Source organism: Eumetopias jubatus, unplaced genomic scaffold, assembly GCF_037043125.1.
Source record: "Eumetopias jubatus isolate StellerSeaLion01/CBP00866 unplaced genomic scaffold, mEumJub1_p1.0 scaffold_1, whole genome shotgun sequence".
Taxonomy (NCBI): Eukaryota; Metazoa; Chordata; class Mammalia; order Carnivora; family Otariidae; genus Eumetopias; species Eumetopias jubatus.
The window spans coordinates 152,108,552-152,252,730 of record NW_028274807.1 but is presented as its reverse complement, the minus strand read 5'-3'; positions in this window follow the sequence as shown (position 1 = coordinate 152,252,730).

Here is a 144,179-nt window from a genome sequence, read left to right as displayed (position 1 = left end):
ACTTCAAAACTATAGGTAATAATTAAATAAAAATTAAGAGAATATTCCCGATTTTCTGTGGAATAGTATGATTCTTGTTCAATCAGCAGCTTCAGTGGGAAAGGGCAATTGATGTTAAAGATAACATGTTGGTAGGAGGGAATATTTGAAATCATCTTTAGTGTATAGCAGTGGTTCTCATACTTGAGTGTGCTTCCAAATTGTCAGCGATTGCCCGACTACACCACAGAGTGCCCAGTAACTCGGGTGGTGCCTGAGAATTTGTGTTTCTCAGGTGATGCTGATGCTGGTGGGGTAGAGGTCGGAAAGTGGAGAGGAGATGCATGTGAAGATGTGAGTGAGGTGATACAGGTGAGCAATGGTCTGCATGATGGTAGAGGCTGTGGAGATGATACGCAGGACACAAATGAGAGGGAATTATCTAGGAGAGTAGCATACACAGGAGTTAATTTATGGAAAAGCTGAATTTATGGGAAAAAAATGAAATGGCCCTTGGGGGATGTATTGAACAAGAAGAGCATAAAGCCTCAGAAATAAACTATGTCAGGCTAACTACATTTTCTTCCTTAACAGCAGTACTAGACTCTAGTCATATAGCTGCATTTGATTAAGCATGGCATTTGACGATATATTTCCTGATATTATATTAGATGAATTGAGCCACTCATTTTGACAATATATGGCATTAATACCTGGTTTTATGAATGTAGGCAAAGGATATTGACCAAGGGCAGAACAATGTGATGAAGGATGACTAATGGTGGCAGTGTCTTCTCCCAGCTACATCCCACTGACAGATATGTCAGGATGGATAAATTGATGTTTTTGACATAAAACTAGAGGAAATGTGTTAAATGAGAGAATGTTGGTGACATGATGGAGTAAAAAGTTAAATCTCATCTTACCAGGATATTTTTAAATAAACAAATCTAGCTCTTTTCCTAGAAGGAAGAGAGAAACAAAGAGCAGATGGAACTGAAAGATATCAATACTAAGATGAGATACACAAATTTAACTGTTTATGTAATCTTATTAAGTATAAATGGACCAAACTTTCCAATTAAAGGAAGAGAGCTTCAGACTGGCTTAAAAAAATTAAAATTAAAAGTTAAAAAATATCAAGACTGAACTATATGCTGTCTACATGATAATTTGAAAACAAGAGAATAGAAAAAAATATGGCATACACATTATAACAAGAAGAAAAAATACTAAGCAAAGTATACTTTAAGACAAGTTTTATTACCCAAAATAAGGTGGAATATTCTATCATGATAAAAAGGGAAGTTTATCAGGAAGATATACTGATACTAAAGCCTCAGTATGCAAACAGCAAAAACTATCAGAATCAAAAGGAGAAATAGAAAAATCTACAATAAACTTATTAATTTTCATTCCCCTCCTTCAGTCATTGGTAGAACAACTAAAAAAACAATTCAGTACAAATATAGTGGACTCAACATAATCAGCTTGAATTAATTGACATTTAAAGAATCTTCTCCTGAAAGATCAAAAGATATAAACTTTTGCAGGAAAAGCAACAAATCCCTGAGTGGCTCTCCACATTTTTTATCTTCCAGGCATGTCAGACATGGCTGTAGGGTTATATATCTTCTCTGGGACCTGTGCACCTTCTGGAGTCCACTTCTTACTGAGAGCTGTTTTAAGACTTGCCAAAATAATAACAGGATTTTCAGATGAGGTTAATATTCTTTGGCAACTTAATTTCTGCAAAACCTCATTAATTTTCTTATTTTTTACTTCTAGTCAGTTTTATGTATGAGTAACCACACCAAAATTTATTTTTGAAAGAGATCTCAGATGGTCTTCATTTACTTGCTTTCCAGTTTCCTTATACAGCTCAACTTAATAGCAGCTACCTGAGGAGATGAGGCCTGAATATAGCACACCTCAAATCCGATCACTTTATTGAAGTAAAAATTCTCATAATGTCTTTGTTAAAACAAAACAAAAACTAAAAACAACAACAGCAACAACCAAATAGCTTCTAAATGTTCAATTTCTAGTTCACTCCTGAACAATGTAATTGTGGAGGGAAGTTCCATATCCAAAATAATTATATTTTCTAACTATTGACAAAGGAGATATGTTCTGCTTAACAAGCACTTCATTCATCTGCTGCTATTAAATTATTTGCAAATAACAATTTCATTTAGTTACTTAATTTTGTGGCTCAGGAATGAGGGAAGGGCTCAGATGAGCAATTTTTCTGCTCCATGTGGTTTTAACAGGAGTCATTCAGTGCTGTTTAACTGGCAGGTGGGTTTGTCTGGAGCATCCAAGATGGCTTCACTTATACTGTTGTTGTCTGCAAGGCTGATCTTAACTAGAACCTCTCCCTATCAATGGAATCATAGGGTTCCTTTGTATTATCTCTCTATCAGAATAATGGAACATTTTCCAGGTGGCTCAGGTCTCCAAAAGAAAAAGACAGAAGCAATCAGTCTTCTTAAAGGCTAGACTGGCATAGAATCACTTCTGCCATTAATCAATGCAAAGGAAATATTCGTGTTACCTATATTTTGCATAGGAGATAGTTTTGCAAAGGGGACATCTTCCCATATGTCCAAGCTTGCAGGCAAAATTAGTTTAGCATAAGCTCATGAAAGGGCTCAACGCTTTCTTGAGCAAGTCAGCATTCTCAGAAACAGAAACCAAATAGCAACCAGGCTTGAGAGCATGAAATTCTGTTTTTCTGATCATTTAATTTCAAACAATAGAAAATATAAGAAATATCGCCCATATATTCAGACAATTACTCAAACACCCTCTAAATTATACCTTATTTTGGAAATTGAGAAATGGAGCACAGCCATATATGAAACCCCACATGGGTATAATCCAGGGGAAATGCTGTTCAGTTCAGGCATATGTTTAGCTTTTGTGCCTTTCCTTCAACAATGCAGAGAATCTGGGAAGCTTTAAACACTAATATGATCTAATTGGGTCTACAAAATCTTAAGTCTTTTACCTTGTATTTGAAGTGTATCTACCACCCACCCTTTAACTTGCAACACCCTTAACTTGTTCCTTGTCTCAGCTCACTAAGCCTTCCTGATATATCCCCATCCTTCTTTTAAGAAGCTTATTATTATCATTATTATTACTTCGCTTTAGTAAGAGGTGGGAAAGAAGTCTTCATTATGTAAAATGTGATATATAAATCTGTGTGGAGTGCTTCTAAAAGTAGAATGTCTGCCAAGTTCTCTAGCAACATTACCAGTGTATAATTAAGTACTCATTTAAACCATAGTTTATGTTTGTGTGAAGGGAAAGTGTGGAACTCAGAAATAGAAGTTGTTGTGGGGTGGGGTTTTTTCTGTATTTTTAAATTATATATTAGATTCTGTTTTTGACAATTGTGACTTTTAAAGTAACAAAGCTGGATTTTCAGTTCTAGCAATATGGTGGTCTTGGTGACCAGAGCAATCCTTGTGAAATACAGTACATAAAAAGTCCTGGATAAAATATAAAATGTAGTATGAAATAAGACAATCTATAGAGGCTAGAGATTGAGAAAGAAAGGAAATTTAAAACAGTACTGAATATTGACTATGGCACATTTTCCGGAGCATCGATCATCTCTGATAGCCTAGAGCTAAGTATTTAAGTCAGTCTTTCTGTGTTAACTGGAGATAAAGCCAGAGATTCAATGCACAGGGGATTCATACAACACCTTGATAGTATGTCTGCATTTATGAAAGCCAAAACCCATAGTAAACTGAAGAAAAAATAATATAGGGGGAGATGGACAAGATAGCTGTGTCTCATCCTTGATTTTGAATGGAGGGTACAGTAATATATAATAAAGTAAATATAATTAAATATACATGTGTACACATACACAATTATTTTGAGAGTTGCTAAAAATAGAGACAAATTTAAATATTTGTGTAATGAAAACCCTCTCAAAGACAGAAGGTCATTCCACATTGGTTAAATGCCCCTAAGTGAAGAGAAAAGGAAATAAAAATACTCTGGAGAAACATAACTTAGAACTTAACCCCCAGGAGCCAAAGATGTCTTACAGATGAGGTTTCAATAAGTGTGACTTCACAATGGCAACAATAGTAATAATAAATAAAAATATCTAATATACAAGAAACCAAGACACTATGAATAGAGATTCTGGTGGGAGATTAAAAAAACAAAACAAAACGGGCGCCTGGGTGGCTCAGATGGTTAAGCGTCTGCCTTCAGCTCAGGTCATGATCCCAGGGTCCTGGGATCGAGTCCCACATCTGGCTTCCTGCTCCTTGGGAGCCTGCTTCTCCCTCTGCCTCTCTCTCTCTCTGTCTCTCATGAATAAATAAATAAAATCTTTAAAAACAAAACAAAACAAAGCAATGATATCAGATATATTAAGAGAGCAGCAGCAGATCTTGAATTTATCAGATAGAATATATTTAATTAAAACATTGATATGACTGTTTAAAATTCCATTATATGTATGAAGAAGGAATAAATAACATCAAATTAAAAGACGTATTTGTAAAAAAGAAGAATAAATCTTCTAACAATTATATGTACATGGATATAGTTTAGGATAAATGTATAGTTTTAATTTTTTTATTTTCATTTCAGTTTATATATATGTAATATATACATAACTGGGAAATGAACAATCTAGAGAGCATATGAGACAGAGTGAGAGAAATAGCCAAGTGCCGATATGTCTGATAATGCAGCAGACTACAGACATTAAAGACATGACAAAAACACAACGAAAAATGTTAAATGATACTGATGAGTGAGGAGTCTAACTTGCAGACAAATGCAATTCTAAGGAGAAAACCTCAATGAGAAGAAGAGTTAATATTTGGAAAAAAATAAGTGAAGGTTTTCCCAAATTTTGAAAGAAGTAAATCATCAGACTCAAGATAACCAAAGAATCCCCTGAACTCATTTAAAAAAAATCAACTAAAATAAAATAATAAAAATACCTATATCAATATATCGTAATTTAAGTAACAATACCAAAGCAAAAGAAACTATAAGTAACTAGAGAGAAAAATAGATTATCATAAAACAATAAATAAAATGAAAGCTGACTTCTCAAAGACATTAAAAGAAGGCCCAAATCAGTCTGATAAACCATCAAACTATGGAAAGAAAAAAATTGCAAATCGGCATATGTATTTAAACTTACATTGTGGTAAAATGTTGACATTTTAAAAAACTGAATATATTTTTGTATTTAAAGACACTCATTGGGCAACTGGGTGGCTCAGTTGGTTAAGCGACTGCCTTCGGCTCAGGTCGTGATCCTGGAGCCCCGGGATCGAGTCCCGCATCGGGCTCCCTGCTCAGCAGGGAGTCTGCTTCTCCCTCTGACCCTCCCCCCTCTCATGTGCTCTCTCTCTCTCATTCTTGCTCTCTCAAATAAATAAATAAATAAATAAAATAAAGACACTCGATGAAATTTCTAAAAGTGTGTTTCTGAGATGAAAGAAGGCTTGTTAAACAAAGGAAATAGTAAATATGTAAATAAATCTAAATAAATGTTTACAACAGCACTATAGTGTTAAAAAATAACAAGGTAAGGGGCACCTGGGTGGTTCAGTTGGTTAAGCAGCCAACTCGATTTCTCCTCAGGTCATGATCTCAGATCCTGGGATCAAGCCCAACATAGGGCTCAATGCTCAGCAGGGGGTCTGCTTGAGGATTCTCTCTCCCTCTCCCTCTGCCTCTTCCCTGCTCATCCACTCTCTGTCTCTCTAAAATGAATAAATAAATCTTAAAAAAAAGAATAATTAAGGTAAATTTTAAATGTACACAGCCTATAACATAAATAAGGGAGGGATTCGATTAGTATTGATGATATCTAAGATCTTTATTGGAAATTTAGACTTGTCTAAATGTGTAAATTCTGATCTGTCTTTACATTTGTTTTCCTCTCTGTTTCCTTTTGGACATTTTCCTATTGAAGTGTTTTCAAATTTCTTAATCCCATCTTTTACTGTGACTATTCTATTTTTAAACATATTTCCCAACTTAGATATTGTATTGTTCATTTTTTGGAATGTCCCTTTAGTTCTTTAATACAGACTCCAATCCCGTATTGAAATTCAACCCTGTTATCCACCTTTTCTTCTATTTCCGTTTACTTAATAATTGTAATTTTTAAGTGGGCTAGGTATATTGTCAGCCCTTTCATTTATCATAAATGATTTATTTCCTTCTTTACTTATCTAGTAATTTTGAATTTTATGCCAAACATTGTAACAAAAGAGCCCTCTAAGCTTGGATTTCTGTATTTCATCAACGAAAATTCTCTTTACTTTTGCTAGGAAAAAAGAGAAAGAAGTTAATACACTTAGTTCAATTTTAAATTAACTTAAGGCAGGGGTACAGTATAATTTAAAAGACTCAATCTTTTGAGTTTGCCCAACCTTCGGATGAGCCCAACCAGGATTTTAACCCACTCCTTGTATCTTATGGGTCTCATTTGCTTCAGCTTTAAGGGGTGGACCAGAGGTGGTTGTGGGAAGGGGGAAAACCACAGGAGACAGTGTTCTGTCATCTGTCATTCAGAGTTTCCAGCTCAGGTTCCTGGTATCTTAATGCTGTAGGTCTTTGTTTCTTAGAAGCACAAAAGAGATTATACTCTGTATTTCAGAAACTTTTAACTTGAATCTCTAGCTTTCCAAGCAGCCATAGCACCCATCAAATGTTCCATAGGAAAAACTGACCATGATTTGAGTTCTCTCAAATTTCTAATTTGTCATGCTAGCACCATTAACTGTTAAATAATTTGCAATTTCTGTAACTCCTACTAGAGTTTCCCTGCCTGAGCAAGCTGGATCCTTAACTTGCATCCAGAAACAGAAAATTTTCTGAGAATAATTTTTTGAAAGTGAGAGAGTTCTAGCTTGCCTCAGAGATGTTCTTTACCCTGTGAAACTTAATTTCTAATTCATTGCTTCCATTGCTCTACAATGCCTCTAAATTATGAAATCTATATATTTTTTTCTAGTTGTTGCAGGATAATTGTTGTTCTGCAATGAACTTCTACATCCTACCTAAAAATCTCGAATCTCCTTGATGGCTAATGATGTTGAGCAAATTTTCATAGATTTACTGACCATTTGGATATCCTCTTTCATTTCTCTTGTCCAGACTTTTATTGTTTTTTCTTTAATATTGGTTCTTGTTAATTGATAGGCATTTTAAAAAATACAGTGAATGATTCCTTTGACATTTATAGATGTTGCAAATATCTTCTCCTGGTTTAGAGCTTGGCTTTTTACTCAGTTAATTGATAATGAGTTTCTAGTTACAATTTACTTCAAATGTGTAAATTGTTTTCTTAGTAGTTAGTGATACTTGAGTCTAGTTTAATATAACTTTTCCTATTACATGATCATTAGTATATTCTTCTATGTTAAGTCCTTGAAGATTTATTTTTTCATTTTTCACATTTAGGTAAAAAATTCACCAGGAATGATTTTTACATAGGGTGACCTAGTCACATTACATTGTTTTTCTATGTACATATCCAAATAATCCAACACAATTTGGTGAGAAGACTGCCATTTTTACTGTCTACTTACCAACTATATCATAAGTCAAAAGTTCATACATGTGTGAGTCTGCTACCAAACACTATTGTTTCATTTGTCAGTTTGTTTATCCTTTACCAGACAACATATTGTCTTAATTAATATAAATGTTTTATATCTTAGTATATAGTATAATAAGTCTTCCAACATAATTCATCCTCAAGATTATCATAGCTTTTCATAGCTCATTTCTCTTTGTGAATGTGTTGAAATATTATTTATTCAGAGTAAAATGCACATATCAGTAACTATATAGCTTAATAAAATTTTACATATGTGTACACCTGTATAACTATCACAATAAACTCAATTTACACAAAAAAAAATAGTTGCTGGGATTTTGAGTGGGCTCTGTGGTAGACTGACTTCTTTATTGGCCCTAATTATTGATCTCCCTCAATCCACCCTATGTAATATAACTTCACAGTTTATCTCAAGAAATAGTCTGTTTCTACTCTTCTTAAATCTGGGGTAGCCTTATAATTTGCATGGCCAATAAGATGTAGCAAAGGTGACACTATACCAGTCCAAATCTGGGTCTCAGGAGGCCTTGCTTACTTCTAGTCAGTCTTATGAACCTCTTCCTTCCCATGAAAGAATTGCCAGACTAGTCTCTTGGAGGGATATAAGAGCAATACCAACAGTGAGCAAATCCCTAGAAATAAAGCTACTTAATTGTGAAGCATAACAGAGCCTACCTAAGATAAAGAGTGTCCAGCTACACCCATACACCAACATATAGAATTGTGAGCTATACAGGACATTGTTATTTTATGTCACTATATTTTGGAGGTACCCTCCCACGCAACATTATTTTGGCAATAGATGGACAAAATTGGTCTCCATTATTGCATTATAAATCATTTGAATATAATCAACATCTTTACAATATTGAATTTTCAGTTTCATGAATATGGATTACTCTTCCATTAATTTAAATCTTTAATTTCTCTCAATAAAATGCTGTATGTTTGTGTAGAAGGTTTACATTACACACAACCTTTTAAATTTAGTTCTAAATATTGATTATTTTTATGCTGTATCTAATCATCTCTCAGACTTAGTTCATGATCATTACTATAAGATAAAATATAGTGTTTGTGTATTGACATTGTATTTCATCAAATTGCTAAATTCACTTATTAACTATAACAATGTATCTAAGTTTTTTTATTTTCTATATAAAGAAAATCTTTGCAATTAATGACATTCTTTTTGTTTTGTTTTCAATCCACATATCTTCTTTTAATGTTTCAAGTTTTTATTTAAATTATATCTAGTTAACATATAGTGTAATATTAGTTGCAGGAGTAGGATTTAGTGATTCATCACTTACATATAACACCCAGGGCTCATCACATCAAGTGCCCTCCTTAATACCCATCACCCATTTAGTCCATCCCCTACCTACCTCCCTCCATCAACTTTCAGTTTGTTCTCTATGCTTTGTTTCTCTCTAGCTCTCTCTCTCTCTCTTTTCTTCCCCTTCCCATATGTTCATCTGTTTTGTTTCTTAAATCCCACATATGAGTAAAATCATACGGTATTTGCCTTTCTTTGACTGACTTATTTCCACTTACTATTAATACCCTCTAACTCCATCCATGTCATTGCAAATGGCAAGATTTTGTTATCTTTTATGGCTGCATAATATTTCATTATATATATATATCATTTCTTCTTTATCCATTCATCAGTTGATGAACATTTGGGCTCTTTCCATAATTTGACTATTGTTGATAATGCTGTTATAAACATCAGGGGGCATGCATCCCTTCAAATCAGTATTTTTGTATTCTTTGGGTAAGTACCTAGTAGTGCAATGCTGCTTCATAAGGTAGTTCTGTTTTTAACTTTTTGAGAAACCTCCATACTGTTTTCCAGAGTGGCCGTACCAGTTTGCACTGCCACCAACAGTGTAAGAGGGTTCCCTTTCTCCACATCCTTGCCAACATCTGTTGTTTCCTGAGTTGTTAATTTTAGCCATTCTGACAGGTGTGAGGTTAGATCTTGTTGTGGTTTTGATTTGTATTTCCCTGATGATGAGTAAGTTGAGAATCTTTTCATGTCTCTGTTAGCTTATCTGGATGTCTTCTTTGGAAAAGTGTTTATTCATGTCTTCCACCCATTTCTTGACTGGATTATTTGTTATATGGTTGTTGAGTTTGATAAGTTCTTTATAGATTTTTGGTAATAACCCTTCATCAAATATGTCATTTACAAATATCTTGTCCCATTCCTAATGTTGCCTTTCAGTTTTGTTGATTGTTTCCTTTGGTGTGCAGAAGCTTTTTATCTTGATGAAGTCCCAGGAGTTCATTTTTGCTTTTGTTTCCCTTGAGTCCAGAGACATGTCTAATAAGAAGGGACTATAGCTGATGTCAAAGAGGTTGCTGCCTCTGTTCTCCTCTAGGATTTTAATGGTTCTTTGTCTCACATTTAGGTCTTTCATCCATTTTGAATTTATTTTTGTGTAAGGTGTAAGAAAGTGATCCAGTTTCATTCTTCCACGTGTTGCTGTCCAGTTTTCCCAACACCGTTTTTTGAAGAGACTGTCTTTTTACCATTGGATATTCTTTACTGCTTTGTCAAAATTTAATCGACTATATAGTTTTGGGTCCGTTTATGGGTTTCTATTCTGTTCCATTGATGTCTGTTTTTGTGCCAGACCATACTGTCTTGATGACTACAGTTTTGTAATATAGCTTGAAGTCTGGAACTGTGATGCCTCCAGTGTTGCTTTTCTTTTTCAAGAGTGCTTTGGTTATTCAGGAAATCAGCAAGGAAGAAGTCAAATTTTCACTATTAGTAGATGACATGATATTCTATGTGGAAAACGCAAAAGACTCCACCAAGAAATTGTTAGAAGTATTTCATGAGTTCAATAAATTTGCAGGATACAAAATCAATATACAGAAATCTGTTACATTTCTATACACAAATAATGAAGCAGCAGAAAGAGAAATCAAGGAATCAATCCCATTTACAATTGCACCAAAACCCATAAGATACCTGAGTAAACTTAACTAAAAAGGTAAAAGATCTGTACTCTGAACACTAGAGAATACTTATGAACTAAATTGAAGATGATGCAAAGAAATGGAAAAACATTCATGCTCATGGATTGGAGGAACAAATGTTAAAATGTCTATACTACCCCAAATAATCTACACATTTAATGCAATCCCTATCAATCCACTCATCTTCATTATTCTACTTACTTCATTGTACTGGCACAGATTTCTAGTCCATTGATAAACAGACATTCAAAAGGATATTTTTGTTAGTCATTTACAGATAACACTATATGAGATTAAGAAAGTACTCTTTTATTTCTGGTTTTCTGAGACTTATTTTTTCATAAATTTCTGATAAATTGTATCAAATGTTCTATCTGTTTCTGTAAGATGGTTAAATTAGATTTATCTACATCCATGGGAGAAGTTGGTCTATATTCCTCTTCTTTTCAGATATTCTGTAAGGATTTGGGTATCAGGTTCTGCTCTACTCATAGTTACCTAAGAAAACATCACAGATCTGTGTGGTAGTATTTACCACTGAAAGTAGGTAAGCATTAAGATTTCCATGTTCAAATGACTCAGTTGTAGAATCAATTAAATAGTTATAGAATAAGTTGGTATTTTATTTCTTCTTATATTCGTTCTTAGTATTTATCTGTTTTTTGGTCAATTTTCAAATGCATTGCCATATTTCATATTTTTTATGAAATTTTAAATGTTAGTAGATTAATATTTCTGTCTCTATTATTCTTCTTGATATCAGTCACTTAAAAAATCTGTCTTATAAGAATTTTTTGTTATTTTTAATAGTCTTTTAGAGCATAATCATTTGGCTTTGATGGTTTTCTTTAGTGTTCTATATTTTATTAATATCTAATTATTATTTTCTTCTTTTTATTTATTTTAAGTTTACTTTGCTGTTCTTTTCTTTTTTCTTTTTTCAAGTAAACTCTACACACAAAATGGAGCTCAAACTCCCGACCCTGAGATCAAGGTTCACACATTCCACTGACTCATTCAGCCAGGCACCTCTAATTTATTATTTTATTTCTAACTTCTGTAGATGATAGATCTTTTTAACCTTCCTTTTCTTATAATACATTCATGTAAGGTTATATATGTCCTTGTACACACATCTTTAACTATTTTCCAAATTTTTTCACATATGCTATGTTTCTTTCACTGAATTCAATGTTTAAAATATTGCCTAATATTCATTGTTAATCTTTTATCCGTTCATCATTTAGAAGCATATGACCTAATTTCCAATTATTTCTAAACTTTTATGTTGTTCTATTTGTTATCAATTTTTAACTTAGTTCTATTTCCATAAGGAAATGTCTCCATATAGTTTCGATCATGTGAAATTTGTTAAAATCTGCTTTGTGGTCTAGCATAGTGTTAAATTTTCTAAGTGTTTTATGTGTGCTTAAAAAATATGTATTCTACAGTTTTGAGGTTTGGTGATTTATATATCGGTTACATTTATTCATGTTACTCAAATCTGGTACATGACTTGGGGTTTTTTTTGCATTTATTTGATGAGTTACTGTGTGTTAAAATCATCCACTATGTCTTCAATTACTATGTTCAGAAGGAGAAATGATAAAGAGGTACAATAAAACTTTCAAGAGTGATAGATATGTTCATCATTGTGACTGTTGTGGTCATCTCAAGAGTGTATACACATGTTACAATTTTCAAATGATATACTTTTAACAGGCCAAATTTACTATATGTAAACTATATCTCAATAAAAGTGTTAAAATGAACCATCATATTTCACTACTTAACAATGTAAAGGAGATAATGCACAAGATCATCACAATAGATACAAAAATTCATTTGATAAATTTTAACATTCATTTGTGAAAGAAGATTTTAGTGTATTAGAACTTGATAGAAAATTTCTTAATCTGTTGTAGAAAACAGCACACATACATACACATGCACAACTATGGCTTTCATGATATTTAGTGATGGAGTATTCAAAACCTGAGAATGAGTTAAGGTCACCCTCTATTGCTATATATATTATATATTAAACACAGTACTAGTTAACTTATATATAGTTAAATCCATACACAAAGTAGTGATTTAATAAATATTGACAAATAAATAAATAAATGCATAAAGGGTCAGAAAGTATATTTTTAAGAATACTTCTAACCTCTAGCAAACCTTTTTAACTGTGTTTTTTTGTTATGTTTTGTTTTAGATTTTATTTATTTATTTGATAGAGAGAGACACAGCGAGAGAGGGAACACAAGCTGGGGGAGCAGCAGAGGGAGAGGGAGAAGCAGGCTTCCTGCAGAGCAGGGAGCCCGATGCAGGGCTCGATCCCAACACCCTGGGAACATGACCTGAGCCGAAGGCAGACACTTAACGACTGAGCCACCCGGGCACCCCTTTAACTGTGGTTCTTAAAAGGACTAAGCTTTAATGCCCTAAGTCATCTATTATGTTTAATGAATGAAATTCCATGGATCTAGATGAGCAGGAGTTCTATATCATTATTAGAAGAATCTAGAAAGTAGTCACTCTAATCATTTTCTGTGCTCTAAGGTTCAAATGAAGAACTCAGGTTGAGTAAGGTTGATAGAGACCATGATTAAAGATTCTATTCACACATTTGTGAAAATATCTTAGTACAGCTCTTCCTTGACTTATTATGGGGTTACATCATTTTTTTTAAAGATTTTATTTATTTATTTGACACAGACAGAGAGAGAGCACAAGCAGGGGGAGCAGCAGGCAGAGGGAGCGGGGGAAGCAGACTCCTTACTGAGCAAGGAGCCTGATGTGGGGCTTGATCCCAAGACCCTGGGATCATGACCTGAGCCGAAGGCAGACGCTTAACCTACTGAGCCACCCAAACACCCCTATGGGGTTACATCCTGAAAAACCCATCCCAAGTTGACAAAGCATTTAATACACTCAAACTAAAGAACATAGCTAGGCCCAGCTGACCTTAAATATTCTCAACACACTTACATTAGCCTAAAGTTGGGCAAAATCATCTGACACAAAGCGTATTTCATAATAAAGTGTTGACTATCTCATGTAACATATTGAATATTGTGGAAGTGAAAAACAGAATGGTTGTGTGGGTACAGAATGGTTGTAAGTGTATTAGTGGTTTACACTTGTGATTGGGTGGCTGAAGGTTCCTGCCACTGCCCAGAATCATGAGAAAGGATCATATTACATATCACTAGCCTGGAAAAAGAACAAAATTCGAAGTATAGTTTCTACTGAATGTGTATCACTTTGGCACCATTATAGAGTTGAAAAACTATAAGTAAAACCATCATAAGTCAAAGACTATCTGTACTGTACATGTGGATATAGAGCAGTTATTATGTTCAGTGACTCCTCTTCAAAGGTTTACTTTACTTTTTTTTAAAATTTGATTGTATTATGTTAATCATCATACATTACATCATTAGTTTTTGATGCAGTGTTCCATGATTCATTGTTTGCGTATAACACCCAGTCCTCCATTCAGTACGTTCCCTCTTTAATACACATCACCAGGCTAACCCATCTTCCCAACCCCTTCCCCTCTAGAACCCTCAGTTTGTTTTGAAGAAGTTTCTTGGTGGTACATAGAACATAGGGTACTGATACTTAGAAGCAAATAAAATAGCTATCAGTCATTTCATTAGATGATATTATAAATTGAGTGACAGTCCCCAGAAATATTTATGAGTCTTTCCTTTAACAAATATTTCTATTGTTCTGAATCTCCTCCACCTCCTTGAAAACTCTTGAATACTTTTGCACTGCCCTCAGTAAGTTTTGTCAGCAAGAAAACTTTATAAGTTTCTGCTCAAATGCAGCAATCATTACTTGCTATTTTTCAATTCAATTTCAGTATAAATTAACTTATCTCTGTGCAAGTAACATTAAAGCTAATAACCCTAAAAAGGATTAAGATTAGAAAGTAATGCTGTCAGTGACAAAGCTCATTAACGGCCTTTATCACTACAAGCTGATGAACTACATCTAGGATAATTGGTCTAATTATAATACATTTGTTTCTTTAGCCAGGTATTCTTTGCTTCACTCTCTACTGATTACTTATGGGTCTCAGTTTGGCCAATTAAAATTCTCTTCCCACTCTATCCATTTCTAAAATTGATAGCATATAGCTCAGATGTCAGTATACCTGTGCTCTTAATAGAGCGGCATTAAGGAGACAAGAAATAGAAAGGCAAAGGGATAGCTTTATTCTAGGGTGTGGGCCATAAAACAAGATATACAGTGAATAACAATTCTTTTAGGGTTTCCACCCTAAAATTTTAAGGGGAGTTGCTAAAATGTATTTAAAACCTAACTATATGATAGACCCTTAATATATTCTACTTGATTCATTCCCGTAGGACACTTTCAGTTATTTTATTTTCATGACAAGCAACAGAACACCCACATAAAAGTGACTTAAAACAAAAATAATTAAATTACTTTATATAAGAGATAATCTGGAGTTAGAGATTTTCACATTTGGAAAAGTAGCTAATGAGTATCTCTAAGGAGATTTTTCCTAGGCTTCTACTCTACTATCCTCAGGATATCAGTTTTTCTTTTTTGTGCCTACAAGTCCTCAGTGTCTCAAGATTATTTCCATAGCACCAGGTATCTGGACCACACTCAAACGCTAGAAACAAGACAGAAATTAGAACAGAGAAAGTGAATCATCACATGATTTTCTTTTCTATTATCAGTAAAGAAAAATAGTTCCACAAGACCTTCCCTTACATTTTTTTGGCCAAAAATTGATAATATATTCATGTCGAGTTGAGAGACATTGGGAAAATTCCTGATTTTTCAGTGTTTTTACTTAGAAAGGCATGGAATAAAAGTGCTTGGTAATAACTTTTGCGTTTCCATCTAAAGGTGCATTTAAGAGGAAGAATGTCCCTTTTTTAGTAAATGGAAATCTCCATGGAACTTTATTTTTCCCTATTCATCCTGAGTGTATTGTGTGTGTTATAAAAGGACGAATTTGAATTCAAGTACTTGGAGATAGATCAGTATTTCCAGCTGAGTTCTTCTTGAACATTAGGATTCACTATAATGAGAGTGATCGTCATTCATTGTCCAGAATAGACATATTTGAGACTGAAAATGGGGACTAATTACTCTTGGACAAGTGAAAGCTCAGTAATGTCCCAAGCAAACTGGTACATGTGGGACCTTATCTTTAAAAGCCCTATTTATATCAGAGCCACAATATCACTGGTTCCTGACTGTTGGTTTTATGACCAGGCCAGGTAAAAATGACAGATTAATAACAGATAAAACATTTGATGAAAGAGAAAAACAACTACTACCAACTGGTGTGAAAATACATAAGTGATTCATATGAAAAATCAGCCTAAAGCCTCTCCTTTCTCCTTCTCATTGTCATTGTGAACCAAAAGAATAGGTGAATCAAAGGAAAAGTTTCTAAATCTGAGGGTCACCAATACTCCTCAGGTTGCCCGTGACAAAAGCTCTCACTCTGACTACAAGGCTTATTCATGATCTAACAAATAAACAGTGGGATACATAGATAAAAGTAAAAATACCACTTAAACTAGATTTAAAAAGTGGTTACCTGCAACCCAGACTTATCTTTGGATTGATCAATCTATCTCTCCACTCAGCCACTTTCAATTTAAAAAAAGAGAGAGAGATTGGTAATATCTTATATCAGAGTTTTAAACCATATTTTATCATAGGTTTGCCATGTGCATGTTTCAGTTTCAGTAAATGTAAGTACACATAAACTTTATTAATGGGTATGTTTAAAAAATTGCTATATATCCTTTGATTATACCTAAAAACCTCACTGCTCTAAGAAAAATGCTCTATAATAAATGATAAAAAAAGTTTTTCTGAGAGAGGAAATTCACCATAAGGAAACGGGTCTACAGAAAGAAATGAGAAACAAAGAACATGACAAATATGTAAGTAAATATAAGATATTATACCTTGTTCTGTCTTTTGATTTCTGTATATGTCAAATGAAATTTTTAAATAAAAATTCATAACTTTGTAAGTTGTTATATACAACGTATAAATTAAAGGCTCATGGCAACATTACCACAAAAAAACAGTGGTAGAGGGATAGAATTATACCATTGAATGTTTCTTACACTTTAAACAGCATGGTACAATATTAATTCTAAGTAAACAGAGGTAAGTTAGGTTACATATTGTAGTCCCCAGGTAAGACACTTAAAACACACACATATACACACACACATACAGAGGATCAATAACAACTAAAAAAAAGTCAATAGAAGTGTTAAAATAAAATGTTGAAAGTAACATGTTTAAGCCAGAAGTAGGAATAAAATAATGAAAAAGGAACAGGAAACAGAATGGTCCACTGGAAAAAAAAATCAACATGATATATTAAATCACAAAAACATCATACATTAAATATAAATGAGCTAAATATTCCAAATAAATGCAAGGATTGTTACACTGTATTAAAAAGAAAAAAGTCAATATGGTTTGTTATAGAATATACACCTTCATGACACATAGTTGAAAAGTAAAAAGATGGAAAAGAATGTATTTTTTAAAAGCATGAAAAACCATTTCTTCTTCTTAATATTAATCAAGGTAAAATTCTAGACACTTAGTATTACCAGAGGAAACAAGGGGATCTTTATAACACTAAGAGAATCAATTTGTCAAGAAGATATATCTACCCAAAAGTGTACACACATAACAACATTTAAAATATATGGAACATAAGTGAAAGAACTAAAAGGAAAAAGACAGGGCGCCTGGGTGGCTCAGTTGGTTAAGCGACTGCCTTCGGCTCAGGTCATGATCCTGGAGTCCCGGGATCGAGTCCCGCATCAGGCTCCCTGCTCAGTGGGGGGTCTGCTTCTCCCTCTGACCCTCTTCCCTCTCGTGCTCTCTGTCTCTCATTCTCTCTCTCAAATAAATAAATAAACTCTTTAAAAAAAAATTAAAAAAAATAAAAGGAAAAAGACAAATGCACAATCCCTAACTAAAGTATTGATAGAACCAATAAAATACCACACTAGTTTTCCCTTTAAAATGCCCATTCCTCATATTTTACATGGCTGACTAAAATGCTCTTTTCTCTCATCAATTGGGTCTTAGAATTCTGTATAATTCAAAATAGCTTCCTTTAACAACCCATTTAAAGGAACATGGCTGACCAGTATTTTCCCATGTGTTACTTTCTATGTAGAATGTATTAGTAGCAGGGATTTCCTTTGTTCATTTTATCATTGCCAGTTTCTCCCCTGCCCAAATGTAAGCTCCATGACAGAAGTCTTCTCTGCCGGGGTTGGGGGGGGGGGAGAAAGATGGCAGAGGAGTAGGAGACCTGGATTTTGTCTGGTCTCAGGAATTCATCTGGATAGAGATCAAACCATTCTGAACACCTACGAACTCAACAGGAGATCAAAGAGAAGAATAGCAACAACTCTCTGAACAGAGAAGCGACCACTTACTGGAAGGTAGGACGTGCAGAGAAGTGAATCCGAGGCGATATTCGGGAGGATAGACGACAGGGGAGGGGGCCTCCATCGGCCGCTTCTGGCAAGTGATAGAGCCACGGAGCACAAAATCAGAACTTTTAGAAGTCAGCTCCATGAGGGACATCACTCCAGTGGCTAAGCGGGGGGTGGAACCCTCGCAGGACAGTGTGGTCTCAGGACCCTTGGGGTCACAGAAAGACTGGGGGTGCCTGAGTGCAGCAGAACTCCCAGGTATCGGAGCGGGGAAGCCTGCTACAGAGAAAGAGCCGAGGGGCGGGCTCTCAGCTCAGGGTGGCCATAAATTGTGATCCGTGGCCCAGTCTCCTCCAGCAGGGACCCAAAAAGCGGCAGAGCTGGGGAGACTCCCCTTCCTCCTTGGGGAGGAGCAACGCAGGGGCACACTGCAGGGATCTGCAGGGATTGGAGACTCCACACGGAGTCGGATGCCAGAGATAGAAACGCTTGGTCACAGACCGGGTAAACACTGAGTGCAGCCGGAGACCGGGGAGACGGGAGTGATTGAATGGTTTTCTCTGTGGGCACACTGAGGAGAGGGGACCCGAGTTCTCAGCTCCTCTGGGTGGAGATTGGGAGGCCACCATTTTCACTCTGGTCCTCCAAAGCTGTAGGGAGAGCTTGCAGGGAACAAAAGCTCCTGAGAGCAAACCCGAGGAGATTGCTTAGCCCGGACCCACAAGGGTGGGGCAATTCCGCCCCCGCAAAGACGTTTGGGAACCACGGCAACAGGCCCCTCCCCCAGAAGATCAGCATGAACAGCCAGCAAGCCAAGACCAAGTTTACCAATCAAGGAGAATGGGAGAACTCCAGTGCTAGGGGAATACTGCACATAGAATTCATGGCTATTTTACCATGATTCATTAGTTTTTCAAAGTTAATTTTTTAACTTTTTTTTTGAATTTTTCTTTTTCCCTTTTGCAACCAACATCTTACCAATCCCTTTTTAAAAAAAAAAACATTTTTTATTTTTCATTTTTAGAGTCATATTTTATCCCTTCATAGTAGTTACACTTACTTTTGGCATATATATATATAAGTTGTTCTCTCTTTAAAATTTTCAGATACGGTTTCTTCTAAAAGATCAAAATATACCCTAAATCACTAGTGTATGCCATTGTTCTAGTCTCCGGCCTGATCACATTCTCTCCTTTTCTTTTCTTTTTTTTTTAATCTTCCTCTTTCTTTTTTCAAATAACTTCTTATCAATTCCTTTATAATATTTTTTTTATAATTTTCATCTTTACATTCATCTCCCATCCCTTCATTGTATCAACCCTTATTTTGTACATATATGTCTTTCTTTCTTTAAAATTTTAGGAGGCATTTTCCTCTAACAGACCAAAATAAGCCCAAAATCTAGTGTGTGGCACTGATCTATGCACTAGCCTGATCATATTTGATCATATTCTCTTTTTTTTTGTTTTGTTCAGTTTTTGTTTGTTTTTACCTTTTTCCTTTTCTTTTTTTTCCTCTTTCTTTTTTCTTTCTTTCCGTTTCTTTTCCCCTGGTTTCAGGTCTTTTCTGATTTTTATAGAGTATATTTGCTGGGACGTTGTTAACCTGTTAGCATTTTGTTCTCTCATTCATTTATTCTCCTCTGGACAAAATGACAAGATGAAAAAAATCACCTCAGCAAAAAGAACAAGAGGTAGTACTGTCTGCCAGGGACCTACTCAATACGGACATTAGTACGATGTCAGACCTGGAGTTCAAAATCATGACTTTAAAGATACTAGCTGGGCTTGAAAAAAGCGTGGAAGTTATTAGAGAAACCCTTTCTGGAGAAATAAAAGAACTAAAATCTAACCAAGTCGAAATCAAAAAGGCTATTCATGAGGTGCATTCAAAAATGGGGGCACTAACTGCTAGGATAAATGAGACAGAAGAGAGAATCAGCGATATAGAAGACCAAATGATGGAAAATAAAGAGGCTGAGAAAAAGAGAGATAAACAACTAAAGGATCACGAGGGCAGAATTCGAGAGATAAGCGATATGATAAGACGAAACAACATTAGAATAATTGGGATCCCAGAAGAAGAAGAAAGAGAGAGAGGGGCAGAAGGTATAGTGGAGCAAATTATAGCCGAGAACTTCCCTAATGTGAGGAAGGAAACAGGCATCAAAATCCAGGGGCACAGAGAAACCCTCCTCAAAATCAATAAAAATGGGTCAACACCCCAACATCTAATAGTAAAACTTACGAGTCTCAGAGACAAAGATAAAATCCTGAAAGCAGCTCGGGAGAAGAGATATGGAACCTACAATGGTAGAAACTTAATTTGGCAACAGACCTATCCACAGAGACCTGGCAGGCCAGAAAGGACTGGCATGATATCTTCAGAGCACTAAATGAGAAAAATATGGCCAAGAATACTATATCCAGCTAGGGTGTCATTGAAAATAGGAGAGATAAAAAGCTTCCAGGACAAACAAAAAATAAAGGACTTTGCAAACTCGAAACCAGCCCTACAAGAAATATTGAAAGGGGACCTCTAGGCAAAGAGAGAGCCTAAAAGCAGCATAGATCAGAAAGGAACACAGACAATATAAAGTAACAGTCACCTTACAGACAATACAATGGCACTAAATTCATATCGATCAATAGTTACCCTGAATGTAAATGGGCTCAATGCCCCAATCAAAAGACACAGGCTATCAGATTGGATTAAAAAACAAGAACCATCGATATGCTGTCTGCAAGAGACTCATTTTAGACCCAAAGACACCCCAGATTGAAAGTGAGGGGGTGGAAAACAATTTACCATGCTAATGGACACCAAAAGAAAGCTGGGTTGGCAATCCTTATATCAGACAAATTAGATTTTAAACCAAAGACTGTAATAAGAGATGAGGAAGGACACTATATCCTACTTAAAGGGTCTATCAACCAAAAAGATCTAACAATTGTAAAATCTATGCCCCTAACATGGGAAGAGCCAATTATATAAGGCAATTGATAACAAAAGCAAAGAAACACATTGACAACAATACAATAATAGTGGGGGACTTTAGCACCCCCCTGACTGAAAAGGGCAAATCATCTAAGCAAAAGATCAACAAGGAAATAAAGACTTTAAATGACACACTGGACCAAATGGACTTAGCAGACATATTCAGAACATTCCATCCCAAAGCAACAGAATACACATTCTTCTCTAGTGCCCATGGAACATTCTCCAGAACAGATCACAACCTAGGTCACAAATCAGGTCTCAACCTGTACCAAAGATTGGGATTATTCCCTGCATATTTTCAGACCACAATGCTTTGAAACTAGAACTCAATCACAAGAGGAAATTCGGTAAGAACTCAAATACATGGAGGTTAAAGAGCATCCTACTAAAGAATGAATGGGTCAACCAGGAAATTAAAGAAGAATTAAAAAAATTCATGGAAACCAATGAAAATGAAAACACAACTGTTCAAAATCTTTGGGATACAGCAAAGGCAGTCCTGAGAGAAAGTATATAGCTGTACAAGCCTTTCTCAAGAAACAAGAAAGGTCTCAAATACACAACCTAACCCTACACCTAAAGGAGCTGGAGAAAGAACAGCAAATAAAGCCTAAACCCAGCAGGAGAAGAGAAATAATAACGATCAGAGCAGAAATCAATGAAATAGAAATGGAAAGAACAGTAGAACAGATTAACGAAACTAGGAGCTGGTTCTTTGAAAGAATGAACAAGATTGATAAACCCCTGGCCAGACTGATCAAAAAGAAAAGAGAAATGACCCAAATCAACAAAATCCTGAATGAAAGAGGAGAGATCACAACCAACACCAAAGAAATACAAACAATTCTAAGAACATATTAGGAGCAACTCTATGCCAGCAAATTAGATAACCTGGAAGAAATGGGTGCATTCCTAGAGATGTATCAACTACCAATATTGAACCAGGAAGAAATAGAAAACCTGAACAGACCTATAACCACTAAGGAAATTGAAGCAGTCATCAAAAATCTCCCAAAAAACAAAAGTCCAGGGCCAGATGGCTTCCCAGGGGAATGCTACCAAACATTTAAAGAAGAATTAATACCTATTCTCCTGAAACTGTTCCAAAAAATAGAAATAGAAGGAAATGTTCGAAACTCATTTTATGAGGCCACCATTACCTTGATCCCAAAACCAGACAAAGACCCCATCAAAAAGGAGAATTACAGACCAATATCCTTGATGAACATGGATGCAAAAATTCTCACCAAAATACTAGCCAATAGGATCCAACAGTACATTAAAAGGTTTATTCACCATGACCAAGTGGGATTTATCCCTGCGCTGCAAGGTTTTCCACCCCCTTGGCCGCAAATCAATCAATGTGATACAATACATTAACAAAAGAAAGAACAAGAATCATATGATCCTCTCAATAGATGCAAAAAAAAGCATTTGACAAAGTACAGCATCCTTTCTTGATCAAAACTCTTCAGAGTATAGGGAAGAGGCTACATACCTCAATATCATAAAAAGCCATCTATGAAAAACCTACAGCGAATATCATTCTCAATGGGGAAAAGCTGAGAGCTTTTCCCCTAATGTCAGGAACATGGCAGGGACGTCCACTCTCATCACTGCTATTCAGCATAGTATTAGAAGTCCTAGCCACAGCAATCAGACAACAAAAAGAAATCAAAGGCATCCAAATTGGCAAAGAGGAAGTCAAACTCTCACTCTTTGCAGATGATATGATACTGTATGTGGAAAACCCAAAAGACTCCACCCCAAAACTGCTAGAACTCATACAGGAATTCAGTAAAGTAGCAGGATATAGAATCAATACACAGAAATCAGCGGCATTCTTATACACCAACCACAAGACGGAAGAGAGACAAATCAAGGAGTCAATCCCATTTACAATTGCACCCAAAACCATAAGATACCTAGGAATAATTTTAACCGAAGAGGCAAAGGATCTGTACTCAGAAAACTATAAAATACTCATGAAAGAAATTGAAGAAGACACAAAGAAATGGAAAAACGTTCCATGCTCATGGATTGGAAGAACAAACATTGTGAAGATGTCAATGCTACCTAGAGCAATCTACACATTCAATGCAATCCCCATCAAAATACCATCCACTTTTTTCAAAGAAATGGAAGAAATAATCCTAAAATTTGTATGGAACCTAAGAGACCCCGAATAGCCAGAGGAATATGAAAAAGAAAAGCAAACCTGGCGGCATCACAATTCTGGACTTCCAGCTCTATTACAAAGCTGTCATCATGAAGATAGTATGGTACTAGCACAAAAACAGACACATAGATCAGTGGAACAGAATAGAGAGCCCAGAAATGGACCCTCAACTCTATGGTGAACTTATCTTTGACAAAGCAGGAAAGAATGTCCAATGGCTAAAAGACAGTCTCTTCAACAAATGGTGTTGGGAAAATTGGACATCCACACGCAGAAGAATGAAACTGGACCATTTCTTTACACCACACACAAAAATAGACTCCAAATGGTTGAAAGACGTAAACGTGAGACAGGAGTCCATCAAAATCGTAAAGGAGAACACAGGCAGCAACCTTTCGACCTCAGCTGCAGCAGCTTCTTCCTAGAAACATCGCCAAAGGCAAGGGAAGCAAAGGCAAAAATGAACTCTTGGGATTTCATCAAGATAAAAAGCTTTTGCACAGCAAAAGAAACAGTCCACAAAACCAAAAGACAACCAACATAATGGGAGAAAATATTTGGAAATGACATATCAGATAAAGGGCTAGTATCCAAAATCTATAAAGAACTTGTGAAACTCAGCACCCAAAGAACAAATAATCCACTCAAGAAATGGGCAGAAGACATGAACAGACATTTTTCCTAAAGAAGACATCCAAATGGCCAACAGACACATGAAAAAGTGCTCACCATCACTCGGCATCAGGGAAATCCAAATCAAAACCTCAATGAGATACCACCTCACACCAGTCAGAATGGGTAAAATTAACAAGTCGGGAAACGACAGATGTTGGCGGGGATGCGGAGAAAGGGGAACCCTCCAACACTGTTGGTGGCAAGGAAAGCTGGTGTAACCCCTCTGGAATACAGTATGGAGGTTCCTCAAACAGTTGAAAATAGAGCTACCATATGATCCAGCAATTGCACTACTGGGTATTTACCCCAAAGATACAAATGTAGGGGCCCGAAGGGGTACATGTACCCCAAATTTTATAGCAGCAATGTCCACAATAGCCAAAATGTGGAAAGAGCCAAGATGTCCATCGACAGATGAATGGATAAAGAAGTTGTGGTATATATACTCAATGGAATGTTATGCAGCCATCAAAAGGAATGCGATCTTGCCATTTGCAAGGACGTGGATTGCACTGGAGGGTGTTATGCTGAGTGAATTAAGTCAATCAGAGAAAGACATGTATCATATGACCTCACTGATATGAGGAATTCTTAATCTCAGGCAACAAACTGAGGGTTGCTGGAGTGGTGGGGGGTGGGAGGGATGGGGTGGCTGGGTGCTAGACATTGGGGAGGGTATGTGCTATGGTGAGTGCTGTGAATTGTGCAAGACTGTTGAACCACAGATCTGTACCTCTGAAACAAATAATGCAATGTATGTTAAGAATAAAAAAGAAGGAGAAGATAGCAGGAGGGGAAGAATGAAGGGGAGTAAATCAGAGGGGCAGATGAACCATGAGAGACGATGGACTCTGAAAAACAAACTGAGGTTTCTAGAGGTGAGGGCAGTGGGTGGATTGGTTAGCCTGGTGATGGGTATCAAAGAGGGCATATTCTGCGTGGAGCCCTGGGTGTTATGCACAAACAATGAATCATGGAACACTACCTCAAAAACTAATGATGTAATATATGGTGATTAACATAACAATAAAAAATTAAAAAAAAAAGAAGTCTTCTCTTCCTTACTGCACTGCACTATTGTGCCCCAGCACCAGCAGTAGGGTCTGACAGAGAGAGGCTACACAATAAATTTGTCCTGAATGGATAGATGCCTGAATGAAGACTGATAAGTTTATTATCTAATTTTTTTATTGAAGATAAAATTTACTAATTATGAAGAATCATGATGCAAGTATCATAAATATTTAAAGAAAAGCTACATAACATAATAAAATTTTAAAAATGTGGGTGTGTAAGAAAACATAGAGTACTAGCAATGTAAATAGAAGAAAATAGGATGAGGGATGCCAGCGTGGCAAAGTGGGTTAAGCATCTGACTTGATTTCAGCTCAGTTTGTGATCGCAGGGTCATGAGATCGAGCCCCCTGTGGGGCTCTGGGCTGGGCATGAAGCCTCCTTTAGATTCTCTCTCTTCCTCTGCCCCTCCCTCCGTCTCTCTCTCTCTCTCTCTCAAAAAAAAGAAAAAGAAAGAAGAAAAAATAGGATGTTAAATTTAAACTTACTAATTTCATTACCTTTCATAGTAAGAAATTATTATACTAAAAAGTTGATCAATTAAGAAATCGAGATTTTAGTCTCATTAGAAAATACAAAGACATCTAGAGGGGAGGGCGGTGGGAGGATGGGTTAGCCTGATGATGGGTATTAAAGAGGGCACGCTCTGCATGGAGCACTGGGTGTTATATGCAAACAATGAATCATGGAACACTACATCAAAAACTAATGATGTAATGTATGAAGATTAACATAACATAATAAAAAAAAGAAAATACAAAGGCAAGCAGTAATAAATTAAAATTTAGGCTCTATACATTTCAAGTGACTAAAGAGAAAACAAAAAGAAAGCAAAAGCCATATAGCAAATGTAACAGATATAACAAAAGATAGATACAAAGGAAATAAGGTTAATTTTAACAATGATCAAAGTAAACTGGAAAATTTGGCAAAGTAAATGGGAAAAATATTCTTAGGGAAAGTTATTCTTGTTTCATAAAAGAGACACATGTAAAAGAAAGTGACACATTATTATTGAAAATAATAAGTATTGGCAAAGACACACAGGCAGATGCAAAGAAATATTAAGCAGGGGTCCTGACATTAACATCACGTGAGAGTTTAATTAAAGGCCAAAGGCACTGTATGAGACAAATGTGGTGTGTGCCTTATAATTATTAATACATACAATCTACAGAAATATGTAACAGTTATGAATCTTTTTTATACACCAAACAACTTGGCATCAAAAATATAGATTCAAAACTGGATGAAATTAAAGGATAACTAAAAGTTCAATAATTCTTTCAGTCAATAGTAGATGAAAAAAATTAAAATAAGTGAGCCTATAGAGGCTTTGATTAATAAATCTTTAAATAAAACATGTGCTCTTTTATTCTTAAAATAATTTAAAATGGCTATATGTTAAGCCACAAAAGAATCACAACAAATTCCAAAATCTGAAAGCATATATTACAATCTTTTTTTATTATGTTATGTTAATCACCATACATTACATCATTAGTTTTTGATGTAGTGTTCCATGATTCATTGTTTGCATATAACACACAGTGCTCCACTCAGTACATGCCCTCCTTAATACCCATCACCAGGCTAACCCATCCCCCCACCGCCCTCCCCTCTAGAACCATCAGTTTGTTTCTCAGAGTCCATAGTCTCATGGTTCGTCTCCCCCTCTGAAAAGTAGTACGAAAAAGTAGTAACAAATTGAAATAACTCTATAAAATTTTAAAATATCTCTCTCAAAGAATTCTTGAGTTAAACAACAACTGTTTTTATCATTTATTTATTACATCTTTAAAGACTTTATTTATTAGAGCAATTTTAGGTTTACAATAAAAATGAGAAAAAGGTGCAGAGGTTTCTCATTCACCTCCTACCCCACATATGCATAACCTCCCCCATTATCCACATTACTCACTAAAATGCTACATTTTTACCAAGGATGAACCTATACTGACACAACATAATCACCCAAAATCCATAGTCTACTTTAGGATTTGCTTTTAGTGTTGTATAGCCTAGAGGTTTGGACAAATGTAGAATGATATATATTCATCATTATAATGCTATACAGGGTACTTTCACTGCCTTAAAATTCCTCCATGCTGAGCCTTTTCAACTCTCTACTTTTCATACAATTTATTTTTTTATTTTTTTAAAGGTTTTACTTATTCATTTGAGACCCAGAGATACAGAGAGAGGGAGAGAGAGCATGAGCAGGGGGAGAGACAGAGGGAGAGGGAGAAGCAGGCTCCCTGCTGAGCCAGGAGCGCGATGTGGGGCTCCATCCCAGGACTCTGGGATCATGACCCGAGCCAAAGGCAGATGTTTAATCATCGGAGCCACCCAGTCCCCCCCATTTATTTTTTAATATAATTGAAATATACCCAAACCCGCAGGATCAAAGTAAAGCCACTGTAAAAAGGAAATTTTTGCCTCAAACATTCACATAATTGAAGAAGAAAGAATAGAAATGTGTAAAATAGTAAATTTAATTTGTTTAAGTTGAAAAACAAAAAGGAAAAAGAAAAAAACCCAGGAGGAAGGAATTTGCAAGTATAAAAACAAACACGTGTTTGTTTATAAGCAAGATAATTATAATATAATAACAAGCAAAGTGATTTAAAAGTGCAGAGAATTCTTTGGAAAACAGAGAAGAAAACACGTCACTAGATAAATAAAAAGAAAGATAAAGTTTATAGAATGAGAACTGAGAATTCAGAAATAATTACAGACATGGATTTGGAAGTAGTGAGATGTATTCTCTAAGTCATGCAAATACATTTGAAAGTCAATACAAAATAGATGGTTTCTCAGAAAACATCAGTGACAAAAAAAATGACTCAAGAAGAAAAAGAAAATATAACTAGATCAATAATTACAGAATATATTAAGGAAGTTAAAAATAGTGCCAAGCCTAGGTGTTTTCACAGTTGAATCATTAAAACATTCAAAGAGCAGGTATTTTGAGTGTTATCTATACAGGGCATAGAGAAAAAAAAAAAAAACCTTGGGAAAAATAATTCTAAGAAGGTAACAGGAACAAATAACAAAATAAGCGAAATAACAAATGGGAGAGTGTAGACCTGCACTCCCCAATATGGTAGCCACTAGCCCCATGTGGGTTTATTAATTTTAACCTAATTTAAGATTCAGTTTCTCAGTTGCAGTAGTCACATGTCACATTGCAACTGTTTAATAGCCACATTTGGCTAGTGGGTACCATGTTGAGCGATGCAAAAATAGAATACTTCAGACTTCACAAGTAGTTGTAGAAGAAAGCCCTAGTGAGTTTCTCATTCCTGAACACGTCACTGAAAAACAAACAAACTGGGACAGTCTAATTGGCTAAATCTCGTCCATCTACCCACCTCTGAAGCCAGAGAACAGGGATACAGGGAGACTCTGTGATTTATATTTCCTGTAGAATCTCAAGAGAAGACAAACAATCCGTGTCACCACACACTTTCAAATACACTATACTTCCTTGGCACAATAGCTTTCTGAGATGCATAGGTATCACATAGAATGCAAACAGAAACTCACAGAGACACTAGGAAATTGCTCAAGTTCACTCTACTGATAATGCCGATGCAGGCTCTTAAAACCTAGCTCTTCTGAATATAGGCCCCCTGTAGTCCTCATGGTACATGACCAGGCTCTGGCTTAAAGCAGGTATTTTGGTGCTTATAATTATTGGTATAGCATGTGTCCCTGTTACTGAAAGGTAATTTGTAATCTGCAAGAGCCTGCAAACTCTAGGTGCTATTAAGAATCCAGCATTCAAAAAAAAAAAAAGAATCCAGCATGCAGATTTTCAGTAATAATATTGGCAATTGTCATTTGCCAGGTTTGATAAACATTATAACATTTAATATATAGTATACAAAAAGAAAAAGAGACAGAAGTGGGGAAGGAAATCGTTTGGTGAAAATAATAACATAAAGGAGATTGGAGAACATAATGTTGATCCAATTTTATATGGAGACAGATTGGAAAATAAAAGAAAATACTCTTTGTGAAAATGTCTAGCACACCTACACATAGTAGGTACTCAAAACATGTCTGTGACTATGTACTGCTGGTGAACTTTAGCGAGATGAAATATATTACCCATACTTTACAAATAAGTAATGGCTTGTTTTTCTTGGAAACCAGATATCTTAAGGTAGGGACTAAGAAGAAATTAAGGAACAGATACCATATACATGTAATATTTGTCAAGCTAGTGGCCTCCTTTTTGCTTTAATTATATAGGGTCATTCTCAGTGGAATATTTGAGCTGACCTAAAACAACACAAACTAAACTCTAAAGTAAAATACCCCCATTGCAATTTGCTGCCACTCATTTCCATAGCAGCACCCATGCCCAAAGCACATACAATGGTAGATCTGATGCTAGCAGAGTGGGGAGATGACCAGAGTACAATGCTCATGTAATGCATGTGTTCTGACTCTGGGTGTTGACATAGCTGCAGAGTGTACCGCCAGGAAGCCCATTTCTGTGGAAGGGGCCAGAAGAATTTTCCTCTTAAGCATCAGTAGAAGACCCAGGAGCTGAGTTAACCATGAATCTAACTGGAAAATTGGGGTGAGGAAAGGGAGGGAGGTATATTAACTAGTGATGAAGTTCACCATTCTGAAAAATTTGAAATTGCTCCTCCTAGGTCTTGGGCATGGTTCAGGAAGATATTAAGCTGGCAGGATTCTACCAACACATTTGGAGAAGGGAATATCATAGCTAAGAAGAACAGTGAGAAGACTAACAGTTTCAAAATGCATGCTACAGTGGGGTTGAGAAGACAATGGATCAGGGTAAGAGACATCAGCAGTGTGACGAATTGATTTATTCATTCAACCAAAATTGATTATCTATTATATAGCAAAACTCTTTTTTCAGTGAGATGCTATGACAAAGAGATGGAAAAATGTCCAAACACCTAGTGCCTATGTTTCAAGATGTCACAGACTAGAGTAGATAAAGATATGTCAAGAAATAATAAAATTATACTAATAACTTCCATTTGGTAAAATCTATGATGAACAAGAAGAAACAAAGTATAATAGTGATGTTTCTAGGCAACATGATGAGAATTGACCAAAGAAGTAGGTTTCCTATAACAAGATAAGGGATTTGCTTTTGTGTATAAGTTTAAGATTCCAGAATAGTCATGTGTGCTAAAAGTATGAGCAGGGGAAGAGACATAAATAGGATGAACTAAGAGGCAAAATCAACACAAAAAAAAGCTGAAAAGTTTATTTTTATCTCATTTTAACACAGAATATTGCATTTGAAGTACCAGGGAAAGCATATGTTCATACCAGTATCTAGTGGTAAGGAGGAAATATTTATGGCATAAAAAACATATGCAGTTCTAGTAGTGTGGATTGAGCCTAAGAGAAATTACTTATTAACTTCAAAAATTCATTTAAAAGTCATAGGAAGTCAACTATGCCATTTTTGGTAATAAGGAAAGTTAAAATGTTACTTAGAAAAAAAAATAGGCACAGGTGGTGAATGCAGCTGCAGTATTTCCACGTTGTGATCAGAGATGATGCATTTCTCTTAAATGGCATCCTTTCCCACAGGTGTAAAAAAAGTGGGGATCAGCACACTCACCATGATCCTATAGGACATCAAGAACTTTAAAAAGTGTATAAGTGTATGAAATTAAAAATGCTTTCAATTACTTAATAGCATTTTTAATTTTTTTTAATTTTTAAATTTTTTTAAGTTATGTTCAGTTATCCACTGTATAGTACATCATTAGTTTTTGATATAGTGTTCAATGATTCCTTATTTGTGTATAACACCCAGTGCTCATCACAACACGTGCTGTCTTTAATACCCATAACTCTGTGACAGCATACCCCATCCCCCTCGCCTCTGAAACCCTCGGTTTCTTTCCCGGAGTCCATAGTCTTTCATGATTCGTCTCCCTCTCTTGCTTTCTCCCCCTTCAGTTTTCCCTCCCTTTCCCTGTGGTCCTCTGTGCTATTGCTTATGTTCCACATATGAGTGAAACCATATGATAATTGTCTTTCTCTACTTGACTTATTTCACTTAGGATAATCACCTCCAGTTCCATCCATGTCGATGCAAATGGTGGGTATTCATCCTTTCTGATGGTTGAATAATATTCCATTGTATATATGTGCCACATCTTCTTTATCCATTCATCTGTTGAAGGACCTCTCGGCTCCTTCCACAGTTTGGCTATTGTGGACATTGCTGCTATGAACATTGGGGCGCATGTGCTCCTTCTTTCCAGTATATCTGTATTTTGGGGGTAAATACCTATTAGTGCAACTGCTGGCTCATAGGGTAGCTCTATTTTTAACATCTTGAGGAACCTCCATACTGTTTTCCAGAGTGGCTATACCAGCTTGCATTCCCACCAACAGTGTTAGAGGGTTCCCCTTTCTCCACATCCTTGCCAACATTTGTTGTTTCCTGCCTTGTTAATTTTTGCCATTCTAACTGGAGTAAGGTGGTAACTCATTGTAGTTTTGATTTGTATTTCCCTGAGGGCTAGTGATGTTGAACATTTTTTCATGTGTCTGTTAGCCATTTGTATGTCTTCTTTGGAGAAGTGTCTGTTCATGTCTTCTGCCCATTTCTTGACTGGATTATTCATTTTTTGAGTGTTGAGTTTGAGAAGTTCTTTATAGATCTTGGGTATCAGCCCTTTATCTGTAATGTCATTTACAAATATCTTTTCCCATTCCATGGGTTGCCTCTTAGTTTTGTTGACTGTTTCTTTTGCTGTGCAGAAACTTTTTATCTTGATGATATCCCAAAAGTTCATTTTGCTTTTGTTTCCCTTGCCTTTGGAGACGTGTCTTGAAAGAAGTTGCTGTGGCCAATGTTGAGGTTACTCTCTATGTTTTCCTCTAGGATTTTGATGGATTCCTGTCTCACGTTGGGTCTTTCATCCATTTTGAGTTTATCTTTGTGTGTGGTTTAAGAGAATGGTCCAGTTTTATTCTTCTTTATGTAGCTGTCCAATTTTCCCAGCACCACTTATTAAAGAAACTCTTTTTCCTTTGGATATTTTTTCCTGATCTGTCAAAGATTAGTTGACCATAGAGTTGAGGGTTCATTTCTGGAGTCTCTATTCTCTTCCATTGGTTTATATGTCTGTTTTCGTAACAGCATTTTTGAAATTGAAATGGCCAAATCAGGCAGTGGAAATTCAAAGACAAGTAAGACACAGTTCAACTCTTCAAAAGTCCAATTGAGAATTAAAACACACACATTAACAATTATGTATGGGAGAACAAAATGCTTCCTTAAAGGCATTTTATTTATCTGTTTGCAAAACACGTTTTTCTTTAACCACTTAATCCTGACACTAATGCAGAGAGATAACAATTTAGTAATAATAGATTTATCATCCTTATCTTATGACACAGAGGGGGAAACAGAATCAAAGAGAGGTTTATTGACTAGACAATGGTTAGAATCCTTGCAGGACAAGAATATAGGTTTTCTAACAGTGAATGATTGAGTTTTGCATTCAAGTAGTAATAGGCTTCCAAAAAAGGAAATGGATTTTTCCTTATTATTGCAATGGTGAAGATACCAAACAAGACACCATGTCTATAGAAAACCAAAAAATCAGTCACATCACTTGATGACTCAGTATATTATCTGGAAATATTGTCCCCATGAGGTCATTTATCTACATTATTTGCCTTGTTTACTGAGTTGGTCAGACAGTTAGCATGGCCTCAACATGGATGTATGGCCTAACAATGGCAAAATATTTCAATCAATCACTCCAAATGTCACTTACATGATCTGCCCAGATTGCCTTCCTGCCACTAGCACATATTCCTAAATTGAAAAATATCGGACAGTGGTAAGAAGGACAGCATATTTCAGGCAGATGGTTAATAAATGATAAAGGTTAGGTTTTGTCCAATCTTACCATCACTTCAATGATGGCAGAGAAGAGAGAAGGTAGTGAGACAGTGAATCTTCAGGGGATTTCCACATCCAGATCTCCATCTCCAGACCAGAGGATCTTCGCATCCCTTTCCAGCTCTTCAACTCCCTAGTTACCTTGGAGAGAATTTCAGATATGTGTTATATTGTTCATCCCTTGTATGACTTTGGATTAAATCTGAAGATTAATGTGAGGTCCTGCTACCAAAATGTATCCTCAGCATTGATGTAAAAAGATAATAAAACTTGATATTTATCAAGTGCTTACTGCATGTTAGGGCCTTGTACCCATTTAAAATATTGTAAGATAGATGGTGATGTGTGTTTTTAATTATAAATTCAAGCGTTCGAGGGATCATGAAAGCAGTATAGTTTGACCATACAGTTAATATTTGATTTCCCTCCATAAGGTACACTAAGCTGTCATCCGGCTGAGTAAGCACCTCTATTTTAGGCTTCTGCATTATTTGACAACATTTCCATTACCTCCTATGCCACATTTCACGTTTCTCCCCCCCCCCCACCCCATTCCATCCATTGCTGCAGTGGACACCGAGATACAGGGGTAAATTGACAATATTTTGTCTCAGTTGTCTTCCATAGGCATTTGCAAAGATCACAGAAGATCTACTGGAACCCCCTCACACTCATTCATACACAGATATGGAAATGTGAGGGATTTAACACCTCTTGTGGCAACTCTGACCAATAAGGCATGGAAACTAGCAGAAAACTACTCCATTTCTTGAGCAGAAAATTCTGGGGCAAGCTATACATGACCATTTAGAGGAATCCGGCAGGACTGAGTCCCAGTTGCCAGAGCAGTGACAAGCTCAACAATGCACCCTGGGATTTGCTTTCTCTCTTTTCCTCTTTTGTAGCTGCCTTTTCCCCATCCCTGTACCCTTGGATTACTTCCTAAAATAAACTACCCACTTGTGTACTTTTTTCTTTGGCTTTGCTTTCTGAGACCCAGACTAGGACAGGACACTCACCAGCCATCATGAGGAAAGACCCTTTCCAATCATAACTTATCATGTAGGGTCACCTCAAGGCTTTCTACTCTCATTTACATGTCTGATTTAAAAGGGATTCATGGTGTCCAATTAATGGATGGATGTGTGAAACCAGAGAAGTAAATATGGCCAAATTTCATGTGCTTCAAATTAAAGTAATCTCTAAGATTGAAGAAAAGAGCCTAAAATAATGTCTTCCAAAACTAGTTATAGGCAAAGTGTGAAATATGAAGGGGCATAGGGTTTATCCAGTTCCCACCATGACACTTTAGGATCCCAGTAACATAACACTAGCGCAAAACCAATTAACCTGTATTGTGGACCATAAGAATGATGATTTTAAAAATATTTGGTGCTAACAATTTGGAGACACACTTTAAATAAATGAACTCAAAGACTGTGGTAGTAAAATTTGTAGGAGGTCTCTCTTTAGATATATAAGCTAACATAAGATTAAAGAGTGAAAATAGGAATATAAAGAAACTATGTGTGGTAAGGTGGAGTTCTGGGGATAATAACAAATATGTCCATTTATTTTTACCTGAGAAAGACAATCTGAGTCTACATGTCTTTGTGTTTGTGCTAATCCCATTGAGACTTGTGACAGTTGGAAATGTGCCTACTAAGCAATAACTTCTTACTGTTGGTTTGAACATCTACCAACTGGAAGACAGTGTGCCAAACAAAAGGGTATATTCAGGATGCCAGACTCAACTTAAAGGGAAAAGATTCACTGGACTTTCAGTCAAAATACTTGATTTGAGTAGCTTAGTAGCTGTGTGTCTTGGACAAGTCACAGACTCCCAAGGTCTTGCTTTGCTGTTGATAAAAGAGGGTGTTAATTCTTGGTTGACCTGTCTTACAGGGTTGATAATGGTATCAAAGGAATATATGTGTGATAGGGAATTTTGATTATACAATATCATATACATTTGAAGTATTATTTCTTATTGGAGCCCTTCCAGATCAGGCACTATGCCTGAGGTTTGCATTTTCTAGGGAACCTGGAGCAGACTACTGGAGAAATGAAGTCTTTTCCATTGAGTCCTCAGAAGATTAAGAAAATAATTCAAAGGCTGAAGGGACTGATCTACAAGGCAAGATTAAAGGAGGACATGTAGTTTATCATTCTGTTAGGCAATGCCTAATGGAGGGTCAGGACTGCAAAGATATATTTCAAAGGGGTAAACATTGAAGATGGGGAAGAATTATTTCTGTTGAGACAAAAAGAAATAAGTAAAATCATTGAAAATGAAATGAAAAGTATCTGGATAGCAGAAAATGGTCAAAGTTCTTTTATTTGGAATCTTTTAAGCTAACATAAAAAAGCCTAGATTTTTCCATCTTTGCTCCAGTTTATCATTAGGTGGTCTCCAATAGTATTGCTCTGCCCCACTGACCCCCTTATTAGGTAGACACTCATCCTGAATAACGATCTTATCTTTTTGAATTCAGATGTTCATGTGAGAAAAGTCATCAAAAAATATGTTGTTTGTTCCAAGGTATCAAATTCTTTTCCACATGGCTTTTTAAATTTTCTTACCACAAACTTTTCATTTCATATTTTCCTTAGGGAATGCTTCTGTGAGTGTACAAATGGAACTAATTGAAAAGATCAAATTTAATAGAATTTAAACTTACTGAAAGGGGAGATAAGTTTCATCTCAGTCTGGAGAGAAGTGAAAAGACCAAGTAAGGTCCTAAGAACTAAACTACTAGAACAGCTCTGTAAGTGTTGTGAAGGCAGGGGTCTGCTTTTATATTATTTGAAAGAAGATTGAAGCAATTCAATATAAGTTGTGATAATTTTTTTAATCCAGAGGGGCACACAGTATTTTTTTTTCTGGCAAAGAAATTTGACCCAAAAATGGGAAGGAAAAAAAATTAAATTCTTCCCACTCTCAAAATAGCAAGACTATGTTTCTCTTCAGATTCAATAAAGAATAGTTTCATTTGAACAAGGCAATAGTTTATATGATAATCTTTAAGGGATAATCCATTGGCAAAACTGTGACATCGGGCAAGTTTTTTACCTGGATTCCCATTTAGGTCTGCTCTCACTGGGTGGACCCTGCTGATAGTAAATTATGATGAGGTCTTGCTGTACAGCTTAGTGCAGGCTTGTGCATATTTGATTTTCCCAGTAATACTAGGCATGTTGAGTCTTAATTCAGAGGTCCCTCCACTTGCTACCATTGTATTAAAGTTTCGTGTTCTGGTTCTTTTGATCCTGGATCTTCACGCCATCAAATTTAGCCATTCTGTGACTTTTTTCATCTGGGAACTGTCATCTGCTAATCCTGGAGGATGTAGGAATTTTGTTTTTATTTTCACTATTGCCAATAACCATTTGTGAGTTCTTCCACTAGTAACCCACTTCTTTGACTCTTTTCTGCATGTAATTTAATGACATAATGATTTTTAAACATTCTGTCCAATGACCTTAAACCAGGACTTTTCAACTTCAGCACTATTGACATTTTGGGCTGGATAGTTATTTGTTCTAAGAGCATGACCTGTGCATAATAGGGCATTTAGCAGCATCCCTGAACTCTACCCAGTGGATGCCAGTGGTAAACAGCATCCCTCCAACAGACATCAAGAAAGTATCCAGACATCCAAAATCACCCACAGTCGAGAGCCACCAATCTAACTTCATGTTAAAGAAAGCATTTCCTCTTACAAAATGGTAACACAGGTCTCAGGCAATTATCTTGAGGAAATTCCTCAAGCATAAGATGATCTAAAATATGAATTCCACATTTAGTAGACTTCCATTGCCCCCCTACCATTCCTGCAATATAGCAGAAACATCTTTTCTCTTTCTTCCCTGTTTCATGCTGCTTTTGCATTGCCAGATGTGGCCTGATCAGGGCTCCCCTGACAAGGTGTTCTGAAACAATTTGTTACAGCTGGGGCTGCTACATTCAGTTACAGTCTCCATCTGTGGCCACAAATAGGTCTGTTTCAATATCAGTCTTTGTGCCATCTGGTTATGTATGCTCCTCTCCTCCCTGAAGTCCTATCTGCACACTCACCTCACCCTACCCTGCCCCACCTGAAAGAGGTTCACAGTTTCCTTTTTGTGGTTTACCCACCCCCACCACGATTGTTGAGGGGAGCCACATCCGTGAAGAACTGTTTCTCCACCTGGACTGTGTCTGGGAGCGACCATGCTGCTGTGTTCTCTGTGTGATGTGCCCACATTTCAACACTGTGCTGTCGGGGAAACTGTATGAATAATAATCAGTGCACGTGCAGCCTGATGCTCTGAAATGAATATTTGAAGATCCATGCCTTATATTTACACACTTTTTAGTTTTAATTCCAGGCATTCTATATAATGCCAAAATTAAAAATCATTCATAAGCATTATTTTATGTACTTGCTAATAATAACCCTACATGGATTAGAAATGTGTTGATTTATGTGGAAGACTAGTAACAAAAGCTTTAGTTTTCTTTTTGCCAACAATGCAAAAAGAATCTTTTGGATTCTTTAAATAATTATTTATTCCCTTTTCTAAGACCCTTTAGGAGGATCATTTCATTTGAATTACTAGGGTACAAAACTATGTCATAAATAGAGTATCTGGAAACATTACTTGGATAGATTCATTCATGTGACAGTCAGGCCATGAGGTAAGCCAGGCAAAAGAGATCTCTACCTACCTAGAGATTTAATAGGTTGTGGAAGCTCTGACTAGCAGTAATACCTCCACTCCACATGTCCTCATTTCTCTAATACTTCCACCTCCACTGGTAAACATCAATGAGAAGACCTGTTGTAATTAGTAAGTACACTGGTGTCTCTTAGCATGATTATTGCGTTTAATAATTTCAGAGTTGATCGATGGCCTGTTTGCATTATCAAACCTGCTCCAAGCCAAGGCGAACTAGGACTGGACTTTTCTTTCATTTCATTGGGCCATGAAGAAACCAAGAAAGGCATCTTTTCATTTACCAGGCACAAAATGGAATCCTTAGTGTGAACTAGAAGAAGCAGAAGTCTGGATCAAGCCATTGATGTGTGTTCTGAATTCCTCAGCTCTAGGCAAAAAGAACTGCCCTGGAGTAGCGAACAATCTAGTGAGACACACAGACTAAGCACCCAACACATACAGGGGAGAAAGTCGGGGGCATATGTCCACATCCAGGTGCAGTTCTTCCCTGGATGGGATGGTCCATACAGTAAGTGGAAATAGTTTCATGAAGAAGATAGCATCATCTAGGATTCATTTTCAGAGATAACAACTCCGTCCTTAAAATTCAGCTAGACTATTTCCCATCTCTGTAAAAAGGCCCTCATAGTATATACAGTCCCTTGGCTGCTCTTAAATAACATTTTGTAAAATATCTTTATTGAGATACAATTCACATGTCATAGAATTCACCCATCTAAAGGTATACAATTCAATTATCTTTGGTATATTACATGATTAATTTACATAAATTGTGGTAAAATGCATGTAACAAAATCTGTCATTGTTACCATTTTTAAGTATATAATTCATTGGCATTAATTTCATTTACAGTGTTATGAAACCATGACTCCTGTTTCTAAAACTTTTTCATCATCCCCTCAAGTACTAATCTCTCCATTTCTCCCTCTCTCCAGCTCCTGGGGAAGGGGTCTAATCTACTTTCTGTCTCCTTGAATTTGCCTATTTGAATTATTTCATATAAGAGAAATCATATAATATTTGTTCTTTTGTGTCTGGCTTATTACTATATTTTCAAGGTTTATCCATGTTGTAGCTTGTTCTGTTACTTCATTCCCTGTTACTGCTGAATAATATTACATTGTGTGTATACTATACATATTGTCATTTGGGTTGTATCTACCTTTGGGCTATTGTGATTAATACAGCATTGAACCTGGATATAAAGGTACCTGTTGTAGTCCTGCTTTCAGTTCCTTTGGGAATATACCTAGGAACGGAATTGCCAGGTCACAGGGAAATTCTGTGTTTAGCTTTTGGAGGAACTTCCAACTCTTTTCCATAGTAGCTGCACCCTTTTACACTGCCATCAGCAATGCATGAAGTTTCCAATTTTGCTATATCTTTGCTATGACTTGTTATTTTCTTTTTTATTATGATCATCCTAGCATATGTGAAGAGGTATCACATTGTAGGATTTTTTTTTTTATTTGTTTTTCTCTAACAATTAGCAGTGTTGAGGATCTTCTCATAGCTTATTGGTTATTTGTATATCTTCCTTGGAGAAATGTCTATTCAAGTTCCTTTGTCATTTTTTTAAACTGGATTGTCTTTTTATTGTTGAGTTATAGGAGTTCTTGATATATTCTGGATATTAGCCCCTTATCAGGTATATGATTTCCAAATATTTTCTCCCATTCTGTAGATTGTCTTTACATGTGCTTAATAATATACTTTGATGCATGAAAGTTTTTAATTTAGATGAAGTCTTTTTTTTTAAGATTTTATTTATTTATTTGACAGAAAGAGAAACAACAAGAGAGGGAACACAAGCAGGGGGAGTGGGAGAGGGAGAAGCAGGCTTCCTGCTGAACAGGGAGCCCGATGCGGGGCTCGATCCCGTGAGCCTGGGATCATGACCTGAGCCGAAGGCAGATGCTTAACGACTGAGCCACCCAGGCACCCCTTAGATGAAGTCTTTTATCTATCTTTTTTATTGCATAACTTTTAATAAAGCAAGAATTAGATAGAAGATGTCATTGGGACTTCTATTTTCCAGTTTTTTTAAGGATTTTATTTATTTTTTTGACAGAGAGCGACAGAGTGAGTGAGGGAACACAAGCAGGGGGAGTGGGAGAGAGAGAAGCAGGCTTCCCGCTGAGCAGGAAGCCCGATGCAAGGCTCGATCCCAGGAAACTGGGATCATGACCTGAGCCAAAGGCAGACGCTTAATGACTGAGCCACCCAGGTGCCCCATATTTTCCATAGTTTTTGAGCAACATTATTTTGAGGTTATTCTTCCATCTGCTTATCAAAAACTTGAAACTTATGTTATAGTAACACATGGATATGTCAGACTACTTCCCAAGCAGTTAATTCAACATCATTATACTTAACTTTTGTTCACCAAACATTATTTAAGTATACCAAGGGCTTAGCAATACATTAGGCACTGAGGGGAAAAAATAAATACAAAAATTTTAAGGTATTACCCTTACTTTGAAGGAACTCATATACTAGCAGAGAGGATGGATATATAAACAACTCCTTAAAAGTAAAGGGTAAATTCTACCATTGATATTTTATAAAGTACAAAAAGAATAGAGATAACAAAGTAACAAATGAATTCCAATTGTTGGGGGGAAATAAGCAAGTAACATTTAAAAGTGGACTTTATTTTTTTCTCGTTATTTTTTTAATTCCAGTAAGTTAACATAGAGTGTAATATTACTTTCAAGTGTAGAATTCAGTGATTCCATCACTTACATACAACACCCAGTGTTCATCACTACAAGTGCCCTCCTTAACCCATCACCCATATAATGCGTGCCCCTCCCCACCTCCCCACCAGTAACCCTCAGTTTGTCTCCTATAGTTAAAAGTCTGTTTCCTGGTTTGCTTCACTTTTTTCCCCATATGTTTTTCTGTTTTATTTCTTATTTTCACATATGAGTGAAATCATATGGTATTTGTCTTTCTCTGACTGACTTATCTTGCTTAACATAATACTCTCTAGCTCCATCCACATCCTTGCAAATGGCAAGATTTCATTCTTTTCGATGACTGAGTAATATTCCATTGTAAATATATATCACATCTTTTTTATCCATTCATCAGTCGGTGGACATTTGGGCTCCTTCCATAACTTGGCTATTGTTGATAATGCTGCTATAAACATCGGACAGCATGTATCCCTTTGAAACAGTATTTTTGTATTTGTTCGATAAATACCTAGTAGTGCAATTGCTGGATTGTAGGGTCGTTCTGTTTTAACTACTTCAGGAACATCCATACTGTTTTCCAGAGTGACTGCACCAGTTTGCATTCCCACTAACAGTGTAAGAGGGCTTCCCTTTCTCCACATCATTGCCAACACACCTATTGTTTCCTGTGTTGTTAATTTGAGCCATTCTGACTAGTGTGAAGTGATATATCATTCTGGTTTTGATTTTTATTTATCTGATGATGAGTGATGTTGAGCATCTTTTCATATGTCTCTTAGCCATCGGTATGTCTTCTTTGAAGATATGTTTATGTCTTCTGACCATTCTTACATTATTCTTTTTTTAAATTTTTTATTGTTATATTAATCACCATACATCATTAGTTTTTGATGTAGTGTTCCATGATTCATTGTTTGTGCATAACACCCAGTGCTCCACGCAGAACGTGCCCTCTTTAATAACCATCACCAGGCTAACACATCCCCCCCAACCCGCTCCCCTCTATAAACCTCAGTTTGTTTTTCAGAGTCCATCGTCTCCCATGGTTCATCTCCCCATCCGACTTACTCCCCTTCATCCTTCCCCTCCTGCTATCTTCTTCTTTTTTTTTCTTAACATATATTGCATTATTTGTTTCAGAAGTACTGATCCGTGATTCAACAGTCTTGCACAATTCACAGAGCTCACCATAGCACATACCCTACCCAATGTCTAGCACCCAGCCACCCCATCCCTCCCACCCCCCACCCCTCCAGCAACCCTCAGTTTGTTTCCCAAGGTTAAAAATTCCTCATATCAGCGAGGTCATATGATACATGTCTTTCTCTGATTGACTTATTTCACTCAGCATAACACCCTCCAGTTCCATCCACGTCGTTGCAAATGGCAAGATCTCATTCCTTTTGATGGTTGCATAATATTCCATTGTGTATATATACCACTTCTTCTTTATCCATTCATCTATTGATGCACATCTTGGCTCTTTCCACATTTTGGCTATTGTGGACATTGCTGCTGTAAACATTGGGGTGCACGTACCCCTTCGGATCCCTACATTTGTATCTTTGGGGTAAATACCCAGTAGTGCAATTGCTGAATTGTATGGTAGCTCTATTTTCAGCTGTTTGAGGAATCTCCATACTGTTTTCCAGAGTAGTTGCACCAGGTTGCATTCCCACCAACAGTGTAGGAGGGTTCCCCTTACTCCGCATCCTCGCCAACATCTGTCGTTTCCTGACTTGTTAATTCTAGCCATTCTGACTGGTGTGAGGTGGTATCTCATTGAGGTTTTGACTTGGATTTCCCTGATGCCGAGCGATGTTGAGCACTTTTTCATGTGTCTGTTGGCCATTTGGATGTCTTCTTTGAAAATATGTCTGTTCATGTCTTCTGCCCATTTCTTGATTGGATTATTTGTTCTTTGGGTGTTGAGTTTGATAAGTTCTTTATAGATTTTGGATACTAGCCCTTTATCTGATATGTCATTTGCAAATATTTTCTCCCATTCTGTCGGTTGTCTTTTGGTTTTGTGGACTGTTTCTTTTGCTGTGCAAAAGCTTTTTATCTTGATGAAATCCCAATAGTTCATTTTTGCCCTTGCTTCCCTTGCCTTTGGCGATGTTTCTAGGAAGAAGTTGCTGCGGGTGAGATCGAAGAGGTTGCTACCTGTGTTCTCCTTTATGATTTTGATGGACTCCTGTCTCACGTTTAGGTTTTTCAACCATTTGGAGTCTATTTTTGTGTGTGGTGTAAGGAAATGGTCCAGTTTCATTCTTCTGCATGTGGCTGTCCAATTTTCCCAACGCCGTTTGTTGAAGAGACTGTCTTTATTTTATTGGACATTCTTTCCTGCTTTGTCAAAGATGAGTTGACCATAGAGTTGAGGGTCCATTTCTGGGCTCTCGATTCTGTTCCATTGATCTATGTGTCTGTTTTTGTGCCAGTACCATACTGTCTTGATGATGACAGCTTTGTAATAGAGCTGGAATTCTGGAATTGTGATGCCGCCAGCTTTGCTTTTCTTTTTCAACATTCCTCTGGCTATTCGGGGTCTCTTCAGGTTCCATACAAATTTTGGGATTATTTGTTCCATTTCTTTGAAAAAAGTGGATGGTATTTTGATGGGGATTGCATTGAATGTGTAGATTGCTCTAGGTAGCATTGACATCTTCACAATGTTTGTTCTTCCAATCCATGAGCATGGAACGTTTTTCCATTTCTTTGTGTCTTCTTCAATTTCTTTCATGAGTATTTTATAGTTTTCTGAGTACAGATCCTATGCCTCTTTGGTTAAATTTATTTTTAGGTATCTTATGGTTTTGGGTGCAATTGTAAATGGGATCGATTCCTTGATTTGTCTCTCTTCTGTCTTGTTGTTGGTGTATAGAAATGTCACTGATTTCTGTGTATTGATTTTATATCCTGCTACTTTACTGAATTCCTGTATGAGTTCTAGCAGTTTTGGGCTGGAGTCTTTTGGGTTTTCCACATACAGTATCATATCATCTGCAAAGAGTGAGAGTTTGACTTTCTCTTTGCTGATTTGGATGGCTTTGATTTCTTTTTGTTGTCTGATTTCTGTGGCTAGGACTTCTAATACTTTGTTGAATAGCAGTGGTGATAGTGGACGTCCCTGCCGCGTTCCTGACCTTAGGGGAAAAGCTCTCAGCTTTTCCCCATTGAGAATGATATTCGCTGTAGGTTTTTCATAGATGGGTTTTATGATATTGAGGTATGTACCCTCTATCCCTATACTCTGAAGAGTTTTGATCAAGAAAGGATGCTGTACTTTGTCAAATGCTTTTTCTGAATCTATTGAGAGGATCATATGACTCTTGTTCTTTCTTTTGTTAATGTATTGTATCACAATGATTGATTTGTGGATGTTGAATCAACCTTGCAGCCCAGGGATAAATCCCACTTGATCATGGTGAATAATCCTTTTAATGTACTGTTGGATCCTATTGGCTAGTATTTTGGTGAGAATTTTGCATCCATGTTCATCAAGGATATTGGTCTGCAATTCTCCTTTTTGGTGGGGTCTTTGTCTGGTTTTGGGATCAAGGTAATGGTGGCCTCATAAAATGAGTTTCAAAGTTTTCCTTCTATTTCTATTTTTTGGAACAGTTTCAGGAAAATAGGTATTAATTCTTCTTTAAATGTTTGATAGAATTCCCCTGGGAAGACATCAGGCCCTGGGCTTTTGTTTGTTGGGAGATTTTGGATGACTGCTTCAATTTCCTTAGTGGTTATACGTCTGTTCAGGTTTTCTATTTCTTCCTGGTTCAGTTTTGGTAGTTGATACATCTCTAGGAATGCACCCATTTCTCTAGGTTATCTAATTTGCTGGCATAGAGTTGCTCATAATATGTTCTTATAATTGTTTGTATTTCTTTGGTGTTGGTTGTGATCTCTCCTCTTTCATTCAGGATTTTGTTGATTTGGGTCATTTCTCTTTTCTTTTTGATCAGTCTGGCCAGGGGTTTATCAATCTTGTGAATTCTTTCAAAGAACCAGCTCCTAGTATTGTTGATCTGTTCTATTGTTCTTTTGGTTTCTATTTCATTGATTTCTGCTCTGATCTTTATTATTTCTTTTCTCCTGCTGGGTTTAGGCTTTATTTGCTGTTCTTTCTCTAGCTCCTTTAGGTGTAGGGTTAGGTTGTATATTTGAGACCTTTCTTGTTTCTTGAGAAAGGCTTGTATTGCTATATACTTTCCTCTCAGGACTGCCTTTGCTGTATCCCAAAGATTTTGAACTGTTGTGTTTTCATTTTCATTGGTTTCCATGAATTTTTTTTAATTCTTCTTTAATTTCCTGGTTGACCCATTCATTCTTCAGTAGGACGCTCTTTAGCCTCCATGTATTTGAGTTCTTTCTGACTTTCCTCTTGTGATTGAGTTCTAGTTTCAAAGTACTGTGGTCTGAAAATATGCAAGGAATAATCCCAATCTTTTGGTATAGGTTGAGACCTGATTTGTGACCTAAGATGTGATCAATTCTGGAGAATGTTCCATGGGCACTAGAGAAGAATGTGTATTCCATTGCTTTGGGATGGAATGTTCTGAATATGTCTGTGAAATCCATTTGGTCCAGTGTTTCATTTAAAGTCTTTTTCCTTGTTGATCTTTTGCTTAGAATATCTGTCCATTTCAGTCAGGGGGTGTTAAAGTCCCCCACTATTATTGTATTGTCAATGTGTTTCTTTGCTTTTGTTATTAATTGCCTTATAAAAGTGGCTGCTCCCATATTAGGGGCATAGATATTTACAATTTCCCTTCTTCTGCTGGCTTTAAGTTTCATTTGTTATTCTTTTTCTAGCTCCTTTAGGTTTAAGGTTAGGTTGTTTATTTGAGATTATTCTTGCTTCTTGAGTAGGCCTGTATTGCTATATACTTCCCTCTTAGAACTCCCTTTGCTGTATCCCACAGGTTTTTGACTGTCATGTTTTCATTTTCCTTGGTTCCCATGTATTTTTTAAATTTTTAAATTTCTTCTTTGATTTCCTGGTTAATCCATTCAGTCTTTAGTAGCATGTTGTTTAACCTCCCTGTATTTGTGGTTTTTCCAATTTTTTTCTTGTAGTTGAATTTTGAATTTTTCTTTTCCCGTTTTTCAACCAACATCTTACAATTGTTAGATCTTCTTGTTGGATAGACCCTTTAAGTAAGATATAGTGTCCTTCTTCATCTCTTATTACAGTCTTTGGTTTAAAATCTAATTTGTCTGATATAAGAATTGCCACCCCAGCTTTCTTTTGGTGTCCATTAGCATGGTAAATGGTTTTCCATTTAATTTTCTTTAAAATTAAATTTAAAAAATTAGCTTTGAAAAACTAATGAATCATGGTAAAAAAGCCATGAATTCTATGTGCAGTATTCCCCTAGCGCTGGAGTTCTCCTGTTCTCCTTGATGGGTAAACCTGGTCTTGGCTTGCTGGCTGTTCACGCTGATCTTTTTTTTTTTTTTTTTTTTTTTAAAGATTTATTTATTTGAGAGAGAGAGAATGAGAGATAGAGAGCACGAGAGGGAAGAGGGTCAGAGGGAGAAGCAGACTCCCCGCTGAGCAGGGAGCCCGATGTGGGACTCGATCCCAGGACTCCAGGATCATGACCTGAGCCGAAGGCAGTTGCTTAACCAACTGAGCCACCCAGGCGCCCAGTTCACGCTGATCTTCTGGGGGAGGGGCCTGTTGCCGTGGTTTCCAAATGTCTTTGCCGGAGGCAGAATTGCCCTGCCCTTGTCGGTCTGGTCTAAGCAAGCTGCTTGGGTTTGCTCTCAGGAACTTTTGTTCCCTGCAAGCTCTCGGCACAGCTTTGGAGGACCAGGGTGAAAATGGTGGCCTCCCACTCTCTGCCCGGAGGAGCTGAGAACTCGGGGCCCCACTCCTCAGTGCACCCCCAGAGAAAAGCAATCAGTCACTCCCATCTCCTCAGTCTCCGGCCGCACTCCATGCTCACCCGGCCTGTGACTGAGCGTTTCTATCTCTGGCACCCGACCCCGTGTGGAGTCTCCAAATCCAGCAGATCCCTGCGGTGTGCTCCCGTGCCGCTCCTCCTGGGGGTGGGAGGGGAGTCTCCCCAGCTCTGCTGCTTGTTGGGTCCCTGCTGGAGGCGCAGTGGCCTGAGTGGGCCGGAGATCACAGTTTATGGCCACCCTGAGCTGCAAGCCCGCGCTTCGGCTCCCTCTCTGCAGCCGGCTTCCCCCCTCCGATACCTGGGAGCTCTGCTGCACTCAGGCACCCCCGGTCTTTCTGTGACCCCGAGGGTCCTGAGTCCACACTGTACTGCGAGGTTTCCACCTCCCGCTTAGCCACTGGAGCGACGTCCCTCAGCAGAACCGACTTCTAAAAGTTCCAATTTTGTGCTCCATGGCTCTATCACTTGCCAGAAGCGGCCGACGGAGGCCCCCTCCCCCACCTCGGATTCACTTCTCTGCAAGTCCTACCTTCTAGTAAGTGGTCGCTTCTCTGTTCAGAGAGTTGTTGCTACTCTCTTCTTCCATCTCTTGTTGAGTTCGTAGGTGTTCAGAATGGTTTGATCCCTATTCACCTGAATTCCTGAGACCAGATGAAATACAGGTCTCCTACTCCTTCGCCCTTCTGACCATTTTTAATCTGGATTATTTGTTTTTTAGGTGTTGAGTTTGATAAGTTCTTTATAGATTTTGGATATTAACCGTTTATCAGATATGTCATTTGCAAATATCTTCTCCCATTCTGTAAGTTGCCTTTTAGTTGTGTTGATTGTTTTCGTCACAGTGTAGAAGCTTTTTATTTTGATGAAATCCCAGTAGTTTGATTTTGCTTTTATTTCCCTTTCCTCAGGTGACGATCTAGCAAGAAGTTGCTGTGTCTGAGGCCAAAGACATTACTGCCTGTGTTCTTCTCTAGGATTTTGATGGTTTCCTGTGTCACATTTAGATCTTTCATCCATTTTGAATTACTTTTGTATATGGTGTAAGAAAGTGATCCAGTTTCGTTCTTTTGCATGTTGCTGTCCAGTTTTCCCAACACCATTTGTTGAAGAGACTGTCTTTTTTCCATTGGACATTCTTTCCTGCTTTTTCAAAGATTAGAAAACCATATAGTTGTGGGTCTATTTCTGAGTTCTCTGTTTTGTTTCATTGATCTATGTGTCTGTTTTTGTGCTAGGACCATACTGTCTTGATGACTACAGCTTTGTAATATAGCTTGAAGTCTGGAATTGTGATGTCTCCAGCTTTGCTTTTTTTCTTCATGATTGCTTTGGCTATTCAAGGACTTTTGTGGTTCCACACAAATTTTAGGATTGTTTCTTCTACTCTGTGAAAAATGTTGGTGGTATTTTGATAGGGATTGCATTGAATGTGTTAATTGCTTTGGGTCATATAGACATTTTAACAATATGTGTTCTTCCAGTCCATGAGCATGGGATATTTTTCTATTTCTTTGTGCCATCTTCAATTTCTTTCATCAGCTTTTTTAAAGTTTTCAGAATAGAGATCTTTTACCTCTTGAGTTAGGTTTATTCCTAGATATCTTACATTTTTTGATACAGTTGTAAATGGGATTGATTCATTGATTCCTCTTTCTGCGGCTTCATTATTGGTGCATAGAAATGCAACAGATTTCTGTATGTTGATTTTGTATCCTGTGACTTTACTGAATTCATGTGTCAGTTCTAACAATTCTTTTTTTTTTTTTTTGGTGGAGTCTTTTGGGTTTTCTATATACAGTATCATGTCATCTGCAAGTAGTGTAAGTTTTACTTCCTCCTTGCCTATTTGGATGCCTTTTATTTCTTTTTGTTGTCTTATTGCTGAGGCTAGGACTTCCAGTACTATATTAAATAACAGTAGTGAGTGGAAATCCCCGTCTTGTTCCTGACCTTAGAGGAAAACTCTTAGTTTTCCCCATTGAGGATGCTATTAGCTGTGGTGTTGTTTTTTTGTTTTTTGTTTTGTTTTGTTTTGTTTTTTTGTATATGGCCTTTATTATGTTGAGGTATGATCCTTCTATCCCTACTTTGTTGAGGGTTTTTATCATGAATGGTTGCTGTACTTTGTCAAATGCTTTTTCTGCATCTATTGAGGGGATCATATGGTTCTTTTCCATTCTTTTGTTAATGTGGTGTATCAGGTTGATTGATTTGAGAATATTGAACTATCCTTGCAGCCCAGTAATAAATCCCACTTGATCATGGTGAATGATCCTTTTAATGTACTGTTGGATTTAATTTGCTAGTACTTTGTTGAGAATTTTTGCATCAGTGTTAATCAGGGATATTGGTCTGTAGTTCTCTTTTTAGTGGAGTCTTTTCTGGTTTTAGAATCAGGGTAATACTGGCCTCATAGAATTAGTTTGGAAGTTTTTCTTCCATTTCTATTTTGTGGAATAGTTAAAATAGGTATTAATTCTTTAAATGTTTGGCCAAATTCCCCTGTGAGGCCATCTGGCCCTGAACTTTTGCTTGTTGGGAGATTTTTGATTACTGATTCAATTTCTTTGCTAGTTATCAGTCTGTTCAAGTTTTCTATTTCTTTCTGTTTCAGTTTTGGTAGTTTATATGTTTCTAGGAATTTGTCCATTTCTTCCAGATTGTCCAATTTGTTGGCATATAATTTTTCATAATATTCTCTTATAATTGTTTTTATTTCTGTGCTGTTGGTTATTATTTCTCCTCCGTCATTTGTGATTTTGTTTATTTGGGTCCTTTCTCTTTTCTTTTTGATGTATCTGGCTAGGTGGTTATCAATTTTATTAATTTTTTTTCAAAGAACGAGCTCCTGCTGTCATTGATCTGTTCTATTGATTTTTTAGTTTCTATATCATTTATTTCTGCTCTAATCTTTAGTATTTCCCTTCTTCTGCTGGCTTTAAGCTTCATTTGTTATTCTTTTTCTAGCTCCTTTAGGTTTAAGGTTAGGTTGTTTATTTGAGATTTTTCTTGCTTCTTGAGTAGGCCTGTATTGCTATATACTTCCCTCTTAGGACTCCCTTTGCTGTATCCCACAGGTTTTTGACAGTCATGTTTTCATTTTCATTTGTTCCCATGTATTTTTTAAATTTCTTCTTTGATTTCCTGGTCAATCCATTCAGTCTTTAGTAGCATGTTGTTTAACCTTCCTGTATTTGTGGTTTTTCCAATTTTTTTCTTGTAGTTGACTTTTAGTTTCATAGTGTTGTGGTCAGAAAATATGCATTGTATGATCTCAAACTTTTTGTACTTGTTGAGGTCTGATTTGTGACCCAGTATATGATCTCTTCTGGAGAGTGATCCTTGTGCACTTGAAAAAAAAAGTGTCTTCTGCTGCTTAAGGATGAAATGTTCTGAATATATCTGTTAAGTCTCTCTGGTCCAGTGTCATTTAAAGCCATTGTTTTCTTGTTCATTTTCTGCTTAGATGATCTGTCCATTGCTGTAAGTAGGGTGTTAAAGTCCCCTATTATTATTATGTCATTATCAATGAGTTCCTTTATGTTTGTTAGTAATTATTTTATATATTCAGGTGCACCCAAGTTGAATGCATAAATATTTACAATTGTTAGATCTATTTGTTGGATAGACCTCTTTACTGTGATAGAGTGTCCTTCTCCATCTCTTGTTACAGTCTTTGGTTTAAAATCTAGTTCATCTGTTTTAAGTATTGCTACTCCAGCTTTCTTTTGACTTAAAAAGGGACTTTAGATTTACAAGATGGATAATAGATAAAGAACATTTAAGCTAAAGAAACAAGCTGGAGCAAAGTGTTTCCTTAGCTTGGAAATATGGGATGGAGATTACTAATGTTGATAAAGCAGCATATCTTTATTCTTCAGCTTTTCAGTTTGTCATTTTGGCAGTTATTTTTCTTTTTTTAAACATGTTTGTTAAGATATAATTTCCATACCATAAAATTCACTCATTTAAAGTGTACAAGTTAATGCTTTTTAGTATATCCAAGAGGTTGTGCAACTATCACCAAAAACTAAGTTTTAACCCCCCAAAGGAATGCCATACCCATTAGCAACAACTACACATTCTTCCTATCTTTCCTCTCCACACCTAGCCTTCAGCAACCACAAATGTACTTTTTGTCTCCATGGATTTCCCTATTTTGGATATTTTGTATAAATGGAATCTTACAATTATGTGATCTTTTGTGACTGGCTTCTCTCACTTAGCATAATGTTTTCAAGGTTCATTGTGCTGTGGCATGCATCAGTACTTGATTACCTTTTATTGCTGAATAATAATTCATTCACAGTTAATGTTATGATTGATTTCATTATATTCACATCTGCCATTTTGCTCTTTGTTTTCTGTTTCTTGTTTTAGTTATTCCTCTACCCCTCCGTGTACTGAGGCTGGCTACCTATGTGGTGCCTCTGCATCAGCATAAACCAATTGTTAGTGAAAGGTTGTCCTTGTGTCCCTAGCTATTTGTTTTTTACCTTTTAATGTTGGATGTGCTTGGCTTTGAGACTGTTACTCCATTTTATTTACATTTCTGCCCCATGTACAACCAGGGAATGGTAGCTTGGAGTTTCCTCTTTAATTGCTCCAGAGAGGACAGACTGGGGCATGTACACAGTCTTACAGACTGTTGAGAATGAGTGTGATTTTTTTTTTTTTCTTAAGTCTGGTTTCCTAGAAATTTCCACTGGGTAAGAACAACTTACTATTTAATGAGTGTTTGGTCAAAGGTTATGTCTATATTCGGTGTCAGTGAAGCTTCACCCTAGTTGATGGATCTGTGGGTGACATGGGGAATGCTTGCAAGTCTACTTCATGTCATATTCTGATTGCTCCTGAGTAGATGAAGCCTCACACAAGTGCATGGTCTCCCCAATCTCTAAGGTTGTCTGTGATCCTAGAAGTCCTCTTCTTTGCTATGTCCTTTCCTGGTTCTCTCTATTAAATTTCTAGCTGCTCTGCCATTTTATATGTTGCTCCCAGAGTCGTTTCTGGGAGAGTTAATTTTATTCCACCACGATGTCCATTCCTTGACAAGGCTTCCATTGTTTAAACATGGAATTCTTTAAATGATGTTCCAAATAGTCCTCTCAGTAAAGCTGCAGAGCTCTCCATCTTTAAGGCCTGCTTCTCACCTTTGGGCACAACCCCTATGCCACTAAACCAGAGCTAGGAGTGTGAACAGTGGACCTGGAGAGCTTCAGTATCCACAGCCTGTCATGTCTCAGGAGATATTTCACCCTATAAGTAGGGGCTATGAGGTGAAAAAAGTCTCAGTCCTTTTTTTTTCCTCAATTTTTTTTAATTATGTTATGTTAATCACCATACATTACATCATTAGTTTTTGACATAGTATTCCATGATTCATTGCGTATAACACCCAGTGCTCCATGCAGTACATTCCCTCTTTAATACCCATCACCAGGTTAACCCATCCCCCCACCCCCCTCCCCTCTAGAACCCTCAGTTTTTTTCTCAGAATCTATAGTCTCTCATGGTTCGTCTCTCCCTCTGATTCCCCCCCTTCATTCTTCTCCTCCTGCTATCTTCTTCTTCTTCTTCTTTTTTTTTCTTAACATATATTGCATTATTTGTTTCAGAGGTACAGGTCTGTGATTCATCAGTCTTACACAATTCACAGCACTCACCATAGCACATACCCTCCCCAATGTCTATCACCCAGCCACTTCATCCCTCCCACCCCCCACCACTCATCCTTTTATCCATGCCTTCCAGAATAGAGCTTCTGTAACACCAGACTGGGGGGAGGGCAGAGGGGGATGAGAAGAACCAGCATCTCCTCGTTGAAACCATGTAACCTTAGAATGGGAGCCCTATCTTCTTGGCTGTACCCACTGGTTTCCATAACCTGAAGCTGGTGTGGGAGATGAAGGGACACAACTTGGGTATCTCCTATACCACCTATTCTGGTATTTTAATGAAATGTAGTAGATTTTGTTGGAATAAGTGTGTTTCTGTTTTCTATGTGCTTTTTGGAAAATTTCCAGAAACTAAATAATTGTGTTTTTGTTTTTGTTTTTGTTTTTTTATGATTTGCACCAGATAAGTTGTTATTTTGCTTGGGAGAGTTTTTGCAGAGCTCCTTGCTCCTTGATTCTGTAGCTCCAGCTCTCAGTAGGTTTCTAATATATAGCCAAATAAAATTGTTCTGATTAATAATTCCTCTTCCTTCAATATCTAATTCCTGAATCATTTCACTGTCTCTGACCTCACTGAGGACATAAATAGCATGGTTATGAATTTGGTAGACACCCATTTCTTGAGGTTTCCTATCTTGGACATATTGCCCCAATCTCTCCACTTTTATTTTATCTATTATTTAGATTTTAGTTTTCCCAATTCCTTCACATATTTGTTGATCTTCTCTCTGATTCCCTAATATAGCCATAAGGGTAATGTGAAGATATTATGCTTTTGCTGTTCATAACTTAAGGGGTCATCTTGGACCTTGTCAAAGGAGACCCATATCAATTGTTGTTAAGAGGATCACCTTCTTCTTATCCAGAGGGTTTATAACTAGGGGATTTCAGATTCTATAGAAGGGAAGAACATGACCCTAATTTCATTTTAGTTAACTTAACATTTAAATTGGTAATCGTTTATCAAGGTGTTAAATTTCTTGTGAAAATAGACAAAATTTTCAGTAATTTTGCTTGGATAAAAGCTTTATGCCCAATATTTTTAGAAAACCTTATCTAGTTATTCTTATGGCTTAAAAATTTTTATCAACTAGGAACATCCTTAAGACTTGAATAAAATTAATAATAATGTTCACATAAATAATTAACTTTCACAACTATTCATCAAGTATTTTCTCCACAACAGCTCTATGATGCATATATTTTGCATTTTTTGATGAAAAAATTAAAGCATAGATCACTGTTCAATTTCGCATATTGGTAGCAGAAGTCTGTCTGAAGCCTATCTTCAAAGCCTATACTCTTAAGTATATCCTAAAGTGATTGTTACAAATGGAACTTTCCCTCAACACTATTGTGTATCTGGGAAGTAGGAAACAAAGACCATGTGCAAAGACACAGAGGGATAGAAAATGAACTGCTTTGAAACAACCTGTTTATAGACAGGAGCCCTTGAAGCCTAAGCAAGGCATCAGACTCCTTCCAAGGAGACCTTGGATATTATCACAGTTTATGGAAACTAATTCTTTTTTTTAAGATTTTTAAAATTTATTTATTTGAGAGAGAGAGAGGGAGGGAGAGAGAGAGAAAGAGAGATCATGAGCAGGGGGAAGGGTAAAGGGAGAAGAAGACTCCCTGCTTAGCAGAGAGCCTGATGTGGACTCTATCCCAGGACCCTGAGATCATGACTTGAACTGAAGGCAGCCACCTAACTGGCTGAGTCACCCAGGTGCCTGGAAACTAATTCTTTCGGAAAAGGTACAATCATCTAAACTCACAATGAAGTAATTAATTAATTCAAAGATTTATATAATGAGTCAACATCGCTCCTCTCCCTGTTATCCTTGGTACCCACCCTCTTTACCTGGATAACATGTTCTTTTTCACATCTTACTTAGGACTCTCTCTCTAGTAAGTCAGCTGTTCTGCTCTGTAATTTACCCTCATGGTGCTGATCCCATGACATTAGACTTGTTTACCATTTCCATGCTTCGGCTGGACTGTGAAAATCTCTGAAAGTTATCCCATTGCATCAAAAGCATTCAATACAAATTTATTCAATACAATCATGAATAAAAGTAATCCCTCCCATTATTAAATGCTGAAGATAATTGCAGATCTTAGAGTTTTCATGTCTCTGTAGAAACACTTGCAACTTGTTATCCCTCCCTCTTATTTCCTAATTTTCTTCTTAACTTCCCCTGATTTTATATATTATTAATGAGGCTATTTGACTTTCTTCATTAAAGGTACCTCTTTGTTTAAACAAAGTAAATAATGGAGATATTACAGACTTTTTGGACTATCCCCCCAGCGATCTAGATTGCCTAGAATATGAACTTAGATTTTTACTGATGAATATAAACCCTTTTCTCTTTTAACATATTATCCCTTTAAAGATTTTTTTAGAAATTAATTCTGAAAATGCTTTCTCCTTTTATCTTATTAATAAACACTCATCTTTGTTTTTCAGTCCAATATATACGTTTATTAATGACAATAATGTGAAAAGTACTTTGGTTGTTGATGCTGGTGATTAAAAGGCAAATAGGACATGCATATGTTCTCTAGGACCTTACCATCACAGGAGAGCCAGACAAAAATAAATCACACCACACACACAGACACACATACACACATGACAAGCTGTTGCAAGTATTCTGAAAGATGTTCCTCAGTAAAACAAGGTGCCCTGTGTTCTAGCATTAAAGTCTGTGACTCCTGATCCCATGCACAGTACATGATAGGAAAAATACATTCCAGACTCTAGGCAGATATATCCTGAAAATATGATGTCAGGAAGGAAAATAAAATCACTTGGCATGGAATGTTTACTGAAAAGAAGAATGGCAGAGTAGGCACAATATTTTGGAGAGTGGAGAAGAAGAGCAGTTTCTTTTTTCTTTTTTCTTTTTTTTTTTTTTTTTTGCCATAAATGGTTATATATCCTCCTTTGTGGAGGAACTGCATTTCCTTGACCATATACTACAAAGAACATTCCCCAAACAGTAATATTTATCTATATGTTTGTGGCCAAACCAATGTAAATCTATACTTCTCTTTCTGCTGTAAATTCTTTATTTCATGATAAACTCCTATGCTCTTTGTTGCTTCAACTCACCAGTGTTTTCACTGAGCTTTCAACCTAAATGTTATTTGAACTTGGGTAAATTCAAAATTGATGCCAGGCTTCAGTTCAGCTCATTTCCCTAATAGCCCACTCCTCCATCTCTTCTGGGATCATCCACCAGAACACTTGTAAAGAAAGGTTTCCCAGCTTTACTTGTATGATTCAGAATCAGTCTTCTGCTACGTGCCCTGGAAATATTAAAATCTATCTCAGCCATTTCTTCAATATATGCACTAACACTCAAGGACTATTCTCAACTGGAATTTCCAGTAAACGTAAATTGAGTCTTCCAACATTAAGAAAAAAAAACAAAACAGAACTAAGTTTGAATATTACAGGCAGAGACAATTTTTTTTATTGCTCTTGGGTTTCTTGGCTATCCGTTTAGTGTTTTAAAATTATATACAGTCTGCTTCTCAGAAATCAAGGCCTTAGTTTCTTCTTAATATTACATTTTTTGACACACAAAACAGAAGTTTGATTTTCTCTTTTCTACATTTAAAGTCATGGTCCTTTAGTTCAGCTTCATTGTCTAGCTGGATCCTAAATGTATCAGGGCAGTATTGTTTCCAAGAAATAGGAATTCTCAATTTCTCCCACTTTTTAAGGATTATATATTTAGTCTCGAGATTTCTATTTCTTTAAATCAGAAAATTGTTTCACTCCCATTAGAGTAATAATTCAGGTGTTTTTTGTAGTTGTTATAACCCAAAACTGAAAGACTGTAGAAAATCGCAGATTAAATGTCTCTATCGGTGAGCATGTAGCTATATCTTGAAATTGCTAGCCTTAAAAAGTTCTCAGACAGTGTTTCACTTTGAGAAACTGCTCTTTGATTCATACATTGTGTTGTAGCTACTTCTTTAATTTGGAATCAGTTAAGACTGCCTTTCAGCGTTATTGGTTATATCATAGATATTGTCTTCAGACATACTATGACCTATAATATAAATAGAAGAATTATTTCACAGAGCACTATAGCTCACATTTGGATTAAATAGAAGCTAAGCCCATCAAAAGTGCACATCATTAACAGAGAAGAAAACTATCTAATTATATTTTAAGAAAACTACTAAAAGGGTAGAATGCATGCTTAAAATGTATTGTTATTCTATTTTTCCCCCACTCTGTCTCCCCAGCATGTTTCACTGTGTTGTTCATGCTTTAATATGGAAATAATGAACTCACCATATTATGTGCACTTCCTAAATCTATGGATTTCTCTAGACTGACATATAGCACTGCTATATTTAACCCAGGTGGCAAGAGGTTTGAAGAAAGAAAGAAGATGCACCCTGAGGTCTAATGGGGACAAGGGTCCCTCATTCTTGAATCTTTGCTATTATCTATAACGAATACAATTTATACTGTTAATTTCTCATTCTTCCTTTAAATGAAGTACAATACCAAAGAGCTATTTTTAAAGAAATATCGCAAACCAGTTAGCAACATGTTAAAGGAATCCATCAATTAAGCACTTGAGAGTGCTGAGTGATACCTTTTCTTGTCTTGTGAAGCGTGGATAATATACAGAATGCTGACAAGAAATCCCGCCAATCTGGTACCTCCAGATGGTTGGGAGATAGGAATTTATTAATCAGATTGCTACCTTTACCAAACACATCATACATTGCTGGTCATTTTTCTCCTTATGATATGCCTCATTAAGTAAAATATTTTAAAGATGCTTGGATAAAATTGTGCATAAGTTGGTATCCAGGTGTCCTGAACAACTTGACTCAGCTTCCCCATGAATCTTAACTTGCAGATTTTCTCAGCCTTTGGACATTTTATTTCTCTGAAACTTTGAGGTATTAACCAGTATATGTGTATCCTCTCAGGAAAAGTTAAGGAACACTACATTGCTTTGGGAATATTAAATTCATTTTCTCATCTGATGTCATTGAGTTAAACCCTTTGATATTTTTTTACCCCCAAATCAGATATAGCTATCCATACATGTGGCTAGGTTGTACATATAAGGAATTCAACAGTTTTTGTTGACAATTAAGTTGAAGTAACTTTTAAAATTTCAAATAAACTAAATGTAATGCAGCCATAGCATATAATCACATTACTATCATTGCCCTACTACCAAATGACTGACATAAATTCAAGTGACAGTGACATAAATTAAAGTTTCTATTTGTAGCTTAACATACCATGTACCTCATTCTGTGGGAGATGGATGAAAATGAAGCTGTACTTGGAAAGAAATATTATAGCTATGAAGTTTCATCATGGAATGTGCAAGAACTGACCACCACCCATCAAGCTGAACTACATAATGAACTTTCTTCTAAATCGAGTTTTCCGAAAACTTGATCCAAATCACTACTGAGTATATTCGACCCCTAATATCACCAATACATTTTCCTGACACATTTTCCTGGTCAGATTAAGGGAGACCACCAGGGAATGGTGGGGAATCTTAGGGTGAATGGCGGAGGGAGGCAATGTCAAATGTGAGCCCGTTGGAATAAATAGGAAAGGATGTTACGACAACACAGCCCAGCTGTATGGCTGGGCTCCCAGCAGGATGTGGGCTGTCAAAAGGAAGTACACCCACCACCAACCCATAGAGGAAGAGATTCAGGAAAACGAATATGTGGAACTATGTCCCTTGTTCTGACCATCTGCTTAAGCCTCCCCTTGACTACACACAACCTGACATCATCTTAGGACTGTTGGGTCAGTCTCCCAGGTTATGGAGCATGGTAGGGACATACGAAAATTAGGTTTGGCATTTGAAAGTTGCTAAAGGAGTAAATCCTAAAATTCATCATCACAAGAAAAAGAAAGTTTTATTCGCTACGTGAGGTGATGGATGTTAGGTAAACCTAACGTGGTAATCATTTCATGATGTATACATATGTCAAGTTATTATGCTGTGTGCCTTAAACTTCTACAGCATTGTATGTCTATTATATGTCAATAAAACTGGAAGCAAATGAAAAGAAAAGTAGAGTTGGTGTGGCAACAGGGACTAATACCTGGATTCAGGGACTGTGCTGATTCACAGTCCCAGGTGTGGCTGGAATACATCTTTCACATTATAGTCTTAAAGGGGAATTTTGTCTGACCTGTTTATTACTATTTATAGAAGTCCCATTTATGGAAAGCAAAAGTAACCTCTATTCTCTAAGCACACATCTGGAAACAAAAATAGGGTTACATTAAGAGCTTCGAAAATGATTCTTTACAACCCACCTAAATATTCATTCTCCTTTTCCATTGAAGTACTCCCCACTTCATGATTTGTGACAGTTCAGCAGGGCCTGGACTAGGCTGAGGCAAATGAGACATTCATATGAGGTGTAAAATTAAGAATAGAGCAAAATCTCAGTAATCAAGATAATATCTTGGTGCAGTATCTTAGCACAATATTTCAAATTACCAAAAACAATGCAAAAATCATAATGAACATTATATCACAATTTTAAATGAAGATAAGATCCAACCGCACTCTTGAACAATGCTGCCTCACCTGTCTTACCCTAATCCTTGTCCAGTGGCACAAACATGTCTCTTCATGGCTTCCCTAAACTGTATTTTAATGGCAAAAGTTTAAGCATGACACCAAAGCAAATATGTAATGGGGAGGAGTGCAAGAAAAGTTGTCAATTAATTAGAAGATGTATAGTGAATGAGATCAATTTTAAAGAAAAATCACGTTAAATTATAGCCTACTACACTAAAAGTAAGATTTATGAACAGAATCCTAGAAATGCTCAAAGCTGAGTCAACAAATGTAAAGTCAAAAATTTTTCAAGTGTAAAACAATCAAATGAAAAAAAAACTAGAAGCCAACAAATGTAAAGAACAAGAGAGATCTCACATAGAAGAGTATATGACAAAGAGTTGAGAATTTTCCCTAAACTATTTTAAAGTAATTTAATTTTATTTCACTGTTTTATAGAAGTAGAATATTTTCAGTTAAAAATTCAAATAATAGAAAAGACCATATGATGAAAACTTAATAAAGAAAGTCAAGTATGAGAGAGAAGAATGAGGATATATAAACAGAACAAGCAATGCTACATAAACAAGAGAATAATTCAAGGAAGGAAATCTTAATTTGATAAATTCCAGGAGATAGTGCAGAAATAAGAAGTAAGAACAGGATACAATTGAAAGAAGCAAACAGAAAACTAGAAAAACATCTTAGAAATTAACATTATAATTGCCAAAATCATTTAAAAATTTAACACATAGGTTGAATAAATGTACTTTTAGAGATAACAACTAAATTCATTCAAAGGTAAATTCAGTCATATTATGAGAATCCAGATTAAAAAGGCAAGGAGTACCTGTTACTGTACTTCAAACTATTTTCTGCATAAAACAACTTTGTCTAAAATCCATGTCCTTAATAAAACTAATTCAGCACTTCTGAGAAGCTCTTGTCTAACCAAAGATTTAAGAACCCAGGCTTCTTCCATCTTCAACTCACCATCTTATGGCTTCCAAGTTGCATTGCCATCTGTCAGCTTTCAGATGAAAGAAAGAAAAACATGAGATAAACCACTTGATATTTACAACAACTTGTACTGAAAGGACACAGGTAACTTTGTTAACGTCCCTATGGCCAGAACTAGTCATATGCAGAGGGGCACTGGGAATTGATGTTTTATTGAGTTTCAGTGGGAAATGGCATGGTTTAGTGACCATACAGCCTTGTATCCACCACAGAAGGAGATAGATAACCTGAAAGAGAAATGTAGAGGTTTGGAGAAAATATCTAAATAGTCCATCCTCCTTTTAATAAGAATTTTAAGTGGAGAGAAATGAATGAAAAGAAGAAATAATAAATTAGAAGAGAAGTGTTCTGGAATGAAGAAGTAACTATATAATGAGGTGACATGTTGAGTGGAAGACAGGATTAATGAAGTATTGTCCACATGTACATGCACTGAAATTCCATAACCTCAGAGACAAAGGGAACATTGTAAAAGCTCCCAAAGAGCAACAAATATTCATAAAGTAGACAGACATCTATCCACTTTCTCAACAATATTGGATACAAAAAGAATGAAAAATGTCCTCAGATTTTGAGGGGGGAGAATCACTTTTGGACCTATTCTGTCCCCAGTCAAAGGTGGGAACAAATTAAAAATGTTTCATCCATGAAAGAAGCTGGGACTTGCATGATCAAAACACTCTTTATAAAACATATTCATCAGGATGTAACTTTAAGAAAATTAAAAGTAATTTAACATAAGGAAGGACATGAGCTAAAATAAACAATGACAATTGAGCATGATACAGAACAGGAAAGCTAGAAAAAAAAAAGTGTAACTTAACACACTGAAATACAAGTACGATTCACGTTGGTAATTTCAAAAATTTATGGGATTAAGATTAATTTTCTTCTATGTGATTTCAACTACAGGATCTCATTATATGAACGAGCTACACAGGTACATAATCATATCATGAATTCTACTATCTTTTCATCTTTAAAATCAAAATATGGACATATCACAAATAATTCAATGTTATTTAACAGAACAAAATGTATATGCTGTAAATCTCATTAGTGTAAAATATAATATTTGTAATAATTGGAATTAGGATGTGAGGTGGGAGAAACAATAAGACCTTTATTCCCTTCTCTTTTATAGTAGGAAATTAGTAGGTACTTTTAAAGTTTAATGAACCAAGAAGTGGGAATTAAAGTTTAGTATTTAATTCTAGAAATGTCAACCTTTGCAAGAAACACAAAGAATAGTAATATATTCAAAATTATTGAGCGTGGAGGGTGGATGGGAAAAGGTGGGAAGATGGGAAGTACTGTATGAACCAATTTTCTAAAGCAGAGAGGTAATAAAGCTTGTCTAGAAAACAAGAATCAGAAATGGAAGTATACATGTATTACACAATGTAAAAATGATAACCAAGGAAAAACTAAAACCAAAAATGTTTACTGTGTTTTTTCTCTAGGAAATGGGATTTAAGAAGAGACCTATTTGTCATTATATTTCCCTCACCATAGTTGGCACTTTTTCATTGTGAAAATGTCTCATTTTTATACCTATAACATAAAAATGATATAAATATCTTCAAATAATGTTGTTAGTCCTCAGGGATTATTTTATATATAATTCACACAGATTCTGTCATTTTTTCCTACAAAGACATATGCTCCACTTATAATTTTTTGTGTCCTGGGAACATTCATTAATAATGCTTATTTTAGCCATATGACACTTTCTAAAGATAGATGCTATAAATTAAATGGTGCTCATGGAAATGAATCATGTCCATTACTCCCAATTGCTCATCCTTTGAGAATGCAGTTAGTAGAAACTTGTAGGCTGATGTCATGAAAGTTAAAAATAAAACTTAAAGAAAAGTGAAGCAAATGACTGGGACATTAAGGCAGAGTGTGAAAAAGTGCAGAAAGTTAATGTCCAAAGAGGAAGAATTTGAAAGTCAATGAACACAGAGTTTGGAGAAGAGTGGAAAAGATCCAGTTAAGTGCATTGCCTCAATATCATTGGGTTGCAAACTGATACTTTCTTCTCTGACTTAAGAACCAAAGTCAACTTTCATTTCTGGGCTGATATTAAAAACTCATTTAAAAAATAAGTAAGTAACCTCCAACTTTGCAACACTTGGCAGTCTCAGTTTTGTTTTGTTTTGTGTTTGGATGGCACCATTTTTATGGACGTATCTCATTATTGTTTTAATCTGCATTTGCCTGCTAACGATGTTGCACTACTTTTCACATGCTTATTTAGATATTCTCTTGTAAAGTCTCTAGTCAAGTCGTTTTGCCCATATTTCTGTTGTGTAGACAGCCCTTTCCTTATTGATTTGTAATCTGTGTAGATTCTGGATATAAGTCCTCTGTCAGATATACGTATTATAAATATCTTCTCCCACTCTCAGTCTCACTTTTTCACTCTTTAAGGGTGAAATATTACTAACAAACTTCTATAAATAAACACTATACTTATTTTAATGCAGCCGTATTTATCAATATTTTCCTTTATTGCTGGCTTTGCACCCTGGTAATGAGACCTTTCCCTACTCTGAAGTCATAAAGATGTTCTGTGTTACTGTTTAGAACTGTGCCGTCCAATATGGTAGCCATGATTTCACACTTGAAATGTGGCTAGTATGAGTGAGGAACTGAATTTTTAATCTCATGTTAAGAAATTTCAATTTAAATACTGAATGGAAAATGTTCTTCTATTAAACACAACCTTTTGAGGCGCCTGGGTGGCTCAGTCGTTAAGCGTCTGCTTTCGGCTCCGGTCATGATCCCAGGGTCCTGGGATTGAGCCCCGCATCGGGCTCCCTGCTCAGCGGGAAGCCTGCTTCTCCCTCTCCCCTTCCCCCTGCTTGTTTTCCCTCTCTTGCTGGGTCTCTCTTTGTCAAATAAATAAATAAAATCTATAAAAAAATAAAAAAATTAAAAAATTAAAAAAATAAGTAAGTAAATAAATCCACACATGTCAAGAGGTTGTGATCTTTACATTTCTCTGAAGAACATAAACAGCACATGTGTTGTCATGATTGTATCTTTCTGCAATTTCAGTTTCGATTTCATCTTTGTGTTTCATTAAGTTGGTCTGTTGAGGTTTTCTTTAAGGCTTTCCAGAGGAATGATTTTGTAAATTCTTCATGAGTGGTTAAACAGAGGCTTTTACGAGAGTATAAAGCTTTCACATATACTCATTTATTCAACTTTATTAATTACTTTCTTTAGGCAGTCTGAATCTCAATTTCACGATATGTATAAGACGTTATGAGTAAATACTTCTATAGTGTTTCTGTCAATTTTTTCTTGCAATATCTGAGTTATCCATTTAAATTGATAAATACTGTGATGCCCATAGATAGGTTCAAATTGTATATTTCACCCTTATCATTTTACACTTTCTCTTGTTTAATATTTTTCACCTGAAATCAAATTCATTGGCTCTTTTTATTGCATTCCAACTATCTTCTTTATTAACATAAATTTAGCAATTGTTTTTCTATTCTTTTAATTTTGAAAATTTCTGTATTCAGCATACAGGTTGAGTTTAAAATTTTGAGAAAATCTAGTTATTTTAAGATGTACAAATATTCCATTTATATTTTATAGTTAACTCTGTCTTTATTACTTCTTTTCAAATCTTTTTATACTTCTATTGTTTTATACTTCCATTGTTTACCATATGAATATTCCTCCAATTGTTTTGGGGTACATTTATATTTGAATAAGCATATTCCCCTGCTAATTTGGAAGGTATGGATTCCTGTAAGAGCTTCTAGTAGTTACTATTGTAAACAGGAGTGGGCTCTACTCATTTAGCTCTTGTCTTAGTCATCAGAATATATGGTCTGGTAGGATACTCTAGGAGAACAGAGAAATTTAGCACAATCATATCAGTCCCACTTCCTTTCCCTATTTTCTTTTCTTTTATTGAAGTAGACACAATGTTACATTAGTTTCATTAGTTTCAGGTGTACAACATAGTGATTGGGCAAGTCTATACATTAGGCTGTGCTCACAAGTCTAGCTACCATCTGTCACCATACAATACTGTTGACCATGTTCCCGATGAAAGGTACGGCATAGAGTTATAAATATAGCCTATACCTCCCACCCCCTTTACCCATTTTTCTCATCTCCCACTCACTTCCCCTCTGCCAACCACCAGTTTTTTCTCTTTATTTGTAGTCTGTTTCTTCTTCTTTTGTTTATTTAGTTTTTTAGATTCCACATATAAGTGAAATCATATGGACTTTGTCTTTATCTGACTTATTTCATTTAGCATAATACTTTCTACATCCATCCATGTAAGATTTCATTCTTTTTTATGGCTGAGTATTATTTCATTTTATATATATATACATATATACATATATATAAATTTCATCATATATATATATATGTGATGACTTTTTATCCATTCATCTATCCATGGACACTTGTGTTTCTTCCATATCTTGGCTATTATAAATAATGTTGCAATACAGGGATGCATATATATTTTTTCAGATTGATGTTTTGGTTTTAGTTAGATAAATACTTGATAGTGGAATTACTAGATTATATCATATTTCTATTTTTAATTTTGTAAAATAGAAATGGCATACAATCTACCTATTTTCATTTACTGGTTTTATGTGGTTATATTCTTAGTTTCAGTTTTGTTTTTTTTTTCTGGAGTTTCTTTCATTACTTTACACAATATACTTAAACTTTTGTATTTTTTAAAAAAACAATGCTATTACATTTTCTTCCTTTTTCTATCTACTCTGAGGGTTTGTTACATTGTCTTTTGAAGATTTATTAATTTATTTATTTAATTTTAGAGAGAGAGAAAGAAAGTGAATGAGTAGGGGAAGGGGCAGAGAGAGAGGATCTTCAAGCAGACTCCCTACTGAGTGTGGAGCCCAATGCCAGGCTCAATCCCATGACCCATGAGATCATGACCTGAACTGAAACCAAGAGTCAGATGCTCAACCTACTGAGCTACCCAGTGGTTTGAATTTGCATTTTCAAGATTTATAATTTGTACTTTATTAAAACATATTTTGCAAAATTGATCTGTCACTAAATCTACATTCTAATTAAGTGATTTCCACCTACAATTACCAAGGATTTTTCCTCTCAACTCTTGTTGGGTGGACATGCACACTGATATGTGTGTGTGGTGGGCATGGGTGTACCATTAGTCATAATTTACTTTGTTGTGGTGGTCCTGAGCTGTTTTGGTTTGACTAAACTTACCTGACAAATTTATATATAACATAACTTGACTGTGTGTAATATTCTTTTGACATGGCTTTCCTCAAAACTATTTCTCAAATCGGGCTGCATGTTAGAATCATTTAGAGAGCTTTTAAATCTTCCAGTGTCCAAGCTGCTTCTCAGACCAAATAAAGAAGAATCTGTGGAGGTGGGGAACAAGTACTTGTTGTTTTTTTCTGTATGTGTTTTCATTAACTCCTCAGTTGATTCCAATAGACAGCTAGTTATCAAACCAGTGTCTTAGATATAGTGAAGCTCACTCAGCTCCATCCAGCCCTGGATTTGGGGCCAGCCCAATAGTGCATAGACTGTTCCCTCAGCCTCAACCTGACTATGAATTTCATTTAACTTCCTTTTTTTAAAAGAAGTTTTTCATTGTCTTTAAAATTCAATCACTTAAACATGTGTCTGTGTACTCATTGTATAAACATGCTGTTAGAATATGATATACCTTTTAGATCTCATAGTCTATTCTTTCTCTAATTTAAGAATATTCTTGCTTTTACCTATACTCTTTTTTCATTTAATTTTATCTTGATCTGAGTTTATACCTGTTAAACATTTCAATATTCTTTCACATCTTATTGATCTAAGAATAAAATTTAATTTTTTTGTACTTTGTTCTGACTTAGAATTTTCCCTTTTAAAAGAATTATTTTCATATGTCTGATAATGTGTTTTTATTTTCATTGCACTCTTAGAAAATGCTATTTTATTGTCCAGCACTGGGACTTATGATTATGTTTTGTCCATGTTGGACACTTTCCTACATCCCCATGTTTATACCTTCATAATTAAATCTTGCATGTTTAGGAATTCAGTGGCCTGTGAAAGGGAGGAACCCATTGCCAAAGGAATCTTAGACAGCATATCTTCACCCCTTGTCATCACCAAAAATCAACTTGAGGAGCCTTGTCTTTCCTCCAACTACCAAGCCTGTTTTTTCTCAGATAGCTATGCCAACAGTTTTGCTTTATTTAACAGGATCCCATGCTAGTAAAGCTGGATATACTTACTGAAGCTAACAGCAACTCAGGTTATTGCTGGTACGTTTCCAGTTGAAATCTAACCACATCAAATGCACCTGGATGTGCCCCCCTCCTTAGTCTTAATTCTGAGCCACACATAGGCTATAACTTCCCTGCTACTGGTGACTCATTAACTTTTATCCAGTTGTTCTGGCTGCAGGAATTAGTTGTGATGCATACCTGATATCATGTTACTTTTGCTTCAGCCATTATAAAGCCAACTAAGGATTGGTAAATGCTATGGGCAACTCTAACGATGTTTTTGACAAACCAGGTTTGCTCCAGTCTCTTCTAATTTGAGCTTTTGTGCAGTGTGGGGCTCTGCTTGTCCCTGTATCACTGCTTCCCAAATGGGCTTTACTTATGCATGTGTGAAATTGCTGGTGTTCAAAACTCCTTCCATCCCATCACATCTGCACAATGCCTTCCAGAAATGCTGAAAATTTCATTGCTGACTTATTGCCCTCTTCTTTTATATTTTTGGTCATTTCTGAGAGAATTTGGTAATGAATGAATAAACAAAGGTAAATGTGGGACCAACTGTCCATCTTTCTCTGACTTGGCCCCATATTTACCTTCTTGCTCTTCTTCCTTCTCTATAAAATGTCTATAAACTTATGTACAGAACTAGTTATTTCTTCAAAATCCATAACTATTTATCTCTGCCTAGAGAAAAAGAAAGTTTCAAAATCATATGAATATAAAAGGTGATCATGGATTTGGTGACTTCTTTTTCAGATCTGAGGGGCCCCTGTGAAATCTAACTTCAGAATACCATGTTGCCCACTGCTTCACATTATCATCAACTCATGGATAAGTGGAACATGATGTATTTGGTATATGATTCTCTTCTTTGGGATTGCAGAAATTTACACACACACACAAACACACACACACACACACACACACACGGCAGTCAATACTTTGAATTTCCCAAATGCTATTCTTTTTTTTTTTAAGATTTTATTTATTTATTTGAGAGAGATAGAAAGCACGAGAGGGAAGAGGGTGAGAGGGAGAAGCAGACTCCCTGCTGAGCAGGAAGCCCGATGTGGGACTCAATCTCAGGACTCCAGGATCATGACCTGAGCCGAAGGCAGTCGCTTAACCAACTGAGCCACCCAGGAGCCCCCCCAAATACTATTCTTCAAGATCTGTGGCACTGAAGAACAGGTCTCCTTAAATGTTTATTTGTGAACAATTATATGTCAAGAAACTGGGCAATCCAGAAGAAATACATAAATTTCTAGAAACATAAAACCTTCCAAGACTGAATTAGGAAGAAATAGAAAATCTGAATGGACCAAGTACTAGTAAGGATGATAAATCAGTAATCAAAAACCTTTCCATGAACAAAAGTTCAGGACCAGATAACTTTACTGATGAAGTCTACCAAACATTTACAGATGAATTAATACCAATCCTTCTCAAATTCTTCCAAAAACTAAAAAAAGAAAGGAGCACTTCCAAACATTTTACAAATCTAGCATTACCATGATAACAAAACCAGACAAAGACACTGCAAGAAAAAAATTACAGGGCAATATCCCTGATGAATATAGATGCAAAAATCTTTAACAATATAATAGCAAACTAAATTCAATAGTACATTAAAAGAATCATACACCGTTATCAAGTGGGTGTTTTAGGGATGATTCAACACCCACAAATCAATCATTGAATATACCACATTAACAAAATTAAGGTTAAAAATCATATGATCATCTCAATAGAAGCAGAAAAAGTATTTGACAAAATCCAACATCCATTCATAATAAAAACTCTCAGCAAAGTGGGTATAGAGAGAACATGCCTCAATATAATATAAACTGTATGTCATAAGCCCACAGCTAACATCATACTCACTGGTGAAAAATTAAAAGCTTTTCCTCTAAGATTAGAAATAAGATAAGAATGCCCATTCTCACTACTTTTATTTAACATAGTACTAGAAGTCCTAACCAGAGCATTTAGGGAAGAAAAAAAATTAAAATGCATCCATAAAAGACAGGAAGAAGTGAAATTATCTCTATTTGCCCTTGACATAATATAACATATATAAAATCCTAAAGACTTCACCAAAAGAACTGTTGGAACTAATCAACAAATTCAGTAAAGTTGCAGGATTCAAATTCAATATAAAAAAATCAGTTGTAATTCTACACACTAATAATGAACTATCAGAAAGAGAAGTTAAGAAAACAATTCCACTTACAACTGTATTAAAAAGAATAAAATACTTTGGAATAAAGCTAACCAAGAAGGTGTAAGATCACTGAAGACTATAAGATTCTGATGAAAGAAACTGAAGAAGACACAAATAGATGGAAAGATATACCATGGTAATGGATTGGAAAAATTAATATTGCTAAAATATCCATATACCTGAAGTGATCCATAAATTCAGTGCAATTCCTATCAAAATTCCAATAGCATTTTTTACAGAAATAGAAAAAAAAAATCCTAAAATTTGTATGGAACTGCAAAGGACCCTGTATCACCAAAGCAATCTTGAGAAAGAATAAAGCTAGAGGCATCACACTTTCTGATTTCAAACTATATTATGAAACTATAGTAATCAAAACAGTATGGTATTTGTGTAAAAATGATACATAGATTAATGGAACAGAATAGAGAGCCCAGAAATAAAGGCAGGCATACATGGTCAATTAATTTATGACAAAGGAGCAAGTATCCCACTTCTGGTTATATATCCAAAGGAAATGAAAATTGAATCTCAAAGAGATATGTGTACTCCCATGTTTATTGCAGTATTATTCACAATAGGCAAGGTATGGGAACAACCTAAGTGTCCATCAGTGGATTAATGGATAAAGATGTGATATATGTATACACACAAACACCTATTATTTGTATAAATATGGAATAAATGTAATGAAATATTATATATTATATATATATGAAATATTAAAGAGACATGAGAAAGAAGGAAATCCTGCCATTTGCAGCAACAGGGATGGAATTGACAGCATTATGCTAAGTGAAATAAGTCTGACAGAGAAAGACAAATACTGTGTGATCTCACTTATATGTGGAATCTAAAAAAGCCATCAAATTCATAGAAACAGAGACTAGAATGGTTGTTCCTAGGAGCTAAGAGGTGGGGAAAATGGGGGATGTTGTTCAAAGAGCACAACATTCTAGTTATAAGATGAATAAGAACTGGAGATCTAATGTATTACATGGTAATTATAATTAATAATATTGTATTATATACTTGAAAGTTGCAAAGAGAGGAGATTTTAAATGTTTTCACCTCAAAAATGAAATAATTATGAGGTAAGATAGAGGTGTCAGCTAACATATGGTGGTAATGATTTTGTAATATATATGTATCAAATCAACACTTTGTATACCTTAAACTTATACAATGTTATATGTCAATTACATCTCGATAAAATGGAAAAAAATGCAAGAAAAACCCCACAAATGTCTATTTGCCATTTTAATTTTTTTAATTTTTTATTTGTCATTTTTAAAAAGTAATTTAATGATAAGGTTACTTTTAACCTAATGTCAATATATGCATTTGTTGACAAGCAAACTGACGAGTATTGCTTGTAGAATTAGAGATCATTAGAATTTTGAGAACTTTTAGGAATCATCTACTATCCACGCAGCCACAAACTTTATTGCCTAAAATATGAGTAGCAGATCCTATAACTGTGAACAGAGAGTGCTTTTCAGCTCTGGGCCAGCCAATCCAAATCATTCTGAGGGTCAGTTTATACACATGGCCTTCAGAGAAGAATAATCATAATGCAACTGCCTCCTTTTACTAATGACAAAATTGAAGTCAAAAATCGGAGATTATAATGCAATTGTCAGTACCATTGTTATTGCTAGATAAGGGTAAGACATGTAAGTTCCCTTGTCTTCTAATTTTCCCCCCAGGACACTTGTCAGTGAGAGAACAGAGAATTTATGTGTGTATCTTCCAGACAATCCATCCCCAATTTTTCTATTAAAACTTTACAAATCCTACACCAAAAGTTAAGGAACACAAATCATTTCTTTTTTTTTTAAGATTTTATTTATTTATTTGACAGAGAGAGAGAGAGAGAGACAGCGAGACAGACAGTGAGAGAGGGAACACAAGCAGGGGGAGTGGGAGAGATGGAAGCAGGCTTCCCGCTGAGCCGGGAGCCTAATGTGGGGCTCCATCCCAGGACCCTGAGATCATGACCTGAGCTGAAGGCGGACATGTAATGACTGAGCCACCTAGGCACCCAACAATCATTTTTTTATTCATCCCTTTAGTTACTTACATACAAAATGTACTGTGAATATTTTGCTTTATTGAAAATAAATCTACTAAATGACAGATCATAAAAATCATATACTTATAAAAATCCTTAAATTGTTAATTTCACCTTTACCAATGATCTGGTTCTGCTCTTTTTCTATTTTAATGATAATTTTCAAATTCAAAACTGCTTTCAACTTACACATTTACATATGTAATAACTGTTGCTGAAAACATCAATTCTGTAGCTTAGTCCCTCTTACATGAGTACTTATTTTATATATGCTGTGGTCAGCATGGAACTATTCTTGATTGCTGAGAGGTCGGAGGACATGTTCATTCATTCATTTAACAAGTGGTGTTGAACATCCACCCTATGCCAGCCCTGTGATAGGTAGCCATTACTTTCATATTTTATTTATTTTATTTTATTTTTGGGGGGGGAGCAGAGGGAAAGAGAGAGAATCTTAAGCAATTTCCATGCCCAGGGCACAGCCTGACTCAATGGAATATTATGCAGCCATCAAAAGGAACGAAATCTTGACATTTGCAATGACGTGGATGGAACTGGAGGGTGTTATGCTGAGCGAAATAAGTCAATCAGAGAAAAACATGTATTATATGATCTCACTGATATGAGGAATTCTTAATCTCAGGAAACAAACTGAGGGTTGCTGGAGTGGTGGGGGGTGGGAGGGATGGGGTGGCTGGGTGATGGACACTGGGGAGGGTATGTGCTATGGTGAACACTGTGAATTCTGCAAGACTGTTGAATCACAGACGTGTACCTCTGAAAGAAATAATACATTATATGTTAAAAAAAAAAAGAAGATAGTAGGGAGGGAGAAATGAAGGGGGGTGGGAATCGGAGGGGGAGACGAACCATGAGAGACGATGGACTCTGAGAAACAAACTGAAGGTTCTAGAGGGGAGGGGGGTGGGGGGATGGGTTAGCCTGGTGATGGGTATTAAAGAGGGCACATATTGAATGGAGCACTGGGTGTTGTACGCAAACAATGAATCATGGAACACTATATCAAAAACTAACGATGCAATGTATGGCGATTAACTTAACATAATAAAATTAAATTTAAAAAAAAAGAGAAAAAGAAAGTAACATGTCTGTTGGAAGACCTAAAATAACATTAAAAACAGGTAACATGGGGGCTGCCTGGGTGGCTCAGTCGGTTAAGCATCTGACTCTTTGGATTTCGGCTCAGGTCATGATCTCAGGGTCATGGCAACACAAATGATTTCTACAGTTGCATACTGCATGCAGTTCAGAGAATGACTAAGACCAATATTGTAAGGCCTAAAATGCCCTTCTGAGATGAATGAATTTGTTTTGTCTTCATAATGAAGATGTAAGGAATTAATTCGTCTTAGCAAGTAATGTAGATTGCAGATAGGCCTGAAATAAACATTATTATGTAACTGTGGGGGAAAGCTCTGAAATGGATTCTGAATGACAAATTGTGGCTAAAGAATGTAGACTCTATTTCCTAAGTGACACCTATTGAACTCATTAGACAATTAATACAAAATGGGATTACATCCTTTGATGCTATTTGCAGAAGTGACATTTACCAGCTTCAGATTACTAAATGAATCTGAGTTAATAAAAACAAAAGAAAGAAATATGATAATCCTGCAGAGCTGTGTATATTTATATAACATACATATGAAACATAGTATATAGTGATATAGTACATAGATTAAGTTATATATTTAAGAATCATGGTTTGTTTTTTTCTTTTGTTTTTGGTGGAGTGGTGAGGTAAAGTGGTCAGAAGCAAAACATTTCAAGGAAATCATGAAATAAATCCAAGATCAAGTTGCTAATAAACTACTCCTTTAGAGGAATACAATGTGAACTTTTGACATATAAACTAATCCATTTCAAACCCTGTTCATCTTTTGTCCAAATTTTTTTTTATTACCCTAGCCTGAATGGCTCCAATTAGTTATGCAGTGAAAAATAAACCTGTAACATTTAACAAACCTGGCCTAAGGGGAAGAATGAGAATCCCAAGATTCTGATGTTTCAAAATCAACTAAACTTTAGTTTCAGGAAAAAACAAACACACAAACAAAAAAACTGGAAAATAATCATACACAATAAGTGTGAGTAAAAATGATATTTACTTTGTTTTGGGGGTGTAGATGATTTCAGTTCTGGATAAAACTGTACTATAAAAATAGGACCTAGAATATGCAGAGTTTGTATTGTAGATTAATTCCTCCTAAAAATTGCTAACATGATTAACAAAACTCAGCTGTTTCAGTCAAGTTAAGATACGAAGGATTTCAACCACATATTGCTAATTAAATTATATATACAATAAAAAATTTGTCAGCTGAGATTGCATTTTCTTTTCAAGAGACCACTAACCATTCAATTTTAGGAAATCTATTAAGATACTACATTATTTAAAAGGTTAAGGAAGGGGAAAAAAGCAATTATCTTCATAGATGTAGAAAAGGTGTTTGATTAAACTCGATATCCATTCCTGATGCAAACTCTTAATTTAAAAAGTATTAGTTACTCTTTTAACATTAAAAATATATATGTCAAGCTGAGATATGTATTTCAAGCTGAGAGTTGCAATCATGCTTATGACCACATTAATGGAAGCATTCTTGTTAAATACAAAATATGACAAGTAAAGATATTATCTCCATTGATACTGTAAATCTTCTAGGAGTACTCTCGAATGGAATTATACAAGAGAAAAATGAAAGCTCTGCTAGAATTTAAGCTCCACGAGGGTTACAATTTGTCTCTAATTCAGTATATATTTATTATTGAATTGCCAAAGTACATAAATTAAAAATAAAAAATACTTGTATTTTCAAATTACTATGATCATTTATTTAAATACCCCAGAGAAGCAACTGAAAGGCAATTAGATATAAATAATTAACAACAACAACAACCACAAAATTTAGGATTTAAATAAAGTCTAAGGCAAATAAAGAATATTTGAATAAATGACATAAAAGGCCTAATTTGGAGCTAGATGATATTCATATGTTAAAAGTAGTAATTAATGCTAAGTTAATTGATAAATTAGACTTTTAACTATTTAAATTGATTAATCAGAGAAAGACAAATATCATGATTTCCCCTATATGTGGAATCCAAAACACAAAACAAGCAAAAACCAAACAGCCTCTTATTTTTTTTAAAGATTTTATTTATTTGAGAGAGAGAAAGAGATAGTGACAGAGAGCACAAGTAGGGAGGAATGGGAGAAGCAGGCTCCCCAATGAGCAGGGAGCCTGAGTGGGGCTCGACCCCAGGACTCTGGGATCACGACCTGAGCTGTAGGTAGACGCTTAAGCGACTGAGCCACCCAGCTGCCCCCAAACAGACTCTTAAATACAGAGAACAAACTGGTGGTTGCCAGAAGGGAGGTAGGTGAGGGAATGGGAAAAATAGATAATGGAGATTAAGAGGTACACACTTCCAGTTATAAAATACATAAGTCATGGGGATGAAAGCTACAGCATAGGGACAATAATTAATAATATTATAATAACATTGTATGGTGACAGACTATGACTACACTTACCTTGGTGAACACTGAATATGTATGGAATTGTTGAACTGATATGTTGTACACCTGAAACTAATATAACATTGTATGTCAAATATACTTCAATAATAATAATGATAATAAACTGATTATAGATTAAATATGAAATAAGTAAGAACATGCAGGAGCAAGGTATATCCTACTAGGCAATAAAATGTGTTATAAAGTTGCAGTTAAAAGAATATGTTAATAGCTCAGGAATATACACTTTGAAACAAACAAAAAAATACAGAAATAGACTCAGGTAGTTATAAAATGAGATTTACAATCCAAATCAAATGGATCAATTAATGAAACCCACAGCTCAAGTTACCAAATGCTTGATTATTCTAACCTAAAGAAATTCTGGCTAACTTAATTTATGAGCTGCTCTGTAGTAGTTGACCTACCACCCACAAGACTACCAAAGACTAGAGGAAATGGAGTGAATTCTTGGCAGATGCCAGAAGGGACCAAGAGAGAGAATGAAAGTAACTTCACACACCCTGAAATTTTCCCCTTCCCTCCTGCTAGAGCCGCCACTTTGTACTTAAGAAGGCGGGTACTTGCCTATCGGTGGGTGGCGCCTGCGCAGACGCAGCCATGTCTTTCCCCCGACCTCACCTTTTCCCAGCCTCCAATCGCCTACATCTACCTTCAAAACCCGGAAAATCCATAAATAATCAGCTCCCCTTATCCTCCCGGAGGCGGATTTGAAAAATTTCGTCCACCCCCCTTGCTTGGCGCCCTGCAATAACATCTTTTCTCTGCCGCAGAAACTAGTGTTGGTGTCTGCCTTACTGCAGCATACAGGGCAGTCGACCTTTAAGGGTAACCTTAACAAACTCAGGCACAAAAACCTGAGGACAGTTAAAGCAATTTACATTACTGATTGCTCAAACAATGATGCATGAAAGCATGAAAATACTGAAAGAAAACCTGTGAGAACTCAGAAGTCAACAGAGTGAGAGCACGGAAGATGATTACTTTGCTTTTTTAAATATACGGTAATAAACATAAAGTCAAAAGACAAATGATAAAATGGGAAAATAATAGTTTTCAACACATACACCTTACAGAGGGTTAATTACGGCTTTATATTTAAATCATGCATATTCTCTGACAGTAATAAGGAAAAAACTCCTCCAAGAAAAAAAAAGATATGAAGACATTTCACAGAAAGTAAGATAAATAAAGGAATTCTTTTTTTTTTTTTTAAGATTTTATTTATTTGAGAGAGAGAGAGCATGCTAGAGAGGCCGGGGTGGGGGGCCGGGGGAGAAGGGCAGAGGGTGAAGGAGAAACAGACTCTCCACCGTGCAGGGAGCCCCACCCAGGCTTTATCTGGCTTTAGGTGTAATTTTTTTTTTTTTTTAAGATTTTATTTATTTATTTGTGAGAGAGAGACAGAGATAGCAACAGAGAGCAGGAGTGGGGAGGAGAGGGAAAAGCAGGCTCCCGGCTGAGCAGGGAGCCCAACTAGGGCTCGATTCCAGGACCCTGGGATCATGACCTGAGTCAAAGGTAGATGCTTAACCGACTGAGCCACCTAGGTGCCCCCAAATATATTCTTATCAATATAATAAAATAATTTTAATGCACTTGCAATTAAATGAATATATATTAAAATAACAATGAGATAGTACTTTTTAACTAAACAGATTGGCAAAATATAAACTATCGATTTTACAAGTGCTGGTAAGCATGTGGAAAACTAATCCTTTCATCCAGTGATAAAGTGTGCGTGGAAATTTGTTAATGTCTATCAAAATTTAAAATGCATACTCTCTTTGACCCAAATTTTGCTTCTAGGACTCTCTTATGGGTACATGTCTTCTGTGCAAGTCTGTGTGCTATTCAGGAGAAGAGGACTCAGTTTAAACCATTCTAATGGGTAATTTTATCTTTTAGTACAATAATATTCCTTTAGATCTGTTCCTGAACCAAACCAAGGCTGCTCTAAAAGCAAGTATTTCTTGATGAGGGTAAAGCTGGGACTAGGATGGGGTGCAGAGGTAATTTGGCATTTTCTTACTGCCAGTGGCCTCAGAAAATTCACTCAAAGTGCAAAAGTCATTCCCTATTAAACATCTAGGAGACAGGGATTGTCCTAGACATTTATATAAACATTGCTTCTAATTCTTCCTTCACTCCATCAGGGTAGGTGATCTCATCCTCATATTAACGATAAGGGAATTTGCTTTTCAGGAATGGAAAAGCAAGTTTGGACCCCCGAGGGTAAAGGATATGATAAGATAACACGGTGGCATATATTGTGTAAAAGAGAGTGGAGAGAATTTGCATTCCTGCAATAGCTAATGTCTATAGCTGAGCTTGGAGAGAAGAATTCAGTATCACTTTATGTTAATCTCTAGGTCAATGCAATTAGTTTCACCCTGAGAAAATTTGCTTTCCTCAAATTTATATAAATTAACACTGGAAGCTAGAAGTCAGCAGAAGTTAAATTTAAATTTATAGAAGTATTCTCCTAATCATCTTGCAGTATAAAGAAGGATAAGCTTAGAGGCTCCTTACACTGAAGCTAGACAGAAGAAAATATTCCTGACCAAGTCTGTTCAGTGCACTGGAATATTTACATGAAGGGGATGGATAATTCCTATTTATGGGAGTCTTGATCTCAGTTAGGATGCTTACAGCTATAAATATCTGCAAATCCAATAGACATGACTTAAAGAAATAGGAATTTTATAGGCTCGTGTAACAAGAAGTTGAGAGGCAGAGTAGGCCCAGGACCAGTTAATAGATTGGTTCAGGGATGTCAGGGCTTCTCATCAGCTTCCCTGTGACTACATCGGAGTTGTAAGATGGCTGTCAGATAGTAAGCATCATACCCAAAAAAGGGAAGGGGAAATCTTATATTTGTGTTTCTCCCTACAGGTGAAGATAACTTCCCAGAAGCCCTCTAACATTTTCTTGTATGTCTCGATGACATGGGTGTGTTTCGTGCTCATATCAAAATAATCACTGGCCGAGTCAGGAATCCCCATGGGCAACTCATTTTAATCAACATTCAGTGTATTGGATTGATGAGAACCCCACAAAACACATAAGACAAAGCTTGAATAGCCAGTGTCTGCAAAATTTTTATGGAATCACATTGTTTTTAAATGCAGGATGAATCCTCAAAAATTGGAAAAATTGTTTCATATTTTCCATTCATTTCTCATAAAAGTTCTTTCTAAAATACCAAAATGGATACATTTCTTTCTTTATTTTGACACATTAACACACACACATACACACATATCTTATAAATATGTTTTGTAATTATTTAATGAGCATTCTAATTCTGATCTCTTTACCAATGGGACCAACATTGCTAGCACACTTTCCAAATTGACCATGGTAAAACACAAAAGTAATTCTCATAGTCGAGATGACACCACATCTTGTGAATCTCTCACTTAAGTAAATAATAAAATATTATTAATCAGCCTTTTCATTCACTCCTTTTTCAAAAGAAGTTTTAAATTCAGGTGCTTCCATAGTCTCAGTTAATTTCAAAACCTCAGGGCTGAAAACGCCCACTAATTTAGAAAAAAAAAAAAAAAGTCCATGGATTTATTTTATTTCTACTGATTGAAATATATTGGTTTTTAGAGGAAATGTCTTTTGGTTCCAAATTATGTATATTGTGCAGCCTTTGTATGTATTTTCCAAGTGATTTAAATGAATTTGAATCAGCTCATTAGGTTCCAGACTGGTGCTGAACATAATGACTCATTCCTAAATTAATATTGTCTACCCTGAACTACTCCTGTCTAAATCACTTTAATCACTGGAAAGATTCATACTTTTCAAAAGGACAGCCACATTCAAATGAATTCTGCAACAGTTCATTAGGTAATGATGTCATTTATGTTCCCTGGGTCAGCAACTGTGTTCCTGCTCAGCTTTAAAAATGGACTGACTGTGAGCAGATAAACAGGTACTTTGTATGCATTTGACATTCATACATGCACAGAAGGGAGGCATTATGTTGGCATGAAATGTTTCAAATTGGGACATTGCTATGTCTCAGATTCAGCCTCATTTTTGTTTTCTTTTCTTAGCTTAGCAGCTTTATTGGACACATGTTCCTGTCTTTCAGAAGCAGTTAATGTGTCAAATGCTTTGTCACATCTCACTGACACCAGACCGTTAAAAAAGGAGGTTCTAACTGGGCTCTAGATTGGGCACAACATAAAGCATGCTTTTAGAGAGAACATCATATTTGACATTTAAATGAGGGCTACTTCAGGAAGATCCTGGAAGCAGTAGACCTGAATTACATTTCTATGGAATAGCAGATAAATAATCTTAGACTTCCCCCTCTCCCTGTCCCTTGAAATTAACAAAAAAAGAACAAACTGAGAGTTAAATGTGCTTAGCATCTTAGCATACTGATGACTGATCTTTGAAATCAGCTTGTCCAACAGTTCTTGAATGTGTATCCAAGAATAATGTCAGGCCAATTCCACGTGAATCACTAGGGGAAGAGTCCCCTGCCCTCACCTAGAAAGTTCTGCAGGTTAGAGAGACCCACAAGGGCATGTGATTCATCTTAGTTCACAGTGCTAGAAATAAAACAAGAACTTTTTTTTTTAAGATTTTTATTTATTTATTTGACAGAGAGAGACAGTGAGAGAGGGAACACAAACAGGGGCAGAGGGAGAGGGAGAAGCAGGCTTCCCGCCGAGCAGGGAGCCCGATGTGACGCTCCATCCCAGGACCCTGGGATCATGACCTGAGCTGAAGACAGTCGCTTAATGACCAAGCCACCCAGGCGCCCCATAAAACAAGAACTTAAACTGTGATCCTAATAGCAGATTCACTAATTTACTAATCTATTAAATCATCCAAACACATTTCGTATGTAAAATCTCTACCTGTTACTGAGTGAGCAAGACCTTACACAAGGATTTTTAAAATATGATATCTAATTTAATCTTTATAACAGTTTTATGTTATGGACAGAACACAGTTGGGACAGGTAATATTTGCTCTGTGATTACGGGCATCTCAGAGTTGGAAGACTTGAAGCCTGAGGTGACTCAGTGGCTAGGGACTAGAATGTTTTCGGTATTATCTTCATTACATGTTTGATGGTTGATGCTGGCCATCTGCTAGGAGCTCACCTGGCCTTCTCAGCTGTGACACCTACACGTTGCCTTCCTGTGTGGCTGGGGTTCCTCAAAGCATGGTAGCTGTACTTGGGTGAGCATTCCAACAGAGCCAGGATGAAGCTGAATCACCTTTATATGACCTGGCCTCCAAAATCAATTAATTTCACTTCTGCTCAGGTCCCAAACCTGCCTAAATTCAAGAGGAGGGAACACATAGACACACTTCTCAATGCAAGGAGGATCAAAGTTGCATTAAAGAGCATAAGATATTGTTATGGCTGTCTTTAATACATGAAGTCTGCCACACCCTCTACTTGACTGACATCATGGAAAAAAGCCACTAGACCAGAGAGCATGAGCAAATAACCAAATACTATGGATTTCTCTATAGGCTTATTGGTACAAGGCCCCAAGTAAAACTCTATAATGGAATTCTAAACAGCATGTTTAAAATGCTATGCAGGTGAACCAGTGACTATTTTTATGGGACTCTTTTCTTTCAGTCAGGGACTTTTTCTATATTCTGTACACTCATGCACAGAGCAAAGTATCTCAAGTTATACTAGGTCTCCTCAGGCAGAAAAGTTGTCCATTTTCTTTATATTAAGTAGAAGAAATGGTTTGAGGAAGGACACACAAGTTAAGAAAAAAGTCCACAAGAGAACACACAATCTATTGAAACCTGAAGAAATGAATTCTGCTAAGAACTTATTTCATGATAAATTTTTATTAGTTTTTTTTACAAATTTCACAATTAGATTAAGATGTGAAACACAAATATTTTGATAATGTGACTCTAATTGTAACTAATGAATTTTCTCCTCTTGTAGGGGTGATTAACATGGAGAAATCTTTTTCTAACCTATCCTACTCCAAAGTTATCCAGGATATTTTTTTTTTTCTCTTCTATCTAGGACGAGGGTGACAAAATGTAAAACATATCCAGGAGCCTAAGAGGCGATGCTAGTTAAGTAAAGTGGCTGGTGAGAAGCAAGAGCATTCTTTAGATAAGGAATGTGCTAAGAAGACACATATATAAATATGATATGTGTGTATGTGTAAGATGGGAAGAGAGAATAATCACCTAGCAGTGAGAATTCTGCAAAAGAATGGAACATACATTCTCATTCTAAAGAGTGTATTAATCATTGAGCTTCAGATAATTGCTGTCTTATTCCCACAAGTAACCCCAATGTTTCCTGGGATATTAAAAATTTTGAAGAAGCTGGAAATTTAGATTTTATCCAAAAAAGAAAACCCAATATTTAAAAAAAATATTGATGAGAAATTCATTTTCTATAAAATACTCTAGCACAGGAGAGGAGTTCCTTCATATTCTGCTGTCTTACGGTATAGTACTTTGGGGAAGGCTCAATATTTATTCATTTTTTGCGGGGAGGGGAAGCTTTGATGTGTGAACCAAGGTCTTAATCATGAAATGCCTTAAAGGTGGGACTGACTGTATATTATTCAATCCCGAATCACTGGCAACCAACACAAAATCTGGCACCAACACAGTCCTAACAAAAGAATGAAAAAAAAATATCAGAACATTGTTTCAAAGTTAAATGACTAGTGTAACCTTAGTATAATTCCAAAAGACCAAGGAATGGACTTCAAGCCTGAACTAGCCAGGGATAGAAATCACATGAGGTAAATCTTCATTTCTTTATAGTCCCTGATGGAAACATAGCATATAGTCAATTGGCCCAGCTGGGTTAAAATAAATCATTTTATTCTAACTTTTGTTTATTTCTGAAAAATTATGTATAAACACATCCTCATGGCAAGAAGATTCAAACAAAAAACTTATCCATGCTCATACATCAAAGTCTCCCTTCTACTTCTTTACTCCCAATCCCTTTCTCAGAGACAACTGTGGTTTACACTTAGACATGTACTTCTTTTTCTACGCCCACTTACATGCATGCATGTATGTATCACATTTATACAGTATCCAAACGAATCATTCTGTATATTGTTCTGAAATTGGCTCCCCCCACCGCTTTTAAGTGGGAAATTTTTGAATTGGTAAGTGCTGAATTGCTTTCTTTATCTGTGTGTCTTCTTTTGCAAGATTGTATAACACCTCATATTGCCATATATTTAAAAAAGCGTTTCCTTATGGACAAGTGTTTCTGTCCCTGGTATTACTTTTAAAATGAATCTGTGATGACAAATCTTAGATGGGCTATTTAAGCATGTGAACAGGTTCCTATGGTACATTTCTAGACATGTGTTGTTGATGAAAAGAACTGAATCCTTTAAAATATTGAATTCATCAAATATTAAATTTCACTTGATAGTACTAACCTGCATTCCTTTTAAATGCTTAACAAATTTAATATTCCACCACAAGTAAATGAGGATATCTGTTTCTTCACATTCTTGCCAGCACAAACATTATCGATGCTTACGATTTTTGTTTCCAATTTAATGAATGAGAACTGATAATTTGTTATCATTTTATGTTTCTCTGAATGCCGATGAAGTTAGGTATATGTTCATATATTTATTGATCATTTGTGTTTTTCTCTTTATATGAATTACTTGTTCATATTTGCCTAATTATCCCTGGGCCCTTTTATTCATATTTATTACATTTTTTATATATTATACATATTTAATCCATGATTTCTTAAATATGTTTAAAATTTTTCTTTCTGCCTACATATTTGGCTTTAAGGTAATTTCTGTCTTTGTAAGTTAAGAATGAAAGAATATGACCTGGTCAAGCAACTTAATCTCTCTGTGCCTTAATTTTCTCAGCTAAAAATGTTAATAACATAATATGGTATTTTGACTGTTAAGCAGATACACAGAAATCGGTAGCACTGTACCTGGTACATATTAAGCAGTCAATAAACGTTAACCATTATAATTTTGTGTTAATAACCCTTTAATTGGTGGATTTGGTTCTCATATTTTATTTTTGTATCAATGTTCATAAATGAGCCTGACTTAGAGTTGTGTTCTGTACTGAGCTTTATGAACTCTCTTAGTCTCACAAAATCAACTAAGCAGAGCAATATAATTCATCTGTGTTTTTGTTCTTCAAGAAGGAAGCAGGGATTTATTTCTGAAGGTGACTCATTTGGCTTCAGAGGTTCTTAACTCCAATGTCTATTTAAGAAATAATCCGCAATTGGATAAGCACACCCAGCACCAATCCAAGTTTTCCAATCGATAATGATGAAAGTACATGTGTCTGAAAGATGATACAAACAAGTTAAAGTTATCATAACTGCACTTCATTCTTCACTATAAACTTTTCTCTCCTGAGTGAGTAGTACATGACTTGTCCAATATTGTCCAATTGTCAGAATTTATTGCCAAGTACGTGACTTGTCCAATATTGTCCAATTGTCAGAATTTATTGCCAAAGTCCCACACATTCGATTCCTATCATTTGTTATTCATTCACAGCCATGCAAACCATGCAGACGGGAAATGAATACAGGCATGTAGCATTATTTGGCCACAAAAAAATCCCAGTGATGTAGACATTAAGATAAATTCCATGATATATCTTATTTTGATGAAAACACTAACTTGAAAATGAAAAGGTTGATCTATTTCTATGTCAAGGAGAACTCAGAGAAAACAAAATATTTATTCAAACCATGCAGAAGTCAAGTCACAGAATAGAGCCCTTTTTAAAAGGGGGGCTATATGGAAGCAAATGTTGACCAACTAATAATTCTTTTTTTTTTTTAAGATTTTATTTATTTGACAGAGAGAGACACAGTGAGAGAGGGAACACAAGTGAGGGAGTGGGAGAGGGAGAAGCAGGCTCCCACCAAGCAGGGAGCCCTATGCAAGGCTCGATCCCAGGATCCCTGGGATCATGACCTGAGCTGAAAACAGTCGCTTAATGACTGAGCCACCCAGGCGCCCCACCAACTAATAATTCTTGATGAATGACATTGCTGATATTGGTGGATGAAAGAGGTAAAAAGTTAAGGCAAGATGGAGGAAATGACAGTGTGGGAGATAGTATCTGCGGAACACTGATAAAGGGAAATGAGGACGAAGAAGGATTAGAAAATGAGGGCAAATAAGATAACTCAAAGTCGTAAGGACTTTTATCTTTTAAAATTTTTCTCTAGTCATTCATAGAAATAGGCAGCATTTTTTCATTTTGTCCTATATTTCTGTTTTATTCAATTACACCAGTCCTTGGAGACTTTCTTCTTTCTGATTAATGTCATTATTCAAAACGTATTTTAGAGAGAAAGATCTTAAACTGAACATAGTGGGAAAATCATGTTTTTTATGTCTCAAAACAGAAACTCCATATAGAATCAGCATACCACAATATTCTAATGTTTAAAAAGAAAAAAAGAAAATCATTTTTTCCCTATTTTTGCCAGAAGCTTTAGGATCCCAGACTTTTATATGCTAGGAAATAGAGTCATACCTTTTATAATCTCTTATATACAAATCTCAGAGTGTACATTATTTTTGTCTGAATGTAGACAGTACCATTTACCCCCATGGTTGCCTATTCCTCACTGTTTAAAAGAAAACAAAAAATAATACTTGTGTTAAAACAATTGAATGAGTTAAATCAGCATGTTGAGGAGTTATCTTCTCCTTAGGAATGTTTAGTAATGCTGTCTATCAGACAACTTTGTAACTTATGCATTTTTTAATAAGGAAGGCATGGTTCCATACACTGAGTAAGTACTCAAAACATAATTATGATGAAATTTCTCCCAACGAAATGATGATTTAATTATTTAATAAAGTTAATTATTTTTGTTTTAAATTCTTCTTATTAAGTTATTGAGAGGAAATAAAAATATATTCATTTTTAGACTTTTAACAGTTCAAGTCATGTTCTAGTAAAGAAAAAAAAAGTTTTCAGTATTGGAGCACTTCACTTCCAGGTAAGTTATAGTAGATTTCGGAAGTTTCATTCAGTTGATGAATTATAAAACCTAGATACATTACAATGCCTATATTTTAAAACATCAATGGCTGTAAGAAAATGAGGGCTAGTGGAACAGAAGTCCAGAGAGGAGAGACCCAGCAGAGGTGAATGGAAGACCCCAGTCATTTTTGTTCTGGTGGCATTTATTAGGTTTGAATTAGGAATTGAGATGTGTGGCATATTTCAGGCAGGGGAACCTTCCTAGGGAAGAGAAAACAGATCTTTCACCCGTTATGCAGAGCTAGAGTGAGAAAGGGCACAAATAGGGAGATCTCTTATACTGTTGTGCACCTGCTTCTAAAATTTCCAATTCCTGGAGCTGTACAGAAGACTAAAGAAATAAGCCTAAACATTCCAAATGGCAAAGGAGTATACTCGTCTTTATGAAAACACCACAGAGTAGGGAGTGTGCAGGCTAGGAGGTGAAATCCAGACTTGGCCCTGGCAGAAAACCTCATGCCTTAGAAATAGAGGCAACCAAAGATCTCTTTACCAAAACTGTAACCTGATTTGGATTGAGGTCATCAGCCCCACATTCCTTCTGCCTAACAGAGCATGGTGTTAACCCTGTCTGGCTGAGTATTATATAGTCTGGAGTCTCTGGTTCTTTTTTACACAATCAAAACACTAAACTTAAAAAAATATCAAGGCTATGTGACCAGTAACCAACAATTAAAAAAACAGACGATAGAATAAGGCCCATGAATATTGAAATTAGCAGATTATGAAATATATGAAAATAATTATGAAAAATATGCTCATGGGATAGACAAAAAATGGGAAAAAGAGATAAGAGGATGAAAAATTGCAACCCCAAACTGGAACCTATTAAAAATAAGTGGACATTTTTGAATTAAAAAATAAATAACTGAAATTAAGATCTTCATGGGTGAATTTAACAATAGATTGGACATAGCATTATTAGTGAATAGAAAAACAAGTAAATGAAAAATACAAAACTGATGCACAGAAAGAGGAATGGGAAAAAGTGTGAGAGACATGTCACACACATTTCAATTAGTCTAATAGTTGCATAAACTGAGTCTCAGAGGGAGAAAAGAGAAAGAACATGACAGTAGAAATAGTTAGAGACAATCACCAAAAATTTTCCACAACTGATGAATGACATCAATCCAGACATAAAAATTAACAGAAGAAGAAATTGAAAATCTTAATCTCACATCTGAATCTGAATCAAGAACTTGAATCTGTTATTAAAAACAATCCCAGAAAGAAACCCCAGACCCACATGGCCTCAAAATGAGTTCTTCCAAATATTCAAGGAAGAAATAATACCAATATTGAACAAATTCAACCAGCAAGTAAGAAAAAGAGGGAACACTTTTCCAGCTCCTTTGTAAGACCCAGGGAAACCCAACACCAAAACTTCACAAGGATATTAAAGGAAAGGAAAATTACCAACAAATTTCTTTCAGCCACATAAATGCAGTGATCCTAAATCCAATCCTAGAAAATCAGACCCAGCAACATATAAATAGGACAATATATCACGAAACGTGTGGTTTATTCCAGGAATATAAGGTCGGTTTAGCATTTGGAAAATGCATGCATATGTTCACCAAAAGACATGCACATGAATATTCATAGCAGCAGTATTCATAAAGCCAACCTGGAAACTACCCAAAGGCTTATCAACAGTTGAATGGATAAATAAATGATGGCATATTCACACAATGCAATACTATATAGCAATGAGAATGAACAAAATATAGCCACTCACAAATATAGTATTGAGGGAAACAAGCCAGAAAGAAAAAAAGTACCTATTTAAGATGCAATTTGCATAAAGTACAAAAAGAGGCAAAGTAATCCATGATGTTAAAAGTCTGGATAATGGCTCCCCCCGGGGTGGAAGAAAGATCATGATTAGAAGGAGGCATGAGGGGGGCTTCTGTGTGTTGGTACATTGTGTGTTACATTTGTAAAAACGTATTAAGCTTTACACCAATGCTATATGCACTTTTCTGTATGTATCATAACTTCAATGTCAAATTAAGGAATAAATGTGTTCTACTCGGGAAAAATATCTCACTTCAGGACTATCTATCCTAAAAAAAAAAAAAAAGGAATTTAGTCCCCTCTTCCACCACTCATCATGTTGGTTATTTTAGTGACAATACTCAAGAAAATGGGATGAAGTATTATTTAAAGTATTGGGACTGTTTATGATTCATTTACTTAATCGGGGATTGCATTTGCCTTTCACAAATGGTTATAGGTTTACATTTTCTGCAGGTGGAATTATTCACTCCAGGATGAAACAGAAGATACCCACTGATCAAAAGTAAGAAAATAAAAGATATGGCTGGGAAAAAAATAATCCTCTCTAACAAATCCATTAGAGAAGTAGTTTAACTTTGAACAGCATCATTTACAGAATCAATTTCATAATTTTGTCTTTTGGCAGATTTTCAAAGTTTTCAAAATATAGCTAGTTCTGTAATTTAAGTCCCACAGCAGTAGTGCCGAGTTAATTTTCTAATTTCTTAGTATGAGAGTCAATCTGCATAATCAGTTTCTGAAACAATGGTTATATTTCCCCTGTTAAATATCTGCTTAAAGGAGAGTATTCTTTGATCTGTGACTTACAAGGGAGAAAGATAATGAACCTAAATACAATGGGTCCAAATCAACACATTTTTTAAAACATTTTTTTATTTAAATTCAATTTAGTTAACATATAGTGTCTTATTAGTTTCAGAAGTAGAATTTAGTAATTCATCAGTTGCATATAACACTTGGTGCTCATTATATCAAGTGCCCTCCTTAATTCCCACCACCCAGTTACTACCACATTCCCCCTAGACCTCCCCTCCAGCAACCCTGTTTATTCCCTCTAGATGGAACTAGACGGTATTATGCTAAGTGAAATAAGTCAGAAAAAGACAAAGATCATATGATTTCACTCATATGTGGAATTTAAGAAACAAAACAGATGAACAAAGGGGAAGGGAAGATAAAAATAAAACAAGATGAAAAGAGAGAAGGAGGCAAATCAACACATATTTAAGAGCATCTAAAATGCTCTAAATCCGGGGTGCCTGGGTGGCTCAGTCGCTAAGCCTCTGCCTTCAGCTCAGGTCATGATCCCAGGGTCCTGGGATGGAGCCCTGCGTCGGGCTCCCTGCTTGGTGGGAAGCCTGCTTCTTCCTCTCCCACTCCCCCTGCTTGTGTTCCCTCTCTCGCTGTGTCTCTCTCTGTCAAATAAATAAATAAAATCTTTAAAATAAATAAATAAATAAATAAATAAATAAATAAATAAATAAAATGCTCTGAGTCCAAGCACTAGCTGTGTGGTAGTTAATATGTTAACAATGGCTACTAGTTTGCAAATAATTAAATTAAAGCAACTTTAAATTGTTGAAATTAATAATGTAAATACAGAATATTTAGAAAAGAAAGGATTTATGTTCATAGTATAGAGTTGGGGAGGTGGTTAACTAGGAAATGCATTCATATATATTCCTCAGATAGATAAAGTAGAACTAGCCCTCCTGAAAGAAACAGCTTTGCAAAGTATTGTGTTTTCATGGAAATGTAAAAAGTATAGTATCAGTCGATACAGTTGGCAGTTGGGAATAGATGGTCAGAACACTGGGTTTTCGTGTCACCTATAGGCAATGGGTCCTTACGTAAAGGTTCCAAGGGCAGAGCCATGATTAGGTCTGCCTCTTAGTGAGAAGACTCAGGCATTAGATTGAAAATAGATCTGAGATGGTGAGGAGCTGAGCAAGAAGAGCAGCCATGGATTCATAGAGGTTGCCCCAAAGGACATGCATAGGAGAATAAACTATTAAGTGAAATTTGGATACAATTCTCAGTCATATTCTGTTTTTTGTGTGTGTGTTTGTTGTTTCAGTTTGTTTTACTGGTCATTTTAGATGCTCTTAGAGTGATATGCACGAGAAACACCCCCTGGCCCCCCCACCACTTATGGAGTCCTAGTTTCAGATCTGGGAGTAAAAACATCTGGAAATCCTTCCCATATAGCTGTAATATACTTTGTTAAAGTAACATTTCCAATCATCAGTGTTTCTGATGTGCTGTGTAAACGTTCCCATGAGACTTCTGCAGACAACTGTGGACCATTGTGGGTATGCATTTGTAAGTATCCTAAGATATCTACCCATTGACCTATAACTTTTTATCCCATAATAATGGAAGCCGTGTACATGCCTTGAAAGAAACTGACCATTACTCTGTTGGCCCATCACTCTTCCCCACTGTAGGTGTTAGGTAATCTTTCAAATCACCAGTTAACACAAATAATGAAAATTTGCTACATTCTAAGGTAGAGGAGCTGAAACAAATACAAGTTGGGCTTCTATCTTAGAGTATGAGCTCAGTATCCCGAGAAACTAGCACAGGGCTGGTCATATGGTAGAAGGTCAGTACATATTTAATTGAACGGAACTGACTGGAAGAAATTAGTATTTTTCACATATGAAAAGACTTTTTTGTTATGCCAACTAGAAGGACCTTAGTAGCCTTGATTTCTTCCACAAATTGTCCAAAAGCTAGTCCTGTTCTAATGTTTGTGTTATTGTCTCCCTGAACTTAAGTTATTAAACTCTGATCATTAATTTTCTAAACTTCATGGGGAACAGTGTCACTCACAGGTCACAGTGAAGTAGAATATCATACAGGAGTATAAAAGTCAGAATTTTGTACTTGAGCTTACCTGTGACTTGGGTTAAGTCACTGACTTTTCTGTCCCTTACGTTTGCCATTTAGCTGTGTCATTCCCAACTATGAGCTACTTTTCATCTAGGGGTTTCTGTAAAAGGTAATGTGGTTGTTAATAAGGTCCTTTGAGATTATTTGAGGAAAACATTTGATATGTAACATGTGATAGCTTATTGTTTTCTTAAATCAGAGTCAAGTGGAAGGTCCTAGTTCAAGAAATCATTAGCAAAATAGTACTCAAAGAGCAAATGTCCAGAGAGTGATATGCACGAGAAACGCCCCCTGCCCTTCCCAATTTTTCACACTTACTTTCATGTAGGCAGCAGTGAAAAAACAGCTCTAACAAGAAAACCTCCCTTAAAATTTGTCATTTTTGTAAAACAAGGGGGTTGCATCTAGATTATTAAGAAAGCTATCAGAGAGTTGAGTTTTTGGAAATGATAAACATTAAACACGGAAGGTTAATTTCTTTGGTCCATTTTGCATTTTTTTCCCTCAAAACCACAGCAAAGATAAGCTTTATATTTTAAATTTTTGTTGAAGTCTTTTTACAAAGATATTCTTGTTTCACATTGCTCTTGAGATATTTGTTTAATTGCATCAAATAATTGAACTGTTTTGCATACACAAATAACATTTTGTTATTTGGCTGGGATGTGACTTCCATCCTTTGTTGAAAAAAAATTAATTATAATCTAACTGAAACAGAGCTTAGATAAACTAGTGTTAGTTCCAAATGTTAAAATCAAGGCACTATTAATGCCTTCTAGATCAAATATTAGTAGGCCTACTAAATATTCATTAATTTTCAGATACCTAATATATCTAGAAATTCATTGCACTGTTTCCTGTTCCACCACTGTATCCACTGTTGTATTTACTATCACTAACAATGGAGTTTTGGTTGGCTGCCTACTCCTTATGTCACTCTGCAGGACTGGCTGTTGAGCTTCCTTTGCAAAATGCAAGGAAATTAAGAACTCAAGAAAAGAGAAAGGAGTAAGATTTGCCCCAGCTAATAGCATTCTATGTTGGGTTATATTCTAGAATTGCTGCCTGTCCTCAAATTCTTTTGAGCTAAAATTTGCCAAAGTAGATAAGACAATGGCTAAACTATCCATTTTATTTGCCACATGGATGTTTGTCTTATTATCCCTAATATCCAACATTATAAATCATCTATGGTGCCTAATACAGATCCAGGCACTGGGGCAAAAGTTGCAAAACATTATCAATGTTGACACAGTGGTGATATGATTAGATGAGCCTATATCATAAAAAGTTTCCAGCAAGAATTTAATACAGTTATCAAGTAGTTCTGGAAAATGAGCATGCACCAAAGGATTTCACACGTTACTGAGAAATGAGTCTGGGGTAGAAATGGTGGTATAAATTGCAGTGTAATGTGATATAACATAAATATGAATTTTACAGTGTATCATTTGACTTTTGGCAGCTGTTACTGAATATTTAAGTGTCCTGTGGGTGCCTGCAAATTGCAAGGCTTCAGAAATGGAATGTGGCGATGTCCTTTTTGTTTAAATATCCTGCCACAATAACTCACCTGCCATCAACAAAATGGGCCAGCAGATGAAAAAATGGTAGCATCTGGAAGCCCGTTGATAATGTGTTTTTGGACTTTAGATAAGTTGCTTATTTTGAAGAGTGGCTGCCAATATCTCTTCCCACCACCAAGCTGTCAGGAGCATTTGGTAGTCGTGCTAAGCGTAGTGCATTTATGGATATGTTTGCCTGGGTGTTTGAATGATGAGATCACAGGCCTGTGTGTCACTTGAATAAGAAAGCTGGAAAACAGTCCTGCCTTGCTAGTGCTCAATAACATTAGTGGTTAGGGAATTTGGGGGAGAAAAAAAGAAAAGAGGGAGGAAGAAGGAAGGGAAGGAGGGAGGAAGATACTGCCTGACTGTGTATCAGACTTCCTTGACTAAAATAAGTCCAGATTATCATTCTACGGCAGTGTTACACAGTGGAAACAAATGCAAACCATTTATGTAATAACAAATTTTCTGGTAGTCACATTTAAAAAGTAAAACCAAATGGGTGCAATTTGTAATAATATATTTAGTTAATCCATAATTGTATCATTTCAACATGGAATCAATAAAAAAACTATCCATGACATATTTTACCTTTCTTTTGTATTGTGTCCAGGATCTGGTATGTATTTTACATTTGAGCACATCTCAGCTCAGGTTAATCACACTTCAAGCACCTAATTGCTACATGTGGCCAGTGGACCACTGTACTGGACACTCCAGGTCCAGAGCTCCTTATGAAATCAGGCTAAAGCCAATCCCCAGAGAAGAACACATCACTTCTTAGCTTCTACCCCTGGCCCTATTCTGCTTTTCTGACCTGGCTCTCCCCAAATATATCACTTGTACAAAAATCCTCATTTCGGGCCTTGCTTTGAGGGAAATTGACCTAAGCCAATGCTTAATAAAAGTCTGTGGTTCTTACTTAATGATGACTCCAACAGATTTCTTCTTGATATGACCTCATACTTGCCATAACTGCTTTCTCCTTTCTCTTCAACTTCTACTCATCTCTTTCCATTTCCACTTGTATTAGAGAACATAATGGTGTTCTGTAGAAGCCACCATAGTCAGCTGCAGCCCCTACCCATTCATTGAAAAGAGACTGAATCACGTGGTAAGGTAACCAACAATGATAACTACGGATTTGGGCTTAATTTTCCAATTTGGAACTAACTTCTGTGCAATGTGTTCATAACACTTCTATCTCTGGAATGGGTTCTGCCTGTTTTTAATTTCTCCAAATGCAATCCCAGGGTCAGTAAGAGTGTTCAGGGTGAACAATAAATACACTGAGGTAAAAAGTCAAAACAAAAACCCTTTTCAAAAGACTAGTGTCAAAAAGGAGAAAGAGATTTTGACAATTCCTTGTGAGATGTATTTGAATATGTCCTTTAGTTTATTCCTTTTTTAATATCACTCACTCATTCCATTAAGAAAAACAACAAGCATTTGGTTCCTCTCATCATTTGGGAACAAAGTAAAAGACCTTATAAGCATTCCTGCTTTTATGTAGCTCAAGCATAGTGATGGGTGAATTGCTAACGGTTCCCAAGATGGCAGAAAATTGGCTAACGAGAAAATGTTACATATTGGCAGCATTGACTCAAAGATAACACTGAAGCTGTCTGTCAAGCAGCTATGCAAGTTTATCTTATTGACTTTTTTTTTGCTTGTTTTTTGTTTGTTTATTTTTAAGACTTGAGCAGAAGCAAACTGGCAAGTTGCAAACCTGCTGACTGGCAAGTGGTAAGAACATTAACGACATTTTAAAATCAGTTCAGTTCAAAAGAAGTCGAAAGGAGAAAGAAAACTCTTCGCCATTTGTGAATTAAACTTCAAATAGCTCTGCAATTTGTTCTCATTCATTTGAATTCATGGTGATCTCAAGTGCACTTTTTCTAAGGAATTCTTCAGACTGGTCATAATAGGAGAAACAGGTTGGTGAATGTAAATCTTTATTTATTTCATCAGTGAAGATAATCAGTTGAAATGGAGGATAAAAAAAGAATATACAAAAAGAAAAAAGTAAACTATATCAAAGTAAACCAAACTGTTAAGTGAGAGGTAGAATATCATTATGGATGAGTGTCTCAATCCAGTCAATAAAAATGCAATAAACTGGGTAATTTATAAATGACAAATTTATTTCTCATAGTTCTGGAGCTGGGGAGACCAAAATCAAGGCACCAACAGATCTAGTATCTGGTGAAGGTCTGTTTCCTTGTTTATTAATGGCCAGCAGTCTCCTCCCTGAGTCCTCACTTGGCAGAAGGGTAAAGGGAGTTCTCTGGGGTCTCTTCTATAAGGGTGTTAATCCCATTCATGAGGGCTCTGTTCTCATGACCTAACAATCACCTCACAAAAGCCCCACATCTTTTTTTTTTTTAAGTCCCACATCTTAATACCATCACATGGGGGACTAGTTTTCAACATGTGAATTTGGGGGTGGGGTGGGGGTGGGGCACATGTACAAATAGTCAATAGCAAGAAATATCAAACTTGGAGTTAGCAGATTGGAGTTGTATTCATTACATCTGACTTTGCCTGAAACATTGAACCTCTTGGGGCCACGGTGTTCATCTGTAAATGGGAGGACTGGACTAAGTGATTATTAAAGTCCCCACCAGTACTACGGTTCTCTGATTCCAAGTCAGCTTGTGCAAAGATGGTTGATGTGGTCCTGCTTGTTTTGCCTTAACTGGAGGTATATTCCTGGGTCAGTAGGTACGGTGGAAAGAGTTTTGAGGACAGATAAATTCAAGTTTAACTTCTACACCTACCACTTATCTATATGACCTTGAGCAAATTACTGGCTCATCTGAAAAGCAGACATAATAATACCTACTTCCCAGAGTTTTACTTATGTCCTTGAACAATGTCGGGAGGCCATTTTCCTGACACATCTCCCCTGTATGCAAGGAAATAGTTCTCCACAGGAAACTGGCTTCTTCCTTAGCCTGTGCAAAGCAGTATGGGTGATAGAGAGGCAACTGGGCTTCAGTCCACTCCTGGAAACAACTTGTGATGCCCCAGGGGATGCCATTCCACATTAACCATTTCCCCAGAAGGCCAAGGGAACCTAAGGGAACCAGGTGGCTGCTTAGGTAAATAAGCAGACTGACACAAAGAAATATTTCCTAAGATTCAACTACGACAAGAGATCTAGAGAAATAATGCAAGACACTGAAAGAGAGGGGTAGGAGTGAAAGGGAAACTGACCTATGCATCTGTCTGACTCTTGGCCAGGGCACCAGAGACTTTCAGTAAGCCTGGCATTTTGATCCACTGCAGAAGAAAGGATTTGGGACTTTCCCACATCAAAATTGCAAAAAGCATACTGCTTTATATTTCTCATAATGCAAAATAAAGCCACTGGCATTGTAGTTCATCTTCTCTGGCACATTCTCAGTGGATAATAAGCACACCAGGTTGTGATGGTGATATTTTTTTGCATGAGTTTTCTGAATAAATGAAGATATTTCATATGTCAAATCATCATTATATCTAATATCTCCTGTTTAACGTGTCCAGGAACATAATTTTTGATTTGAGCAATTTGCATATGCATATTGTCTTATTATCTTAATACAATACTGTTTGGGAAGATTGATTCCTAAACACATGATGGGAATACAATTACCCTGATGAGCTCTGGTTTAAATTATCAGAAAACTTTCTAAATGTGTTTACATTCTGGATTGTATAAATTAATCATTAAAACAAGAATTAAGGATTTAGCAGGAAGGTTGTATGGCTTCTTAACTAGGTTTTCCTTTTTTTCCCTTTTATACATGTATACCGAGGTGTTCCCTATTAACTATGAGTTATGTCGAGACTACTAATATACTGGCAGAGAAGGGAAAGGAAAGCAAGAGAAACCTGATATTTAGGAGAATTACATCAAAGCAGAAAGAAGTTGTTATTTAGTATTTATAGGTTTGGTAAAAATCTAATTTTCTTAAAAAATAAATTTTCTTAAGAAAATCTAATTTTCTTAAAAAATAAATTAGATTTTTACCAAACCTATAAATACTAAATAAAATCTAATAATTTTAGTAAAATTTGTCTGCATGAGTAATTCCATTTTATTTTATTTATTTTATGTTTTTTGAAGAACTCCATTTTTTCTTTTTTTATAATTTTTTATTGTTATGTTAATCACCATACATTACATCATTAGTTTTTGATGTAGTGTTCCATGATTCATTGTTTGTGCATAACACCCAGTGCTCCACGCAGAATGTGCCCTCTTTAATACCCATCACCAGGCTAACCCATCCCCCCACCCCCCTCCCCTCTAGAACCCTCAGTTTGTTTTTCAGAGTCCATTGTCTCTAATGGTTCGTCTCCCCCTCTGACTTACTCCCCTTCATTCTTCCCCTCCTGCTATCTTCTTCTTCTTTTTTTTCTTAACATATGCTCTTTCCAGAGCAGCCACTCTGGAAAACAGTATGGAGGTTCCTCAAACAGTTGAAAATAGAGCTACCATACGATCCAGCAATTGCACTACTGGGTATTTACCCCAAAGATACAAATGTAGGGATCCAAAGGGGTACGTGCACCCTGATGTTTATAGCAGCAATGTCCACAATAGCCAAACTGTGGAAAGAGCCAAGATGTCCACTGATAGATGAATGGATAAAGAAGAAGTGGTATATATACACAATGGAATATTATGCAGCCATCAAAAGGAATGAGATCTTGCCATTTGCAATGACGTGGATGGAACTGGAGGGTGTTATGCTGAGTGAAATAAGTCAATCAGAGAAAGACATGTATCATATGACCTCACTGATATGAGGAATTCTTAATCTCAGGAAACAAACTGAGGGTTGCTGGAGTGGTGGGGGGTGGGAGGGATGGGGTGGCTGGGTGATAGACATTGGGGAGGGTATGTGCTATGGTGAGCACTGTGAATTGTACAAGACTGATGAATCACGGATCTGTACTTCTGAAACAAATAATGCAATATATGTTAAGAAAAAAAAAAGAAGAAGAAGATAGCCAGAGGGGAAGAATGAAGGGGAGTAAGTCGGAGGGGGAGACGAACCATTAGAGATGATGGACTCTGAAAAACAAACTGAGGGTTCTAGAGGGGAGGAGTCTAGGGGGATGGGTTAGCCTGGTGATGGGTATTAAAGAGGGCACATTCTGCGTGGAGCACTGGGTGTTATGCACAAACAATGAATCATGGAACACTATATCAAAAACTAATGATGTAATGTATGGTGATTAACATAACAATAAAAAATTATTAAAAAAAAAAAAAGGAAGACGTCCTTTCATACCCTAGCCCTCCTTGAGGACTCTTCTCTGAACAACCCCAAACCAAGCATTTGTAAGATGAGTAAATTTATGTGCAGGGCATTTAAGGGGATGAATGTAACAGAAGAAACAAAGGCTCTGACCACCTTTTGCTAACAGAGTGACATCATTAACCTCTTTGAGTCTTGGTCCTTTCGTCTTGAAGCAAGAGTAGAACTCCCTATGAGTATTCAGTAGACAATGGAATGTCTAACATAAACATGAGGGCCTACAACATGAATCCTGCAGATCCTGGTTTACTTTCTGTACCAGTTTCCTGAGGCTAACATAACAAATGACTATAAACTGGGGGTCTTAAAACAATGGAAGTTTATCCTATGACAATTCAGGGGCCAGAAATCCAAACTCAAGGTGTTGGCAGGGTTGGTTCCATCTGGAGTTTCCGAGGGAGAGTCTGTTCCAAGCCTCCCTCCTAGCTTCTGGTGATTACCAGGAATTTTTGACATTCTTGACATGGTTTGTAGCTGCATCACTCCAGTCTCTGTTTTCGTCTTCACATGGCCTTCTCCCTTGTGTGTATCCTCTGGATTTCTGTTTCCAAGTCTCTCTCCTTTCTCTTATAAAGATGCCAGTCATTGGATATTTAGGACTGTCGTATGACCACATTTTAACTTAACTAATTATATCTGCAAAAGCCCTATTTCCAAATAATGTCACAATCTGGGGCTCCTAGTGGACATGAATTTTGGGGTGGGGCCACTATCCCACTCAGTAGACTTTAATTCTATTCTGGTGTCCACCACCCTCCCCGCCGCCATGGCATCTTACATAATGCTGAGCATATAGGAGCTACTGAACAGGTAGTATTTAGGTGATAATGAGCCTGAGCTTTTCTAAAAAAATCCTTGGCTTCATAACCAAAGACTGTATCTCTTAAGTTTCAAATGTACTGTCTGAAAAATTCACTCTATTGTTCACAAACAACAAAATTATTAGCACAGCAAGACTGAAAGTGCTTTTTAAAACCCATACCCGTATTAGTGATGACTAAGTAATAGCATAAATGCAAGAAGCAGGAACACTTCCTGCTTAAAGCATAGACCGAGGCCAGCGTTTTCCTTATACTGTAAAAATGTATCTAAAAGCTAGAATTGTACCCACATGCAAGCAGGAATAATTTTTCAAATGAATTAGATCTTTTTACTCTTGTCTCAATACCTACATTTCAGTGATACTGTGTGTGTTCTTTGTCTGTGGTTTTGTCAGTGTCCTTTCTAAAGTTGGAAGTCGTGAACTAACAGAGGACTGAGTTAATCCTGGGATCTTTTCTAGCCAAGATAATAGGTCCATCTAGCCTTTTATTTTACCATTACAGTTTCTCTTGTGAGGATGTAGGAGCTTTTGAATGTCTATCCCTTTTTGGGAATTGCAAAGATATGCTTTTGGCAAACTGACCTTTGCAGAAGCAGTTTGGGATTTAACAGTCCTTCTCCCACTTATTTTACAAATCACCACCTCTGGGGCGCCTGGGTGGCTCAGTCTTTAAGTGTCTGCCTTTGGCTCAGGTCATGATCCCGGGGTCCTGGGATGGAGCCCTGGGTCAGGTTCCCTGCTCAGCAGGAAGCCTGCTTCTCCCTCTCCCACTTCCCCTGCTTGTGTTCCCTCTCTCGCTGTCTCTTTCTCTGTCAAAAAATAAATAAAATCTTAAAAAAAATCACTACCTCTATTTCTTAATATTATAGCAGAATATCCTAATATAAGTATTTAAAACAATATACACAGAAAATTACAATATGTTGTGATTAAGGGTGTATTATTGAATAAGGAATTCAGCCTGAAAACTAACTCTAGCAAGGCATCCATGAGTGTTACTCAAATGGGATGTATACGACCATCTTTGGGGATTGCTGATAGAGTTCATGCTTTTACTTCTGGGATAAAATCTACAGTCCTGGGGTGCCTGGGTGGCTCAGTCGGTTGGGCATCTGCTTTTGGATCAGGTCATGATCCCAGGGTCCTGGGGTTGAGCCCTGTCTTCTGTCTCCCTGCTCAATCATTTTCTTAAGATTTTATTTATTTATTTGAGAGACAGAGAGGGAGCAGAGTGCTTGTGCAAGAGAGAGAGCATGAGCTGGAGGGAGGGGCAGAGGGAGAGGAAGAAGCAGACTCTCCACTGAGCAGGAAGCCCGAGGCAGGGCCCTATTCCAGGACCCTGGGATCATGACCTGAGGCGAAGGCAGCTGCTTAACCAACTGAGCCACCCAGGTTCCACCCAGGTACCCCAAATAAATAAAACCTTTAATAAAAACAAAACCAGGGGCACCTGGGTGGCTCAGTCATTAAGCGTCTGAGTTCCAGGAGGTGCATCTAGGCATGTCTAGTAGAAAAAATTAGTCACTTTTGTCTTGTGGTTCTTTTATAGGAGAGAAAATAAAACTTTCCCAGAGCCTACAGCAAACACCCCGATTCATAGGACTATGCCTTATGTTCCTCATTCCAGGCATCAGGTTTTTGGGACTCACATAATCTAATTATTTGAGGTGAATAGATGTTGGGGTTCAACCACATTGTTATTGTTGAATGCCACAACATCCTGGAAATGAGGACAGAGGCAATTGAAATTTGTCAGAACCTTTAAATTTCAAAATCCAGATCCAAGGATACTTTATGATCTTGTGCATCCAGGTCCTCATTGTGAGGGAGAAAACAAAGTCTTCATTTGATGGCCCCACTTACTAATTATATGATATTAATCAATTAATTTAGCTCCTCTGGAAACTTGTGCACTTGTGTTTATAATAAATAATTTTGGTAAGAAATTATATTCTCTAAGGGTTTTGTGTGTGTTGACTATGATTTTTACATCTGTATCTATGTTAAAATTAAAACTCCAGTGCTATAAAAATATACATAGTAGCTTAAGTAAAGCTGTATAAATATGAGAAAGATAAAATAGTATGTTTAAGATGGGACTGATGAGGTGGTTCAGTAATTCACATCTCTTATTTGCTATCCCTTTAGTCTCCATTCACACTATTTATGGGCTTACAAAGCTGTCACTTGGCCATTGTCCATTATCAGAGATGTACCAAAGATCTTTCTACAGTAATGGAAATGTTCTATTGCTATGCCATCCAATATGGCAGGGACTAGCCAAATGGCCATTGAGCATTTGCGATGTGGCTAGTATGACTGAAAAAAGGAATTTTTAATTTTATTTCATCTGAATAAACATATGGCACTAGACCCTACTATTGGACAGCCAGATCTAAAGTCTCAATTCCTACCTTGCCTCTCTTCATACCATCTACTTCTGGTATAATCAACTATAAGAGGCTTCCACAGTTGCTAAGCCGTTTCATGTCTAATGTACCTTCGTCATCATCTTTTCCTTGCCTGCAATGCCCTTCCCTTTTTATCTACCTGATAAACTTTCTTCTTTTTTTAAATCAAATTGTCACTTCCAATTAACCTATTCACCCTTAATTGTTCCTCCCTTTGAAGTTCCATGATAGTGAGCATCACTATTATACTGTTTAAAATAATTTTAGGTGAAACTATTATGTCACTGCTCATTGTTACTCATCTCAATGTGTTTGCAAATAAACTTAGCTTTTAGGGGTGTGTTTTTTATAGTACTATAATTTTCATAAGATTCATTGATATTGTGACAAAGAAATGTCACTATATGATTATGGGGATTATAAACTTGCTATCTGGGAATCCATGGAGACAGTGGAAATAGCTCTGTGAAATTAATTGATAATATCAAATTCACCTATGTTAGATTAATGAAAAATAAAAACAAAGGCAAATTGACTGTTGCTATTACAACTAATAAGGGGTAACATTTCTAGAGAAGTAGCATGAAACACGGGCCATTAGTAAGAAATACTGTATAAAAATGTTCAATGAGATTTCTCATTGAAATTCTACCCCATTCTACCCCAAACAACGCTAGACTATCCAGTTGTTGCTGAAATATGCTGGGAAGATTACTGGGAAGATTACTGAATCCCCAGTATCAGTTTCAACATTAGTTGGTATAATGGAAACCAGGAAGATGTGATTCTCATCTCACCCCTTAGATTTGCAGGCTCTGTGACCTTGGGTGTTAGAAGAGATTAGGTAAGAGAATAAGTATCCTTCATACTGAAAAGGCACTTTAAGACCAAAAAAGGATGGAAATCATCCCATACTGCTTACACAGAGTTTTATTCAGAGTAACTTACTAAGAAGGGGGAATTGGGATGGTGAATGATCCACACAGCTACACAGCTATTCTGTACCCCCATTCTCTGCCAAGTCCCAGCCTTAAAATCCCCAGCTTTTATGGAGCAAAGGGCATGGTGCTGAGGTCACAGGGTAGTTATCTAAAGTGGTGCCATCTGTGCACTACCTTAGGGAAGATCAGAGCAAGCTTTCCCACATTTAGGTCAGAGCATACATTCACCTCCATGAGGCTCAGAACACGTGGCCCCCAGAGAGGTCCTTGGGCAGGCATGAGCAAGATGGAGGGCCAAGGGGGAGCCAGCATTGTCTCAACATCCTATGTTGAGAATGTTCCTTAAGTATCCTGAAGTTATCCCAACTACAAAATTACCTGGCTCACATACAACCACATGAGGTAATGCGTGTGAGATGTATTCTATAAACTGTATAATAAAGGCATTGCCATTATGGTGATGATGATTGTTATTATTATTATTTCCTGGTCAATCTATTCAATAAGCAGTTTCTGAAAACCTGTCTTTTATCTATCCTATGTTATCCTCTCTTCCAACACATACAGTTTAGGAGTCACAGCAACAAAAGTTTACATTCATGGAAAAGTTCTAGGAAGTGTCCAGATATTCATGTCTAAAAAACAAAGTGTTTAAGATCTAGTAACCTGAAGGACAAATCAAGTTTGATATGACAAATCAATTTGATATGAAAGGTAAATACAGAATTCACAACACCTTATATTGCTGCTCAATAAACATATTGAAAATTATGTCTACAATTTCCTCTTCTACCCCTATAAAATCTTCAAATCATCTTTGACCACATCATATTCTTTATTTCCAAAGTATATTAACTCCATTCCTTTCCCTCTCAGACACTGCTGTAACCCTTTCATTATCCCTCGTTCAGATTACAAATTTCTGATGGATTTTCTTTCTCCCATGATTGTTCCTTCTGATCTACCCTCCTTGATTTTTCCTGGCTGGAATGCATTTTCCAAGTTCAAATATGTCATCATTTTCCTCTATAAACACTTCCATCACTGCTTAAGGACTATGGATGTACCCATAGTTTCTTAGCTGGTTTATAGGATACCTTGTCTCATTTGTAAATCCATCTCCACCACTCTCTGACCAATCCGTCCATGTTGTCTGGATAGTGTGGTTTCCCCATGAACAGAGTTTGTTTGAATATTTCATCATCAAGACTTAAATGAACATAATCTCAGTTATACCAAGCTTCTCAAAACAGGACCAATCTATCACTCTTATAGGATTCTTGTTAATGTGATCTTAGTTCCTAATAGTGAGTACTTCCCAGGGGTCTGAACATCCACAAATGACTGCAAAAACTTCCCTGAAATCCTCAGCATGAAAAGGGCTTAAGCTATAATAATAAGAAATAGCACACTTGGTATTTAGGAGCAGAAGGTCCTAATAGGCATCCTTGAATTACCCCTTTACTGGCTGTTCTAGCTAATCATAATTTAAGCCATTAGTGGGCCTCTATGAGATGCCAAGTGATTTCTTTACAAATGTTGCACAGGGGACAACTAAGGAATTGGTTCGGGATAACAATTCTGCCATTTTTATTCCTGCAAGTATAGGATAAAGCTGTGAATAGCATCACTCCACGGTTGCAGTGCTCAGGAATTTCAATTAAAAAAGTAATAAGTTAAATTTCACCAAAAATGTTACCCACTGCTCTTCAAGTAGGTACAATAAAATAAATGCAGATTTGGAGTTCTATATCAGACTATATTTAAGACTATACAAAATAAAAGATAGAACTGAATTTTTTCTTTAGAGAGCTAGAGAACCTACACTTCTTTTCAAAGGCTTGTAACTTAAAAACTGCCTCTATATTTCAGTCAAAGTTTTCTGAAAGGAATTTTTCTTCCGGCCAGAGATTTTACAAGAAAATGTTCAAATGGGGGGGAAAAAAGGAAAAAGAAAAGAAAAAGAAAAAGAAAAAGCTTTTAACAGACAGTTAATAGGGTGGCCTAAATGGAATCTGAGATGGAAGCATTCACCCCCTTAATGTGACTCTCTGTGGAACTTCAAAAGAAAAGACAGCCTGACAGGCCTTCACTAAATGCAGGAATGAGGGTGGGCTGCAGTTGTCATTAGCTGGGATGGTTACTTCATTTCTGAATGTATTTTCTCTACAACTAAAACAGTTGTTATAGTATTTAGATTATTTAAGCAAAATACTCATTGGTTAGAAAATTAGTATGTTTCTCTGTGGACTTTGTTCTCAGCTCTGTGGAGAGAACAATTGTGTTGAATTGTCATTTTTCATCTTAAGGAAAATGTGCTCCTAAGAACACAAGATATTAGACGCACATTCTTGTACTCTTGGAAAAATAACTGATAGTGTGATATTTTCCGTTCTCTTACTAATCTTGGTCATGAAAATGAGAGCTCAGAATGTGAATAGTAGTTGTTCTCTAAATGCCAGAGATTGTCTTTCACATTCATACAAATGAATGTTTGTGGAATATCCACTTGTTGTGTGAAGAGTGGCTCTTTGCTTGGAATGAGGTGACACTTGGAATTATTTCATCCTCAATCTTGACCAAAGCCTGAGACATGAAATACCATTATCTACATTATCTAACCTACATTTTCTAACCTCTGGGTTTTTGAATTTAGCTTTAGCTCCATTTATTGTTGAATAGTTTTGTATGGAAACACAAAATACAAAATTTAATAACCCAGTATAGTTGGTTCTCCACTCAGAATAATATTTATCAGCAAGTGATTCACACCCAAATGTCTAATAAGGAATAGATCTAAGCTATTACTGCTATATTCCTGTTTTCATCTAAATTCCTCTTACAAAAAATCCTGGAAGGGGCAAAGCCTATGTGGGATCCCAGGGCCAGGGAAAGAGCATTCCACTGATCAGGAGCAGCAAGTGATGGAGGCTCTGTGAGATGGGTCATGGGATAATGAACAGCCAGATCCTCCCTCTGTCCAAAGTACAAGCACAAGGCTAAGACAGGAGAGCTCAAAGCCAGGTGGAGACAGGAAGCAGGCGTACATGAAGAGCAGATGATGACCAGAAGAAAGCATAAGCCAATCAATTAATGTTAGCAGAAATGGTATAGGGTATGATACATGGTATGATCTGAAAAGGCACAGAAATGGAACAGACATGAACTTATTTTTTTTTAATATTTTATTTATTTGAGAGAGAATGGGTGGGAGAACACAGAGTAAGAGTGAGAGGGAGAAGCAGACTCCCCACTGAGCAGAGAGCCCAATATAGGGCTCAATCCCAGGGTCCCGAGATCATCAACTGAGCCAAAGACAGATGCTTAACTTACTGAGCTACCCAGGCACCCCCAGACATGGACCTCTTTATTCAAACAGTTGTTTAGAAAAGAAACAACTATACGTGAGGGTCTCAAAGGAGCAAAGATAGATTGAGATATGTATAACATACCTTTTACTGATAACTATAGTGCCCATGCCACAGAAAGCAATTTTCTACGGGTAATTGTGAAAGCAAGCTCATTCCACTGATTGTAGAACTTGAATTTCATGTGAGCCACTTACTAGCTGTGTGACCTTGGGCAAGGTTGGTTTTGTTTCAAACACCCTTTTGCCTCAGTTTTCTCATTTCCTAAGTGGGAACAAAAGAGTACATCTCACACAATGATGTCATTAATATTAAATGAGTCAATATACATTTGAGTGCTTAAAGCACTGTGATTATGGGTCGTGTTTCCCAGGACATTGCTAGGGTAAGAAGAAAGCTTCAGAGTTGTAATGGCCATGTATGATGAGAGGAATCTGGAGGCTCCCTAAATATAGATCTAGTCCTTCCTGCTTATGTGCTGTTGTGGCCTACTACCTGGCATTGCAGGAAAGGGGGCAGGGAGGTGCGTGTGTGCTACAAGAAGGAAATCTCAAATCTCTCATAGCCATGAAGTATTTATATCCCAAAAAACTTCAAGAGGAAGAGTCCTAAAATAAAAATTAAAAAAACAATGAATATTTTAAAAGCCAAATATGAATTGAAATTAATTAAAGTTACACACAGCTCAAATCCAGCTCAATACCTGAAAAAATCAAAGGGAGCATTCTCTCTCCTTAGCTTCCTGACAGTAGAATTTGCATGCACTGTTTGGTGAAAAAATAATATTAACTTCAGTCTCCATTGTTTTTGCTTAAACCCAATGTCCAGAATACAACAAAAATGTGTGAAACACATAAGAGGTTTGAAAATATGACAGAGCAGCAAAAGTAAAAATATACAATAAAAGTAGACCCACACAGATTCTGACATTACAATTTAAAAACAATGTATTGGAAATAAGCATTATAAATCTGGTAAAGAAATTATAAGAAAAAATGGACAAAAATGGGTTAGATGATGGAGAATTTCAGCAGAGAAAAATGAAATAGAAAAGTAAATATTTAGAAATATGAATTACATATGTATATATGTAATATATGTATGATATTGCATACCATACATATAAATATATGAGGAAGAAGAGAGGAATAGTTCAAAACAGCCCAGAAATGGATCAAATATAATCAATTGATTTTTGTAAAAGGAGCAGGGGCAATTCAATAGAAAAAGAATGGTCTTTTTTTTTAAGATTTTATTTATTTATTTGACAGAGAGAGACAGCAAGAGAGGGAACACAAGCAGGGGGAGTGGGAGAGGAAGAAACAGGCTTCCCACCGAGCAGGGAGCCCGATATGGGGCTCGAGCCCAGGACCCTAGGATCATGACCTAGCCAAAGGCAGACGTTCAATGACTGAGCCACCCAGGTGCCCCGAGAAAGGATAATCTTTTAAACAAATGATTTTGAAACAACTGTACATCCAAATGCAAGAAAATTTAAATTTAATCTAAACACAGACCTTACACTTTTCATGAAAGTTACCTCAAGAAGAATCATAGACCTAAATGTAAAATGCAAACCATAAAATTCCTGAGAATTAATATATGAGAAAATCAAGATAACCTCAGTTTTGGCAATAATAGTCTTAGACACAACACCAAAATTAATAAATTGGACTTCATTAAAATTTAAAGCATCTGCTCTTCAAAAGATAGGGTTATAAGAAAATAAAAAGACAAGCCACTGACTAGGAGAAAATATTTGCAGAACACATACCTGATAAAGGACTGGTATCCAAAATATGCACACACCTTTAAATCTCAACAATAAGAAAACAAAAAACCAGATTAAAAAAATGGGCTGAAGACCTTAATAGACACATCACCAAATATGATATGCAGAAGGAAAACAAGCGTATGAAAAAAGCCCTTCATATCATATGTTATTAGGAAATTGCAGATTAAAAGAACAATGAGAAATCACTACATACCTATTAAAAAAAAAAAAACAAACAAAACAAGACCAAAAACCTATTTACTCTCTAAGGTTTACGTAAATCTAAAACTTCCCCCATAAAATAAAGTCTGTTAATTATAAATAAGTATTTTTCTTTAATTTTTTATTGTTATGTTAATCACCATACATTACATCATTAGTTTTTGATGTAGTATTCCATGATTCATTGTTTGTGCAAAACACCCAGTGCTCCATGCAGAATGTGCCCTCTTTAATAGCCATCACCAGGCTAACCCATCCTCTCACCCCCTTCCCCTCTAGAACCCTAAGTTTGTTTTTCAGCGTCCATCATCTCTCATGGTTCGTCTAAACCTCCGATTTACTCCCCTTTATTCTTCCCCTCCTGCTATCTTCTTCTTATTTTTCTTTTTCTTAACATATATTGCATTATTTGTTTCAGAGGTACAGATCTGTGATTCAACAGTCTTGAAAAATTCACAGCGCTCACCATAGCACATACAATGTCTATCACCCAGTCACCCCATCCCTCCCACCCCACCACCGCTCCAGCAACTCTCAGTTTCTTTCCTGAGATTAAGAATTCCTCATATCAGTGAGGTCATATAATACATATCTTTCTCTGATTGACTTATTTCACTCAGCATAATACCCTCCAGTTCCAACTAAATCGTTGTAAATGGCAAGATCTCATTCCTTTTGATGGCTGCATAATATTCCATTGTGTATATATACCACTTCTTTATGCATTCATCTGTCGATGGACGTCTTGGCTCTTTCCACAGTTTGGCTATGGTGGACATTGCTGCTATAAACATTGGGGTGCACATAACCCTTCGGATCCCTACATTTGCATCTTTGTGGTAAATACCCAGTAGTGAAATTGCTGGATCATATGGTAGCTATATTTTCAACTTTTTGAGGAACCTCCATACTGTTTTCCAGAATGGTTGCACCAGCTTGCATTCCCACCAAGAGTGTAGGAGTGTTGCCCTTTAACCACATCCCCGCCAACATCTGTCATTTCCTGACTTGTTCATTTTAGCCATTCTGACTGGTGTGAGGTGGTATCTCATTGAGGTTTTGATTTGGATTTCCCTGATGCCGGGGCGATGTTGCGCACTTTTGGATGCCGAGTGTCTGCTGGCCATTTTGAAGTCTTCTTTGGAAAAATGTCTGTTCATGTCTTCTGCCCATTTCGTGATTGGATTATTTGTTCTTTGGGTGTTGAGTTTAATAAGTTCTTTATAGATTTTGGATACTAGTCCTTTATCTGACATGTCATTTGCAAATATTTTCTCCCATTCTGTCAGTTGTCTTTTGGTTTTGTGGAATGTTTCTTTTGCTGTGCAAAAGCTTTTTATCTTGATGAAATCCCAATAGTTCATTTTTGCCCTTGCTTCCCTTGCCTTTGGCGATGTTTCTAGGAAGAAGTTGCTGCAGCTGAGGTCAAAGAGGTTGCTGCCTGTGTTCTCCTTTAGGATTTTGATGGACTCCTATCTCATGTTTAGGTCTTTCAACCATTTGGGTCTATTTTTGTATGTGGTGTAAGGAAATGGTCCAGTTTCATTCTTCTGCATGTGGCTGTCCAATTTTCCCAACACCATTTGTTGAAGAGACTGTCTTTTTTCCATTGGACATTCTTTCGTGCTTGTCAAAGATGAGTTGACCATAGAGTTGAGGGTCCATTTCTGGGCTCTCTATTCTGTTCCATTGATCTATGTGTCTGTTCTTGTGCCAGTACCATACTGTCTTGATGATGACAGCTTTATAATAGAGCTACAAGTCTGGAATTGTGATGCCACCAGCTTTGCTTTTCTTTTTCAATATTCCTCTGGCTATTCAGGGTATCCTCTTGTTCCATACAAATTTTAGGATTATTTGTTCCATTTCTTTGAAAAAAGTGGATGGTATTTTGATGGGGATTGCATTGAATGTGTAGATTGCTCTAGGTAGCATTGACATCTTCACAATGTTTGTTCTTCCAATCCATGAGTATGGAACGTTTTTCCATTTCTTTGTGTCTTCCTCAATTTCTTTCCTGAGTATTTTATAGTTTTCTGGGTACAGATCCTTTCCCTCTTTGGTTAGATTTATTCCTAGGTATCTTATGGTTTTGGGTGCAATTGTAAATGGGATCGACTCCTTGATTTGTCTCTCTTCTGTCTTGTTGTTGGTGTATAGGAATGCCACTGATTCCTGTGCATTGATTTTATATTCTGCCACTTTACTGAATTCTTGTATGAGTTCTAGCAGTTTTGGGGTGGAGTCTTTTGGGTTTTCCACATACAGTATCATATCATCTGCAAAGAGTGAGAGTTTGACTTTCTCTTTGCCGATTTGGATGGCTTTGATTTCTTTTGTTGTCTGATTGCTGTGGCTAGGACTTCTAATACTATGTTGAATAGCAGTGGTGATAGTGGACATCGCTGCCACGTTCCTGACCTTAGGGGGAAAGCTCTCAGCTTTTCCCCATTGAGAATGATATTCGCTGTGGGTTTTTCATAGATGGCTTTTATGATATTGAGGTATGTACCCTCTATCCCTATTCTCTGAAGAGTTTTGATCAAGAAAGGATGCTGTACTTTGTCAAATGCTTTTCCTGCATCTATTGAGAGGATCATATGTTTCTTGTTCTTTCTTTTGTTAATATATTGTATCACGTTGATTGATTAGCAGATGTTCAACCAACCTTGCAGTCCAGGGATAAATCCCACTTGGTCTTGGTGAATAATCCTTTTAATGTACTGTTGGATCCTATTGGCTAGTATTTTGATGAGAATTTTTGCGTCCATGTTCATCAAGGCTATTGGTCTGTAATTCTCCTTTTTGATGGGGTCTTTGTCTGGTTTTGGGATCAAGGTAATGCTGGCCTCATAAAATGAGTTTGGAAGTTTTCTTTCCATTTCTATTTTTTGAAACAGTTTCAGGAGAATAGGTATTAATTCTTCTTTAAATAGTTGGTAGAATTCCCCTGGGAGGCCATCTGGCCCTGGGTTTTTGTTTGTTGGGAGATATTTGATGACTGCTTCAATTTCCTTAGTGGTTGTAGGTCTGTTCAGGTTTTCTATTTCTTCGTGTTTTGGTAGTTGATACATCTCTAGGAATGCATCCATTTCTTCCAGGTTATCTAATTTGTTGGCGTAGAGTTGCTCATAATATGTTCTTATAATTGTTTGTATTTCTTTGCTGTTGGTTGTGATCTCTCCTCTTTCATTCATGATTTTGTTGATTTGGGTCATTTCTCTTTTCTTTTTTATCAGTCTGGCCAGGGGTTTATCAATCTTGTTCATTCTTTCAAGGAACCAACTCCTAGTTTCGTTGATGTGTTCTACTGTTCTTTTGGTTTCTATTTCATTGATTTCTGTTCTGATCTTTATTATTTCTCTTCTCCTGCTGGGTTTAGGCTTTATTTGCTGTTTTTTTTTCTCTAGCTCTTTTAGATGTAGGGTTAGGTTGTGTATTTGAGACCTTTCTTGTTTCTTGAGAAAGGCTTGTATTTCTCAAGGCTTATATTGCTATACACTTTCCTCTTAGGACTGTCTTTGCTGCATCCCAGAGATTTTGAACAGTTGTGTTTTCATTTTCATTGGTTTCCGTGATTTTTTTAATTCTTTAATTTCCTGGTTGACCCATTCGTTCTTTAGTAGGATGCTTTTTAGCCTCCATGTATTTGAGTTCTTTCCGACTTTCCTCTTGTGATTGAGTTCTAGTTTCAAAGCACTGTGGTCTGAAAATATGCCGGGAATAATCCCAAACTTTTGGTACCGGTTGAGACCTGATTTGTGACCTAGGATGTCATCTATTCTGGAGAATGTTCCATGGACACCAGAGAAGACTGTGTATTCCATTGCTTTGGGATGTAATGTTCTGAATATATCTGTGAAGTCCATTCATCCAGTGTGTCATTTAAAGTCTTTATTTCCTTGTTGATCTTTTGCTTAGATGATCTGTCCATTTCAGTCATGGGGGTGTTAAAGTCCCCCACTTTCATTGTATTGTTTTCAATGTGTTTCTTTGCTTTTGTTATTAATTGGCTTATATATTTGGCTGCTCCCATTTTAGGGGCATAGATATTTACAATTGTTAGATCTTCTTGTTGGATAGACCCTTTAAGTAGGATATAGTGTCCTTCCTCATCTCTTATTACAGTCTTTGGTTTAAAATCTAATTTGTCTGGTGTAAGGATTGCCACCCCAGCTTTCTTTTGGTGTCCATTAACATGGTAAATGGTTTTCCACACCTTCACTCTCATCCTGGGGGTGTCTTTGGGTCTAAAATGAGTCTCTTGCAGACAGCATATCGAAGGGTCTTGTTTTTTAATCCAATCTGATAGCCTGTGTCTTTTGATTGGGGCATTTAGCCCATTACATTCAGGGTAACTATTGAAAGATATGAATTTAGTGCCATTTTATTGCCTGTAAGGTGACTGTTACTGTATATTGTCTGTGTTCCTTTCTGGTCTATGCTGCTTTTAGGCTCTCTCTTTGCTTAGAGAACCCCTTTCAATATTTCTTGGAGGGCTGGTTTCGTGTTTGCAAATTCCTTTAGTTTTTGTTGGTCCTGGAAGCTTTTTATATCTCCTTCAATTTTCAATGGCAGCCTAGCTGGATATAGTATTCTTGGCTGCATATTTTACTCATTTAGTGCTCTGAAGATATCATGCCAGTCCTTTCGGGCTTGCCAGGTCTCTGTGGATAGGTCTGTTGCCAATCTAATGTTTCTACCATTATAGGTTACCTATCTCTTCTCCCGAGCTGCTTTCAGGATTTTCTCTTTGTCTCTGAGACTCGTAAGTTTTACTATTAGATGTTGGGGTGTTGACCTATTTTTATTGATTTTGAGGGGGGTTCTCTGTGCCTCCTGGATTTTGATGCCTGTTTCCTTCCCCACATTAGGGAAGTTCTCTTATGATTTGCTCCAATATGGCTTCTGCCCCTCTCTCTTTCTTCTTCTTCTGAGATCCCAATTATTCTAATGTTGTTTCATCTTATCGTATCACTTATCTCTCGAATTCTGCCTTCGTGATCCAGTAGTTGTTTATCTCTCTTTTTCTCAGCTTCTTTATTTTCCATCATTTGGTCTTCTAAATCACTAATTCTCTCTTCTGCCTTATTTATCCTAGCAGTTAGTGCCCCCTATTTTGATTGCTCCTCATTAATAGACTTTTTGATTTCGACTTGGTTAGTTCTTTTATTTCTCCAGGAAGTGTTTCTCTAATAACCTCCATGCTTTTTTCAAGCCCAGCTAGTAACTTTAAAATCATGATTCTGAACTCTAGGTCTGACATCGTACTAATATACGTATTGAGTAGGTCCCTGGCAGTCGGTACTACCGCTTGTTCTTTTTGTTGAGGTGATTTTTTTCATGTTGTCATTTTGTCCAGAGGAGAATAGATGAATGAGAGAACAAAATGCTAACAGGTTAACAACGTCCCCAGAAAATATACTCTAAACAAATCAGAAAAGACCTGAAACCAGGCGAGAAGAAAGGGAAAGAAAGAAAAAAGAAAGAGAGAAAAAAAAGAAAAAGATAAAAACAAACAAAAACAGAACAAAACAAAAAAAAGAGAATATGATCAAATATGATCAGGCTAGTGCACAGATCAGTGCCACACACTAGATTTTGGGTGTATTTTGGTATGTTAGAAGAACGTGCCTCCTAAAATTTTAAAGGAAGAAAGACTTATATATGTACAGAATAAGGGTTGATACAATGAAGGGATGGAATATGATTGTAAAGATGAAAATTATAAAAGATTTTATAAAGGAATTGATAAGAAGTTGTTTGAACAAAGAAAGAAGAAGATTTAAAAAAAAAGGAAAAAAAAGGAGTGAATGTGATCAGGCAGGAAACCAGAACAAAGCCATACAGTGATTTAGGGTATATTTTGATCTGTTAGAAGAAACTGTATCTCAAAATTTTTAAAGAGAGAATTTAAGGTATATTTAGGGTATATTTTGATCTGTTAGAAGAAACTGTATCTCAAAATTTTTAAAGAGAGAATTACATATATATATGCCAAAAATAAGGGTAACTACTATGAAGGGATAGAATATGACTCTAAAAATGAAAAATAAAAATGTTTTTTTCTAAAGGGATTGATAAGATGTTGGTTAAAAAATGGAAAAAGAAAAATTCAAAAAAAAACCAGTTAAAAAATTAACTTTGAAGACTAATGAATCATGGTAAAAAAGCCATGAATTCTATGTGCAGTATTCCCCTAGCGCTGGAGTTCTCCCGTTCTCATTGATTGGTAAACTTGGTCTTGGCTGGCTGTTCGTGTTGATCTTCTGGGGGAGGGGCCTGTTACCATGGTTCCCAAATGTCTTTGCTGGAGGTGGAATTGCCCTGCCCTTGCCTGTCCGAGCTAAGTAATCTGCTCGGGTTTGCTCTCGGGAGCTTTTGTTCCCTGCAAGCTTTCTGTACGGCTTTGGAGGACAAGAGTGAAAATGGCAGCCTCCAATCTCTGCCCCAGAGGACCATGAACTCGGGGCCCCGCTCCTCAGTGCACCCCCAGAGTAAAGCAGTCAATCACTCCCGTCTCCCCAGTCTCCAGCTGCACTCCGTGCTCACCCAGCCTGTGACCGAGCATTTCTATCTCTGACACCGGACTCGGTGTGGAGGCTCCAAACCCAGGAGATACCTGTCATGTGCTCTCCTGCTGCTCCTCCCAGAGGAGGAAGGGGAGTCTCCCCAGATCTGCCGCTTGTTGGGTCCCTGCTGGAGGAGCAGTGGCCTGACTGTGCCGCAGATCACGGTTTATGGAAACCCCGAGCTGAGTGCCTGCACCTCAGCTCTGTCTCTGCAGCCCGCTTTCCCTCTCCGATACCCGGGAGCTCTGCTGAACTCAGGCACCCTTGGTCTTTCTGTGACCCCAAGGGTCCTGAGACCACACTGTCCCCCGAGGGTTCCACCTCCCGCTTGGCCACTGGAGCGACGTCCCTCAGCGGAGCCAACTTCTAAGAGTTCTGATTTTGTCCTCCGTGGCTCTATCGCTTGCCAGAAGCGGCCGACGGAGGCCCCCTCCCCCGCCATCTCTCTTCCCGAATATTGCCTCGGATTCACTTCTCTGCACATCCTACCTTCCAGTAAGTGGTCGCTTTTATGTTCAGAGAGTTGTTGCTCTTCTTTTCTTCTATCTCCTGTTGAGTTTGTAGGTGGTCAGAATGGTTTGATCCCTATTCAGCTGAATTCCTGAGACCAGGCGAAATCCAGGTCTCCTACTCCTCCGCCATCTTGCTCCACACCCCCCATTTGTATTCTTGAAAATAATTGCCCAACTAGTTTTCAGCATGGACACTACATTCTCTCTTGCAATATATGAGTAATGCAGTTTCTCCACATCCTTGCCACCTTTTGGTATTATTACTATTTTTTATTTTAGCCATTTTGATAAATGTGTCGTGATATCTCACTGCAGTTTTAATTTTATTTTTTCTAATGGCTAATGATGTTGAACATCTTTTCACTAGCTTATTTGGCATCTGCATATCCTCTTTGGTGAAATGACTCTTTATGGTCTTTTGCACATTTTCTAATTAGATTGCTTGTCTTCTTAACGTTGGGTTTGGAGAATTTAATACATTCTGGATATTAGATCTCTGCCAGGTATGTGACTCAGATATTTTCTCCCAGTCTGCTATTTCTCTTTGCATCCTTTTCATGGTATCATTCACAGAGCAGCAGTTTTAAATTTTGATGAGGTACAAGTTATTATTATTATTATTTTTATGGATCATGCTTTTGCTGTCAAGTCTAAAAACTCTTTGCCTAGTTCTAAGGCTTGAATATTTTTCCCCTATATTCTTCTTTAGAACTTTTACAATTTACATTTTAAGTCCATGGCTTATCTTGAGTTAATTTTTGTGGGAGGTGTGAGGTTTCGATCAAGGTTTTGTTTTGATTTTGGTTTTGGTCTTGGGGTTTTTTGGTTTTGTTTTGGGTTATTTTTGTGTTGTTTTTGTTTCTTTAAGCTGATCATATATCTGGAAAAGTTACTGAACTCAGTTATTAGTAGTAATAGCTCATTGTTGATTCTAGCACTTTTTCTATGTAACATTATAGTTTACAATAAAAAGACTTATTTAAAATTAGGTTTTTTTTTTTTAGGATACCTGGGTGGCTCAGTCAGTTAAACATCTGCTTTCAGCTCAGGTCATGATCCCAGGGTCCTGGAATCTAGCCCCTCATTGGGCTCCCTGCTCAGCGGGGAGTCTGTTTCTTGCTCTCCTCCGCACTTGTGCCCTCTCTCACTATCTCTGTCTCTCTCTCTGAAATAAATAAATAAAATCTAAAAAAAAAAGTTAGTTTTTTTTTTTTTAATTTAAAACAGCTTCAGTATAGTGGTATAATCAAAAGCAACAGCTGATTTTCTATCAGAAACACCGGAAACTAGAGTCAATGAATTGACATTTAAAAAATACTGAAAATAAAAACACCAACAATCTAGAGTTGTTTAACCAGCAAAAATGTACTTCAAAAAAATTAACAATATCAGGAATAAAAATGGAGTGCTCTTCAATTCCCATGTGAATTACATGGGTAGTATGAGAATATTTGAAAAAAGTCTTAGGCCAAGAAATCCTTCAATTTAGATGAAACAGATAAATTTTTTGAAAGACACAAATTACCAAAACTGGCATAAAATAGAATATCTGAGTTTCTCTATATCTATTAAATCTAGTAAAATAAATAGGTAGTTAATTTCCCAAAGAAACATAAGCAGAGATTACTTCACAGGTGAATTAAATCAAACATTTATAGAAAGAATACCAATCCTACAGTGCCTTATTTAGAAATTAGTGGGAAAAGAAATACTTTTTAACTCATAAGGCCAGCATTACTTTGATACTAAATCCAGAAAAATACATTACAGGAGTAGAAAACTATAGATCATTATCACTTTTGATCACAGATATAAAAATCCTTGACAAATATGTGCAAACCAATTTCAGCAATATGTAAGCAGGAAAATGCATCAAGGTCAGGTCAAATTTATCCCAAGAATCCAAGTCATTTAAAGTCAATTAATGCAATTTACTATATATACAAAATAAAGGAGAAAAAAACATATGATCATCTCAATAAAGACAAAACATCACAAAATTTTAAGTCCATTCATGGTAAAATTTTGAGCTAATTAGCCATATGGGAGTTTTTATAGCATGGAAATCAAATGCTACAAATATTTTTTTTTTCTGTCTCTGAAGAGCTGGTTGTTAAACATCTACTGGCACACCACTGATCATACAGTCTTATGCAGAAGGAGAAAATCCAGACTGAAGACACAGTAGAGAGAACAACACTCACAAGCTTTCTTTAATTAAGAAAGGTTCAGGGGCACCTGGGTGGCTCAGTCAGTTAAGCATCTGCCTTTGGCTCAGGTCATGATCCAGGGGTCCTGGATTGAGTCCCACCCCCCACAGCCTGGGGCTCCCTGCTCAGTGGGGAGTCGGCATCCCCCCCATCTTCTTCTCCCCTCTCCCCTTCCCCCATCCCCCTTCTCCCCCATCCCCCCTCTTCCCCCTTCCACTCCCCTTGCTCATAGACTCTCTCTCTCTCAAATAAATAAATAAAATCTAAACAACAACAAAAAAAGGTTCAAAGTAAATTTACTTTGGCCAGTTACATAGCTCCAATTTATGCTAATTAAGAACAGGTATTTACTTCAAACATAGGTGTTTATGTTTTTAAAGCTTGTTATGTGTTATATTTCTTTGCTAATACCTATCAAATTTTGTGAGGCATGATAATTATGAGGCATACAAATAGGCAGGCTGAGCAATTCTTACTAACCCAAATTGATTAAGCAGGAGTAAATTAGAACTCTGGAGTTTGATCCATGTTATCTGTGTCAAATTTCCATATTTCTGTCTCCCCTTGTGGCACACAATGAAGAGTAAAGAATGAAAGCTAAAATAAAAAGAAGACCAAGTAGTACATAGTGTCTTTCTTTTTTTTTTATAAAAATTTTATTTATTTATTCATGAGAGATGGGGAGAGAGAGAGAGAGAGAGAGAGAAGCAGAGGGAGAAGCAGGCTCCCAAGGAGCAGGGTGCCCGATGCGGGACTCGATCCCAGGACCCTGGGATCACGACCTGAGCCGAAGGCAGACGCTTAACCATCTGAGCCACCCAGGCGCCACATAGTGTCTTTCTTGATTCCTTGTTCTCCATATATAATAAGGAAAGATTAAAAATTAGCTCATTTAAGCAAAAATAAACTATTGGGACTACATCAAAATAAAAAGCTTCTGCACAGCAAAGGAAACCATCAATAAAACTAAGTCAACCTACAGAATGAGAGAAGATAGGTAAATGACATGTTTGATAACATGTCCAATGTATCCAAATATATATGTATCCAATGTATGTATGTATTCAATGTATCCAAAATATATAAAGAATATGTAAAACCCATCACCCAAAAAACAAATAATCCAATTAAAAAATGGGCAGAAGACATGAACAGACATTTCTCCAAAGAAGATATGCAGATGGCCAACAGACACATGAAAAGATGTTCATTATCACTTAGAAATCCAAACTACAATGAGATATCACCTCACACCTGTTAGAATGGCTAAAATCAACAAGAAACAAGAGGTATTGGTGAGGATGTGGAGTAAAAGGAACCCTCGTGCACTGTTGGTGGGAACGCAAACTGGGGCAGCCACTCTGGAAATCAGTATGGAGGTTCCTCAAAAGTTGAAAATAGAACTACCTTGTGATCCAGCAATCACACTGCTGTTTATATACCCAAAGAATACAAAAACACTAATTCAAAGGGACACATGCACCCCTATTTTTATAGCAGCATTATTTACAATAATTAAGATATGGAAGCAGCGCAAGTGTCCATCAACAGATGAATAGATAAAGAAGAGGTGTTTTGTGTATATATATATATACACAAATGTGATATATATATGTATATATATATGCTGATATATATATGCTGATGTATATATGCTTGATTTTATATATATATATATGTGTATACATATGGAATGTTATTCAGCCATAAAAAAAGAATGAAATCTTGCCATTTGCTATGATGTGGATGGGGCTAGAGAGTATTATACTAAGTGAGATAAGTCAGAGAAAGACAAATACCATATGATTTCACTCATATGTGGAATTTAGGAAACAAAACAAACAAAGGGGAAAAAAGAGAAAGACACAAATCAAGAAAGAGACTCTTAACCGTAAAGAGCAGACTGATAGTTACCAAACAGGAGGCAGGTGGGGGGATGGGTTAAATAAGGGATGGGGATGAAGGAGCACTCTTCTCCTGACGAGCAGAGGGTGCTCTATAGAGGTATTGAATCACTTTATTGTATACCTGAAATTAACAATGTATGTCAACTGGAATTAAAAACTTAAACAAGTAAAATAAAATGATTTTTAAAAAAATAGCTCATTCACTTCTCTTTGTATAGCTCATTTAGTAAAGAGAGAAATTGATATAACACAAAACTTCCTTTGGTGTTTTACTTCTTAGCTGCCTCATGGAGCTTTATTTCTCATACCTCCATTCAGAGTTTTTAAAATGTATCTCTTTCTTTGTCTCTTGCATTTGTCATCTTTGCAATATTTTTAGCCAGAATTATTAACTAAAAAAAGCAGTGACAGATGTCTCACTAGGCATGCTGGGGTTAGGTTCAGACAGGAGAAAACAGTACAGTTCAATAATGCTCTTCCTTTGAGTACCTTTTGCTGAGCAAGAGATCCTTTAGCCCTCCAGAGGGTTCTTTCTCCAAACTCCATATTGACTGCAAGGAAAGCCAAGGCACCAACATAACAAAAAATGAAAATACATTTATGGGGACACTTACCCCATAAATGTACATTCGTAGTTTTTTTCCTGCTTAGAAAGGTAGCCTAGCGTATTGGAACACTGTGGATGTTGGGCCCTCAAAAGCCAGCCTTTTATCACAGCACTGCCTCTTGCTAGCTGCAAGTCTTTTAATGTCTCTGAGCATCAATTTTCTTTCCTATAACGAGGGATGGCAATATCCACCTCAGAAGTCATTATGGGATTAAATGGAATCCTAATAAGCACTTGACACATAGAAAATGCTTGTGAGCCATTGCTTAGGTTGTTAGATTTATTGCAATAATTATCATTGCTATAGGAAATAAAAGTTGTCATTGCTAAGATTCACCTATCTTCGGTAATAGCTAGGCTTCAGTCAAGCAGGAATTATGTAGCAAGATTATCTTTGAAATTGGGAAGGGGCCGATGGAGTTTACATAGTCATTTGAAAGCTTTGGTGCCATAAGAATCTTTTGGGATACTTGGTAAAAATGCAGGTTCCCATGTTGCAGCCATAGAGCTTTTGATTCAGCAGCTCTGCTGTGGAACTTGAGGGTCTGCACCATAACAACCAATCTTAACCATTCTCCTGCAGGGTATTCCAGGAACAAATTGGGGGCAAATACTGATTAGTTTGTACGATGGGGCATGCAGTCTACATTTGTTATCTCATTTAATCTTGAGGGTTCAAATTGAAAAAAAAATGAAGCTGATAGATTTCGGATGTATTTAAATATATCCGTAACAGAGCATGTGTTCCAAACCATTGCTTAACCTGTTCATAGCAGGTCTATGCATGGTGTGAGGCCTACTGGGCCCTTGGCGGAGAGTCACACATCAATTTGTTTGCTTAATTTGGGTCTTCTTGAGCCAACCCATCCTCCAGGGGCTCATGGCTGATTACCTAGGGGATAGGGAAGTACAGAGCAGGCTTGCCTAGCAGATGACCTGTGCAGACCCACAGGGTTCTGCCCTAAGAAGAGCCCTATACTTGCCTTAATGCTCTGCTGTAATTGGACATTTTCAATAATTTTGGAAGGGAGCGTTTCTCATCTTTGACACTGAGTCCCACAAATATGTCCCACAATGAAGAAGTTTGGTCATATCAAGGCCTTAGATAGCAAATAAAGTAAAAGTCTCAGATATGGATTTATTTGCCCCAAATCACACTGATCAAAATGAAGAGAGCCAGGATTCAGGTTGGTGTTTAGCCACGAGATCCTTATTTTGCAAGTAACTGCAGAAGTCATCCGAGAAAGGTCCGCATCCACGAGAGGCCCACCAACAGCACCACAATTAAAGAGCCCCAGTGGAAGATCATTGTTTAAGTCCTAGTGACTTGTCCTGGAGCAATTCAGACAGCAGCCCCGGGCCCTCCTTCCTGACTTACTCCTGCTCCAATCCATCCTACTGTGGCTTGAAGCCCATTTCCCTGGGCTGCTGGTGCAAGAGAGAGAAAGATTACCAACCAGACTCCTTCTTTTGCACCCTCATTTTCAACTTAAATATGCTCACTAATTTTTGTCCTACTCATATTTTAATTAAAGGAAAACAACAACAACAACAACACAGACATACACAAATGTTTTCTTCCTTTTCGTATGTTCCATTTGCCTCCTTTGTTTTACATTGGACCTGTAAAACATGCAGGATAAGCTCCGTCTTACTCTCCTCCCTTCATCTTCAATGGCATTTCCCAAGGGTGTTTTTTGGTTTTTGTTTTTTTTTTACCATAGCAGTAGAAGACTATATATTTTTTTTAATTGGAACTACATTTTATTTATTTATTTATTTATTTATTTATTTATTTATTTTGTTATATTAATCACCATACATTACATCATTAGTTTTTGATGTAGTGTTCCGTGATTCATTGTTTGCATATAACACCCAGTGCTCCATGCAATACATGCCCTCTTTAATACCCATCACCAGGCTAACCCATTCCTCCACGTCCCTCCCCTCTAGAACCCTCAGTTTGTTCCTCAGAGTCCATAGTCTTTCATGGTTCATCTCCCCCTCCGATTTCCCCCCCTTCATTTTTCCCTTCCTACTATCATCTTTTTTTTTTTTTAACATATAATGTATTATTTGTTTCAGAGGTACAGGTCTGTGTTTTTAAAGTGATGATGAAAATGTAACACAGAGGGAATACCCAAGAAGAGGGAAGAAATGCTAAGTGATTAAGAACTGTTTTACGGTTTTCCCAGTGATCTGTATCTGAAACAAAAGCATTTGGCTTTGTTTCATTTATAATAGAACTAAGCTAACTCAGTAACACCTGCAACTTTCAAGCCCCAAATATGTGTCCCCACAAACCAGAAATACAGTCTGGGCGTTACAGACAAAACAAGAGGTTAAACATAGGAGGTAGTGCAGTGTGGAATGGGCCACAAGGAATTTGCAGGCAGGCAAAACCAAGTTTGTCTTCCAGAGGAAGCATTGGAGAATTGTGTCACTTGGGAGTAATTTTGAGCTTCTGTCAGTCTGGGTTTCTTTGTTCCTGAAATGGCAATTGCATTAGATACATCAGGAGGTAGATGCTAATTTTAAATAAAAGTGGATTGGGAGCAGATAGACTAGGGTTAATTACCCTTCCTGGGAGATATCCATCTCATAGAAATGCCCCTGCTTCTTGGCTTGTTTCCATCATGAGGGATGGCAGAAGGACTGACAGCAAAATGGATGAAGCAAGCAGGGTTGAGAACAGAGCAAAAAACCAACTTGGGTGAGATAATCAGTGGAACAGCGGAATTTGAGCTGGCCACCAAATGAGGATGAAGCCAGAGCAGATATGAAAAGCTAGAGGAGCAGTGCCAGGAAGATTCTAAGAGCCCACACATCTCTCCTGTAAGGAGAGATCAAGGGCCCAGGTTATTTGTCGAAGGGCAAGCTTTGCCCTCACTCCCAGTTTCTGGTACTTTGGAAATTTCTGCCAGTCCTTTGCAGTTGTATATAAACATTGTTTAATTATAAAGAAATATGTAAAGAAATAGAAACATCTAAGGGGAGAGTAGGACAGCTGTGACCTTTGATGACATTCTTCCTGGGGATATATTCCAAGATAATGCTTCCTAAACTGTAGTGTGCCTAGAATCCCATGGGGAAGTTTGTTAAAATTAATTGTGAGACACACCTCCAGAGTTTCTGATTCAGCAGAACTGGGGTAGGTCCTGAAAATTAATATTTCCAGGGGGTTCCCAGGTGATGCTGATGGGGCTAGTCCAGGGACACTTTGAGAACCATTATTTGAGGAAATTAGTTTAACTACAATTGGAAACTGTTATTAAGGCCTCTAAAATTAGCATATTGGTGGTGATATCTTATCTGCAAGTTTCCTATTTTTTTTAAATTTATGTATTTGACAGAGAGAGAAGCAGCAGAGGAAGAAGGAGAAGCAGACTCCCTGCTGAGCAAGGAGTCAGATGTGGGGCTGGAACCCAGGACCCTGTGATCATGACCTGAGCCAAAGGAAGATGCTTAACCGACTGAGTCACCCAGGCGCCCTCCAAGTTTCCTATTTTCAATGTCCAGCACACAGTGCCATTAAACTGCCCTCAGAATTTACTGGACACGACTGGTCCCCAAAAATGAAGTCCTAAAGTAGGCATTCATCTTCTAAATTGGAAATCTTTCTTTGTATGTCTTCAATGTTTGATTTTTCCCACTTCAAAGGCCTTTTTGTTATACTTTCAGTAGCAGTTGCTTACAGAAAAAAGGGGTAAAATCCTTACATGGGAATATAACCTTTAAAAACCATTACAGAGGGGCGCCTGGGTGGCTCAGTCGTTAAGTGTCTGCCTTTGGCTCAGGTCATGGTCCCAGGGTCCTGGGATCGAGCTCCGCATCGGGCTCCCTGCTCCGCGGGAGGCCTGCTTCTCCCTCTCCCACTCCCCCTGCTTGTGTTCCCTCTCTCGCTCTGTCTCTCTCTGTCAAATAAATAAAATCTTTAAAAAAAAAGACCATTACAGAACCCAGCTGAGCCTCTGAAATGTGCATTAGGAGGACAGCTGTGGAAGAGGCATTTTGGGGAAATCTCCAAGTCTGCAATTAGCAGGTCTTTTTAACTACCTCCAGTGTCCCAAAGATCTCGAGCTTTCATTCTTACAGACAAAATTGTATTTCCAGGGTTTTCCTTTTAGTTGCCTAGGATTCCAACATGCCAACACATGAACCCTTGTTTATTTTTTTTTACTCTTTTTATTTCTAATTCCTTGGAGCTGTACTCAGAGTTAGCTCCAAGCAGTTAGTCTGCTGCAGATGTGTGAGAGCATGCTGAGCAGATCCTGACCATCTTCAAAAAAGAAAAAAATAACATTCATGTGACATTAAGAATAAAATCAAAGTAGAAGCATATAACAAGAGAGTGATATCCTGAGTCAGCTATTTAATCCTTTCTGATATTTGCCTCTCACCCCAGCAGGTAAAGACAGCAAGCTTATGTAGGAATGGCTTGCTTAAAGTTTGGAGCCATATAGGCATTTGGCTACATCAGAATAGATAACTAGAAGAAAACACAAATCATGAGTCTACTTTTGTGGTTCTACTGAATAGAATATAAGGCTCAGCAGCAGTTTAAGAAAAAAGACAGTTGAGGATGTCCACCCATGTGACCAATTTATGAATAACTCACCAAGTGGCCTCCACCTCTTTTGTTCCTGTGGGGTTATAGCTATCCCTATTTAATGGCTTCAAAATTAAAACTGAGCCTGGGTGGCTCAGTCGATAAGCGTCTACCTTCAGCTCGAGTCATGATCCGAGGTCCTGGGATCGAGTCCCGCATCAGTCTCCCTGCTCAGTTGGGAGTCTGCTTCTCCCTCTCCCTCTGCCCCTGCTGGTGCATGCATACTTTCTCTCTCTCTCAAATAAATAAATAAAAATCTTTAAAAAAAATCTTTAAAAAATTTTAAAAAATTGAAAATATTTATTAACTTAAAATAACATGAACAAATCCATTAAATTTTAACAGAAATGATACATTAAAAAATAACAGTATTTCCCCAAACCAAAATGAATTAAGAAGAAAGCATAATTTTACCTTTTACAAATATCTCTAATTTCTGACTTAATAGAAAACAACTGGTTTCTCATACTGCCTCTGCATGAAATGAATTTTGTGCCCTTTTGTTTTGGTTAAAGTAAGTGGAAAAAAAATTGGCCTCACACATATATGCAGTTGGAAAAGGGAGGTTGATTTTCAGAGCTTTTTCAGATAAATATGGATATTCTTCTTTGAAACTACGCCTACTCTTCACAAGTGCTCATTTTGTAAATGTTAGTTAAAATGTAGAACCTGAAACCATATCAATGAAATTTTTCATACCATTATATTAAAACTCATTGGTCTATCTTGCATGTTAAATAGATATTTTACTCATGCATGATTTTATAACCCAATACACACACACACACACACACACACACACACACACACACACACAGGTTATATGAAGGAAATGCTGAAGCCATATTAACATTAGCCAAAACTGACATGAGGCAAGTAGGATAAAGGATCCAAAGAGAAATCATTCTTCTTCAATATTTAGGGTCTCAGCAACATATCTTTTATATCAATAAAGCAAAAACTGTGATAATAATAGGGTAATTTCACGTCCCTCTCTCAGAAGTTGGTAGATCAGAAAATAAAGAAAAAAGAAAAACATAAAGGTAGAGGAAATTTGAACACTAAAATGAACAAGTCTTATTTCATAGATGCGATAGGAATAAAAGAAGGATGGAGGAAGGAAAGAAGCTTTGAATCTAGTAAATATAGAATGCTAATTCTTAGCAGACGTGCTTAGCAAGTACATGTTGATGTAAGAAAGATGTTAGGGTTCAGAACCCACGGCCACAAAAGAATTCCTGAGTCGTCTTTGGTGCAAAATGTGGTTTTATTAAAACACAGGGACAGGACCCGTGGGCAGAAAGAGCTGAACTGGGGTTATGAGGGGTGGTCAATTATATACTTTCAAGTTGGAAGGGGTTAGGGATAGCTAAGTCTCTAAGGAATTTTGGAAGCAAGGTTTCCAGGACCTTGAAGGGGCTAGCTGTTGTTGGGAAAAAGTCACTTATTACCGTCTAATAAAACCTGAGTCATGAGACCCTTCAGATATATATCAGGGGTTCATTTGCTTGGGGGATGATTGCCAACATGTATCTTGGGGGTAGAGATAAAAAAAGTTTCCAAAGGAATTTTTATGTGTTAATGTAGACTTACAGGATCCTGGGGGTTGGGCTAAGATTGCCTTTTGCCCTTAGTAAAGTATTAGCATTGAGGCAGCTGAGTTCCTAGAGGAAGGTCACTCTGCTTGTTTCAAGGACTTGTGAATGGGTTGTAAGTAGTAAGGAAACTTTTGTTGTGCCTTTGTTTCCCACATCACATGTGATACTATATGATGTGATATTATATGATGTGATATTAAGCTGCAAAGAAAAACTTTACAAGTTACCAAAAGCAGAAATCATAGATGCCATTCTCCTGACCATGAGGCAAAAATGAACAAACAGATACAAAAAGTAGAGCTCCCAAGTATCTATCCACTGAATGTTTAAATTATTGTCCCTGGTAACACAAAATGTAGCCAGAAGTGATTAGAGAAAATATAACCGGCAAACTGCATTAATTTTAATGTAACCATCCCTGGAGATTAAGGTGGAAAGTGTGTGTTTGTTTCCATCCTCCTGCAAAATGGAATTTATCTTTATAATAACGATTTTACAAAATCAAAAAATTGAACACAAAACACTGTATGTATGTTTCTATTAGTGGTAAATGACAGAAGCTTAATCAATTAAAAAAAAGTGGGGGGATTTTGATTTGCCATACGCAAGTGTCCATTGAGTGGATTTAGTTGAGACAGGAATGAGTCCAAGTTCTTCAAGTGATGTCTTCACATTTTGTCTCTTCATCTTTGGGTTCTGGTTTATACTGTGTGGTCTTTTTTCCAAACGTTGATTTTGTGCTTGTTGGCAAAAACTACGACAAGCATTTCCAGATCTTATTAGTTTAACAATTGCAGGTAAAAATGAATTTCTCTTTCCTAATAATTTTAGCAAAACATCTGAGTAAGAATCTCATCCCTAATGTTGAAACACCCTACAATAGCAAAGTGAAGTGTTTGTGGGAAGAGTGTGAATATGTCATTTCAACTGATGGCAAGAATACAATTGGTGATTTTTAAAAATCCTCATTTGGAAAGCTAGATTTTACCCAAGGAATAAGAGGAAAACTCCAAAATTTGATTAAGCCCACAAAGAGAAAACAACAATGAAGCTTTAAATAAGCATAAAATAAGATTAAAATGAAATATGACATACACATTATGGGATGGTAAATGTGAAATTATAAAGATGTCAATCGCTGTCAAATTCATCATGATTGAAATCCCAAAAGAATTCTTAAAGATTCTTGGCCAGGATATTTTAAAATTTATCTGTTCCCACCAGAAAAAAAAAAAGTGAAGGAAAAGTTAAGAAAATGTTTATGAAATTATGAGAAGAGCTTTGTAGGTATGCAGAAAAAAATACTCTAAAGCAATAATAATTAGTCCACCATAACATTAGCATGAGAATTTATAAGTAACTGCCAGATTCAATGGAGAAAGACCCATGAATAACTAACTGGAAATGATCTTTATGATAAATTTCACACTTTAAATCATTGGGGTCAAAATAGACTCTTTAATAAATTAATGCGTTGACATACTATTCGTATTCTTTTGGGGGAAACACTTGATTTCTTTTCTCACCCTGCAAACTAGATTTCTCCATGTCAGCAGGTATATTCTTGTATGTTCCTATTTTTATTCATATTTATAAAAGCACAGATTACTTTATCTTCATAAAAATGATTAAAGACCAAAGAAAAGGAAAGAAGGAATTAAAAAGAAAGAGAGAGGGGAGGGAATTAGTAAGGGCGGGAGGGATGCAGAAAGACAGGCAGGGGAGCTCTCTCCCTGATGGGAATTAGGTTGCAGGGAGAGGTCACAGCTGGTCTAGCAGGTAAAGCATGATTAGCACCAAGCTCTGGAGAATTGAAGAGGTGATACAGAACTTTGTGACCGTGTAGGGAGGGAGAAGTTGAGAATAACTCTGAGGTACCTCAGTTTCTTTCCTTTTTTATGATTTTCAAAGCTGAAGAAGTTAGATTTTAAAATTTAACATCCAAAATAAAATTTTTATCCAAGAAATTCTAGAAATTTTATATTCCCAAACCTACAATTTTTATAATGCTTTAAATCTAAAAAGAGATTATGGTAGATAATCCTCTCTAGAGGAGATGAGTTTGGGGTGAGGGTGGGAAATAAATGAAATATATTTGGTTTTTGCCAGTTAATTGGCAACCACTTTAACTTGAATTAAAAATACATCTCATCGGAGAGCCTGGGTGGCTCAGTCGTTAAGCATCTGCCTTCAGCTCAGGTCATGATCCCAGGGTCCTGGGATCGAGCCCCGCATCGGGCTCCCTGCTCCGCGGGACGCCTGCTTCTCCCTCTCCCACTCCCCCTGCTTGTGTTCCCTCTCTCGCTGTGTCTCTCTCTGTCAAATAAATAAGTAAAATCTTAAAAAAAAAAAAAAAAAAGAAATACATCTCATCTCCAGAGTGAAACATCTACAAATCCTCAGCACTCATGTCCTTGCTCTCCTCCTTGGGTTGGTTCTCATTGGCTTTCTCACAGTTGTCTTGACTTTTTAAAAGTCCTGTTCTCATAGACATTATTTTCTCAGATCAGACGCCTGGAATTACAGTCATTGGTAACCATGAGGATGGGTTTCCTGGGACCAATCTCCAATTTGGTGGAGTCCTATTGAAATGCCAATCAAAGTGCTAGGCAGCAGGGGAAGAAGGCTTCCCCGGAGCATTCATATTCTGAAATGTAAATTATGGTTTGCCTTGATTTCCACTGCAATCTTTAAGATGTCCTCCTCCCTTTGTTCGGAAAACATTCTCAGTGCAGCTGGGAATGCTATTTCCAATTAACAGATAAATCTCCATGTAAGGAAAGTAAGATTATTAACATTTTTAGAGTTGAGCTTGGAGGCTTTTTCTCATAGACCATGTCAGCTTTGCAGTGTCTGGAAAGAATCATGGTTGGGGTGGAATATGATCAATTTAAAATGGAATACAATTTTACTAGGAAGTATGCTTATTAGAGTTTAGGAATCATAAACAAGCAACTCTTGCCAACCTATTTAGGTTTGTGTACCATCATAATTAAAAAACATTTTATAAATACAAATAGATAAAAATCTATTTTGTAATTCAAATGATCACTTTTAAATATTTATCTTCCTCCGGGAAATGTTAGAAATAATGAGTTAGAATGACTTTTGAGGAAAATCAAAGTTATATGCACGCACTCGTTCACGCATACATGGACACATTGATGGCCTGTTTGTACCTTTTCCCAACTGTGCTAAAATTGAACTATTACCTTCAATAAGTCACCCTGCTGTCTGGATGCACGTTTGTTTGCTGTGTCATTTTGCAGTCTCTTTCCCTAAACATGGAGTGCCTTTCACCACTGCTTGATTTTGGTCAATAGGATATTTGTAGACTTGATGCAAGCAAAAGTTCTAAATGAGTATTGTGCTTCCAAGGGTTTAACAACCAGCTCTCCACTTATTAAACAGCTTAAGTGCAGAACCAGTTGTTAAACAACTTAAGGAAAAAGTTTCTGATTTGGTACAGCTAATGATTTCCATGGTGTAAATACTCCTACCACAGCCAATTTCAAGCTACCCATGAGACACTGGTGAATGCAAAGCTGGGAAGAAACATGTAGTAACAATATTTTATAGGATGTCTACTGAAGGGAAAGAAACATCCTTCCTCCATCCCTCAAGGTCTTCCAGCTGGACTAGAATTAAATTGACATGAGACAGATTAACAGGAGAAAAATCTAAAGATTTATTACATGTGCACAGAGTCCCAATAATGAAATAGAGACTTAAAGAAATGACCAAGGCAGGCAGTTCTTATACTTTTTAGACAAAGAGATAATAAATCTGAGGAATTGACAGGACAAAGACAACTTAACTTGGTGAGTTTCAATTAGTAAGGAATTCTGAACAGAATTTGGGCTGGGGTAATAAATTAGTAAAAGGAAACAAGGGTTGTTTATATACACTTCTCGGCTCTAAATTTCCCATATCTGGTGATAAGGACGTCTCTTTACCTCTTGGTACAGGGAGGGCACCTTTCGCGTGGAGGTTTATTTCCTGCTGTCAGGAGGACAGAGGGTCTGAGTGTCCTTCCTGCACAGGCTGTCTCTTAGGTAATTTTTATTTAAAATAATCAATATGCCAAAGTGGCACATTTAGAGGCAGTCTGCCCTTGGCCCCTACCATACGAATACAATAGACCTAAACGACCTCAAGTTCCTAGATAATAAGAGAATGTAAAAAATAATTAGAAAATGGTGAGTTTTGAATACTTGTCTTTGTTTTTAATGTAGTTAACTGTATCTTTATATAATGTAAGTTTTGATAATGGCTGTTTTTAACAACCAGCTCACAAAAGGCTGAAAATGTAACAGTCACCTCTTATAAATAAGGAAAACCAGTTGCAGCACACCCCTGATTGAAATGAACTTTTCCTGTTGGCCCTGCTCCATGGCACCCTTGCCATCACTCTGAGAAGCTCGCTGGCTCAAGGGGAATAAAGACATGAAGTAGTGTCTCCAGCTTATTCACAAGCCCGCGACCTGAAGCAGAACCGCCCTGCTAAACTCTGCCAAAGCGTGAGCAGACCTACAACTGCTGACATCCATGGAAATGAAGGATTGCTATTTCAAGCTACTGAGTTTGGAAGTAATTTGTTACATAGTATTAGTGTAGTAGTATATGACTAATAGATCAACATCTTTTTGAAAGGGAAAAAAACAATATCACGTTGTTATTATGATAAGAGCCAGCAAGTTATTAATCATTATCTGAGCTAATTATTGTTATTTATTTTTGTATTTTCTGTGGCAAGTAATTTAAAACGATATAAAGGCATATCCTGGATCATCTGGCTTGCTGGCTTATTACCAGGGGTTATTGCATTACTTTAGTGATTGCATTTGCTTGATATTACAATTATTTTGATGCCAAGTAAGTATTCATAGTAACAGCATTTAGCTATTAATGGGTTGGTAAGCAAACCTGATTGACATCATTAAGGTGTGTTTTAATATCAACTTGTCCAAAGTCACCCTAGGCCTGCATCTGTATTAAATTACCACAACCATCTATTTGCAAAAAATGGAGGTCATAGCATTCAGCGTAGCCATAGCATGTGGGACAATGGCAGTTTCCCAATTGTTAAAAAAAAAGGAGGAAAAAGAGAAAAAAAAAAAACAGTAAAAGTCCCATCATTTAGACCTTATAAGTATGCTGGCCTTAAAATCACACATGGATTAGCAAGCAGTTTCATACTCATACCACAACCAAAAAATGTTCTGCCAGAAACATGACACTTCTTCCAACTTCCACTGCTCCCACCCTGGTCTAAGTCACCAGCAAGTCGTACCTGCTCCCTGCCTGAGCACCACTTCTTTTACCCTTGTTTCCTCTGCTCATTCTGCAAAAACAGAACTCACATCAGGACACGCATCTGCTCAGAACCCGCCAAGGCCTTCCCACCTCACTCGAAGGGCCTCCAGGATCCTTCTCACCTCTCTGCTCCCTTTCTCTTCCTTTACTTTCCTTGCTTCCAACCCTGTTTCTTACTGCTTTGCTCACCCTGAGAGCCCAAACTGCTCTCCAGACAATCAGCCACCAGGTGTTAGAATTGTGAGAGTTTTAGTTCTTGCCACTCCCTGTGCCCTGAGTTTGCTTCCCACATTGTCCTTACTGTTAACTCCTCATATCTGGACTCTACTAGGACAATCTTCTTAGTGAGGTCTTCTGTCCCCATCTTACTTGAAGTTGAACACCATGCCCTTTCTCTCATTCCTTCTGTCAATATAAAATAACTATATGTTATATTATGCCAGTTTACTCTGTTTATGACCTCTTTCCTCCCACAAGAATATAAATAAGCTCCACGTGGGTAGGAATTTGGGTCTATTTTGTTCACTGCTGTGGTATGTTCAGCACCCAGAGCAGTGTCTACACATAGTAGATGCTCAATAAATAGTTGCTGATTAGATAAGTATTTGCTTATAAAGCTGTGAAGGTTAGGTGGGGTCACCTATGCACAAGGCTTGGCATTGTGTCTTGTTTTATAGAAATCTCCCAACAAATGTTCGTGATAATCATAATTCTCTTTTTCTTATTGAAAGTCAAATGTAGGTGACAATGTGTAGAGGAGGGAAGAGTGACTTAAATCTTAAGAGACGGGCACATTTTTTAAAAGTGTTCTAAATAAATCTCTAACAGACCTGATGATTTTTCAAAACTATTTAGAAGCTTTGGACTTAACATTATAAAATACCAAATTTCAAATTCACTCAGATCTCTCTCCATTTCAATTCTCAAGATAAAGTAAATAAAGTGACAGATGAAACAAATGTGATGAAAGGCTTACATTCTTGGGTACTTCTCCTTATGTTCGAACTCAATAAAGAGCTGACTTGTCTCTGGAGCCTTTGCCAGCAAATAAACATGCTTTTCCTTTGCTGGCTCCCCTTCCTGCCAGGCTCACTAACTATGCATTGTTCCAGGCTCTTTAGTTTCTTCTCTTCAAGGCACTGTCCCTCAATGAACTCACTCCTCACATGTTTGTAGCTATCACCGTGCTCAGATTATATCCACTTTCCCCTGGTTTTCCTTATTTCTCATTTCTCATTCTTTCAACAGTTTTATATTCCTTGCTATTTCTCAAATCTCTTTATATCTAACTGTCATAACTTGGTTAGGAATGTGAAACTCTCTCACCAGGATGTCACTTGCCTGTGTGATTCCACTGTCTTCACTCTGTTTTACTTTGGTTGCTTTGTAATGTTTCATCAAAGATCTTAAGTTTTTTTTTCTTTCTTATAATAATTCCTTGAATCTTTTCTTTCCCTTTTCAACCTGCAGTTGCATTTGCAACAAAGTATATTGAAAAACATTAAGATATGTTTCCATTGCTTTCTGATTATTCATTAGTACTATTATTATAAAATATTTCTGCAATATAAAGTATATTGAGAACAAATATCCAATATCCATATACCTACTACTCAGAATGAGAAATAAAACATTAGAAGATGTTGAAGGCCCTTGTGCACTCTTCTGTGATCATAGTCTTTCTTTATCCACAAATAATAACTGACCTACTGAATTCATTTTTTATCTTTCCCATGCATGGCTTTTTAATGTAAAGGTATAAACTTTTGTTCACATTTGTTTTTTTAAACAATAACTAATATTTTTTTTTCATATTTTGCATTTCATATAAATGCTATCATGCTGTTTTTATTCTCAGCATCATGTTCAGAGATTCATCTGTGGTGACATACGTACTTCTAGTTCATTCTTTTTCACTGCTGTATAGTACTCTATCATTTAAATATACCATGATTGATTTTTACAGTTTGCAATAGATTATTTGTTCTCCTCTGCCTAACTGCTGCTTAAATAATCTTTCTTAACTGCCAAATTAGTTAATCCCCTGCCCTGCTCAAGAACATAAGTACTTCTCCTTTGCATATAATAACACTAATTCTCCTATAGCTAGTATTTAAGATCTTTTATTGCATTTCTTTTATAGTACTGCCATTCTCCCAAGTATTTTCTCTATACCTTAGTAAAACCTATCCTATTCTTGTCCCCTAATAACATCTTCCAAGTACACCACAGAAAACTAGCCACTTAAGTAATTTTTATTCTCTCTCACTCCATTATCTACTTCCCTGTTATTTCAAGCTTTTACCTGATTTAGACCTGGTTCTTCTAATTTAATCTTTACCTCCTTCTCTTTCTTGCCCTGCTGACATATTTCTTATACTAGTGGTAAATATTCTTTTTCATGAATATTCAGGAAAGTACCCATTCTACTCAAAAATATTCATTGGACCTCCACTGGAAATGGGTGGTATGTAAAGACAGATAAAGAATGAAATATAGACCCTGTCCTTTAGAAACTCAGATAATTATATGTCCATAAAGAGACGAGGACAGCTCAACACAGTGAATTCATGTTCAGATTTTATGTAAGGTGTTGTTGAAGCATAGACACGACTTCTTGCTTGCCTTTGGGAGAGAAGGAACAGACTTTTAGGGAGCAAATGATATGCCCATAATGAGTTTTAAAGGATGAATAGCCAGTTGAGAAGGTGAAATGAGAAACAAATGGAAGAGGAAGGAATCTGAACAAAATCTTACAGACTACATCCATCACACCACACATGCACAACATGGGCTGGGGAAGTTTTAAAACTTGAGAGTTAGGCAGTGATCAAGGGATCAATGAGTTAATACATTTGAATTACTTTACTTTTTTAGTTCCCAACATCCAGTAAATACTCTCTAATTGTTAGCCAAACAATAGGAGGTCTTGAATGCCAGGCTGTAGTACTTGGATCAGGGTAAGTGTGAAAGGGATTTAAATGAGGTAATGACATTTTAGGCTTTGCTCTTTAGAGGGAATATTCTGAAGATACTGTGAATGGATAAGACAGGAGGGAAGGGCACAAGTCAAGAGGACACTGCAGTTCCCACTAAGGGACAACCAGGCCAGGGAAGAAGTGGTTGCAGTGAAGATGAGGAGGAGGTGGGTTCAACAGGCACTTAAGCTATTGATCTGCCATTGAGTGTGGCAATTGAGAGAGAAGAAGGAAGACCCATGAAGGAAGTGAAATGAGGAAATTCTTAAGAAACTGAGAGCATTTCCTGTTTGTTCCTCACTGAACCATCTAATAATGTCTTAATGCATGTCTCTCAATACAGTGTGCCCAAAAATGTGGCTGATGATGACTGAGACTAAAAAACAATGTTCTCTAATGAGGTGTATTATGACATATGACATAAATGGATCATATACGTTAAAAGCAATTTGAGCAGTGTTAGATGAGTAGAATAAGCATGGTTTTTGGTACTTAAAGAAAAGGCAGATTTAATTTACAAAAACAAAAACATTCTTCTGAGAATGATTCCTAGATTGAGACTAAAAGCCACTTATTTTATGATTGAGAAAATTTTGTCTCCAGAGTAGTATATTAATTGTGGCTGTCAGATTCATGTTCTTTATTTGTTCTGTGAGATGAATATAATATTTTAAAATGTTAATGTCATAACGAGGCTTAAAATACAATCAGGAATATATCATGGCAGCTTCCTAACGTGGAGACCAAGGCTTAACTAGTCATTTTAATTCAGTAGCCATTAAATCAACTTCCCTTGCCGCCTTCTATGTTTATCAGAGGTCAGGAAGTGTTTTAGGAAGTGGAGAAACAAGGATAAAGAACAAAAATTCTACCTTGGATTCAGTCACAGTTAGCCCAGGACAAACAGACAATTACCATAGAGAAAAACCCAATTGTAGCAAAAGCATGCATAAGACAAAAGAATAGTCTGTTGAAGGTTTAAGATCCAGGGAAGGATGGGGAAGCATTGCAGGGTTTTAAAACAGAAGTGGAAAACATCTGAGATATGTTTCCAAAGCATCTCTTTGGTTGCAATGTGGGAAATGGATTGAACAAAACCACATGAGAGGCAGAGGGATATTATACTTGACTGTTGGACTGGCCAGTGGAAAAAGAATTCACACCTTAACTAAGGCATGATGTAGAATATGGGGGCGGGGGAGAAGGAGCTGGTGGCTAAAGGAGTTTTTGAGCAGAGCAGAAGAACATGAAAGTGGTTGTCTATTGAACAAGTGGTGATGTAGGCATATGATTTCCATCTAACACCACCTGGATGGACCATTACATCTCAGCAGAGGTGACATGGCATGATGGGCAAAGGCACACTTTGCTTGAATTTGAATCCTGGAATCACTACTTATTTAGCTGGGTGTTCATGGGCTTGTCTGCTTACACAAGCCCCTTATTTTTCATTTCACAGCAATCATCAGAGACCTTCATCTCTAGAGGAATAAAACCAGCCAAATTCCGTAGTTACCACCTTGAGACATTACTGCTTTAGTACCTACCTCATTGGGTTATTTTGAAAATTTAATGGATTAAAATATAAAAGTGCTTAAAATAGTGTCTGACACATAGGAAACACAGTGGGAGTGTTGGCGATCGTTATCTTATTCCAACATCCAGGTACACGGTCTGGTAGCATCATGAAGCACTTCTGAGAATTTCCAGAGGATGTATTATATCTTCTACATCCTAAAAGTAGATGATGCTTTCCTGTCAGAAGGAGTGTGTCACACCCAGGGTGAGACTGGCACTATGCATGGCTCTCAACACCCCAACCTTGCTCCCACTCACCAGAACTTCTTCCTCCCTTTTAATTAAGGCCTTGTTCAGCATCATTCAGAAAAGTCCCTCATGCTTAATTTGTGACTCATAGTCCAACCATTTGAACAGTACAAATGTTTCCTCTGCAGGAAGGAGCAGATGCTGTTGTGGAAAATAAGGAGGGGGGAAATAAAGCAGGGAGGCTCATAAACGCGGAGGAAGTTGGGGCTAAAGAAATCACAAGTTTTCATTAACATGTTAGCTTATACAAGCTTCTTATTTTTCATAACACAACAATCAAGATACCTTTGTCTCTAAAGAAAATAAATCCAGCCACAGTCACATCAGTTACCATTCTGGGAGTGTAGATCTGCCATTGGATGCCACACTGGGTGGGAAAAGTTTCTCTCCAGGTAGCAATAAAAGAGTTATCAACTCACTCTGGTACTCCTCTGGGACCCCCAAAAAATAATAATAAATAATAATAATCTAAGTCTGGCACCTAGGTACTTTCCTGAGTAGGTTGTCATGGCAACAGGATATAGCAACTGTTTTCGGGATTCTAAGACCTTGGCAATTCTCACGCATTTCTCTGTCTCAGCTTCTATGTATGCACAGACATATGGATACCAGAAATGGTGCCAGAATTGAGAAAAAGATTTGAAATTCATTCCAGAATTCCTCTGGGTTACACAAGACCTCAGCCGACCTCATAGAGTTTAGCTTGCTCTGCACCACCACTGATAGCACGACCCCTCCAGTTCCATTGCCTGCTGGAGCTCAGTTGTTCCAGCTGTAAAATGAGAGCATTGGACTTAACAAGCATAAAGGTTAATGCAAGCTCAACAATGTTTTGAATCTTAAGAATTTATTTCTTAGAATCTAGAAGTAATCTTAATAAATCTTAGAATTTACTTCTAGAGTTCTTCATGGTTGAGCTTGAATATACTGTTGTGAGAAAGAATAAAAAGCCTCCATTAGAAGTATTATGGATGTAATGTAATATATGGTGATTAACATAACAATAAAAAAATTTAAAAAAAGAAGTATTATGGATGTAATTATTTACTCTTGATCATGTAGTTTGTTATTCAAAGAAACCATTTAATTTATTGAGTACAAATGTATATATTGTATATATATATAACATATATATACAAAAATTGTATATATACAACAAAAATTGTATATATATAACATATATATAAAAGTGTGTGTGTGTGTACGTGTGTGTGTGTGTGTGTGTGTGTGTGTGAGACTAAAGCTTTAACTCAAGCTCTATTCTCCACAAGAATCCAGAAAAGGAAACAAAAAAAGAATTCAGGAAAGTGTATACCTTTTTGAGTTCAGTGATTGTGTCTCTCTTGCACTCTATTATATCCTTAACATTTTGGACAATACTTCACAAATGTAGATGATTTATAAATCTTTGGGGCATGAATTGTATGAATGAGTGAATGAATGAATATGAATGAGACAGAAGAGGTCTACTTAAGTTTCCTCATATCTGCTAAAAAGTGACTCGAGAAAGAACTCCCTAAGTGTTGCAGTTATCTAATGCTGTATAACAAAGAACCCTAAAATGTAGTGGTAAAAAAAATTATTTAAAATTTTATACTCATAGATTCTGTGGGTCAGGAATTCAAAAAGAGTATAGTGATGACGGCTCTTCTTTCCCGTGAATGTCTGGAGCCTCAACTGGGGATGACTTCAACATCTGAGCACTGAAAGATATGGGACTGAGGGATCCACTTACAAGGTCCTTTTTCATTCCTAAGTGTGGTGTGGCTGGAGATTGCTGAAAGTCTGGGCTTATCTGGGAGAACTCCCACATGGGACTTGAGCTTCTGCCAACATGGGGACTGGCTTTGGAGAGGGAAGATTTAGAGCATGGGCAAGAGATCAAAGCAGAAGCTGCAAGACTTGTTTTGACTTAGCTTCAGAAGAAACAGCGTCACTCTGCCATGGTTAATTGACTGTTTGTCATTAAAACTAGTCCAGACTCAAGAGTAAGTGACAGTGTACAGTCCCAGTGGTGCTGGGATGAGTGACCAGTCACCAGTAGCAGGAAGAATGGCAGAGTACAAAAAGCTCTGTTAAATAATATGATGCCAGTCTGATTTTTGTTTCTTATACATGGTCTGCATTCTCTCTGAGAGCTTTTACAGCACTCTCTGTGTCTTTTCTGTTCTGGGATTTTACTCCATTATGTTGAAACATGCATTTGTCCTTATTAGTCTTGCTAGGCATTCTATGAGCCACTTCAATCTTATGTTTTTTATCTTTATTTAATTATGGGAAATGTATCTTCATCAAACATTTTCTGCCATCCATTCTTTGGCTCCTTCTGGAACATTATTATCCAGTTTTTACCATTTCTACTTTAATTCACCCTACTTTACCTGTATCATAGCCTGCTATCTGCTAAGAAAATTCTTCCATCTTTCAATTTTATAACTGAAGTTTCATCCATGTCCATTTTGGTACTCATACCATCCACTAAATATTTTATTTTGTCTACTATGATAAAAAATATTTCTACATGTTTAAAATTTAAGATTTCTCTTTCTGACTTCATACTGTCAATATTTCCCTCTTTTAAAGTATATTATTGTACTTATTTAAAATAGTCATCTGTTTGACCATTTCTTTCTTTTGTAAAATGTTTGCAATTTTCAGGTGTCAGGTCATGTTGACGTGGGGCATGAGCCCCAGGATAATGTATAATGTGATTGGTAAAAGGTATGGCCTTAGTATGTACCCCCACTGAGATATCACAGAATGGCTTCGCATGTTCCTCTGTACCATCATTCTCACAGGCAATGCTGCCAGTCAGCAAATCATCTTTATGTTTTTAGGGGAAAATGATATATTATAAAGAGATATTTTTCATAGTTGTAATCCACCAGTCACAGGAATTGGAAGGAAGGAGCTAAAATAATGAATACTCAAGAGTTGTTTTAATAAACCCTTTATCCCAGAGGTTCTTTTATGTTGCTTTCATACTAAATGTTCAACACCAACAGCCTGGTCGTTGCAATTTCTGTGGGAAAAGGTCAAGAAATAGCTCCTTAAATGGCTAGCTTCTCAACTGCCTCGGGTCCCTGGCACACACATACACACTCCAGACTATGATTTCCCCCAAGTCCTCTTACCCTTGATTTTCCTGATTTCTCTGGGTTGATTTTAAGAAAGGAGACCCAGCAACCCATGTTAATTTTCCATCTCATCAAAAATGGAAAACTCCTCCTTTTCCTAAGTAAAGACATTTTAAATAAGAAAGGGACAACAAAATATCATTATTCCTAAGTGCTCCAGTATCTAGTGAGGTGCCCATAGGACATACATGTTCAAATGAGGCTTTTGCTGGAATTTCACATCAGACATAATAATGATGATTATAATTATAATCAGCATTATCATCATCATCACTGTTGCTGTAGCTGTTATTATAAACATTCTAATGTATTCACTAGGTCCTATGTGCCATTTTTTATAATAATCATTTTACATATATAGTCATTTGAAACTTAGGGCCTCTGGACAGTTTCCTTAATAAGGTCATATGCAAAGCTTCAGAATTCAACAGAATAAAATAAAACAAAATGAAATGAAGTGAAGAGACCAACTCCTTATTCCAATCTCTCAAAGAGCAAAAATGGAAACTTAACCTGCCTCCTTTCCTCACTTTCCCAGCTCTTGGCCTTCCCCCATTCTCCAGGTTTCCATTGTATAGTCTCCTCCCAACTCTCTACTTTGTTATTTATTCACTTAACTTCTCTGCTGAGTTCTTTACATCTTACTCTGAGTCTTAGGTCTGATTCTTTTTGGCTTATTCTTTATCACAAAGGACTTCTCTGGCAGAGATGCACTCTAGATGTGGGTCAGACACTGGAAAGTTGGAGTTATAACTGAAGCATTCCTTTTTTTTTTCCAAGATTTTATTTATCTATTTTTGAGAGAAAGAGAGAGAGCAAGAAAGCAGAAGTGGAGCAGGGGGAGGGGCAGAGGCCGAGGGAGAGGGAGAAGCAGGCTCCCCACTGAGCAGGGAGCTGGATGCCAGGCTTTATTCCAGGATCTGGAGATTATGACCCAAACTGAAGGCAGTCGCCTAACCAACTGAGCCACCCAAGTGCCCCTGAAGCATTATTTTTGGTAGAGTGAAGAGGGGGTGAATCTCTGAGTACTTCCTTATTAATATTTTCCTCTCACAAATCTATGACCTCATTTACTTCTCTCAACAGCTCCATAACTATATTTTTCATGTGAAGACAGCAAGTCTCAGAGATGTCAAAATCTTGCCCAAGGTTATAGTAGACTGTCTTGTGAATGAGAAATAACAATTTAGAGACAGTTTCTCTGCTCTTGGTGCCCATGCCTTAACTACTCTATAGTATTGCTATACTTTTTCCTGAGATACAATTCCAAAAAGAACATCAAGGTCCAGAATCTCGTATAAACTCTCTTTTTCACCTGAACGTTTTTGTCAAGGGAGATATGGTTTTTAAAAGAACCTGAGCATTCTGATTTTGTTTCTGCTTGTTCAAGTGTATCTCCATTCCCAAAAGAACTGCTCACCTGAGGTCATCACTGCAATTTTAGTCTACATAATTTAATAGACCTGTTACCAGTGTAACAGCTATTAACAACCCATTAGTAATCATTCAGGCAAAGCTAGACAATCTCGTGTACCAAGGCTTTTATCGTGGAATTTTAAGTCATTAGATTAATAAATAATAAACTACCTACCAGAGATATTCACTATAAAAGACCACATTTCAAATGTGCTGGCATATGTTATTAAATATAATTAAGTTATCCAACTGAAGAGCTGAAGCAGCATTTCTCACACCCTGCCATGCTCATGAACTTATAACCAGCTCAGGAAACCGAGTGCTCACAATCTGAAACTGGGATTCAATTTCCGGTTGCCACAAAGGCAAGAATGAGGTCTGTCTACTCATTCAAGAGATATGCCTGCTGAATGCCAACAGTTACCCCACCTGGAGAAATCTTGTTATATTTGGTAAACTGAAGAACCAAAAGAAAATAATGGGACTTCTAAGATATGATACTTCATTTGTACCTGTGGGCCAAATCTCTAAATGCAAAGGAGAAACGAACATTTGGAAAATAATTTGGAGAATACTTTGTCTTCTTAAAAATTTTAGACAGAAATAAACTAGCTATTTTTTTTTGTTTCTGGCATGAGAAACAAGGAGAATTGAGAACAATCAATTTCAGGGTTCAGAATCTGCAAATCTGTGAAAACTTTAAGTCCAAATGATAGGCTTATCTTCCCCCTGTGCAGTATTCCAGATCAAAATGTTAACTTCCTGGTACTCAGCAAATACGTAATGAACAAATTAAAGAATAAATGAACTTTATATTTCTGTACTGTTTTTTCAGTTTATAAAGTGTATTTACTTATGTCCTAATAAGAAATGGCAGAAATTGGTGCTATTATTGCCTTACAAATAAAAAAGTCAAGGCACATACAAGACAGTATGAAAGAAAAGACAAGGGCTTTGGAGCAAAGTGGATCTATCATAAATTTTACCTTTATTGAGGTGCCTGGGTGGCTTAGTTGCTTAAGCGTCTGCCTTCGGGTCAGGTCATGATCCTGGGGTCCTGGGATCGAGCCCTGCTTCGGGCTCCCTGCTCAGTGGGGAATCTGCTTCTCCCTGTTCCTCTGCCAGCTCATGTATTCTGTCTCTCTTTCTCTTTCTCTCCAAAATAAATAAATAAATAAAATCTTTAAAAAAATTTTATCTCTAGCTTCACATAAGCTCTTAGGTCAGGCTTCCCTCTCCAGGCTGTGCTCCCCCAGCAACCCAATGGTAATAAAAATATCTAATTCTGGAGTTACCATAAAGTGTAAAAGGCCATGTACCAGAAAATAACAAGTATCAGATAAATCTTCCTTCCTTTCTGCCCCATCCTCTAGCTTTGCTTATGGAAATCTTGAATGTTGATCTTGCTTTATGACTATTAGAAAGATGTTACTACTTTTTTTAAATTTTTTATTGTTATGTTAATCACCATACATTACATCATTAATTCTTGGTTTAGTGTTCCATGATTCATTGTTTGTGCATAACACCCAGTGCTCCACGCAGAATGTGCCCTCTTTAATACCCCTCACCAGGCTAACCCATCCCCCCACCCTTCTCCCCTCTAGAACCCTGTTTGTTTTTCAGAGTCCATCGTTTCTCTTGGTTCATCTCCTCCTCCGACTTACTCCCCTTCATTCTTCCCTCCTGCTATCTTCTTCTTTTTCTTTTTTCTTAACATATGTTGCATTATTTGTTTCAGAAGGACAGATCTATGATTCAACAGCCTTACACAATTCACAGCACTCACCATAGCACATACCCTACCCAATGTCTATCACCCAGCCACCCATCCCTCCCACCCCCCACCACTCCAGCAACACTCAGTTTGTTTCCTGAGATTAAGAATTCCTCATATCAGTGAGGTCATATGATACATGGCTTTCTCTGATTGACTTATTTCACTCAGCATAACACCCTCCAGTTCCATCCACGTCGTTGCAAATGGCAAGATCTCATTCCTTTTGATGGCTGCATAATATTCCATTGTGTATATATACCACTTCTTCTTTATCCATTCATCTGTCGATGGACATCTTGGCTCTTTCCACAGTTAGGCTATTGTGGACATTGCTGCTATAAACATTGGGGTGCACATACCCCTTCGGATCCCTACATTTGTATCTTTGGGGTAAATACCCACTAGTGCAATTGCTGGATCGTATAGTAGCTTTATTTTCACTGTTTGAGGAACCTCCATACTGTTTTCCAGAGTGGCTGCACCAGCTTGCATTCCCACCAACAGTGTAGGAGGGTTCCCCTTACTCCGCATCCCCGACAACAACTGTCGTTTCCTGACTTGTTCATTTCAGCCATTCTGACTGATGTGAGGAGGTATCTCACTGAGGTTTTGATTTGGATTTCCCTGATCCCGAGCGATGTGGAGCACTTTTTCATGTGTCTGTTGGCCATTTGGATGTCTTCTTTCAAATAATGTCTGTTCATGTCTTCTGCCCATTTCTTGATTGAATTATTTGTTCTTTGGGTGTTGACTTTGATAAGTTCTTTATAGATTTTGGATACTAGCCCTTTATCTGATATGTCATTTGCAAATATTTTCTCCCATTCTGTCGGTTGTCTTTTGGTTTTGTGGACTGTTTCTTTCTTTTTTTTTTTTTTTGGAACATTGTGGACTGTTTCTTTTGCTGTACAAAACCTTTTTATCTTGATGAAATCCCAATAGTTCATTTTTGCCATGGCTTCCCTTGCCTTTGGTGATGTGTCTAGGAAGAAGTTGCTGCAGCTGAGGTCGAAGAGGTTGCTACCTGTGTTCTCCTTTAGGATTTTGATGGGCTCCTGTTTCACGTTTAGGTCTTTCAACCATTTGGAGTCAATTTTTGTGTGTGGTGTAAGAAAATGGTCCAATTTCATTCTTCTGCATGTGGCTGTCCAATTTTCCCAACACCATTTGTTGAAGAGACTGTCATTTTACCATTGGACTTTCTTTCCTGCTTTGTAAAAGATGAGTTGACCATAGAGTTGAGGGTCCATTTCTGGGCTCTCTATTCTATTCCATTGATCTATGTCTGTTTTTGTGCCAGTACCATACTGTCTTGATGATGACAGCTTTGTAATAGAGCTGCAAGTCCGGAATTGTGATGCCGCCAGCTTTGCTTTTCTTTTTCAATATTCCTCTGGCTATTCGGGGTCTCTTCTGGTTCCATACAAATTTTAGGATTATTTGTTCCATTTCTTTGAAAAAAGTGGATGGTATTTTGATGGGGATTGCATTGAATGTGTAGATTGCTCTAGGTAGCACTGACATCTTCACAATGTTTGTTCTTCCAATCCATGAGTATGGAACGTTTTTCCATTTCTTTGTGTCTTCTTCAATGTCTTTCATGAGTATTTTATAGTTTTCTGAGTACAGATCCTTTGCCTCTTTGGTTAAATTTATTACTAGGTATCTTATGGTTTTGAGTGCAATTGTAAAGGGGATCAACTCCTTGATTTGTCTCTCTTATGTGTTGTTGTTGGTGTATAGGACTGCCTCTGATTTCTGTGCATTGATTTTATATCCTGCTACTTTACTGAATGCCTGTATGAGTTCTAGCAGTTTTGGGGTGGAGTCTTTTGGGTTTTCCACATACAGTATCATATCATCTGCAAAGAGTGAGAGTTTGACTTCCTCTTTGCCAATTTGGATGCCTTTGATTTCTTTTTGTTGTCTGATTGCTGTGGCTAGGACTTCTAATACTATGTTGACTAGCAGTGGTGAGAGTGGACATCGCTGCCGCGTTCCTGACCTTAGGGGAAAAGCTCTCAGCTTTTCCCGAGCTTTTCCCCATTGAGAATGATATTTGCTGTGGGGTTTTCATAAATGGCTTTTATGATATTAAGGTATGTACCCTTTATCCCTATACTCTGAAGAGTTTTGATCAAGAAAGGATGCTGTACTTTGTCAAATGCTTTTTCTGCATCTATTGAGAGGATCATATGATTCTTCTTCTTTCTTTTGTTAATGTATTGTATCACGTTGATTGATTTGCGGATGTTGAACCAGCCTTGCAGTCCAGGGATAAATCCCACTTGGTCATGGTGAATAATCCTTTTAATGTACTGTTGGATCCTATTGACTAGTATTTTGGTGACAATTTTTACATCCATGTTCATCAAGGATATTGGTCTGTAATTCTCCTTTTTGATGGGGTCTTTGTCTGGTTTGGGGATCAAGGTAATGCTGGCCTCTTAAAATGATTTTGGAAGTTTATCTTCCATTTCTAATTTTTTGAACAGTTTCAGGAGAATAGGTATTAATTCTTCTTTAAATGTCTGATAGAATTCCCCTGGGAAGCCATCTGGCCCTGGGCTTTTGTTTGTTGGGAGATTTTTGATGACTTCTTCAATTTCCTTAGTGATTATAGGTCTGTTCAGGTTTTGTATTTCTTCCTGGTTCAATATTGGTAGTTGATACATCTCTAGGAATGCACCCATTTCTTCCAGGTTGTCTAATTTGCTGGCATAGAGTTGCTCATAATATGTTCTTATAATTGTTTGTATTTCTTTGGTGTTGGTTGTGATCTCTCCTCTTTCATTCATGATTTTGTTGATTTGGGTCAGTTCTCTTTTCTTTTTGATAAGTCTGGCCAGGGGTTTATCAGTCTTGTTAATTCTTTCAAAGAACCAGCTCCTCGTTTCGTTGATCTGTTCTACTGTTTTTTTGGTTTTTATTTCATTGATTTCTCCTCTGATCTTCATTATTTCTCTTCTCCTGCTGGGTTTAGGCTTTATTTGCTGTTCTTTCTCCAGCTCCTTTAGGTGTAGGGTTAGGTTGTGTATTTGAGACCTTTCTTGTTTCTTGAGAAAGGCTTGTATTGCTATATACTTTCCTCTCAGGACTGCCTTTGCTGTAGCCCAAAGATTTTGAACAGTTGTGTTTTCATTCTCATTGGTTTCCATGAATTTTTTAAATTCTTCTTTAATTTCCTGGTTGACCCATTCATTTTTTACTAGGATGCTCTTTAGCTTCCATGTATTTGAGTTCTTTCCGACTTTCCTCTTGTGATTGAGTTTTAGTTTCAAAGCACTGTGGTCTGAAAATATACAGGGAATAATCCTAATCTTTTGGTACTGGTTGAGACCTGATTTGTGACCTAGGATGTGATCAATTCTGGAGAATGTTCCATGGGCTCTAGAGAAGAATGTGTATTCCATTGCTTTGGGATGGAATGTTCTGAATATGTCTGTGAAGTCCATTTGGTCCAGTGTGTCATTTAAAGTCTTTATTTCCTTGTTGATCTTTTGCTTAGATGATCTGTCCATTTCAGTCAGGGGGTGTTAAAGCCCCCACTATTATTGTATTTTTGTGAATGTGTTTCTTTGCTTTTGTTATTACTTGCCTTATATAATTGGCCGCTCCCATGTTCGGGGCATAGATATTTACAATTGTTAGATCTTCTTGTTGGATAGACCCTTTAAGTAGGATATAGTGTCCTTCCTCATCTCTTATTACCGTCTTTGTTTTAAAATCTAATTTGTCTGATATAAGGATTGCCACCCCAGCTTTCTTTTGGTGTCCATTAGCATGGTAAATGGTTTTCCACCCCCTCACTTTCAAACTGGGGGTGTCTTTCAGTCTCAAATGAGTCTCTTACAGACAGCATATCGATGGGTCTTGATTTTTAATCCAATCTGATAGCCTGTGTCTTTTTTGGGGGCATTTAGCCCATTTACATTCAGGGTAACTATTGAAAGCAATGAATTTAGTGCCATTGTATTGCCTGTAAGGTGACTGTTACTGTATATTGTCTGTGTTCCTTTCTTGTCTATGCTGCTTTTAGGCTCTCTCTTTGCTTATAGGACCGCTTTCAATATTTCTTGGAGGGCTGGTTTCATGTTTGCAAATTCCTTTAGTTTTTGTTTGTCCTGGAAACTTTTTATCTCTCCTTTTATTTTCAATGATAGCCTAGCTGGTTATAGTACTCTTGGCTGCATATTTTTCTCGTTTAGTGCTCTGAAGATATCATGCCAGTCCTTTCTGGCCTGCCAGGTCTCTGTGGATTGATCTGTTGGCAATCTAATATTTCTACCATTGTAGGTTACATATCTCTTCTCCCGAGCTGATTTCAGGATTTTCTCTTTGTCTCTGAGACTCGTACGTTTTACTATTAGATGTTGGGGTGTTGACCTATTTTTATTGATTTTGAGAGGGGTTCTCTGTGCCTCCTGGATTTTGATGCCTGTTTCCTTCCTCACATTAGGGAAGTTCTCTGTTATTATTTGCTCCACTATCTGCCCCTCTTTCTCTTTCTTCTTCTTCTGGGATCCCAATTATTCTAATGTTGTTTCATCTTATCGTATCGCTTATCTCTCAAATTCTGCCCTCGTGATCCTGTAGTTGTTTTTGTCTCTTTTTCTCAGCCTCTTTATTTTCCATCATTTGGTCTTCTATATCACTGATTCTCTCTTCTGCCTCATTTATCCTAGCAGTTAGTGCCCCCATTTTTATTGCACCTCAATAATAGCCTTTTTGATTTCAACTTGGTTAGATTTTAGTTCTTTTATTTCTCCAGAAAGGGTTTCTCTAATAACTTCCATGCTT